Source organism: Bos indicus x Bos taurus, chromosome 4, assembly GCF_003369695.1.
Source record: "Bos indicus x Bos taurus breed Angus x Brahman F1 hybrid chromosome 4, Bos_hybrid_MaternalHap_v2.0, whole genome shotgun sequence".
Lineage (NCBI taxonomy): Eukaryota > Metazoa > Chordata > Mammalia > Artiodactyla > Bovidae > Bos > Bos indicus x Bos taurus.
The window spans coordinates 26,865,044-26,991,557 of NC_040079.1; the positions used below are offsets into that span (position 1 = coordinate 26,865,044).

General features: G+C 54.3%; 6 protein-coding genes, 1 non-coding gene and 1 pseudogene across 15 annotated transcripts; 2 read left to right on the forward strand and 6 right to left on the reverse strand.

The window, feature by feature from the left end:
* The first annotated feature begins 2,575 nt into the window (after nucleotides 1–2,575).
* On the forward strand, nucleotides 2,576–33,627 carry KCP (kielin cysteine rich BMP regulator). Its single transcript, XM_027539048.1, has 43 exons — nucleotides 2,576–2,776; nucleotides 4,008–4,347; nucleotides 7,402–7,568; nucleotides 8,100–8,289; nucleotides 8,370–8,446; nucleotides 9,045–9,120; nucleotides 10,851–10,918; nucleotides 11,118–11,214; nucleotides 11,362–11,444; nucleotides 11,650–11,743; nucleotides 12,586–12,674; nucleotides 16,388–16,481; nucleotides 16,607–16,686; nucleotides 16,763–16,856; nucleotides 17,189–17,274; nucleotides 17,349–17,430; nucleotides 17,690–17,842; nucleotides 17,933–18,036; nucleotides 18,114–18,207; nucleotides 19,209–19,382; nucleotides 19,502–19,584; nucleotides 19,733–19,826; nucleotides 19,915–20,103; nucleotides 20,427–20,597; nucleotides 21,328–21,504; nucleotides 22,175–22,260; nucleotides 22,515–22,605; nucleotides 22,733–22,815; nucleotides 22,885–22,978; nucleotides 24,975–25,148; nucleotides 25,405–25,487; nucleotides 26,086–26,206; nucleotides 28,522–28,601; nucleotides 28,798–28,897; nucleotides 29,407–29,495; nucleotides 29,794–29,896; nucleotides 29,994–30,136; nucleotides 30,392–30,564; nucleotides 30,648–30,759; nucleotides 30,851–30,952; nucleotides 32,162–32,326; nucleotides 32,755–33,061; nucleotides 33,206–33,627. Exons 2-43 carry the CDS (start codon nucleotides 4,026–4,028, stop codon nucleotides 33,472–33,474), a joined length of 5,313 nt encoding a protein of 1,770 aa, XP_027394849.1. The 5' UTR covers nucleotides 2,576–2,776; nucleotides 4,008–4,025; the 3' UTR covers nucleotides 33,475–33,627.
* A 1,606-nt stretch (nucleotides 33,628–35,233) lies between these two features.
* Nucleotides 35,234–37,639, reverse strand: LOC113891249 (annotated as a pseudogene).
* A 998-nt stretch (nucleotides 37,640–38,637) lies between these two features.
* On the forward strand, nucleotides 38,638–42,939 carry LOC113891242 (collagen alpha-1(III) chain-like). Its single transcript, XM_027539060.1, has 4 exons — nucleotides 38,638–38,919; nucleotides 40,900–40,967; nucleotides 41,349–42,491; nucleotides 42,563–42,939. The coding sequence occupies exons 3-4, from the start codon at nucleotides 41,664–41,666 to the stop codon at nucleotides 42,914–42,916; spliced, it is 1,182 nt and encodes a 393-aa protein (XP_027394861.1). The 5' UTR covers nucleotides 38,638–38,919; nucleotides 40,900–40,967; nucleotides 41,349–41,663; the 3' UTR covers nucleotides 42,917–42,939.
* Nucleotides 42,940–43,335: 396 nt separating this feature from the next.
* Nucleotides 43,336–45,847, reverse strand: ATP6V1FNB (ATP6V1F neighbor). The gene is made up of 2 exons (XM_027539076.1): nucleotides 45,002–45,847; nucleotides 43,336–43,468 (listed from the first exon to the last, which is right to left on the reverse strand). The coding sequence occupies exons 1-2, from the start codon at nucleotides 45,424–45,426 to the stop codon at nucleotides 43,360–43,362; spliced, it is 534 nt and encodes a 177-aa protein (XP_027394877.1). The 5' UTR covers nucleotides 45,427–45,847; the 3' UTR covers nucleotides 43,336–43,359.
* Nucleotides 45,848–45,949: 102 nt separating this feature from the next.
* ATP6V1F (ATPase H+ transporting V1 subunit F) lies at nucleotides 45,950–48,718 on the reverse strand. Its single transcript, XM_027539078.1, has 2 exons — nucleotides 48,469–48,718; nucleotides 45,950–46,412 (listed from the first exon to the last, which is right to left on the reverse strand). The coding sequence occupies exons 1-2, from the start codon at nucleotides 48,624–48,626 to the stop codon at nucleotides 46,211–46,213; spliced, it is 360 nt and encodes a 119-aa protein (XP_027394879.1). The 5' UTR covers nucleotides 48,627–48,718; the 3' UTR covers nucleotides 45,950–46,210.
* Nucleotides 48,719–51,694: 2,976 nt separating this feature from the next.
* On the reverse strand, nucleotides 51,695–79,752 carry FLNC (filamin C). 4 transcript variants are annotated; one of them, XM_027539044.1, is made up of 49 exons: nucleotides 79,084–79,693; nucleotides 74,253–74,501; nucleotides 72,627–72,724; nucleotides 72,369–72,519; nucleotides 72,157–72,275; nucleotides 71,907–71,984; nucleotides 71,535–71,697; nucleotides 71,111–71,311; nucleotides 70,667–70,732; nucleotides 69,592–69,729; nucleotides 69,103–69,229; nucleotides 68,817–68,953; nucleotides 68,406–68,599; nucleotides 68,199–68,312; nucleotides 67,438–67,581; nucleotides 67,106–67,229; nucleotides 66,795–66,955; nucleotides 66,487–66,577; nucleotides 66,235–66,404; nucleotides 65,902–66,019; nucleotides 65,546–65,808; nucleotides 64,340–64,937; nucleotides 63,548–63,721; nucleotides 63,274–63,436; nucleotides 62,873–63,033; nucleotides 61,914–62,081; nucleotides 61,713–61,836; nucleotides 61,003–61,159; nucleotides 60,738–60,927; nucleotides 60,619–60,642; nucleotides 60,251–60,498; nucleotides 59,738–59,818; nucleotides 59,325–59,424; nucleotides 58,895–59,035; nucleotides 58,507–58,635; nucleotides 58,249–58,422; nucleotides 57,526–57,687; nucleotides 57,215–57,418; nucleotides 56,613–56,765; nucleotides 56,402–56,524; nucleotides 56,047–56,289; nucleotides 55,605–55,874; nucleotides 55,369–55,506; nucleotides 54,989–55,104; nucleotides 54,183–54,315; nucleotides 53,915–54,091; nucleotides 53,553–53,771; nucleotides 52,696–52,905; nucleotides 51,695–52,581 (listed from the first exon to the last, which is right to left on the reverse strand). In XM_027539044.1, the coding sequence occupies exons 1-49, from the start codon at nucleotides 79,436–79,438 to the stop codon at nucleotides 52,394–52,396; spliced, it is 8,229 nt and encodes a 2,742-aa protein (XP_027394845.1). In that variant the 5' UTR covers nucleotides 79,439–79,693; the 3' UTR covers nucleotides 51,695–52,393. The 4 variants fall into 4 exon arrangements, with proteins under 4 accessions (XP_027394845.1, XP_027394846.1, XP_027394847.1 ...); XM_027539045.1 differs by lacking the exon at nucleotides 70,667–70,732 and having other exon boundaries at nucleotides 79,084–79,752; XM_027539046.1 differs by lacking the exon at nucleotides 59,738–59,818 and having other exon boundaries at nucleotides 79,084–79,692.
* A 6,165-nt stretch (nucleotides 79,753–85,917) lies between these two features.
* Nucleotides 85,918–114,011, reverse strand: CCDC136 (coiled-coil domain containing 136). Of its 6 annotated transcripts, XM_027539049.1 has the most exons (19): nucleotides 113,915–114,011; nucleotides 113,015–113,122; nucleotides 111,207–111,461; nucleotides 111,049–111,123; nucleotides 105,099–105,422; nucleotides 102,765–102,876; nucleotides 102,006–102,174; nucleotides 101,616–101,756; nucleotides 101,124–101,279; nucleotides 100,676–100,846; nucleotides 100,013–100,198; nucleotides 98,289–98,483; nucleotides 97,617–97,844; nucleotides 95,673–96,179; nucleotides 95,068–95,295; nucleotides 93,726–94,007; nucleotides 92,670–92,978; nucleotides 90,511–90,617; nucleotides 85,918–86,249 (listed from the first exon to the last, which is right to left on the reverse strand). In XM_027539049.1, exons 1-18 carry the CDS (start codon nucleotides 113,970–113,972, stop codon nucleotides 90,516–90,518), a joined length of 3,606 nt encoding a protein of 1,201 aa, XP_027394850.1. In that variant the 5' UTR covers nucleotides 113,973–114,011; the 3' UTR covers nucleotides 85,918–86,249; nucleotides 90,511–90,515. The 6 variants fall into 6 exon arrangements, with proteins under 6 accessions (XP_027394850.1, XP_027394851.1, XP_027394852.1 ...); XM_027539050.1 differs by lacking the exon at nucleotides 100,013–100,198; XM_027539051.1 differs by lacking the exon at nucleotides 92,670–92,978.
* A 6,824-nt stretch (nucleotides 114,012–120,835) lies between these two features.
* On the reverse strand, nucleotides 120,836–120,907 carry TRNAP-AGG. The gene has a single exon. It is a non-coding gene; the product is annotated as a tRNA-Pro (tRNA).
* Between the last annotated feature and the right edge of the window lie 5,607 nt (nucleotides 120,908–126,514).

Sequence of the window (126,514 nt, forward strand, 5' to 3'; positions counted from 1 at the left end):
ACTCGTATGCACGTATTGCATTACAGATGAAAGATTTTGGCTTAGGGAGGTAGAGTATATGTGGTAAGATTAGCATATAAGCTAAAGGCCCAGGAGAAAAGAGAATTCCCCTCCAAAGGGGTTAGCTAAAGAGAAGTTTAATAAGGGACCATTTACAGATCTGCAGACATGGTTAAGAGAATCACCAGGGATGCTGAGGGCCAGGAACTTGTTAGCAGGGATCCACTGCCACCCTCTGGGCTGAGCAGATAAGGGGCAGGAATAGTGTGGTGAGCAGGAAGCCAGGAAGAAATACCCCAACCACTCTCCTCTCCTGCCCGCAGGTCCTGCCTGTGCCTCTCTTTGGCTCACCCAACAGGAAGACAGAGGGCATGAAAGCCAAGGTGAAGCAGTCTGTAAGGCGTGGAGGGGGAGGATGAATGGAAGAGGTAGATCACTCAGCACAGACAGTAAGTGGTGGAGCAGGATTTGAACTCAGGACTCACTGACTCTAGACCCGAAGCCCTTCTGCTGCCATACTGAGCTACACACGCTACTGTGCCTACAAGCCCTGCTGAGTCACAGACCTGGGGACACCCTGTCGAGTAAGGACTTAAGCCTGGGCCAGAGTTATTCCTTGTTTCTCTAGCCAGAAAGTTCCTGGCTAAAGAAAACAAGAAAGCATTGGTTTTTGGTGAGGATGGTGGCATCTGGTTCCACTAGCTGAGCGGAGAAATATGAGCCCTTTATTCCAAGCCTGACATTTGCGTGCACCTAGGGTCGTGTGTTCGTGCCCCTCCCTCTGCCAGGGGCCACGTCCCACATCCCTCGGCCTGGCCCAGGGCATTCTGCCCATTGCTGTTCCTGATTTGTTCATCCCTATATTCCTGTATCTGGCTCAATACCTGGCACCAAGAGGCTGTGATCAGTCATGGTTGAAACTCAACTGCCTCTCCCAAACAACACCCTTTCCTGGGTTTTTATTTCATAGAGTGACTTTTCCAGAAGTTTCTGTACCTTCGGTGGGAGACAAAGAAAGCTAATACTAGCTTTTCAGGTTGGGCTTCAGCAGGAGATGACAATGATGTCGATAAAAATAATAATATGTTTTGGGTGCTTAACACGTGCCAAGTACCATAGAAAGACTTCTACAGGCATTGTCTCATTGACACCTCTTCTGCAAATTATTTCAATTCAGTTCAGTTGCTCAGTCATGTCCGACTCTTTGTGACCCCATGGACTGCAGCATGCCAGGCTTCCCTATCCATCACCAACTCCCAGAGTTTACTCAAACTCATGTCCATTGAGTTAGTGATGCCATCCAACCATCTCATCCTCTGTCGTCCCCTTCTCCTCCTGCCTTCAATCTTTCCCAGCATCAGGGTCTTTTCCAAGGAGTCAGCTCTTCTCATCAGGGGGCCAAAGTATTGGAGTTTCAGCTTCAGCATCAGTCCTTCCAATGAATATTCAGGACTGATTTCCTTTAGGATGGACTGTTTGGATCTCATTGCAGTCCAAGAGACTTTCAAGAGTTTTCTCCAACTCACCTGCACCTTAATCCATTCTCCAAAGCACACAACTCTGCAAACACGCATCCTGGCAGCGTCTTGCCTCAGGCCCCAGCTGTCAATTGCTCCCATCTTGCTTTGGAACTTCCCTGTTGCACGGCGCTGGACACCTCAGGAGCCCACTTGAACACTTGTTCACACCTGACTGGGAGCAGCGAGTGCCCTGTGAGGCTAGCTCAGGGGAAAAGTGTTTCCTCTTTCCAGCTGAGCTGCTTTCACACAGATGGACCTGTGGGATTGGACACACAGATGCCCAACACAGTGATCAGCTCCTCCACAAGGCGGTCTTGTATCAGCTTTCCATCCTTCCCACCCTTCATTCCTGCTCCCTGGGATCATATTCCAAAATAAACCCACATGTAAGCCTTTGTCTCAGGCTCTGCTTTCAGGGAACCCAGGCTAAGACAGCCCTTATAAGAATCACGAGGGAGGTACTATCATTACCTCTACTTCACAGGGGAGGGACCTGAGGCTGAGAAAGGTTTGATAACTTGCCAAAATCATATAGTGGATAAGGGTGGGGCCACTGAAACATTTAGGAAGGAAGGCAAGGGTATGAAATGCTCCTCTCTGGGAACAGGAGATTGGATTTACCAGGGATTTTTTTTTTTTTTTTGGCCTCATTGCACAGCATGTTGGATCTTTGTTCCCCAACCAGGGATCAAACCTGGGCTGCCTGTAATGGAAGCATGGAGTCCTAACCACTGGACCACCAGGGAATCCCCTTACCAGGGAACTGTAATAGAATTCCTGACGCTGTTGCATGTCCATTGAAGTTTGTAGATATGAATTTGAAGGGAATCTAGTCACCCAAGGGTGGGGATGTTCTCCAGCGATACTCAGGTACTCTGACAGAGGATGGAGGGGCTGGAGTGGGCACGGTAGGAGGGCAAGGGTGTGGGGGGCTGGCCAGAGCAGGAAGCAGCTGGGAGCTGGGGTGGCCAGGGCGGGTGCTTGGGCTCCTGGTGGTGATATGGAGTATGAGCTCTGGGGCCCCAAGGGCCTGGCATTGAATCCAGGCTCCGTGGTTTACTTCCAGGGTGACTTACCTGACTTCTCAGCTGACTTCGCAGCTAACCTGACTTCTCAGACTCCTCACCTGTAAAGCGGGAATGATGGGGTGACCGACATCCCAGGGGAGAAGCGATAAGACCTAATGCCTGTGTGCCAGGCCCTGTGCTGAGTCCTCTTTCCAGCCGTTAATTTGCTAACCCTCACACACCGATGAGGTGGGTGCCATTAGAGCCACAGAGAAGAAAAAGTAGCCACTGAAAGTTAAACGACTTGCCTGAGGTCACAGCAGAGAGCATCAGACTCTAGACTGACCTGGAGTCTGCTCTTAGCCTCTCCTCCACGCAGCCTCCCGGGGCCCTGCTTCTGACAGACATCACTTTCCTTAAACCTGGTGGGAGCACAGCTGCCACTTCCTTGTTCCTCTTCCATCCAGCTGGCCCTGGTGCTCTTCTGCTCCCAGGAGCCTGGCTCCAGGCTTAGCCAAGCCAGGTCTCAGAACTGGCCCATAGCTGCCCTCCCTGCCCCCTGCTGCCAACTGCTGGGGACCTTTCAGGGGTCCACACTTGGGGTGGGGGGGTTGGGCGGGGGTGAGACACACCTTTCCCTTATGGAGCTTGGCGAGTGGGCTAGAGGGACCTTTAGCCCTGTCCTGGGCGAGGGTGGGGAGCTCTGGTTTTCTGGCTTTTGTGGCTGGGGCAGGGGGTGGGGGGGCAAAGACTGCTATGGTGGGATTCGTGGCTCCACCCTCCATGTCCCTGGGCCTGTGAGCTGGGGCCCATCCCCACCTCCCCTGCTTCCCAGCTGCACCGAGGAGTTTCCCAGGCTTGCGGTCCACGTGACCAGTGTCTCTCACTTCCTCCCTTTGGCCCCCTCCCCCTGCGGAGCCCAGGGCCTAGCCCGGCCCCCTGCCTGGACTCACAACGCCCCCCCTCCCCAGGCCAGGCCTGAGCCCAAGATCTGGAAATGGGCTGGGGAAGGAAAGTCTTGGCATTTGGGGCCCAACCTGGGGCTATCAGGGTAGATGGGGATGGCGGGTAGAGTCCAGGAAAGAAATGCAGAGGTGAAGAGAGGAGGAGGAGGAAACGAGGAGTCCTTGACTTTGGAGACCTGGAGCATCACCACTTGTTTTCAGTTGTTTACCGAGCACTTAGTCTGTGCCAGCCACTACCCTACCCTAAATTCCTTATCTCCATAGTCTCTCTTAGTCCTCACTGCAAGTCTATAAAGTAGATATTATGACCAGTTTACAAATAGGGAAACTGAGGCACGAAGTTAGAGGCCTACGGGCACGTGGAATTGGCTGAGCTGGGATTTGAACCCAGCTCAGTTTGCTTCTCCTATACACAGGTGAAGAAGGGAACCCCAGGGTGGCAGAATGACCCAAGGGTCAGGGAGACCAGCGGTCCCAGAGCCTGAGAGTGATGAATTTGTGGGGTTTTTTTTAAGGAGTGGCTCCTGGACCCTATGCAAGAGAAGTCACCCCCACTTGCTTCCAGCTTCCGGCCCCCCAGGCACTCTCCTGCACCTCTGAGCCGGGGCTGGGGTCAGGATGGAGGTGCCATCAGGCAGGCAGGCACCACAGGCCTGGATGACAGACACCAGAAGCCCTCCCTGAACAAAGGCTGGGTGGGAGGCGGCCTGGTGTGTCCCCACCCCCCCTCCCTGTGCCTGCTGAGCCAAGACTGCAGTCAGCAAGGCGGGGAGAGCATGGCCAGGGCCGTGGCCGTCCTGCTGTCCCTCATTCTGCAGCTCGCAAGCCGGACACTGGCCCCGGGGACCAGCCGAGGTAAGTTGGGGTGCTAAGGGTTTGGGGACAGCCAGGTGGGACCTTACCTCTTGCTCAGCCCAGTCTGAGGGAACAGCTGGGCTGGGAGGGGGGCTGCCTCCTGGGGCCCTGCCTTGCAGTGTGTTCGCCTCTCCGGCCAGCCTGAGTCCTCCCCATCGGTGGAGGAGCCAGCGTGGTGCCAGCGGCACAGAGACTATGACATGAGGTTCTGGGGTCCTGGGGCAGGAGGGGGCTTCCTGCTCTGGCCTCGGGAGGAATTCTTGCAGGCAGTGGTGGGGGAGAGGCTGCCCTGGAATCTGGGAGTCTGAAGTTAATTATTTGTCCTGAGAACAGAGGGGAAAAAAAAGAAGGTCCGCCATGGGAACTGGCTTTGAGTGTCTGTGTCTGGCTTTCCTCCAGAAGGACCGGCAGGAGTAGAGGGGTCAGTGCATGGATTGTGTCGGGCGGGGGGGGCAGCGCGGGGAAGGGAGGGGAGCTGAGGACAGTTCCATGGGGAGGAATCAGGCTTTGCACAACAACCAGGAGCTCTTCTCTGCAGATCTCTCCAGGAAAAGGACTGGCTGGATCTTCCCTGAGGGTCCCACAGGACCCCAGCTTCTCCTGACCCCCTGACTGTGTTTGCTTAAGCAGGCAGGCAGTGGCCTGAAAGGAGGAATCATGGGGCATGGGGTGTAGAGCTGAGGTGAAGGGTATAAGATACTGGGACCACCCTTGGCCACCCTTCATGGGGCCGGGAAGGGAGCTAGATACCACACCAGGACAGAGAGCCATTCCAAGTGATGACACCCTGCCCAAGGTTTGTTGGGGGGTAGGAGAGTGGGCTGAAAAGATAATGGGCACTTGGGAAAGGTCACATTTGGATTTGCTGCTGGGCACCTTCAGATGTGGGATTTAAAGCAACTGTGCCAAGAGAAGAGGAGCAGCTGGAGGCAAGGAGACTTCAGCCTCCAGAGTGGAGATGAGAGGGGAGAGGAGCAGAGCTGGGGAGATGGGGTGAGGGGATAACCGGCTGAGACCAGAGACTGATGGGGTTTGGGAGGGGTACCAAGAGGGCAGCTGAGCCCCAGATTTCTAGGTAGGTGGGGGTGGCATCGAGCTTCCCAGGTGGCGCTAGTGGTAAAGAACCTACCTGCCAATGCAGGAGACCTAAGAGATGCAGGTTCTATCCCTGGGTCAGGAAGATCTCCTGGAGGAGGAAATGGCAACCTACTCCAGTGTTCTTGCCTGGAGAATCCCATGGACAGAGGAACCTGGTGGGCTACAATCCACAGGGTCGCAAAGTCAGGCACGACCAAAGCAACTTAGCACGCACCACAAAGGTGGCGTTAACCAAGCCAAGGAACCCAGGACAAAGCAGATTTGGACAAAAGAAGACAATATAGGTTTTGGACTAGACTCTCCAACCCACTTTGGTGGAGGCAGTCAGGCGGCTGGGGAGTGAGCGACATTGTGCCCTTGCTTCCTTGGACTAACGTTCACCAAAAGCTCTTTCAGCCACCCAGGCCAGCCTCACTAATGAGATGCCTCTGAGGAAGAACTCTTCCCTTTCCCTCCTCCCCTTTCTCCTCCTCACCCGCCTCCCGCTCCAGACCCTCTGCTGCCCTGCCCACCTCACCCAGAGGAGGGATGATGTTTGGGAACCAAGCCTGGAATCAGACGATCCCCATCTGCATGGTCTTTATTTTCCTGATTGTGGAATAGAGATCAAAGTGAGGCAAAAGTGGCCTTCCCCAGCCTCTCCCAGGACCCAGTGTCATCTAGAACCCAGGACAGGCTGTCTTCATTCTGATGGAGCCTTGAAAGCTAGTAGGGGCCCTGCCAGCACTTTCCCCTAACCCTTTAAGAAATGCAGCCACATCCTGCTTTCTGGAGCACACCCTGCCCAGTGTGGGTTGCCAAGCCCCTCTGCCATAGGCCTGGAAAAGAGTGGCAAGGCTTGGGTGTGACAGCAGGGGGGAGAGTTGCCCATTGCTGCGCCCAGAAGCGGTGTCCTTTCTGAAGATGAAGCCAAGCAGATGGAGGCGGGGTTTGCTCACAGACCCCAGGTCCCTGAAAGCAGGCCCATCTTTCACTGGTCTGTCTCCCTCTCCTGCTGACTGTGTTGACTTGTGGGCCCTCCCAGCATGACATGTCAGTTCCCCAGGCTGTCCCTGGCAAAGACCCTGGTCTGAATGAGGCTGGATGACCCTGCACGTCCCCCGTGGCTGGGGACCCCTGCAGAGTCAGAACAGACTACAGGGAAACCTGGTCTGTATCCTCCCCCAGGCTCCCAGTGAGCTGGGCTCCCTGGGGCTTATACCTGCCTGAGGTTCTTGTTACTGTCGTTCAGTCAGTAAGTTGTGTCTGACTCTTTGATACCCCATGGACTGCAGCATACCAGGCTTCCCTGCCCTTCACCATCTCCCGGAGTTTGCTCAAACTCATGTCCATTGAGTCGGTGATGCCATCCAACCATCTCACGCTCTGCCACCCTCTTCTCCTTTTGCCTTCAATCTTTCCCAGCATCAGTGTCTTTCCCAATGAGTCAGCTCTTCTCATCAGGTAGCCAAATTATTGGAGCTTCAGCTTTAGCATGAGTCTTTCCAGTGAATATTCAGGGTTGATTTCCTTTAGGATTGACTGGTTTGATCTCTTTGCTGTCCAAGGGACTCTCAAGAGTTTTCCCAGCCTCACATTTCAAAAACATGAATTCTTCGGTGCTCAGCCTTCTTTATGGTCCAGCTCTCACATCCTTACGCAGCTACTGGAAAAACCATAACTTTGGCTATACAGACTTTTTTTTTTTTAGCAAAGTGATGCCTTTGTTTTTAATATGCTGTCTAGGTTTGTCATAGCTTTACTTGGGAAAACTGGTCTGGGTCACTTTTGTCCACTCAGGGCACCCTCCTCCTCCTCCAATGCTTTCCAGCCCCTCACAGACCATTTTTCCTTCCCAGGACGGTGGGTTTGGCAGGTGGACAAGGGTGGGATATAGGACTGATATTGGGAAGACAAACCCAGGAAGCCTTGCTAGCCCCTCACCCATAGGCCCTCCCTGGATTCTTGTGCCTTCAGGTGGGGCCATCTCCAGGGAGCCCCTTGGCCTTGCTGACATCCAGGACTACCAGTCAGAGGGGCCAGCCCACTCCTCAGCCCCTGCTGGGGTCCCCGAGGAATGGTGGCGCCCCCTGGAGGAGCAGCTGGAAAGGCTGGAGGCAGAGGTCACGGAGCTCAGAGAACAGGTACCATTGAAGGTGGTTGGGTGTGCAAGGGGCAGGGCAGGCCTGGCGTAGTGGGAAGAAAGGAGGGAAGGGGAGCTTGTGGGACCCTGAAACAGAGTTTTGTTTTAAATGCACATAGAAAGGCTCTTATCTGAACAGTTAACATTGGTTCTTTCTTACACGAGAAGGACCTCCAGGTATCTGTCAACCAGATTTTCATTTTCTTTCATGTACTTGGTGGACATTATGGAGTGCCTACTTCATATAAGACATTGTCAGGGAAAATTTTGGATGGATTAAGGTCTTTAACTGTTGGGTAATGGGGACTGGGTCCCCTTTTGTCTAAAGAAGAGGACTGGGGGCCCATGCTCCTCTGGGAGCCCGTCCAGACCCCAGGCCGTGAGAACTGGCGCTGTCTGAGGGGATGCTGCCCGGAGGTGGGCCCACCTCTGCTCCATCAAGTTTCCTTCTCATCCTGCCCTGGCTTTCATACGCTGTGGGAAACGGTGGGGGAGGCTGAACCAGTGCCTCCCACCCCCACCTCTTCCCCAGAACAAGGACTTGCAGGGCAGGGTGACGCAGCTGGAGTCCTGTGAGTGCCACCCAGCTTCCCCCCAGTGCTGGGGGTTGGGCCGGGCCTGGCCCGAGGGGGCTCGCTGGGAGCCCGACGCCTGCACAGCCTGTGTCTGCCAGGACGGGGCTGCAAACTGTGTCCCCAAGCCCGGCCTGGCCCGCTGCCACGGTGAGTGCCATCTGCCTGCCCGCGGGCACCACCCTGGGGCCTGGAGATGGCCCCGAGTGACAGCACCGTGTCCTCCCTAGGCTGCAGCCACAATGGTCAGGCCTATGGCAATGGGGAGACCTTCACCCCAGATGCCTGCACCATCTGCCGCTGCCTGGTAAGTTCTCACGGGCCCCTGGGATACCCCACCCCTGTCCCCCTCACCTCAGCTGCCTGTTGCTGCAGCTGGTGTGCAGAATGTTTAGAAGGGGGGCGTTCTACCTGCCATCCCTCCAAGCCTTGCCTCTGGCAGCCTTCAGTTGATTCTGAATTGTTGTGCTTTCTGGAGCTCAACCTCCGCAACACACACAGAGGGGTTCTTATCCTCCTGTACCCACTCCTCACCTGTGCACCCTCAGTGTCCCCCACTCATGCGTCTGTCCCTGTTATCTACCTGCCTCTTCTCCCTCGCTTGGCTCCACCTTCCTCCAGCCTTCCCTTATTCACCCCTCCATAGGAAGCCCTCTATTCCCTTCCCAGGATCTCCCTACTCTGGAGATGTGGCTGGCTCTTGAAAGCGCTGGTTTCCGAGGGTTGAGAGTGGCAGGAGATGATGGGGGTGGGGGAAGGATGTCCCTTTTCTGCCCTTGGGCCAAGGGCAGCCTGCAGACTCTGAGCCCGTTCAGCCTCTTGCTCCTCCGGTGGGTCCCAGCCTGGGGGGAGGTTTCAGTTCTGAAGGACCACCCTCCAGAGTTCCATCACCTGCTTCCCCACAGGAAGGAGCTGTAACTTGCACCCAGAAGCCATGCCCGAGAGGACCCTGCCAAGAGCCAGGAGCATGCTGCCCACACTGTGAGCCCGCTCAGCTTCCTGTCTGCCCCAGCCGCACTTCCCACACTGGTTCCAGGGCCCCCAAGCCTGGCCTGCCTCCTGCTATGTGCCCAGAGGGTGCCCGCCTGCTTGCTCCGGTTTAGGAAGTTTGGAAGTGAAGTGCAAGTCAGCAAATGCTGCCTCTGGCCTGGGACTGAGCCAAAGGCTTGACATGATCTTCTTCCTTCCCTCCAGGAGCTTCTAATCTAGTGAGAAGATGAATTTACATAGCTAGTGTAATACAAGATTTAAGAGCTAGTGAACAGATTAAGAGGAAGCAGAGAAAGGTAGTAAGTGGCCAGTTGCCAGAGGAGAGGGCAGGGAGGGCTCTATGGACAACGCATCATCCAAGCTGGGTCTTCAAGGAAGAGTGGGGTTTCCACAGAAGGAGGGTCCTCTGCACACCAGAATGCGGAGACGTGTGTCACAGCAAATCAGCCTGGGAAGGCCAGTGGGAACAGGCTGCTATAAGCCTTGCAGTTTGGACATTCTTCTGTGGACAATGGGAGCCATTGAAGGCTGCAGAGCTGGAGTGTGGCATGTTCCAAGAGGCATTTTTGGAATATTCATCTGGTATGGGCTAGATGTAGGAAGACCAGGTAGGGGGTTATTACATGCTCAGTGGTCTGGGCATGGAGCCAGAGATGACAGTAGGCTACAGAAGAAAGGTTGTTTCTAAGGAACATGGTTGTATGCCATAGAACGTGGACTCCGAGCTTTAGGAGACTAGGAAGGCCATGGGCCAGTGACATGAAGAGAGCTGGGCGGAAGTGGAGGCAGTGACTGCTGGGAAGTGTTACTAGCTCACAGTTAGGAAGATAAGGTTTCCAGCTTCAGCAAATAAAAACAGGATGCCCCGTTATATTTGAATTTTAGATAAATAGCACATATTTTTAAGTATGTCCTGTGCAATATTTGGGGTGTACTTATACTAAAAAATTTTGTGTTGTTCATCTGAAATTCACATTTAAGTGAGTGTTCTATATTTTAATCTGGCAACCATACTGCAGGAAGAATAGCAGCTGGTAGTTTGAAAGGTGGGACAGGGGTCCAGGCACTGGTTGAGGTCTGGCAATGTAGCCTGAAAGTCTTGGCCAAGATGAGATGAGGAGTAATGTCTTTGGAGTCATTAGATCTCAGTGAAAAGGGACACACACACACACACACACACACACACACACACACGTGCTCGCATGCGCCCGCACACAGCTTGTAAGATAAATGGTGCCTCAGGGCCATTGCTAGCCCATATGATGTCTTAAAGAGCTGACTCATTTGAAAAGACCCTGATGCTGGGAAAGATTGAAGGCAGGAGGAGAAGGGAACGACAGAGGACGAGATGGTTGGATAGCATCATCAATGGACATGAGTTTGAGCAAGCTCTGGGAGTTGGTGAAGGACAGGGAGGCCTGGCGTGCTGCAGTCCATGGGGTCGCAAAGAGTCGGACATGACTGAGCGACTGAACTGAACTGAACTGATGATGTCTTTGGTGAAATTTTTAAAAAGTCACTCTTCCCTCACTGCTTGCATGTGTTGTAAAATGATGGGCCTACTGATATTAGAGTCAGACACTATACTGCCATCTGCTGAGATGTTGTAGTAAATATACAAATCTGATTCTCACCCAAACAGTGCCCCTTTGATGTCGCGTCCTTGTCTTTTGCCCCAATTCGCTGGGTCCCTTACTTGGGGCCTGGCCCTGGTTTTGCAGGCTGCCCTGGAGGCTACAGGGATGGGGAAATGTGGCAATTGGAGCGCTGTGTTATCTGCACCTGCCAGGTAAGGGAATCAGAGCCTGGCCCCAACTACCAGCTACATCCCTGCTGTCTGGCATACCCCAGGCCTGGCAGTGCTAAGCCTGACCTGGGGGCCAGGCAGGGCTGCTGCTGCCACCCTGGCACTGAGCCCTGGAGTTGTCTAGGCCTCCACTCGGCTTGGGCAGTGGAGAAGGCAGGAGGGCTCAGTGTCTGTTCTGCAGGCAGGGACAGTGCGGTGCCAGGGGCCCTCATGCTCAGAGCTCAACTGCCTGGAGAGCTACACCCCACCTGGGGAGTGCTGCCCCGTCTGCCGGCCAGGTGACCTGCCCTTGTCTTGCCTACCCCCTCACCCTGGCCTCAGCCCCAGAGGGTTCCATACCTACCTGGGGTCATGCCTTCCCCTGGGTGATGACCAGCCACCTTGCTCTCTACTGACTAGCTTGTCTTTCTGGCAATCTTCCCCAGGCTGTGAGTATGAGGGGCAGCTTTACGAGGAAGGGGCCAACTTCTGGTCCAGCTCCAACCCTTGTCTCCAGTGCTCCTGCCTGGTGAGTCCCCCGCACCTTTGCCCGGGCCCTGCTCCTCCTGGGATACCCGCGCCTGCTCTGGGCCGCACCTGCCACACTTTCAGCCCCTCACATACCTCCTGAGGCCTGGTGCCAGAGAGATCCTCCCTCCATCCCCGCCCTGTGGCCCAGCCTGCTCTCTCTGGGAGCCAGAGCTGGAGGCAGCACAGCTGTGGGTGTGTTACAGAGGAGCCTGGTTCGCTGCGTGCCCACGAAGTGCCCGCCCATCCCCTGCCCCAAGCCAGTCCTGAGGCCTGGGCACTGCTGCCCGACCTGCCAAGGTGAGAGCCCCTGCCCCTTCCCTGGTGGAGCTCCAGGTGGGGCTGTTAGGCTGTTTCATCAACCCAGAGCTCACTCTACAGACCCCTGACCTGGGGGTTTCGTCAGCGGGGGAGCCGCGCCTGACCACACCTGCTCCAAGTTCTACCCTTGTCACTTAGCGCTTGTGTGCCTCTGAGAGAGTTACTCCGTGCCTCAGTTCCCCATCTGTAAGAGGGGGATAATGATACTGTATATACCTCGATAAACATTGACAATTACCTGCTTTGTGCAAAGACACCCGTGGACCCTCGAGGCAGACCACTAGAGGGCGACACTGAGTCACAAACTAGGACTGGCAAAGGCGGGATTAAATTACACGCAGATACTATAGAAACTCAGAGGAAGGAGACCTAGTGGAGACCTCGTCCAACCTGGGCACGGAAGGGAGGGCGTCCTGGGGGTGGTGGGTCCGGACTGAACCTCAAGGCTAGACAGCAGTTCGCTAGGTGAAGGGCAGAGGGCATGCCAGGAAGAGAGGGCCGTTTGGGACTGACACTCCATGTGAGGTGGGTGTGTGTTGGTTGGGAAGGCGCAGGCTGGTGGGCGTGGCTTACACTGAGAGGTGGGGGGCAGGGCAGAGACAGGTGGGCGTGGCCATGCTGGCCCTCGAAGACCTAGAAAATCAGGCTGAGGAGCTTGGGCTTGACCCTGCCTGGGGTGCTGGGAAGCTGGGACAAGGGGTCCAGGCAGAGGCAGGATCTGGTGGGGTTTAGGGTCTGACGAGGACCCTCAGAGGGCATGTGGAGGAGGGAGGGTCTGGCTGAAATTTCCACCAGGCTTCTTCTCTGCCTGTCTCCCCCAGCTCAAGGCTGCACAGAAAATGGTTCTCACTGGGAGCATGGCCAAGAGTGGACCACCCCTGGGGACCCCTGCCGGATCTGCCAGTGCCTGGTGAGTCCCCATGCTGCTCTGGGGCTGTCCCCACCACTACCCGACCCCGGGTCACCCAGATTCATTCCTTCACTCCACTGAACACATCCCAAAAGGCACTGTGAGGGGACAGAGATGGAAGAGACCCAATTCTGGAGGCTGTGAGGCTGGGGAAGGGGTCGTGCCCGTATGTCCAGTTCCAAGCACAGTAGGTGGGCAGCATGTTTGTGAACCCAAACAAGGCGCTTCAGGTTACAGGAGGAGTGAGGCTGGGCAGACAGGATGTGACGGGGGCACAAACTCCAGGGACGGAGAAATACAGTTGATCTGAGATGTCCAGAGCCCTGCTGTCTGAGCAGGAGCCACTCCGTGTGGACACTGAGCCCTCAAAATGTGACCGTCCTGTTTGAGATGGGCTTTAAGGGTAGACTATGCACTGGATTTCAAAGACGAATTACAAGAGAAAGATGCATAAAATATCTCATTAACACTTCATGTTGATTACATGTTGAAATAACTTCTTGGATACATTGGTTTGAGTGGAATATAATGTTAACATTTAGTTCCATCTGATTCTTTTTCTTTTTGAATTTTGACTACCAGGGAACTTTAAATGACATATGTGGTTTGTGTTCTATTTCTATTGGGCAGCACAGATCTAGAAAAACTTCGGGGTGGGGTGGTGTTTACTTAGGTCTGAATGAGTGAGTAAGATTTGAGCAGGGAGGAATGGGGGGACGCTCCAGGTGCTATAGACTGAATGTCTTTGTGCCCCCCTCAAATTCATATGTTGAAATTTTAACCCCTACATGATGGTATTAGGAGGTGGGGCCTTTGGGCGGTAATTACTTCTAGAGGGTAGAGCCCTCATGATTGGGATTCTGTTGTTGTTCAGTTGCTCGATCCATGGGGTCTAACTCTTTTTGACCCCATGGACCGCAGCACACCAGGCTTCCCTGTCCATCACCATCTCCCAGAGCTTGCTCTAACTCATGTCCATCGAGTCGATAATGCCATCCAACCATTTTGTCCTCTGTCATTCCCTTCTTCTCCTGTCTTCAATCTTTCCCAACATCAAGGTCTTTTCTAAAGAGTTGGCTCATCGGATGGCCAAAGTACTGTAACTTCAGCTTCAGCATCAGTCCTTCCAATGAATATTCAGGACTGATTTCCTTTAGGATGGACTGGTTTGATCTCCTTGCAGTCCAAGGGACTCTTGAGAGTCTTCTCCAACACCACAGTTCACAAACATCAATTCTTCGGCACTCAGCCTTTTTTTATAGTCCAACTCTCACATTCATACATGACTACTGGAAAAACCATAGCTTGACTAGATGGACTTTTGTTGGCAAAGTAATGAACGGGATTAGTGCCTTTATTTATATATATTAAAAAAAAGACCCCAGAGGGATTTCCCTGTGGTCCTGTGGTTAAGACTCTGTACTTCCACTGCACGGGGCACAGGTTTGATCCCTGGTTGGGGAACTAAGATTGTGTGTGCCACAGAGCACAGCAAGTACAGCCAAAAATAAAAAAAGACCCCAGAGAGCTCTCTTGCCCCTTTCACCATGTGGGGGATGCAAGCAAGAAGACAGCCATCTATGAAGCAGGACTGGGAATATCCCCTGGAGGAGGGCATGGCAATCCATTCCAGTATTCTTGCCTGGAGAAGCCCATGGACAGAGGAGCCTGACAAGCTACAGTGCAAAGCATCTCTAAGAGTTGTACATAACTGAAGCGACTTAGCAGGCACTCATGCTTGAAGCAGGAACAGGCCTCTCACCAGACATCGAAACTCCTAACACCTTTATTTTGAACTCCCTGGCCTCCCACACAGTGAGAAATTTTTGTTGTTTATAAGCCACCCAGACTACAGGATTTTTACTACAGAAGCCTGAATAGACTAAGACACCAGATATAGGGAAGAGTCAGGGCAAAGCCTGGGGGAGAAAGGCAGAGACACGAAGGCCTCACGTCCAGGCAGGGTGCACGCCAAGTAAGGCTATGATTCAGAGGGCTGAAGCCAGAGCCACAGAGCTTCCTGGCAGCTCAGCAAGGACGAAGGACTCCACTGCGAAGGCCATGGTGCACCCACCCCCTTGTTACCATGTGCTTCCCCGCCCTGTTCACATGGACACCCCACATGCCCACCCCACCTGTGAGAGACACTCATGGGGCTGGAGGTAGCGAGCCAGGTATAGGTGTGAACTCCAGGGACTGGGTCTGTCTGGGAAAGACCGTGGGGAGTCGTAGCAGCTGTGTGTTTGTTAAGTGTCAGCTTCTGGAGATGGATGGATAAGTATGTGGTGACATACTTATCTTATGCCCATACAAGGCTGTGAGGATAGCACTATTATTGTCTCCTTAAAATTTTTTTTATTTCATTATTTTAAAAGTTCTTTATTGGAGTTTAATTGCTTTACAATGTTCTGTTGGTTTCTGCAGTACAACAAAGTGAATCAGCTATCAGTTCAGTCAGTCAGTCGTGTCCAACTCTTTGCAACCCCATGGACTGAAGCATGCCAGGCTTCCCTGTCCATCACCAACTCCTGGAGCTTACTCAAACTCATGTCCATCAAGCTGGTCATGCCATCCAAAATCTCATCCTCTGTCATCCCCTTCTCCTCCTGCCTTCAATCTTTCCCAGCATTAGCGTCTTTTCCAATGAGCCAGTTCTTCCCATCAGGTGGCCAAAGTATTGGAGTTTCAGCTTCAGCGTCAGTCCTTCCAATGAATATTCAGGACTGATTTCCTTTAGGATGGACTGGTTGGATCTCCTTGCAGTCCAAGAGACTCTCAAGAGTCTTCTCCAACACCACAGTTCAAAAGCATTCATTCTTCAGGGCTCAACTGTCTTTATGGTCCAATTCTCACATCCATACATGACCACTGGAAAAACCATAGCCTTGACTAGACTAGAATCAGTTATGCGTATACACATGTTACCTCCCTCTTGAGCCTCTCTCCCACCCCTCTAGGTGGCCGAGCTGAGCTCCCTGTGCTATCGCAGCAGCTTCCCATCAGCTAGCTATTTACACATGGTAGTGCATATATCTCAGCGCTACTCTCCCAGCTCCTCCCCTCCCCTACCTCCTTCCCTCGTGCCATAGTCCATTCTCTACGTCTGCATTTCTATTCCTGCAAATAGGATCATTCTCTTTTTTTTCCAGATGAGTAAACTGAGTCACAGAGAACTTTAGGTGACATGCCAGGTTATACATCTGTATTTGTTTTTAGGGCTGCAGTAACAAAGTGCCACAAAGAGTAGCTTAAACAACAGAGATTGGTCCTCTCATGGTTCTGGAGGCAGAAGTCCAAGATCGAGGTGCTGGCAGGGTTGGTTCTGACTGAGAACTGTCAGGGAGACTGTTCCAGGCCCCTCTCCAGCTCTGGCAGCTGGATGGCAATCCTTGGCACCCTGTGGCTTCTGCCTTTGTCTCCACATGCTGCTCTCTCTGTGTGTGTCTGTGTCCAAATTTCCCCTTTTTAAAAGAACACCAGTCGTTGGATCAGAGACCACCCCCTTCCAGTCTCACCTCATCTTATGTGACTACATCTGCTACGACTCTATTTCCAAATAAGGTCACATTCTGATGGGGTTAGGACTGCAACATAAGAATATGAAGGGGGACACAATTTGCTCATAACAACATCTAGTTAATGGATAGCTAGGACTCGAAGGCTATCTTGCTACCTGGCTGCGCTCTGATAGCCCCTTCCTCTGTCCCCCACAGGAAGGCCACATCCTGTGCCGCCAGCGGGAATGTGCCAGTCTGTGCCCATACCCTGCCCGGCCCCTCCCGGGCACCTGCTGCCCGGTGTGTGATGGTGAGTCAGCAGGTGGTCGGGGGATCGGAAAGCGGATGGACAGCCTATCACAGGCCTCCTGAGAAGATCAGGACACTGACTGGCACACGGCCCTGAGGAGGGTCTCAGCACCGTCTTCCCAACAGGCTGTTTCCTAAATGGGCGGGACTACCGCAGCGGGGAGCCCGTGGGCTCTGGGGACCCCTGCTCGCGCTGCCGTTGTGTCGTGAGTGTGGCTGCCCGGTAGGGAGGGGTTGGCGTCTGGGCCTGCCTCTCACATGCTGACCAGGCCTTGTTGGCAGAATGGGAGTGTCCAGTGTGAGCCTCCACCCTGCCCACCCACGCCCTGCAGACACCCAGGCAGGACCCCGGGGGAGTGCTGCCCTGTCTGTGACAGTGAGTGAGGGCTCCAGTCACCAGGGGGAGGGCTAGCCACTGCCCCAGGAGAGGCTCTGGGTCTGGGGGTGGGGGTGGTTGCCTCTACCGAACCTACAGAAGCCCCCTTGAACCAACCTAAGCTCTGTCACCAAGGGTGAGGGATGAGTTCTCTCCTCACCTCATGGCATGCTGGGCACCTGGGGGCTGGTGGAGGTTGGCAGGCAGGGCTTCCTGGAGGACATGTGTGACTGTCCTTATCAGGATGGAGGGGTGGTGGAGGCCTCAGGTGTGGTGAGGCTTCCCCATCAGCCCCCAGCCCTGTCCCCCTGCCCCTCTGTCCTCCTGTCCAGGCTGTGAGTACCAGGGACACAAGTATCAGAACCAGGAGACCTTCCAGCTCCAAGAGAGTGGCCGCTGTGCCCACTGCTCCTGCCAGGTAGGCAGTCCTGCTGTCTCACATCCCAGTTCTGTCTTGTCCCCTGAGGGCCTCTCACCCAGCCTCCCTCCTAGGCTGGTGAAGTCTCCTGCGAGGAGCGTGAGTGCCCAGGCATGCCCTGCACCCTGCCTGACTCTGGCCCCGAGCCCTGCTCAGGTGTGTGTATTGGGGGACGGGGCAGGGAACAACCATGAAAGGGTGCTGCTCACAGCAGCCAGGAGTGTTTCTTCACAGTAAGGGAGTGGGGGCACATCCTTAAGTCCACCAGCCATTCCAGAGTGGGTTCAGAGGCTGCTGTGGGGATGGTGAAGCTAGGGTCCTGAGAAGGGTTCTGGGTAGTCTGGGAAGGACAGGGATGGATGGAGGTGCCTGGGTTGCCATGGTGACACCCATTCCCTGCCTCACACCACTGTAGTCTGCGTGCTTGATGGAGAGGAGTTTGCTGAGGGTGTCCAGTGGGAGCCTGATGGCCAGCCCTGCACGACCTGCTCCTGTCAAGCTGGGGTACCTGTGTGTGGGACTTTGCTCTGCTCCCCAGCCCCCTGCCAGCACCCCACCCAGCCCCCGGGTGAGTGCCCTGCCCCGAGCTAGCTTTCTCCCCTGTGCCTTGACCAGTTCACCTTGATGTGTAGGGTTCTGACCCACCTGCCCTGCCCAGGTGCCTGCTGCCCCAGCTGTGAGAATTGCACTTACCATGGCCAAGTGTATGCCAACGGGCAGAACTTCACAGACGCAGACCCTTGCCACACCTGCCACTGCGAGGTACCTCCCCAGGCTTGCTGCTGCCCGGCTCAGCCCCTCCCAGGACCCACTGCCATTGCCCTCTCACCTGCTCCCAGGATGGGACCGTGACGTGCTCCTTGGTCAACTGCCCTCCCACAACCTGTGCCAGGCCTCAGAGGGGACCCAGCCAATGCTGCCCCAGGTGCCCAGGTATGTACTTACTGCACCTGTGTGGCTCGGGGGACCCTTGACTCTAACACTCCATGGACCCTTGGGCCCTTAGTGAAAGTGAAAGTCGCACAGTCATGTCCAACTCTTTGCTACTCCATGGACTATACAGTCCATGGAATTCTCCAGGTCAGAATGCTGAAGTGGGTAGCTTTTCCCTTCTCCAGGGGATCTTCCCAACCCAGGATTGAACCCAGGTCTCCCACATTGCAGGCAGATTCTTTACTAGCTGAGCTGCAAGGGAAGCCCAAGAACACTGGAGTGGGTAGCCTATCCCTTCTCCAGCAGATCTTCCCGACTCAGGAATCAAACCAGGGTCTCCTGCATTGCAGGCAGATTCTTTACCAACTGAGCTATCAGGGAAGCCCCACCTTGGGGGCCTAACCTTAACCCTAACTTTAGACAGCAATGGCCTTCTGAATTGTTTTCAGTCTGACACAGCTTGGAACTCTCCGGAACTCACAAGGCAGGGGTGGGAGACATGGCAGACATCCGTTTGTCCTTCATGTTACTACACCCACCCTTCTCTCCCATCTTGTACTACTTCCTCTTCCACTGCCCGCACACCCGGATCTCGTGTAACTACCTGTACAAGACGGGTTCAGATGACAGGTGTTCAAGTTTTCCATACCATAGGCTGGGAGCTGGGATGTGGTGTGCCCTGATCCCTGCCCACATGGAGAGTGTGCGGGGCGCAAATCACAAACACAGGCAGGCACATGCACTCGCGCTACAGCTCTTCACCCTCAGAGGCACACACATCTGCCTGCAGGTAAAGGGACTACACACATACACACACGCGCGTGTGCTCACAGAGATACCCTTGCGTGTGTACAGCCCCTCCTCCCCCTCTCACTCCATGGGGACAGCTTCTAAGTGGCACTTCTGCGGTGGCTCTGGACTCAAGGCGGGAGGGGCTGTCAGTCTGCTCCTTGCGCTGTCTCTGTGCCCCCATCGTGCCCACCCCCCACCCCACTGTGCAGACTGCGTCCTGGAGAAACAGGTGTTTTTGGACGGTGAACGCTTCTCGCACCCCCGAGATCCCTGCCAGGAATGCCAGTGCCGGGAAGGCCATGCCCACTGCCAACCCCGGCTCTGCCCCCGGACCTCCTGTGCCCACCCGCTGCCTGGTGTCTGTTGCCAGAACAACTGCAATGGTGAGGCGAGCAGAATAGGGGGTGGTTTCCGGGATTGCTTGGCCTTTAGGTCTGGAGAGGGCAGCGTGCCCTTGGGGGAGGAGGGCCTCCCCTGGGCCTCTAGCTGCCCTCTCCTCCAGGTTGTGCCTTTGGTGGGAAAGAGTACCCCAACGGGGCCGACTTCCCCCACCCCTCCGATCCCTGCCGTCTGTGTCACTGTCTGGTGAGTCTGCCATACGGATGGGAGGAGGAGTCGGGGGAGGGAGGGTGGGGCTTGGGGAGACCAGGAAGGTCAGCCAAGATCAGGGTGGGAAGGCGTGGGGGCTCCTCCACCTCCTACGCTAACTGGCCCTGGACTGGTCCACCTGCAGGGAGGCACTGTGCAGTGCCTGGCGCGCCGCTGCCCACCCTTGCCCTGCCCAGAGCCGGTCCTGCTGCCCAGACAGTGCTGCCCACGGTGCCCAGGTAGGCACTGCGCCCCTCGCCACCTCTCCAGGCTGGATCCCCTCCACAGCTTGTCCCCAGCCCCGCTGATGGAGGCTCTCCCCTGCAGCTGCCCCCTCGGGCTGCCCCCGGCCAGGGGGCTTGGTCCCTGCCCACCACCAGGAGTACTTCTCCCCGCCCGACGACCCCTGCCGCCGCTGCCTCTGCCTGGACGGCTCGGTGTCCTGCCGGAGACTGCCCTGCCCTCCCGTGCCCTGCACCCACCCGCACCAGGGGCCCTGCTGCCCCTCCTGTGACGGTAACGCCCTGGTCATCCCCCTCCCTGCCCTGTCCCCCCTTCTTCCAACTCCACCCCTCGCCTTCTTGGTGCCCCTCTTCCTCCACGCCCCTCTTTATCTCCAGGAGGATGCCACCTCCTCTCCCCACTTCCTCCTGGCCTGCCCCTCCCACATCGGGGTTCTCACTAAGAAAATGGGGAAACAGTGCCCACCTGATCCACAGGGCCTGGCAGGGTGGGGGGTGGTCTCCGGGATGGCTTGGCCTCTAGGGCTGGGAGGGCAGCATGCCCTGGTAATGCGCCTGGTACTCCACGAGCCCCCAGCCTCTCACCTGTCCCACTAGGCTGCCTGTACCAGGGGAAGGAGTTCACCAGCGGGGAGCGCTTCCCTTCGCCCACTGCCAGATGTCACATCTGCCTCTGCTGGGAGGGCAGCATCAGCTGTGAGCCCAGGGCCTGTGCACCTGCCCAGTGCCCCTTCCCTGCCCAGGGTGACTGCTGCCCTGCCTGTGATGGTGAGGGGAAGGGACTGGGGGGTGGGCTGGGAGAGCAGGCTCAAAGTCTTCTTTACTGCCCAGAGCGCATGCTAAGTCACTTCAGTCATGTTCGACTCTTTGCGACCCCATGGATTGTAGCCTGCCAGGCTTCTCTGTCCATGGGATTTTCCAGGCAAGAATACTGGAGTGGGTTGCCATTTCCTTCTCCAGGGGATCTTCCTAACCCAGAGATCAAACTCAGGTCTCCTGCACTGCAGGCAGATTCTTTACCATCTGAGCCCCGAGGGAAGCCCCTTTACTGCCCTCAGTTCAGTCACTCAGTCATGTCCAACTCTTTGTAACCCCTTGGACTGCAGCACACCAGACTTGCCTGTCCATCACCAACTCCTGGAGCTTTCTCAAACTCATGTCCATAGACTCAGTGATGCCATCCAATTTACTGCCCTGGTATGGGTCAAAGATATTTATTATTATAAGAAAAAAAGCCCTGGACTAAATTCTAGGTGGATTTTCCCTATAGACTGCACAGGGGGCTTCTTTGCAGACCAAAGGGGAGAAAGTCTGTCCTTTGGCCAGTCCATCCACCCCCCTGCACAGCCCCCTCCACTGCCAGCACTTAGCCCTGCCCCTTGCCCCCAGGTGCCCTTTGAGCCCTTGAACTCAGGCCAGGTCCAAGCTCATAGTCAGATGACCGGTCTCCTCTCTGATTTCCGCTCCTCCACCTTGGCCTCCCTGTTCTCTCTTGAAGGCTGTGAGTATCTGGGGGAGTCCTACCTGAGTGGCCAGGAGTTCCCAGATCCCCGCGAGCCCTGCAACCTGTGTACCTGCCTCGGAGGCTTCGTGACCTGCGGCCGCCGGCCCTGTGAGCCCCTGGGCTGCAGCCACCCACTCACCCGAGCTGGGCACTGCTGCCCGACCTGCCAGGGTAGACCTGCCCTCCCATTGCCCCTGTCAGTGGGTCTGGTCACTGTCACCCTCCCCTGAGACAGCCTCACAGCAAGCCCACACCCTGGATTCTCCTCGGGTTCCTCACCCCATTCTCAGCCTCCTCTGGGTCTCTGCTGTCACCTCACGCTGACTGTCGTACTCACCAAATACGCAGAAGGTCTGTGTGGCCAGACCTTCACGTCCTTTGGCTGTCACCCTGCCTCCCTCAAACATGTCATGAGGCTAGAAGCCGTTCAGTGATTCCCACAGCCCTTGAGTCACCCAACACGCCCAGCACCTTCCTTCCCTCCTGGCTTCCTTCATCCACCCTCCCAAGCCCAGCCCACCTTTATTTCCAGGTGCCCCTCCCTCACATCCGCCTCCCACCCTGGCCTGTGCTCTGCAATCTTACTCTGTCCTCCCCCGCTTCACGCACACAAGTCTCTCCACCGTGGTCTGGCCGAAGTCTTTCCTCCCGTCCCTCCCCCTCCCAGCCATTCACCTCTCCCTTTCGGACTGTAGCTAAGCTTTGGTAGAGGACCCCAGGCCCGGCTGTGGTGTGTGGCCCGGTGTGTGTGTGTGTGTGTGTGTGTGTGTGTGTGTGTGAGTGGGTGGGTGGAAGGCTCCGCTGATTGCAGCCCCTTCCACTGCATTCCCTTTTCTCCCAGGATGCCTCTATCATGGCGTCACTGCTGCCCCTGGAGAGACCCTTCCTGACCCACTAGACCCCGCCTGCTCGCTCTGCACCTGCCAGGTGAGGTGGCCCTCTGGGGGCTTGGGAACCCTTAATCCCTTGATCCTCCTCTCTGGCAAGAAAAAAAGGTTGTTCCTCCTCCCGGGCTGCACTCTGCCTGTGACATCCACTGGGAGCAGGATTGGGTTCAGGTCTGCCGGGGCCAGGGGAGGGGGTCAGTACAGGTACTCCCCACGGAGGGGCCGTGTGCAGCCCTGTTTGAGGGTGTGATGATACGGGGGTCGGGATGTGGCCGGGCGACCTCTCTCCCCCAGGAAGGCTCCATGCGCTGCCAGAAGAAGCCGTGTCCTCCAGCTCTCTGCCCTCGCCCCTCTTCAGGACCCTGCTTCTGCCCCGTGTGCCACAGTGAGCACACACGCCTGCCCCCACGCGCTTCTCTGCCCCTCCTCCCTCCCTCTCTGCCAGGCCTGAGGTGGGACCGGGCAAGGTGGCTCGACCCTGCACCCTCACCCAGGACACGTGTCGCCCACAGGCTGCCTCTCTCAGGGCCAGGAGCACCAGGACGGGGAGGAGTTCGAGGGGCCCACAGGCAGCTGTGAGCGCTGTCTCTGTCAGGTGTGGCAGGGAGGTGGCCGAGGGGCTGGGGGCGGGGGGAGCAGCCCACTGAGCCTGCCTCTCCCACAGGCTGGCCAGGTCAGCTGTGTGCGGCAGCGCTGCCCACCCCTGTCCTGCCCGCTCCAGGTCACGGAGCCGGGGAGCTGCTGTCCTCGCTGCAGAGGTGCGCCGGGCTGATGGGGGCTGCCCCCTTGTTTCCGTTGCTGGGTCCCGTGTCCCTCCATCTGCCCCACCGCCCTCCCCTCAGCTCTCCTCCAGCCTTTCCACCTCCCTGTCCACCCTTCTGGCCTGCCCACACCTCAGGACTTGAGCTCTCACCATGCCCACCTTCATCTCTTCCTTCCTGTTCCTGCCCCTGGCCTGCCCAGCCCATTTCTCCTTCTAGATTCTTACTGGAATATCCTCAAAGCTATCCTGTTCCTAACCACACCCCATTCATATCAGTTCAGTTCAGTTCAGTCTCTCAGTTGTGTCCGACTCTTGGCGACCCCATGAACCGCAGCATACCAGGCCTCCCTGTCCATCACCAACTCCCAGAATTTACTCAGACTCATGTTCATTGAGTCAATGATGCCATCCAGCCATCTCATCCTCTGTTGTCCCCTTCTCCTCCTGCCTTCAATCTTTCCCAGCATCAGTGTCTTTTCCAATGAGTCAGTTAGTTGCATCAGGTGGCCAAAGTATTGGAGTTTCAGCTTCAGCATCAATCCTTCCAATGACTATTTAGGACTGATTTCCAGGCTGTCACTGTTTCCATTTCCCCATCTATTTGCCATGAAGTGATGGGATCAGATGCCATGATTTTAGTTTTCTGAATGTTGAGTTTTAAGCCAACTTTTTCACCCTCCTCTTTCACTTTCATCAAGAGGCTCTTTAGTTCTTCTTCGCTTTCTGCCATAAGTGTGGTGTCATCTGCATATCTGAGGTTGTTGATATTTCTCCCAGGAATCTTGATTCTAGCTTGTGCTTCATCCAGTCTAGCATTTCTCATGATGTACTCTGCATACAAGTTAAATAAGCAGGGTGACAATATACAGCCTTGATGTACTCCTTTCCCAATTTGGAACCAGTTTGTTGTTCCATGTCCTTCTAACTGTTGCTTCTTGACCTGCATACAGATTTCTCAGGAGGCAGGTCAGGTGGTCTGGTATTCTGGTCTGTTTAAGAATTTTCCACAGTTTGTTGTGATCCACACAGTCAAAGGCTGTGGTTCATAATGGTACTCATGATAGTTAACATTTGTTGAGTATACACCATGTGCCAGACTCTGAGTTAGGCACTTTATACACACCATCTCATCAGGTAGGTATTATGATTAATTATTTCCATTTTACAGGTGAGAAAACTGAGGTACAGAGAGTTAGCATAACTTACCCGTGGTCACTTAGCAAGTAGGTGGCAGAGTCAAGATTTGTATCTAGGCTGCCTGGTTCTAGAATAGGGGTCTTTTTAGCCTATGAAGAAGACCCTAACCCCATACACTGCCCCAAATGGTATAAGAACCATGAGTATCTGCTTGGCCTGGGAGGTAGGCAGGACAGAAGAAACCTCCATTTAATGGGTAAGGAAATTGAGGCTTGGAGAGATGGAGTTACCTTGGGCACATGGCTAGTGATGGAACCTTTCATTCATCCCGTGCATGCCTGCTAAGTCGCTTCAGTCCTGTCCGACTCTTTGCAACCCCATGGATTGAAGCCTGCGAGGCTCTGTCCATGGGATTCTCCAGGCACAGATACTGGAGTGGGTTGCCATTTCCTCCTCCGAGAGATCTTCCAGACCCAGGGATCCACGCTGTGCCTCTTGTGTCTCCCGCATTGGCAGGCGGGTTCTTTACCACTAGTGTCACGTGTGTGTATCGCCCTCCTGCCGCAGGCCGGGTACTGCTGCTGGTGCTGGGCTGTGACGGGCAGCGCTTACTGCCGGGCTCGGGGTCTAGCAAGCAAGCAGAAACAGGATTAGAACCTGGGTGTTCTGACCCTGACCCAGTGTCTTTCCCCTCCAGCACACACAGGGGTTCTGTCCCAGCTTCCTACTCCAGCCCCGAAGAAGCCCCTCCTGGTTACCCACATGCCCTACTGACTACGCAGAGTGGGGCAGGGGATCGGGGCAGACATGCAGAACCCAGACTCAGAGCTCACCCCTGCCCACCTTGGACACAGGCTGCCTGTTTCATGGGGAGGAGCACCCCGAAGGCAGTAGCTGGAAGCCCCCTGACAGCCCCTGCTCCTCCTGCATGTGTCATGAGGGTGTCATCACCTGTGCCCGCATCCAGTGTGTCACCTCCTGTGCCCAGCCCCACCAGGGGCCCAGTGACTGCTGCCCTCGGTGCTCTGGTATGCCCTCGATGCCTGGGGAGGGGTGAGGCGGGGGGTGGCAAGGAGGCAGAACCAGTCAGCATCTCCCTGCCATTGCCTGGGCTGGGTGGCCCCCGTTCTTACACACACTCCAATCTCTGAGGTTGGGGGGTCCAAGGGGCAGAGAACCCCCCCCATGGCATGGCGGCCAGTCTGAAAGTTCCCTGGTTCTGTTCTACTCTTACCCCACCCCACCCGTACCCCCCCAACCCCCCAACCTTCACCCTCCAACAAGACTGTGAGCATGAGGGTCGGAAGTATGAGCCAGGAGAGAGCTTCCAGCCCGGTGCAGACCCCTGCGAAGTCTGCGTCTGTGAGGTAGGGGAGGGCACCGTGGAGGGGCAGCCTGGACACTGTGGGGAGCAGGCACTGTGGGGTCAGGGACAGGCGTGTGTCCCTGAGGCCAGGGAGTGAGGCAGGGGCTTCGGGTGAAGGGCCAACAGGGCCAGGAAGTCTGGGGTTGTGGGGCAGGCAGTGTGTAGGCCCGCCCGGCTGGAGTGGAGGGTGGTGTGGCTAGAAATCTGGGGGGAGGCACCTGGGAAGTGGTCGGGGACCCTATCGGGAGAAGTCTGTTTGAAAGCACGGTGAGCCAATGGAAGGGTTTTGAGCAGGCAAATGACGTCATGGATCAGGAGATTAGGCAGTGGGACTGAGGAGGGAAGATGCCCTGAGCTTGCAGAAGGCTCAAAGGTCACAGAAAGGCTCACGCCCAAGTGACTACAGGAGCAGGCACCCCATAGGTCACCTCTGAGGATTGGGGCGGGGGTTGAGGGGCAAGTCTGGGGAGAGGTTGAATCTCTCTGCAGACGGGAGTCTGACCTGCACAAGGCAGACAAGAGGTGCCTGGAGTCCAGGGGAAAGGGGGCGGCTCTTGGCTTCCGTGGCCCGGACCCCAACCCTCTGCTCTCTCGTTCAGCTGCAGCCCGAGGGGACACCCAGCCTGCGCTGTCACCGGCGGCAGTGCCCCCACCTAGCGGGCTGCCCCACCAGCCAGCTCCTGACCCCAGGGCCCCAGCAGTGCTGCCCCACCTGTGCCGGTGAGTCCCCGGACTGGGGGGAGGCCAAGAGGGCAGGGCTGCCATCCCCCAGAGTGACACCAGAAGGGCCAGCCAGCTCTCCTCCACAGTCCCAGCCCCTTCCTCAGTCCAGTGGGTTGTTCTAGAAGCCCACACCCTAGCCAGTGAGACCTGTACGGCCCTAAGGGGAAACCAGGGAAACTAACTGTTGCTGGGAGAAATATCAATAACCTCAGATACACAGGTGACACCACCCTTATGGCAGAAAGTGAAGAGAAACTAAAGAGCCTCCTGATGAAAGTGAAAGAGGAGAGTGAAAAAGGTGGCTTAAAGCTCAACATTCAAAAAACTAAGATCATGGCATCTGGTCCCATCACTTCATGGGAAATAGATGGGAAAACAATGGAAACAGTGACAGACTTTATTTTCTTGGGTTCCAAAATCACTGCAGTTACTATCTGCAGTGATTTTGGAACCCAAGAAAATGAAATTAAAAGACGCTTGCTCCTTGGAAGAAAAGCTATGACAAACCTAGATAACATATTAAAAAGCAGAGACATTATTTTGCCAACAAAGGTCTGTCTAGTCAAAGTTATGGTTTTTCCAGTAGTCATGTATGGATGTAAGAATTAGACTATAAAGAAAGGCTGAGTGTCGAAAAATTGATGCTTTTGAACTGTGGTGTTGGAGAAGACTGTTGAGAGTCCCTTGGGCTGCAAGGAGATCCAACCAGTCAATCCTAAAGGAAATCAATCCTGAATATTCATTGGAAGGACTGAATGAAGGAAGAAGCTGAAGCTGAAGCTCCAATACTTTGGCCACCTGATTCAAAGAACTGACTCATTGGAAAAGATGCTAATGCTGGGAAAGACTGAAGGCAGGAGGAGAAGGGGACGACAGAGGATGAGATGGTTGGATGGCATCACAGACTCGATGGACATGAGTTTGAGCAAGATCTGGGGGTCGGTAAAGGACAGGGAGGCCTGGCGTGCTGCAGTCCATGGGGTCACAAAGAGTCAGACACAACTGAGTGACTGAACTGAACTGAGCTGAAGCCTGCCGCCTCTTGTCCAGCAGGTGGTGCTACAGGTTTGCAGTTGTGCAGGCTGCTGGCTTGTTGAGGGCAGGGATCTTAGGACCAGAGGGGCACTGGGTGGTCCAGCTACAGAGGTGGGGAGAGCTATCCTTACCAACACTTGCTAGAATGTGCTGTAGGGGGAGAGAAAAATAATAATACTTATTAAGCACCTACTGTATGCCACGTACTGCTGCTGTTGTTCAGTCGCTCAGTCGTGTCTGACTATCTGGACTGCAGCACGCCAGGCTTCCCTGTCCTTCACCATTTCCCAGAGCTTGCTCAAACTCATGCCAAGTCAGTGATGCCAATCAACCATCTCGTTCTCTGTCATCCCCTTCTCCTTCTGCCATCAATCTTTCCCAGCATCAGGGTCTTTATTAATGAGTCCTTCCAGTGAACACCCAGGGCTGATCTCCTTTAGGATGGACTGGTTGGATCTCCTTGCAGCCCAAGGGACTCTCAACAGTCTTCTCCAACACCACAGTTCAAAAGCATCAGCCTTTAAGGTGCTCGGCCTTCTTTATAGTCCAACTCTTGCATCCACACATGACTACTGGAAAAAACCTAGCTTTGGCTAGATAGACCTTTGTTGGCAAAGTAATATCTCTGCTTTTTAATATGCTGTCTAGGTTTGTCATAGCTTTTCTTCCAAGGAGCAAGCATCTTTTAATTTCCTGGCTGCAGTCACCATCCGCAGTGATTTTGGAACCTAAGAAAATTTAAAGTCTGTCACTATTTCCATTCTTATTAAGCACCTACTGTATGCCACGCACTGTACTTGGTGCTTTTAATAAACAGTTTCACATTTAATTCTCACAGTTACAGTGACAAGGAATTTTACAGATGAAGAAATTGAAGTTCAGAGAAATTGATTAATTTGCCGAAAATGGCACAGGCTCTGAGTGCTGGAGCCAGGATTGGACCTGGGGTACCTGGCTCATTGTGCTTCCTTCCAGACAAAATGATCAGAAGTGGGAGGGGCAGGCCAGGCAGCCCCATGGTCCTTAGAGACCTCAGGCTGAGGAAGCCACACTTTTTTCCAGGCCCCCCATCCTAGCAGAGTTCCTTGTCAAAAGTCCAAACTTTTCTTGGCTGAAACAAAAGGAAAAAGGATTTATCTTCCCTGGAGTGATGGTGTCAGGGCTATAAGTATATCCTGGGCTCAAGAAATCTGGGGCACAGTAAGGGGGCAGGCGGTCAATGGGGCTTTCGTCCCTGCTCCCCCAGCATCTCCCATACTGCATTCTTGTCTTCACAGAGGCGCTGAGCCACTGCACAGAGCACCTGCTGGGGTCTGAGTTGACCCCACCAGACCCCTGCTACAGCTGCCAGTGCCAGGTGAGCCCTCTTTCCTTGGGGACTCCTCCAGCCCCCTCTTTTTCCTCCTCTGTTGCTGTGACTCCTCTCTTTAGCACCTCCAGGCTTCCCAATCACCCCAGCAACATTCACCCACTTATCCTGAATGTCACATTCCACCTAGCCCCTGCGCCTTCCCTGCGGTTTCTTCCTGTGCTGTTCCTATGCCCTTCCATAGGACCTGACTTGGCTCTGCATTCACCGGGCCTGTCCTGAGCTCAGCTGTCCCCTGCCTGAACGCTACATACCCTCTGGGAGCTGCTGCCCCATGTGCCAGGGTTCGTGCCCAGTTTTGCTCTGCATCCTCAGGACATGAGCCGGGAGGGAGACAGGAGGCGTGGTCTATGGGCCAAGTGGGCAACCTGGGGTGTGCACTCCGAATGCAGGCTTTGTTCTTTTATAGAAACGGAGGGCTGTTCGTTAGAGGAGGGACCCGTGCCGTGGAGGGAGGCAGGGAATGGAGCCTGGATTCTCCAGGGCCGGCCAGAGGCTTGTCAGGGGGCTCAGGGACCCCAGGCCCACTTAGCAGGGCATCACACTGCTGAGCTGGCAGTCAGACCAGAGAAAGTCCCAGCCTCTGGCTCTTTCAGTATCCTGGACGCTCTGGATATCCTGGGCGCTGGCGTAAGGTCTGCCATTTAGTCGGCCATGGTGCTGCTGGTTGAAGAAATTAACACCCTGAGGGTACTAATTGGATGGGGTGGGCACCGTCCTGCCCTGGGCCTTCAGGGTGAGCTCATGCAGCCAGAATGACAGTGCTTCCCCGTCCCCATTTCTTTGTCCTCAGACTGTGTGGTGGAGGCTGCGGGCCGGACAGCGGCGGATGGAGAGAGCTGGAGGGACCCCAGCAACGCCTGTGTCACGTGCACCTGCCGTGTGAGCTGGGGGAGGGGGGTGGGGGGTGGAGAACCTTACAGGCAAAAGTGAAGGGCCTCAGGACACTGGACCAGAGAACATGGGGTCTTCAAGGTAATTCGAAAAAGGCGCCCCCTCTGGGTGAGAGGGCAGAGGTACCCCTGTGTGAGGGCAAGCAGCTGAAGGTGATTTCACCCCCTACCTGAAGTGGGTGCCCTTATAGGAAAAGGGTTGCTTGCCCAGTCCCTGATGCAGAAGTGTGAGGTCAGGGACTCCAAACCCTACCGGAAGTCCCTAGAGCAATGACGTTTGTCCTCAGCGGGGCCATGTGGAGTGCCGCCTGGAGGAGTGCCAGGCGCTCACCTGCCCTCGCGGCTGGGCGAAGGTGCGGGAGGCTGGCAGGTGCTGTGAGAGGTGCCAAGGTGCGGGCCAGGGCCATGGGGCTGGGGGTCGGGCGCGCGGAGCGAGACCCAACGTGAGGGACGGGCATCTGACTCTCGCCACTTCCCGTCCCCTCAGCCCCCGCCCCGTCGTGCGCGCACCAGGGCCGGCAGGTGGCCTCCGGGGAGCGCTGGGACGTGGACGCCTGCACCAACTGCTCCTGCATGGCAGGCACCGTGCGCTGCCAGAGCCAGCGCTGCCCGCCGCTCTCCTGTGGGCCCGTGAGTGCCAGGGTCTGGGGCGGTGGGATGGGTGAGCACGTGGCGCGGCCCACCTGGAGCACCGGGGAAGTAGGAGACAGGGCTCGCCCGGGTCGTGCAGTGTCTGACATGGCCACGAGGTGGCGTCCTGACCTCCTCCAGCAGGAGCTCGGGAGCCAGGGAGCCTCCCCGGAGATGCTCGGTCCTCCGGGGAGGCTCAGCGCGGGGCCCGGCCGGGAGCGCGGCGTGTCTGACCGTGTGCGGGGCGGAGGCCAGGACGAGGCCCCCGCCCTGAGTCCCGGCAGCTGCTGTCCTCGCTGCCTGCCCCGGCCCGCTTCCTGCATGGCCTTCGGAGACCCTCATTACCGCACCTTCGACGGCCGCCTGCTGCACTTCCAGGGCAGCTGTAGCTACGTGCTGGCCAAGGACTGCCGTGGCGGGGACTTCAGGTGCGCCGCTCCCTCTGCCTTTCTCCCTGCCCGCCTCCCACACCCGGCCCTGCTGACCCCTGCACCCTGCCTCCCACCTGCAGCGTGCACGTGACCAACGATGACCGGGGCCGGAGCGGCGTGTCCTGGACCCAGGAAGTGGCTGTGCTGCTGGGAGACGTGGCCGTGCGGCTGCTGCAGGACAGGGCGGTCACGGTCAGTAGAGCCAAGGATCCGGGGGCCGGTCGGTCAGCGCTGTCCCCTTCTCTGTCCCGACCTCGGTCCTCTTCCCACGTCCCTTCTCCAGGTGGACGGGCGCCCTGTGGCCTTGCCCTTCCTGCAGGAACCGCTGTTCTATGTAGAGCTTCGGGGACGCACGGTGGTGCTGCACTCCCAGCCAGGGCTCCAGGTGCGGCCGGGGCCAGTGCAGGGCAGGGGGCGCCTGTTCTGTAGGAGGGGTAATACCAACTACCTGCCAGGCCATGGGGCCAAGGAGCTGATAGAGTTCTGCGGGATTCTAGGGGGAAGAGGAATCAGGGCTAGAGAACTCCAGGTGTGATGAAAGGAGTTCTGAGCCTGGTTTCCAGCCACCGATGTGCTGGGGCTCTTAGGCCATTACCTTAAGCCAGTCCTCTGAGTGAGTGAGTGAAGTTGCTCGGTCGTGTCGGACCCTTTGTGATCCCATGGACTGTAGCCTACCAGGCTCCTCCATCCATGGAATTTTCCAGGCAAGAATACTGGAATGGGTTGCCATTTCCTTCTCTAGGGGATATTCCCTACCCAGGGATCGAACCCAGGTCTCCCACATTGCAGACAGACACTTTACCAACTGAGCCACCAGGGAAGCCAGTCCTCTGGGCCTCAGCTTTCCCATCCCTCAAGTGGGGGAAGCGGGGGGCATTGTCAACTACCCTCTCCTAGATGGTTTCAGAGATTCCAATTCCCATGTCAAAAAGTAATTCACTCCCTTGCCTCCAGCCACAAGCACATTTGTAAGTATACAAAATATGGCTTATCTACACTTAGGATGGGGCTTCCCAGTTGACACTAGTGGTAAAGAACGTGCCCGCCAATGCAGGAAACATAAAAGACGCAGGTTTGATCCCTGAGTTGGGAAGATCTCCTGGAGGAGGGTATAGCAACCCACTCCAGTATTCTTGCCTAGAAAATCCCATGGACAGAGGAAACTGGTGGGCTATAGTCCATGGGGGTCACACAAAGTCAGACATGACTGAAGCAACTTAGCACACACGAAAACTTAGGATACAGACTCTATTTGTGCTTTGTCCTCTGTAAGGCCTGAATGCCCGTGAGGGAGTGAATCTCTGGAAGTGGGTTGCATTTCACGGGGAAGCCTAGCTCAGGGATGATGACGGGAGAAGGTGCCCTCCTGAGGGAGCTGTGTTCACCTCTTCACGTCTTCTGTGTTTGCCCAGGGCTGACACCGCAGGTGTCTTCCTGGCCTTGGCTAGAGCAAGCCTCCCTTTCCTGAGGCACTCCACCTGTCCTTTCTCCTCCCCTCCTGCAGGGGGCATGCTGACACACCACAGAGACGGGCCCTGGGCTTCCTGGGGCCCCTGGCTTTCTCCTGCTCTCCAGTCCCCACCTCTCTGCACAGGTGCTGTGGGATGGGCGGTCCCAGGTGGAGGTGAGAGTGCCTGGCTCCTACCGGGGCCACATGTGTGGGCTCTGCGGCAACTTCAATGGCTTTGCCCAGGATGACCTGCGGGACCCTGAGGAACTGCTCCGGTCCACTGAGGCTGCATTTGGGAATAGCTGGCAGGTGAGTTGCACAGAAGTGAGAGGTTGGGGGAGGCACAGTTGAGCCTGAGTCTCAGAGCAGCCCTCTGGTAAGGAAAGGAGGGGTTGGGCTTTGGGGCTTTCAGGAAGGTTTGGGGTCTTCTTGCCTGTTACAGTGCTGGGGTGGGGGGGGGCGCCTGTTGGAAGGGATCTCATCAACTGAATCCCCAAGGCCTGCTTCATCACTCACTGACTCGAAGTCTCGGACAAGACACTTAACTGCTCTGGGCCTTGATTTGACAATCTGTAAAATGGGGGAAAGGAAAAGTAGCTGATGCTTTCTTTGCTGTTCTTGTAAGGAAGTTTTTGAGACTACAACAAAACATTTGGTGCAAAGCTCTTGGAAGAACATAGCACACAAAGGTCAGCTGCCAGGCCGCTGACCTGATCAAGGCCGCCTTCCCCTTCTAGGTCCCAGAGGGCCCAGGACCTGGTCGGCCCTGTTCCAAGGGCCGTGAGGTGGATCCATGCCAGGCAGCAGGGTACCGTGCCAGGCGTGAGGCCAACGCCCGGTGTGCGGTGCTGAAGTCCGCCCCGTTCAGCCGCTGCCATGCTGTGGTGCCACCAGACCCCTTCTTTGCCGCCTGCGTGTATGACCTCTGTGCTTGCGGGCCCGGTTCCTCCTCTGACGCCTGCCTCTGTGACGCCCTGGAAGCCTATGCTAGCCACTGTCGCCAGGCAGGGGTGACACCAGCCTGGCGGGGCCCCACACTCTGCGGTGAGGGGGTAGCGCCCAGTGCAAGCTGGGGAGAGGGTGACACAGAGGGCTCAAGTCTGGACAGGAAAGGTTCAGGGAGGGTTACGGGGTTGGGTGGGGAGCCTGGGGACTGGATGGTGATTCCTCCTTCCACTCTGCCCGCAGTGGTGGGCTGTCCCCTGGACCGCGGCTTCGTGTTTGATGAGTGTGGCCCACCCTGTCCCCGCACTTGCTTCAACAAGCACGTCCCCCTGGGGGAGCTGGCAGCCCACTGCGTGCGGCCCTGCATCCCCGGCTGCCAGTGCCCAGCGGGCCTGGTGGAGCACGAGGGCCACTGTATCTCACCCGAGGCCTGCCCCTCTGTCCTGCTCACTGGGGACCAGCTGCCCAGCACTCCGCGCAACCCCAGCCAGGAGCTTCAGGGGCCAACCTGAGCCCGGACGACACTGACCAGGACTCATCCGGACATGAAGTCTCCTTTTGGCGAGCACCTCCCGCCCGACCTGGGTGCTGGGAGGCTGGGCGTGGCTCCCACAAAGACCCCAGCTGTGTTGCATCGGAAACAGTAAACTCAGGGTCCACCCTAAGGTTTCCTTGTGTGTATGTGTGCTTCCTCCTGGTGCTGGGGTGGTGGGGGAGCTGTTTGCAATGTGGGGTCCAGAGGTCAGTGTCCAAGAATTGGGGTGGTGGCAGCTGTGGGGACTCAGGCCCAGACCGTACACACTCCCTGAGCCTGCATCCCTGGGCTGCCCCGCCTGCCACACCCTGGGCTGCCTGGGAAACCCTGCCGTGGGCAGGAGGAGGACCCAGGAGTCCCAGCCCAGCCCTGTGCTTACATGTCGTAGGCACAGCCTGTGGCCCCTCTGCGGGGGCTTCTGTGGATCCTTGTGCAATCGTGCAGGGGCTGAGGAGCCCGGAGAAGGGACTCAGTCCCCACATCGCATCCCCTTTCCTTGTGGTTTTGGGGATATTGAGAGCTCAGGCACCCTGTGGGCCACTCTAAGATCTGGTGACACAGGGACCCCGCGCCTGGGGTGAGGAACGGGAAAACAGTATGTATGTGATGACATGCAGACCCATGAGGGACTACACACACAGACCCTCAGAAGCCCAGATAAATCCACGCATGCACCCCGTGTGTGTTCGCAGCTACACCCACCCCTGATGGACATGCGGGAAGGGGACACGCGTGCAACTTTCAAAGACATCCTTATAGGGAAAAGAACTTGGGAGTCTGAAATTGAAAAAAAAAGTCTTTTTTGACAAGAAAAGTCTCTTTTCGAAGAGAACTCTTAATTCTCTCTGCCACCTATCAGCTGTGTGATCTTGGTGTTTTAGGGATCTTAGCTAAACAATTGGGGTTGGGGGACTCAGTTCTCTTGGTGGGGCCCCCAGTATTCCAACAGGGTTGAAGGGAGAGCCAGCTGAACTGAGACCCCGTGCCTGCTTGTTCAGCCCGCTTCTGCTGGGGCCCCTTTCAGGGAGCTGTTCCAAGACTCAGGCAGGCCAGGATACTCCTGACAGCAGGGGAAGATGACAAACCGTCTCATATGCCCTTTCTCCCCCCTTGTCGTAACTTACGCAGTGTCCTCACCCATTTATCCCCTGTGTTGTGGGGAATAAACAGAATGACCACGGATGGTTTGCAGCAAGCACTAGGGAAGTGCGTTACAGTTCACACTTGGGACCACATTTTCCTGGAGCCTGTTTCTTGGGCTGTGTCTCCAGATGAGGGAGACAGTGCCCTGTGTTAGTTAGGGCAGCTTACTCTCTGGGGCCTGATCTTCTCATCTGTGGAATGGGGATGAAGATGATTCCAGTTGCTTCATAGAGTTGCTTCAAGAAAGGATCACACGTCTACAGCAGCATCTTGTGTCCTGGCATGCAGTAAGCTGTTGGGAGCTGCTGCCTGTCTGGGCATGTTGTTGTTCAGTCGCTAAGTCGTGTCTGACTCTTTGCGACCCCATGGACCGCAGTACACAAGGCTTCCCTATCCTTCCCCATCTCCCAGAGTTTGCTCAAACTTATGTCCATTGAGTTGGTGATGCCATCCAACCGTCTCATCTTCTGTTGTCTCCTTCTCCTCCTGCCTTCAATCTTTCCCAACATCAGGGTCTTTACCAATGAGTTGGCTCTCCGCATCAGGTGGCCAAAGTATTGGGTATATATCACATCTATAATGCAGTTGCAAGCTTCATATATACAATTTTTATTTTTTTAAATCTACAAGCTACTTTATTTCCATTAGAAAAATATTATCTCTACAAAATTTGGTCCAGTTTCTTCTCCTTTACCTCTACCATTCAAACTTTAATTTTACTCAAGTAAAAGCAGAATCACATATTTGACATAACAAAATACTTCACATCATTAAATTAAGAGTTTAATTGAATTAGGTGTGCTGATTCTTGTTCCGCGGGAATAGTAACTCATCTTTCCTGCATGTTATTTCCTTCTACTTTTATTTTTCTGAGTTAAGTAAGGTATGTCTGTTTTCCCACACCCAGCAATACAAGTGTTATAGAAGTGTAATTTATAATATTGGTAACTAGACTCATCATTAATCTTCAATTCATGTTCAGTTCCCCTTATTATATGGTATTTTCATAGTATTTCAACCTTACACTTTCCAACAAATATTAAGCTATTAGTTAAAAAATATTATTAAAATTCCAGACTAAAGAACACTGGGCCCACTTAGAGTCATGCTATTGTGAGAGGTCCTTGCACAGCTATTGCTTTAATCTCAACACAGTCTCCTTTGGGCAAAGCAGCAACCTGGTAAGCAGCTCAAGCAGGAAAGCTACTCTGGAAATATTGTTTGTAGATGTCATTGACAGTTTTGAAGTCATTTATGTCAGCCAGAAAAACAGTTGTTTTTACCACATTTGTGAAGTTGCAGCTTGCTGCTTTCAGAATTTCACCCATGTTTGTAAGAGCCTGTTTAGTCTCTTCTGCCACCCCTCCTGGCACAAGTTGTCCACTTGCAGGGTCCATGCCTAGGTGTCCTGAAATGTAAATGGTCCTGTCGACTAACACAGCCTGTGGGGACCAATGGCCACTGGGGCTTTCGCTGTGCTGATCACCCTTCTGATCAAAGATGACATGGCTAACCTTTTCCCTTGCTGCCCCTCGGAGACAACTATCCAGTATATGACTTACTCATGCCTCTCGGGACTCCATATATATAGTTGACATTTGAACAACATGAGTTTGAACTACACAGATGCACTTATACTCACAATTTTTTTCAGTGGTAAATACTACAGTACTCCACCATCCCCGATAGGTTGAATCCTCAGATATAGAGGGCGGATTGTAAGTTATATATGGATTTTTGACTGCAGCAAGGGTCGGGGCCGCTAACCCCTGTGTTGTTTAAGCATCAACTGTATACACAAAGCAGATGTTCACGCGGGGCTGCAAACGAGCACCCGCACACATCTCTCTCTGTCAGAGTCACAGTCCTCACCCCACACTGCCACCCACGTGGCCGAGAAACCTGGATCCAAGTCAGGCCAGCGTCTCTATGAGACTTGGCTGAGGCCCAGGCCTGGCTCAGATGTCAGGGCCCTGCATTACTGAGCTCAGGAGCCTTTGTCTCCTTCTTCCCCCTGTCCCCAGCTCCTGGTCCTTCTCTTTCCAGGAGCAGCAGGGAGTAGGGTGGGGGACACCCTCCTAGGCCCCCAATTCCATGGAGCAGGCAGCCCCCCTGGGGGACCTAGGGCTCCCTTGTAGCCCCAGGCAGGCCTTGGCCCTGTACCAGCACCTCTTCCGGTGCCCTGAAGGCCTAGACCAGCTCCAGGCTGCCCTGCGGCAGGTGAGGGCCACAGGGCACCATCTCTGAGAGGGCAGGTGTCCATGGGGTCTGATTCCACCTTGCCTTCCCAGGTGCAAGAGGGCCGAGCCTGCCCCTCGGTCCTGGAACTGCCCACCGTGCTGCTGCAGATGGAGCGGAGCCGGCGGGCCCAGGAGCAGGTAGGGGCTGACCAGCCAGGGGGTGAGGCAGAGGGCGGGGCGAGTGCCCCCTCACGTCCCGGCATCCCGCCTTCCTGCAGCTCCTGTGGGATTTGGAGTTGCTGACTGGGGCAGGGCTGGGCCTCTTCTGGCCACCCTGGGCCCAGTTCTGTGGTCTGAGGGCCCAGGTCCAGCATGCACAGAACCAGCACAGCAAGCCCCACAGCAAGACCGATGACAACTCTGAGCGGCTGTCAAGTGGGGTGAGCTGGGGCTCAGCTGAGAGCTGGGGGGGGGGGTCAGTGAGACACTGGGGCACTTGTAGTGGTAGAGAAGTGGGAGGAACATAGGCTTTGGGTTCAAATCTCTGCTCTGATGCTTCCTGTGGACCGGAAGCCTGTTTCCTTCCTCAGCTACAGGATGGGGAAGATAAGAGCTCTTTTCAGAGGGCTGCTGGGAGGCCCATGAACTCATCTGTGTAGAGGTTTAGCACCCTGCTGGACATACAGGACCATTCCAGCCTGTTACTGTTCCGTAATGAACTGTCCTAGCCCAATCAACTGCATGGTGACTCCATGCCTTTAGCCATGGCTGCAGTGAGAGATGGAGAAGGCAATGGCACCCCACTCCAGTACTCTTGCCTGGAAAATCCCATGGATGGAGAAGTCTAGTGGGCTGCAGTCCATGGGGTCGCTAAGAGTCGGACATGACTGAGCGACTTCCCTTTTACTTTTCACTTTTATGCATTAGAGAAGGAAATGGCAACCCACTCCAGTGTTCTTGCCTGGAGAATCCCAGGGACAGCGGAGCCTGGTGGGCTGCTGTCTCTGGGGTCGCACAGAGTCGGACACGACTGAGCAACTTAGCAGCAGCAGCAGCAACAGCAGTGAGAGAGGAAAGCAGGGCTGATGGGGCCCAGAGACAGAGGTGCTGCTGCCCAGGTGCCCCTGAGATGGGACTCCGAGTAGCCCCAGCCCCGGGTCCCTCCCTCCAGGGCTGGTGGCCCTCACCCTGGCCCGCCACCCCGGGAAGGATGGTGCTGTGGTGACTGGAACCAGGATGTGCCTTCCAGTCCTGGCTCGGCACCCCGCTGCCTGAGGCCCTTTGGGCAGGTTAGTAGCTGTAGCAGGAGTAGGTGTTAGTCATGACTACTGGGGAAGTGTCCAGCAACCATTTTTGGCCAGGGCTACAGTCTCATCTGAAGGTTGGAGTGGGTAGGAGGGATCCGTCTCCAAGCTCCTTGACTTGGAGGGAAAGGGGAGGGGTCACACAAGGGCACAGAAGCCAGGAGATGGATCCCTGGGGGCTGTTTTAGAGGCTCCCTACCACACTGGGGGATGATGCCATGTGGGCTGGGGCACCCCCCAGTCCTTCCAGAATTCCAGGCTGTGCCCACTGCCCCAGACTGAAGACTCCCTGAGCCAGAACCATCAGCTCCTGGAGGGGTAAGTCTCCATGGAATTCCGTCCACTCCATGTTGCCACACAAAGTGACCAAACCCAGGACCCTTTGCCCTGTCGCCCTCCAGAACCCTGCCCCTCCTCATGCCCCTAACTCCTCCTGGGGCTTTTACTCAGTTGAACCCACGTGGTTGCCCCACAGTCCCTGGAAAGGATAACCTCAAGTTCCAGCTCCCGGCATCCAGTGCTGGGTGCAGACGAGGGGGAGGGGAGGCTGCCGTGGACTGAGTTTGGATGATGGGGTGGGAAGACTCCTGCAGCCTGCTGTGGGTGGGGAGTCCTACACCCCCCCCAACCCCCCACGTAGCAGAACCAGAAGCAAGAGGTGCCTGAGGCAGTCCTTGCACTCCTGCAGGGGGCGGGCAGCGGACCCACCATCAGCCGCGGATCTGAGGGAAGCCAGCCTGGATGCAGACCCAAGGCAGGAGAGCCCTGGCTTGCCTGAGGAAGGGCCCACATCTGGTACTTTGACAGGAGGGGTTGGCAGCCAGGAGAACAGAAGCCCCTGGGTTAAATTCAGTGACGTGGATGCTGAGCTTAGGTTGGGGCAAGCTGGAAAGCCATCACCCCAAGTCCCAGGATTCTGGTTCATCCTCACCAATTCTTCTTTTCATACCTTTTTGTGGGGCTTCCAGGGCAACCAGGGACAAAAAGTAGGTTTTCTGTTTTAAAAAATAATTTGATTTATGTATGTATGTTTGGCTGTGCTGGGTCTTCATTGCTGCACAGGCTTTTCTCTAGTTGCAGCAAGCAGAGGTTACTCTCAGCTGAGGTTCAGGCTTCTCATTGCAGAGGCTTCTCTTGTTTCAGAGCACAGGCTTCAGGGGTTGCGGCACTTGGGCTCCGTACTTGCTGCTCCCAGGCCCTAGAGCACAGGCTCAATAGTGGTGGCGCACAGGCTTGGTTGCTCCACCACCTGTGCAATCTTCCCAGCTCAGGGATTGAACCCTCGTCTCCTGCCTTGGCAAGAGGATTCTTTACCACTGAGCCACCTGGGAAGCCCCAGGTTTTCTTTTCTATGCCAACTCCACCTGATTGGTGCCAGCCATCTCAGGCCCTGTGTCCAGGATGATCCTGAAGCTAAGCTGGGGCTCAGAGGAGAGAGTGCTGGGAATGGCTGTCTGTCCTCCCTGTCCTCCAGCAGGGACAGAACAAAATGGCAGCTCCAAGCTGCCACCCTCATGCCAGGCACTGGGGAGATACAGGGCACAAAACAGACTTGCTAGTCACTTGTCCTCATCTCTGAGGAGATCACAGCCTAGTGAGAGAGTGTGACAATAAGCAGGTGATTAGAATTCATCAGGATGGATGCTGTGAGCCCTGGGTCTGTTCATTTAAATGAAACAGGCTCTCAAATGATTGGTTAAATAATAAGCCTAGCAAAGTCACAAGCTTTTTAATTGTGACATCGTGTATGGGCAAAAGAAGGAAAGTACAAATGATTATTTTCTGATTGACAGAAATTTTACAAGTATATTATCTCTTGGGACTACATCGGCGGAAGATATCTATTACATTATTATAACCAGTGAAATAAATGATCCAGTAAGACAATGGATCAGAATTACAGAGGAACGGGGTTGGAGGTTATTTTCACAGTTCATGGCAATAATTTCTGAAGGCTTGGGACTCTTACCAGATGTCTTTGTTCAAAACTCTTCCAAAGACAGATTTGTTTTCACAGAGAACATTCCCATTTGGTTACTGTTATGAATATTCACATATTCATGTTGCATAAAGATGGCATTTCTTGTGAGAGTTCTCAATTTAAGACCTTATGAAATCAGGTTCTTTTAAGTGGTTTTATGAATGCAAAACGATGCTCCTTCCTTCACAGCTGCAAAGGAGCAGTGACATTTCATCTCTTTTTTTAGATTCCTTTTGTTAATTATAAAGACTTGCAGTTTTTAGACTAGCCTCTGGCCTAAAATTCCACTTCTTGAATTTCATTTGATTTTGCCTTCCAGAAACCAAGAAAGAGCTAAAGAGGATTATCCTTAACAATAGAAAAGTCAGGCACCTATTGTGGGGCTGGACAGGACTTTGTGTCTTTGACACAAGAACAAAGTAGGGGTGTCCTTAAGAGGGACTGGTAACCCTGGCAGGCTGTCCCTTCCTGCTCCTGGGCTGCCTCTGGCAGTTTTGAGGAAGACGGTGTGTAGGTTCCTCCAAGGTGGTCCTTGGCTGGGAGGGTGAGGAAGATGGGGTCAGCTGTTGGCAGGCAAACCTGACAAGCAGACACACAGCTGGCTGTGTAAATAAAGGTGGGATGGTGAGCTGCGAAGGCCGTGCAGTTCCAATGCCAGCCCTCAGGGTACCCTACCAACACCACTGGGTTCAGTCCCTTCACCTGCTGGGGACTCCCTGGGCCTCCTGGTTCCAGTTCAGGGGTGTGTGTGTGAGGGGCTGAGACATGAGCAGACATCTGTCTTTCTCCTTCAGGTTGCTTCCAGGAGCTGAACGCTACCACCAGCAGTAGCCCTGGAGAACCAGGAAACTCAGAGTTCAAGGTGAAAGGGTGAAGTTGCCTGGGCAAGACCCCTCTCAGATGGGGGATAGCAGAGGTGGGGTCTGCCTGGGAGGAGACTGCTGGGGTGGGAAGCCCACAGCCGGGTGGAAGAAGGGGCCGTCGTTAAAGCACCTTTTAAACTACATAACATGGGTTTGGGGCTTCCCAGGCTATATAGTCCAGGAGGTTGCAGAGTCAGACATGACTGAGTGACTAAGCACAGCACAGCACAACATGGGCTTTACAAATTCAGGAGTCAGGGCAGGGGCCTAATGGAAGTAAGGCCCACTGGGGCCCTGGGGCCTCCAGGCTCTGCTGGGGGAAGTGGCCCTGGAGGGAGGATTCCCTCACAAACCTGGGACAAAGTGTTCTTCCTTCCTAGGACCTGGCCCAGAAGCCAGAGGGGAGCCAAGCAGAGCCCACGCCCCAGAGGCCCCATCAACTATCATCCGGAAGCCTACAGGAGAAAAAGCTGGCTCAGGGAGCCCCAGGGCCCCCAGGCCTCCCCTCCTCAGGCCTGCCAGAACCCCAAGATCCCCTGGAGGGGCTGGGCTGGAGCTTGGGCCAGGAGAGAGCAGAACAGAAGAAACTGCTAAGGATTGAGATTCCTCACAATCAGAGAGAGGGGGACCCTCAGGGTCAGGGTAAGAGAGAGAAGACAAACCAGAATCCAAGCGGGGAGGCCACTCAGGCTCTGATGGAAGAGGTGTCTCAAGGTCAAAGGTGTGAGGGCCTCCAGGGTGAGCACAGAGGGGCGCCTCAAGGTCAAAGCGAAAGTCGCCTCAAATGCGGGAGAAAGGAGGCCCTCCCAGAGCCGAGGGCAGATTCTCCCCGGGGTTCGGAAGAGAAGATCCTCCAGTCTCCCGAGGGCAGAGACTGTATCCCACCTGCCTGGGAAGCGGCTCGGGGAGAGGGGCCCCGGGAGAAAAGCGGCTCCCCGGGGGACTTCCGCAGGTCCCTGGGGGAACGGATGGGGCAGCCTGGGGGAAGGGCGGGCCCAGGGCCCCGGGGAAGGACCACCCAGCTGATGCAGGTTAAGACCGACGGCCTGAGAGGAAACAGCGCACCGGCCCTGGGAGCGCAGGGGCCCCTCCGGGAAGGGTTGCGGGCTCCGCTTCCGCTCGCTGGGCCCCCGACCCGGCCACTGCTCCCAGGCCCAGGAGCGGTGATGCTAGCGGCCCCATGCACTGGGGGCTCCGGGCAGCGGGAACGGCCCGCTGCTCTCCCAGGGCACCTGGGCCCGCTGAGCGATCCACACTCGCTTCAGGGCCCAGGGGGAAGCCCTGGCCCCGCGGAGCATGAGCTGGGCGGCTCCACGGGGCTTCCGGGCGCCTTCGGGAGACCGAGGGGTGCTGCGGAGGCCCCCAGAACCTCGAAGACCGCCTGGCCCGAGCCCCTGAGCAGAGACCGGGCGTCGGCGAGCGTGAGCGCCGCGCAGCAGGCGTCGGCTCTGCAGCGGCTGCTGGAGCTGAACCGCGAGGCCAGGCGCCGGCGGCAGCGGGACCGCGAGCAGCAGCGGCTCCGGGTGCGCGGCCGGGCCAGGCGGGCGGGGCCCAGAGGGGCGGCCTCTGGGCCGCTGACAGTCGCCTCCTGCAGGTCCTGGAGCGCCTCCGCATCGCCAGGAACCGCCATTGCCGGGTGCACCCCTTGGAACCCCCACCGAGCCCAGCTCAGCTCCCACCACAGGCAAGACCCCTAGGAGAAGGCGGTGGGGCCACAACGACCCTGCAGGGGCGGGGGCCGGTGGCCGAGCTGGGCGCGACCTGGATCGCTTTGACTGGCGTCTATCCCGCACTTGAGATAACACCTGCGGAGTGGGCCGACCCTCCAGAGCACAGAGGGTGCTGCCCTCTGCTGGCCGCTTCGAGCCCGGGGGCCGGGAGGCACCGGCGGGCGCTCAGCGTTCCGTCCCGCCTCAGGAGGACGCGGCAGGGCGACGACGCGCCCTGAGGGAACAGCTGGAGCAAACGCACCGGGAAAGGACCGGGCGGCTGCGAGCCCTCGGGGTCAGGTGAGGGGACGGGCGGGGAGGCTTGTGGAGTGGTGGCGGTCACTTTTTCCTGACATCTGGTATGAAAGTCCACTCTTCCCCAGGAACACCCAGAACTTCCAGCAGCTACTGTGGCCCCTCGGCGCCGCGGAACCTGACGAGCATCGCTCACCCTTCCGAGGCCTCTCCAAGTCTCTGATGAATCCTCAAGGAGATGATTAAAGAGATGGGGGGTTAAGGGAAAAGCAAGAAGGCAACCTGCAGGTCAGAGGGAGTTCCAGAAAGGCCCAGAACGCAGCCTCAGCGCCTGGGAGAGCCAGACACAGACACACATGCAGCTTCGCCCTACCAGGAGGTGTGTTATTTCTTCTTCCCTCCCCTAAGCCCTCTGCCCTGCTCGAGGTCAGAGGGCCAAATCCCGGGGATCCAGTAGCGAGAAGGCCCCATTCTTGCGGAAGAAAGATTCAATGCGGCACATCTTGCAGGAGACCAGTTCTTGCTTCACTGGGGGCCTGGGAAAAGATGTCAGAGGCCAGGAGTGGGTTCCTGGGAAAAGAATCGGCAGAGCACAGGAGCCCTGCCTGCATAGCCCTAGGAGTCTGCCTGTGTTGTATCCACTTTGTAAGTGTGCAGAAATAAAAAGAAATGCTTCTGAGAAGCGGGAGTTACAGGGAAACAGGGAGCTGGCTGGCTGCCCACCCGGGTCAGCAGTGATGGCCAAATGCCAGTCAGCTGTGTGCCAGCACCTCCCCCAGCCTCAGAATCCTTCACAGAGGAGGGTGGTGGGACTCCCAGCCATGCTTGCTACAGGGACAGACAGAGCTGGACTTCTCTGGGGCAGACAGGGCTTCTTTCTACCTTCTGCTTTCATTTGGAAATTGTTCCTTTCCTCTCCCTTTAGGGAGAGGAAATCCTGGGGCAAATCCTTGGGCCCTGGGGGGATTTTTTGTTAAGGCCAAATTTCAACTGTTTATCCTCAATCATCCACCTTTTCTGTGCAGGAACTGGAGAAAACACCTGACTGAGTAGTCTCACTTGAAATTCATGACCACAGACAGCAAAGGAACTCTCATCAGGCAGCAAACCCATGACACTCCCTGGCATATTCTCTGTCCCACACCTTGACTCTTCAGCTCAAACTACACCACTGCCTTCGCTCCTCTCCCACCCAACTAACGACTATGAGTCAATCCAGATGGACAGCCTTCTTGCCAATACCATGTCCTTACATATCACTGTTCCCCCCAAGCCCGCACCTTCTCCCTGCGTGATCCAGCCTCTGGAGCAACCTGGGTGAGCCCACCCACTCTCAAGGCTTTAAAGAGCACCTATATTCTGATAACCCCCAAAACTGTGCCTTCAGCTCTGACCTCACTCCAGAGGGCCACATCACCGACACCTCCAGCACAACATAGCAACGCTGACATTCACACCCCCCAGCACTCTCCCTACCCCCAGTCTCTCTTGCTGTAGCTGCTTCAGTCAAACACCTGCGTGTTGGCATTGCATTCTCTCCTGTCATTCAAACCACCAGTAAGTTCCATTGAGTCTTCCTCCAAACACATCCAGAATAGATTTCAGCTCAACTGCTAATCACTCTAGTCCAAGCCACCGTCATTTCTTGCCAGGATAACTCAACCATCTGCCAGTTTGTTCTTACCCCAAAAAGGCCACAACCTACAGAACAGTCAGGGTGATTTTTTTTTTTTTTAAGTAAATCAGTATCATTCACCTGCTTAAAACTCGCCATGGCTTCCCCTTAAACTTAGAATAAAACCCAGCTCCTCCCCCTTGTCAGTTAGCTCACTCGGCCTTTAGGTCCTGAGGCCTTTCCTGACAATCCATCCCAAAGCGCCACACGCCCCTGCCTCCTCGCCCATCATGCCGTTTCATTCTGGAACTTGGCCCTCTCTTGCTCTTATGTTTCTCCACTAGAATGGACGCCCCCAAAAGGAGTGTCCATGTGTCTCGTGTGTCTAGTGCCAAGAGCGCTGTGGCTCGTGGCAGGTTTTCTGTGAGGTGGATAATTTCTGGGAGGTTGGGGCTCACCCAGCTGCCAGCCATATGTGAAGTTGGTGGTGATGGGGAAGAGGTAGCGTTTCTCTGGCACGTCCAGTTTTCGGGTGCTGAGGTAGCGGTAGCGGCCCTGGAAGTCGTGGGAGATGCCTTCGTATAGCAGGGCCCGGGTGGCAGGCGGGACTGGGTACATTTCTGACTGAATAGGAGCCTCCAGGGCGGGGCTGGAAGCCCTGGAAGGAACTGCTTTGGGGGTGGGCGGGGGTGAGAGTGGAGCTTTGGGGGGCAGGGTTGGCAGCTTGAGCGGCAGGCGGGCTGCAGCCTTGGCCTTCTGCTTGGCCTTCACCAGGGACCCGTACTTGTGGTGCCACTCGCAGCGCAACATCTTCTCCCTCAGGTATTCCTCCTTCCAGAAGTTCTGCCGCACCGTGTCCATGCTGAGTTGCCGAGACATGGTGGCAGAGGAAGGAGCAGGCGTGGGGTGCCTGCTGCCAAGGGGTGAGCACAGCAAGCAGAGTCCCTCTGACAGCAGGTGGCTGCCCAGGGACAGTCACTTGGCAACCATGCCTCACCTCACACAGGGCCATGCCCTCAGCACGCTTCACCTGCCTTGCTTGCTGGGGCAGCCTCAGGCCAGGGCCCACTGGCTAAGAGCCTTGACCCGCAAACCTCTTGCCAGACTCAAACTAAGTATCTCTGGTTTCCAGGTTTGCTGTGGTTCCTGCTTCCATCCCTTGAGGTCCCGACCGCTCCCAGCCAATACAGACTCAAGCAGGGGCACCAGGGGTCTGAACGCAAGCCTGCTTCTGTTCCCCCTGCCAGAGCCGGTCGCCTTTAATTCAGAAGGCCGGGCTGGCACAATCTTCCTGGTCTAACTCTTCTAGGCCTGGGTCTTTGGCAAAACCTTTTCCAGCCTTGCCAATCAAATCCCCAAGAGCCTCCTTCTACACATGTCGTTTCTAACACCCAGCCTCAGATTGGAGAGAAGCAAGAATGTTATTTTAATTTAACATCAACAGTGACAGCACAGGGAAGAGGCAGTGGAGAGAAGACACTCAGGTTTCCTGTATCCCAACCAGCCTTAATTTTAATGGCAGAGCCCCAGCAACTGGAAGCACCCCAGCTCTGGTGCCTCTCAGTAGAATGGGAAGGGGCAGGGAATTGGAACTCAGAGGCTAAGATCTTAGAGAAGGGCTGATGGCAACCCAGGGAGAGGCCGCAAGGCGGAGGGGAGTCCTCTAGCGCAGGTCTTCAGCCGTGAACATGCCCCTGGCCCTGCGCAGGATGGAGTCCTTGGCAGCATCATACGGGTGCTCCTTGGACGGGATCTCCAGTACAGCCGGAATGGAGCGCTGGTGGGCGTCAAGGGCGTGCCGCACCATCTCTGCAATGTACTGGTTGATAAGGATGATGCCGATGTCATCCCGGTTTAGAAACTGCCTGGAGGGAGAAATGAGAAGGGAGAAATGAGAAGGGAGTCCAGGGCGGCCCACTCTGAGTTGGTGGCCACAGATGGAATGGGCTTAATCCAGAGAGCGCAGTGGACAAGAGAAAAAGGTGCTACACTAAACTCTCCACTCTGTTTAGAGTCCATTTCATTCAAAAGCTAAGGGCATGGCTTCTACTCCACCCCCACCCCCGCCGCCTGGAAGACTCCCAAATGATCTGCTAATAAGATGAGGGTGCGTGCTGGTGCGTTCCTTATGCTGCCTTCAGGTAAGAATGGGCGAGGACAAGACTATATATATATATGCCAGTCTCTTTGTATCTGCATAAAGAAAAAAGCAGAAAGATATGGAAAAAAAATACATGGTGAAGGAAGTAATGAAGTAGAAGAGGTGAGGGGTTGAGAGTGTGACTTCTCAATGTGTAGATCTTTTAAAGATTAATTTGTAAACTACATGAACATGTTAACTTTTCAAAAGGAAACAGATTAAATTTCTAAACACACAAAAAAATTTTTTGTACCACACCATGTGGCACATGGGATCTTAGTATCCCAAACAGGGATCGAATCCGTGCCCCCTACTGTGGAAGCATAGAGTCTTAACCACTGGACCGCCAGGGAAGTCCCCATAAAAATTTTTAAGGGGGGAAGGCATTGTTCGGACCACTCATGGTCTATGCTGATAAGGGCAGGGGGTGGATCAGAGGGGAAGTTTGGCCTGAGCCAGAAACAGAGCATAGGAAGAGGAAAATCAGCAATGAAGGAATCATACTTTCCACACAGAAGGAACCTGGCACTGGGCTCTTACTTTCTTGTGATCACCCACACATTCATTAATTTATTTACTCACTAAAAACTATTTACTATTAAAAAATAAAAGCTGTTTACAGAGTAGTTATTCTTTACCAGACACTAAGGCAGGTTAGATTTGATGATTTCAGAGGTCCCTTTTGGTTGGAAACTTGAAAAGATCTTGAAGTAAAATTTGTCCTTCTCTCATGACAACTTGAGTCACTTTACCAGACTGCTTAGAGATCAGCCTCCTGGGTCAGGGCTGATCATACCCCAGGCAAAAGGAACCAGTCTCAGCCAGCAGCTCAGGGCTGGGCTGTTTAGGGGAAAACAGGCAGGAGAGGTTTGTTCCTGGCACTTGGCATAGGGGCTCCAGAGAAGGGGTGTGGGAAAGAACAAAGGGCTGGCGCTCTCAACTCTAGGCACCAGGTCACCTCCTGGATTAAAGGACATGCCTGCACCCACAGCTTGAAACTACTGCTTTTAATCCGGGACAGGAAATGAAGCTTTGAAGCACAAGGTATCAGTAGAAGGTAGGACAGTCCTGATATTCTGTCCGCTGAGTTCAGGACAACGGGAAATTCCAAAGCAGACTGAGAGCTGAAGGAGCAGAGTGTGGCCCTGGCTTAAGAAAGGCAGAAAAGGTGAGACTGGGTTCAAATCTTTGCTCCATCTTTTTCCGAATTGTATGACTTTAGTGTGTGCCTTTAACCTCTCTGAACTTTAGTTTTCTTACCAGTAAATGGGAATAACCCCTATCTTACATGATGATTGTGAGCTTCTAAGGGAGATAAAACACTTGAAAGCCCGAGCCCACTGCCCAGGTGTTCACTGAGTGAGTGGTTCCTTTAGGAGTCAACTCAGAAGAGTCCAGCGCTGGCAATGACCGGGGCCTGCTCTACGGGTGAACCGGGAGCTGAGAGTGGCCCTTTCCAGGCCTGGGCACCCTGGAAGTTCAGCTCTGGCGGGACAGGTTGGACCAAAGGGCGGTGCCCGTCCTACATGAGCGGTTCCTCTTCTTTCCTGACACACGGTCATGTGAGGGGGGCCTTTGTGGACCCGATCTAGCCCTGGTCCCACCGAGCCCCGAAAGGCAACTTGGGCCGCAGTGGCCTCCTCTCCAATCGGTGGACCAACTTCTCCGACCCTCGAGGACGGGGTCTGACACTTCAGCCAGTGTCGCCCCCCCCGCCCTCCCCTCCCCGCGCTCCCACCAGGCAGCAGAGGGTCCAGTTCAGGCCTCGCGGGCTACCTTACCGGAAAGTGTCTTCGATCTCATTGATGGTAGTATCCTTCTCCACCACCAGGAAATTAGGGTGGCGGTTCTTGTTAAGCTCCCCTATGCCGCCCAGCAGGAAGCCAGTCACAGTGTCCTCGTCTCCGATCACCGCAATTAGCTTCCCCCTCCCCGCCATCCTCACAGACCACCCGAGATCCTCAGCGACCGCCGGGTGTCACCGAAGCCCCGCCTTCGCAGCGCACCGCCTTTTCGGCCGCACCCCCACGCTTTAGACATGCGCAGTTGTACCACTCCGCCTCCTCGGACATGCGCATTAGGAGCAAAAGCGCCTGACTCAGAATACGCCTGCGCCATAGTGGGAGCCCTGAACCCGGGGACTACGATTCCCAGAAGTCCGCGCGGCACAGTCGACTCGCGCAGGTAAGTTCGTTGGTTCTTTGGCCAGGTGAGGCAATTGCTGTTGGACGTCTGGACGCCAAAGGAGAGACGGTTTCTGTTCTCCAGAGTAAGGTCCGAGTCTTTATCGTGTATGTATGTAACTATGGCACGTAGTTAACAACTAGTACATATTTGCTCAATTAATAAAAGGATAGATAAGTTAATGATGATACTCTTCAGTGAGTAGTGTGTCAATTGCTAAAATGTGAAACGTACGTGGAAGCACCCATCAGGTGTAACTAACCCATGGGGGAGAGGAGGCGCGCGAAGAAGGCCACTAGCTGGATGAGGCTGGTAGCGATGAGAACAAGAGGGTGTTGTTAGAAAGAGAAACAGCACGTGTGAAGACTTAGGGACTAGAGAAAACAAGTGCCTTCAAGGAAAGAAAAAGAATTTGGGAGTTATCCTGAGGACAGAGTTATTCTGAAGCCACTGAAGGATTTTAAGCAAGAGAATGATACGGCCAACTTTATGTATTAGGGATAGGTTGAGACCTGTGCTGTGTGAGCAGGCAGGACTGAAGGGAGAGAAACCGTTGTGGGAAGAGATGATGGTGGGCAGAACCCAGGGAGTGGGAATGGGGAATGTGAGAGTCTGGTGGAGCCAAGAAGTATTTAGAGACAAAGAGGATAGAACTGGTATTAGATATGTTTGGGGAGATATGAGGGGGGAAATAGACAAGGTGACTTCCAGGTTTCTGGCCTGTGCAGCTAGATGGACGGGAGTCACATTCCTGAGAGAGTGAACTCTGAGATGAACATGTTGAAGGAGAAGGGGCCACTCGCTCCCCTCCCTTCTAACAAACAGGCGTCCTGGCATCTGGCATTTGATCTGTGGGTTGAGAGCACTTGAGCCATCCGGATGGTCTGGTCTGGTGGTTACATGTGTGATAGGCTCGGGATTTTAACCTAAGTGGTATGAATCTCGGCCTTGCTACTTAGAGGTATGATTTGGGACTCATCACCAAAATTCTCAGGACCTTTATCTCTTCAGGTAATAATGTGCCCGTCTCATAGAGCTGTTAGGATTAAGTGAGGTAGAGTCCTTACATGCTTAGCAGCCGAGGCCATGCTACCACTGAGGGAGAGCAGCGGGACTGGATATCCATAAATATATCCCCTCACAGGTGGAGGGCAGCAGGAGGAGGAGGAGGCCGGCAGCCTGGCAGGAAAATGCTCCCATCTTGGGGCGAGGTGGGAGGGGAGGCAGAGAGTGAGGAAGAATGTGAGTAGAAGCACCTGGCTCGGTGCCTGGCACAGGGCTGGCCCTTAATGGCCATGAATGGCTGGGAACTTGAGAAGGGATCTCGCCTTCAAGGGTCTGTCAGGTAAGGGAGGGAGCTGTGAGAGCACCCCATTCATCACACACACCTTCATTCAACCAGCCTTTATCAACTGTGGCCATGGAGAGGCTGAGAACATGAGATTGATAAAATACAGTTTCTGTCCTCAAGGAACTCTCTCGGGACTGAGAGGAGAGTAAAAATATCACAGGGACGGAGATGGACTTACAGAAAGAGAGGCCCTGGAAGGGTCTTGAGGGGGAAGAGAAGGACAAGAGGAGCCAGGAGGCAGACATCCTTTGAGTGAAGAGGTAGGGGATGGGCGTATTTGGAGCCAGGCCACGTGTGTTGGGTTTTCTCTGGTCAACCCACCGCTATGTGCCGAATATCTGGAATGAGTCTAGAGCTGGGGGATCAGTTGAGTGAAGCTGCCTTGCCCTGCTCTGGCTACTCAATTGCTCATTTACTCGTTGGTCACACCTGTCTGTATTCGACCTCCTAGGTCAGGGAGCGCAGTCTGGTGGGGCAGGCCCACCCTCAGATTCACTGTTACAGACGAGGGTAGTAGTAATAAATGCAGCCAGAGATGTGCCCCAGGGCAGCATGAGAGCTGGGGGGCAGGTCTGGGAGGATAGGGAGGGGTTCAGGAAAGCTTCCTGTTGGCCAGGAAGGTGAGGAGGGTGGAGAGGCAAGGATGTTCCGGGGCAGAGGCCCAAACTGCAGCACGTGGGTCTGGGAATCTAGAAGTTGTGAAGAGGGTAGGAGGTGGAGGGTGTGGTGAGAAAGGGTACACCACCAGCTTGGCTGGAGGTTTCAATGAATGGGTAGGGAGGCTCTGGGGGCCTTGTTAGGACACGTAGACTAGACTAGAAGGGAGCCACAGAAGGGCCTTAGACCAGAGAGGGCCACAGTTCCTGTAATGTGACCACCCTCCTCTGGCTGCAGTGTGGTGAGCTGGAGGGAGCTGCTGGTGGATCAGGAAGGAGGGACCAGTTCAGGAGGGAGGCCCTGAGCAAGGTCGGGCTGGAGGGACAGAGGAGACCCAGCTTTGACCCAGGACCTAGCTGGAGTGACAGGTTCCTGGGTTCGTTTGTGGTTCTGCCTGCCTGCTGGTTGAGGAGCGTTCCTGCATGAGCCAGGGGTGACTGTTTTTTTTTTAAGGTCCTGATTTTGAGAACATCCTTGAGCTCAGTCCGAACAGAAGCCGGCCTCCCGGTAGTCCCCGGGGCAATCTTCTACAACACAGTGTCCCCCTCCCTCTCCCACCCCCAGCTCTCCGGGAATCTGAGGACCAAGCCCACATCCCTGACATGCCCCCCTTTCTTTGCAGCATTCTGTCAACATAATAGATGGTGACAAATAGATGGCCCAGAGGGGTGCCTCTCTGCCCCAGGCCCTTCCCCTGGACCTGACTCGGTCCTCGAGGGGACAGGCAGCCAGCCTCTGCCTCCCAAGGCCTGGTTGAGGGTCAACAGCCAGAGCTGGCCAGCCAAGGAAAGCGCACACACACAAGGCACAACCACGCCTCTGCGACAGGCCGCACTTTATTTGGAGTTTTCCGCCTAAACGGCTCCCAGCTGAGCCGCATGACATGTGCAAAAGCCCCCCAGAAAGCTGGGCCTCGCAGTGTGTAAAAAAGGCCCCCCCATGGGGCAGAGCTGTGCAATTATTAAAAAAAAAAAAAAAGAAATCAGTCCCCCAGGAAGCCTGGCTGGGGTCTCAATCGCCTGGGGCCAGGACATGTGTGCAGCTGCCGCTAGGTACACTTTCTCCTCTGACTGTGCTTCGTTTTCCAAGCCGTAACGCTCTGGGGTTGTGGCCACCAGAGGGGCTGGACGCAGTCTTCAGCGGCTAGGAGGGCTGGCTGGCAGTGCGATTTGAGGGTGACCTCTCTCACACATGCAGACACCCCCAAACACATGCTCCTCCACTGGCCTCAGCCCCACCAGAAAACACAGGGCTTCCCTGGCCCCCCAACCCCCAGTTCACCCTCAGGTCACATTTGAGGCGAGGGACACTGCCCTGAAACAGGCAAGGCCCTCCAGCCAGAGGGCCTGGCGGCGAGGGGGCAGTGCCACTCCGTCCACACCCCAGGGCAGGTGTTTGTGGTGTCTGATTCTGCGAGCATGCATCTGGGTGTGGCCTGTGTGTGTGTGTGTGTGTGTGTGTGAGTGTGTTTGGCCAGAGGTGGGGGCCGAGGCTGGGGGAGGCACTTCTGGGATTCAGGGCACATTGACTTTGAAGGGGCTTCCGGGGACACTTTCGTCGCCCCACTTGACGATGAGGATGTAGTCCCCTTTTTCCTTGACGGTGTAGGTGACGTTGTACACCCGGTTCCCCATGTGCTTCACGTACACCTCCTCACAGGGGGTCTTGGGCCCGTGCACGCCCACCATCATCATATTGGTGCCTGGAGAGAGAGGCAGCGAGGGACAGGCTCAGCCCCGGCCCTTGGCCCCACGTTCGCACACACTTGCCCACCCTGGGAGACCGCCCCCGCTCCCCCGCTCTGCCCGCTGCCTGCCTGCTTTGCTGCAGTCCACAGTGAAGGAGTTCTTCTGGCCCACAAAGGCCTGGGACAGCCCGGGGCCCCGTGTCACCACCTTGCTGGCGTCTGAGGAGAACTTGGGGATGGAGCTGTAGCTGGAACCCCGGCTTGAGGACGACTTGGTCACAGTCTCCACCAGAACCGTGGATGTTTCATGAAGGCTGTGGCCTCCAGAGAGCCGGGGACCTGAGGGGCAGGGTGGGGTGGCCACGAGCCGGGTCAGAGGCCTGCTCTTCCCAAGGTGGTAGGCCCCGTGTGGCGGCCCTGACAGCCCATGTTCCCTTCCTCAGCTGCAGCATCCTAGGAGCAGCAGCCCATTTCACACAGGGCTCTCGGGCAGGCCTGTCTCCAGGTCTGGGGCCTCCATGGCTCTGTCCACCCACCCCCCACCCTTCTGGGCTTTGTCTGGGACCCCAAGTCACACGGTAGGTAGAGCCCTGCTTTAAAAAGGAACAAGTATCCAACCAATCCTTCACACAGCTTCCAGAAGGAAAATCAGGTAAATGTCTGCTGAGCTCTGTCTTCTTGGAAGCCAGAAATGGGGATGCCAGAAGGGCAGAGTTAAGTGAAAACTTGGGGAGCCACCGCAGGGAAAAGATTAGTCAAGGGATGGACAGTAGAGAGGGATTTGATTTTTTTAAAATGATGTACACAAGTGCACACATAGAAGGTGGGGAATGGCACATTGTGTAAAGCCAGGCGCACTTTATTCCTGGTAACCTGAAACACTGATGTTTGGGGCCAACTCTGACCCAGATGTGAACAGCCACTGGAGCCAGCCCAGAATAGGCTCCCAGCCCAGGGTGGGACCTCACCCCACCCAGGACACTCACCTGTGACTTTAGCCTTGAAGGGGCTGCCCACGATGTGCTGGGGGCCACCATACTTGATGGCAATGAGGTAGTTGCCAGGAGCCATGGGAGTATAAGTGACCACGTGACCCTCGGGACACTCCCGACAGTCCAGCTGCACCTTGGAGGGGCCGTCGATGGTGACAGACAAGGCCCCTGAGCCTGCATTCAGGGTGTTGACGATGAACTCCGACGACACGCCTGGGGACCAGAGGTAGCAAGGATGAGGTAGAAGGGCTCGGGGCCCAGAGCTGGGATGGGCCCGGGCCCCCGGAGCAGACCTCTGCCAGGACTTAGGGCTCATCAGCACTGTCCCACCCCTCTCCCCAGCCCCAGGCACTCACCTGTAGTGCCTCCCTCGAGCCCAGGACCATAGGCCGACACCAAGCCTGGGTCCCCAGCCTGGCTCTGCTCCCCAACTCGGATCTTGAAGGGACTGCCAGGGATGTGGGCACCGTTGAACTTGACGTCGATGGAGTGGACGCCATTCTCATGGGGGATGAAACGGATGGTGTGCTTGTCTGTGGGGGCAGAGGTTGGTGGGTGAGCCTTAGTCTTCCCCCCCCCCCCCTTTCCAGAAGGTCCTAGCCTGGCAGGGACAGGCCAGCTCACCACTGTCCAGCTCGGAGACGTAGCACTCTTCCACAGCGCCCGAGGGCGTGTGCACCCTAGCGTCGATCACGCCCCGTGCACCGTTCAGCTGCACCGCAAAGGACGCCGGCTGGTTCACCTTGAGCCCGGTCTCCTGCAGAGACCACGGAGGGTGCTCAGACTCCTGGGAGGGCCTGGAGGGCTCATGTCTGCAGCCTGGCACTGATATCCCTTCCTGCCCAGCCCGGAGGCTCCCTCCTCCCACCCCCAGCTGCCCCCTGCCGCCTGACCCAGCTTAGGGAGGCTCTGAACAAGGCTGCGATGGGAGGCAGAGGCTGGGTCTTTGGCCTTGGCAACCACCTGCTATGAGGTGGGGCCACCTGGCTGTGCCAGGCATGGTCAGGGACCAGAGATGATATGCCCTGTCCTGGCTGGGGAGGTAAGACCCAGATACCATAAAGCTGGCCTGATAGCAGAGAACCCAGTGCTGGGATGGGAAAAAGAGGCATGTGGGCTGGACTGCCCTGGGGGCACTTGATGGGGAAGGTGGGGCCGATGGGGAAGTTTAGGGGGGCAGGTGGTGAAGATGAACCCAGTTCTAGGATTGGGAAGGGGGTGGAGGACACAGCAGCACCTGAGGCTGCCAAGACTACCCCAAGGGGCAGCTAGTATAGCTAGAGCCCCCTGTTGTCCAAACACTGGGAGAGAGGGGCCACCTGTATGGCCCTTCCAAGGTCACTGCTAAGTCCCTGGTCACATGGGCCTACCATCCTCTACTGCCCATCCCTCAGGGTGGCAGGAGGGCCCCATCCCCCCCGGGCACACACCTGGAGGCTGGTGACAGTGAGACGGCGAGCATCATCTGAGAGGGAGGCCACGGGTACCACGAAAGGGCTGTCTGGGATGTGCTCGTCGTTGAACTTGATGGAGACCTCATAGTCACCTGGGGAGAGAAGACCAGTCAGCTCAAGCTGCAGGACAGGGGACAGCAGCGTGGGAAACAACCCCACCCTGATCTCAGTACCGGACAAGCTCCTAGGTCGAGCTCAGCTCTGGAGACACATGTTCCCAGGAGTGTAGGGTGGAGGGAAATGGGGCAGAGAAACTGCAGCGGCCCAGGTGAGGGGTTGGTTTGGGAGCCCTATCTCCTGCCGGGGCGAGCAGAAGCCTGGTCTGGAAAGTCAGGCAGGCCCAGCAAGATGCCCACCTGGCTCCTGGACAACATAGGAGACCCCACACGAGCCGTCCTTGCGGTCCTCAAATGCAATTTCCGCCTTGCTGGGACCCTCCACGGCGATCGATAGGCCCCCGGCACCTGCTTCTCGGGTCCAGATGCTGAACTCGGCTGGAGATGGAAACGGGACGGGGGCAGCTCTTCAGCACCGTCGCCTACCCTGCTGGCTGTCCTCCCCCATCCCCCGTCCCGGGAACCTACCCCCTTACCTGGCACGCCAGCCACCCCTCGCTCCAGCCCCGTGCCTCCAGCCCGCACCTTGTGGGCACCACCTTCACCCAGCGGCCCCACGGTGAACTGAAAGGGGCTGCCTGGCACATGCTGGCCACGGTACTTGACAGTGACCGTGTGGGGCCCCATCTCCTGGGGCACAAAGCGGACGCTGTATGCACTGTCCTCCCCCTCCACGATCTCAGCAGCTTCCGTCTTGCCCGACGGGCTGGTCACCTGTGCGGTCATGTCCTGAGAGCTGGCCTCACCTGCAGGGGGTGGGGAGTGTCAGGGCAACTCCGGGGCTGCTCCAGGCCCTCACCCTTCCCTCCCTCCCTCAGTAAACACCCCCTCCTCTGCTCAGACCAGCAGCCTCCCCATCCTGTCCCGAGGGACAGAAGGCCCACCTCCCTGTGAAGAGCCCAGCCCGGTCCTGCTCACCCTCCTGCTGCCGGGTGATGCTGCCAAAAGAGCCCAGGCGCTCCCGGCCCAGGAAGTCCCCGAAGACGGCGGGGAAGGGGTCTCCGCCAACCTGGGTGGACTCCTCCACCCGCACCTCGCGCTTGGTCTCCCCGCCCCGTGTCTTGCTGATCTCCGTGCGCTCCGTGCGGGTGTATGTGTGGCTGCTGCGGGTAAAGGTGCGTGTCAGGCGCTCCTGGGCGGACACCATCTGGAACCAGTTCCCTGTGGGACACGTGGAGCGGGCGGAGGGGAGGGAGGTGAGAAATAAGCCAGAAGGACAGAGGCCCCGGGGACAGGCTCTGGGCCCTCCCCACCAGACTCTTCCGGCGCCCACCTGGGATCTTGAGGTTGAGGTCACAGGTGCTGCCGATGGTGGCGATGGATGGCGCCTGCCTGCGCCGGGTGATGCTTTCCTTCATGCGGCCCTCGCCAGTGACCTTCACTGTGAAGGGACTTCCTGTAGGGACAAGAAAGAGTGGGTCAGCCACCTCAGGTCACTCGTCTCCAGCCTCCTGGTCCGTCCCGGCCACAGCCCAGAGCCTTACCAGGCACGTGCTTGTCAGCGAACTTGATGTTGATGATGTAGGTGCCGGGTTCGGTGGGGCAGTAGGTAACTTTGCACGTGCCATCCTCCATGTCCTCACAGTTGATGTCCACCTTACTAGGGCCTTCAATACTCAGCCCCAGGCCCCCATAACCTAGCGGGAGGCAAGGGACACGTCTCCCTCAGTCCCCACTGCCATCTGCTCTCCCCTCCCCAAACCCCAGGCTCCGCCCAGAACAGACACCCAAGGGGCATCGTAACCACTAAGGAAAGATGGCTCAGTAGAAGGAGGGGTGAGCCAGGCAGTGACCCAGAGGGTCAGGGATAGGTAGTCTGGAAATTCCTCTAAGGCAGGCCTCTTGGGTTTTGGTGAGTGAAGGAGAGAGAGACTCAGGATGGCTGAGCTTTCTCTTAGACACAGGAGAAGCGACAGGGGGACATTTACTCTTCCCAAGTGGGCCCCAGAATGGGAATCTCAGCAGAGACTGGGCCAGGAAGTTCAGGAGGGGAGGGGAGGTTATGGTCCAGGGGCACTGGGAAGGAAAGGACTGGTCCCCACTTGAGGCACCAGCTGCAGTGAGGGGTCTCCGGGGCAAGAAGTACCTGCATTACGAGTGTCCACGATGAACTCCGCCACCTGGAACGTGTGTCCTTCCGACAGGCCCTTGCCCCAGACCCGCACCTTGCTAGCATCCCCAATCTCAGATGGTCCCACCAGGATCTTGAAGGGGCTGTTGGTGACATGCTTGCCACTCTTGCGCACGCTCACCACATGCTCCCCAACTTCTTTGGGGGTAAAGGAGATGCCTGTTGAGGGGGAGGTCAGGCATGAATGGAGCTCTGGGCCTGGCAATAGTCCTTTCCCAGCTCCCCCACCTTCCTTCCCTGGGCCCCTGCCATGGCACCACGCTCACCGATGTGCCGGTTGGGCAGACGCTTCAGCAGACAGGGCTCCTCGTTGCCCGAGGGGGCACGGATGCTGGCGGTCAGCTGGCTCAGGTCACTCTCGGTGATCTTCAGGGACACATCCGTGGAGGTGCCCACATTCAGCTGTGACGTCCTCATTGAGTCATCGCCTAGGGGAGAGTTGGCATGTCAGACGGGGTGACTCCTGGCAGGCCCTGCCCTCGTGGGGATCAGGAGCCTCCCTGGACTCAACAGAGCCTTTGCCCACCCCCCTCAATCCCCAAAGCAGGCACAGAGAGACTGGGGAGAGCACAGTCTCCATGCACATGTTAGGGGCCCGAGATTAGGGATGAGTCAGCACCCCAGTCCTGAATGGGTTAAACCCCTAATTTACATAAATTTAAATTCTGAGTCAGGTAATTTGGTAGGACCAAAAAAAAAAAACTGAGACTAGACCACACAGCCCATTCCCTTACCTGCTGTGTTGCCCCTCCGGGCCTACCGGTTTCCTCACCTATCATCAACATCCTGACTTAAAAGACTTCGAGAGTGTGTTTTCAAAGGGTGGCTGAGTGATTCTCACTTGCTGTAGAGAACAGCGTACTCCTTACACGTATCCAAAAATGACCTCTTCCACCTGGAGGGCACCCTACCCTAAACACCCCAGAGACTTGGACGTGCCGGGCTTGCACAGCCATCGTGTGCCGGGGTGTGCCCACGCGTCCACCCACCTGTGATCTTGGCTGTGAAGGGGCTCCCGGGGATGTGCTTGTCGTCGAAGCGCACGATGATGCTGTAGTCCCCGGGCGCCGTGGGGAGGTAGGACACGGTGCAGGTGCCGTCCTTGTTGTCCTTGCAGGTGATCTCTGCCTTGGACGGGCCCTCCACGGCCAGGGACAGGCCCCCTGCGGGTGGAGGCGGGGCGGCGGTCAGAGGGCCTCACCCCTGCCCCGCTGCCCGCCCCCAGCCCCTGCCGGAGCTCGCCTCACCTTCCCCGGCATCCTTGGTGACAATGGTGAAGGTGGCCGGCTTGTTGACCATGCCATGGCTCAGGCCTGGTCCGTAGGCGCTGACGTGGCGGCTGTTGATGGCGTCCACGTAGAACTGCAGGGGGCTCCCTGGGGGTGGGGGGGGGGAAGGGGGCTGGGTCAGCAGTGAGCACAGGGGCTGCCTGAGCCCCCCTCGGACCCCCACACCTTCCCACAGCCTCCCCGCCAGGCCCTGCATCTGTGCCGACGGGGCCTCCCACCAGGACACCAGCCTTCCTGGGGCCTCACACATGTCTGCACACAGCACATGCTCAATTATGAGTGAAAGAAGGCTGATGAGGAGGAAGTCACTGTGGGCTCCCCTCAGCCCGGCTCAGCCCCGACTCACCAGGGATGTGGTTGCCGTCATACTTGATCCCCATCTGGTGCAGGCCCTTCTCGGTGGGCGCGTACCTCACCGTGATGGTGCCATCCTTGTTGTCAGTGATGTTGGGCCGGGCGGTCTTCCCAGAGGGCATCCGCACCTCCCCTGCCAGGCAGACACGGGTATGTGTGGGACCCCAGTTTCTCCCGGCTCCACCCCCTTGCTGTCCCAGGCTCCCCCGCTGCCAGGAGACAGCCAGGAGGCCTCAGGATGAATCCTGACCTGGGAGACAGAAGGCTGGAGTCTCGAGTTCCAGCTCTGCTCAGCTTGCTGTGTGACCCCGGGGAGCTTACTTCCCCACTCTGGGCCCCAGCTTTCATCTCTTAAGGAGGAGCTGGGCCTGGACACATGTCCTCCCTTGGGGCCATCCTGCCACAGGGCCCTGGGGCAGTACCTGTGAGTTCCCCTTTCTGCACAGTGAAGGGGATGACCAGGTTGAAGGGTCTCAGCATGGACTCCATGGGTTCTGCAGGCACCACCGGCTCCTCTGTGGCCTGTGGCGGGGGAGAGGGAACAGTCACTTGGCTGGGAAAGGTCTGGGGAACTCAGACTGAGCCGTGACTGAAGTCAGAGAAGGTGAGGAAAGAGCAAGATGGTTAATGGTGAAACCAGAGGGCAGAAAAGGCGCGTCAGCTGCAAGAGAAGAGGTGCCGTGCCCAGCTCCGGGATCTGTCTGCCCCGCCTGACTTCCCGCCTGCTCCCCAAGATGGCCCCCAAACCATGCCCCGGCCCTGGCCGCTGAAGAAGAGAAGAGATGAAGGAAGAGGAGGTGGGGGGCGAGTGTGGCCCAGGTGGGAGGGGCAGTACCCAGTGTGTGGGATAGGCGCTGGGCCGGTGCAGCTGCGGCACATCAGGGGGCTCCTCCACGCGGGGCATGGCCTCACACGCCTGGGAGGCAAGGCACGGGAGAGTGGGGGCTGTGACAGGCCAGTCCCCACCAGCTCGGGTGACCACAGGCTGACTCAGAACGGCCCAGGGACCTGATAACCTGGGCTGCCCCCAGGGCAGGATGGCTATCTTGGGTGCTTTACTCTCCCGAGGGCTTCCCTGTCCTGCAGGGCCACCTGAGGAGATGGACGGGGACGGTGGGCCTGGGGGTCAGGTTCCACCAGAGAGCTGCCTGATGCCCAGAGGGGCCAGAGGCAGGGCTGCATGCCTCCTGGGTTGGGAGGCTGTGGGAAAGCACAGGCCCCACCCTGGAGCACTCCGGGCCCAGGATCCATCAGATGTGAGGACGGGTTCTGGGGTTCCTTGCTCCCACTAAGAGGGCCTGGCCCCCCTCCCTGCCACCCCCAGCTCTGCTGTGGCCGCTGAACTTACCAGCACGTGGAAGGGGCTGTTGGGGATGTGCTCGCCTCCGAAGCGAATGGTGATGACGTACTTGCCGGGCTCGGGTGCCGTGTAGTAGATGTCGAAGGTACCGTCGTGGTTCTCGACCACATCCACGTCGAGCTCCGCCCCGTCGGGTGTGGACACCGTGCACGTCACCTTCCCCTTGCCTGCGGCCTTGGCATCCACTGTGATCACCGTCTCCTCCCCAATCTGGATGCGAGGGCCCAGGCAGGCACCTGCCACACAGGAGTGCCCGGTCAGGGGTCCGTGGGACCTGTGCCCATTCCCCCCGCTCAGTTCCCAGCTGCCCCCATCACCTCAGCCCACACCAAAAAGAGAAGAAAAAGGACACTCACCCAGGCCGTGACCTCCAATGGACACTGGAAATAGAGAAAAGCGTAAGCCGCAGTGTTAAGGATGAGCTGGGGTGGGGGTGGGGCTGTGTAGGGAGGGGAGGGCAGGGGTGGGTGCCCACCTGTGACCAGGCACTTGCTGGCGTCCCCAGTGGGCAGGGCATGGATGCGGAAGGGCGAGTAGGGGATCTCGTCGCCGCCGTACTTGATGGTGATGGTGTACCGGCCGCTCATGTCCGGGAGGTAGGACACGGTGTATGTGCCGTCCCCGTTGTCTCGGATGTTGGCCTTCTTGGGCTTACCCTCAGGGTCCTGGGGGAGAAGCAGCGGTTAAGGCCTGCCTGTGCCCAGACCCTGGCCTGAGAGGTGGGCAGCACATAGACTCACCAGGATCTGGACAGTGAGCAAGCCCTCCCCAGCATCCCGGGCATCGATGGTGAACTCCACGGGCAGGCTGGCCGGGATGCCAGAGGCGTTGAGGCCAGGGCCGCTGGCCCGCACCTTGCTGGCATCGTGGGCTGGAAGCACCTTGATCTTGAAGGGGCTTGAGAGGCAGAAGGGATAGACAGTTGGCTGGGATTCAGGGGGAGAAGGAATCCCATCTCATTTTGGGCCTGGAATACCCCCTACATTCATGAGCAGGGGAGAGGAGTCCTGGCAGGGAGGAGGGACCAGGTCAAGCCTGAGTCTTAGAGGAGGGTCACAAAGGTGTGGCCCTGACAAAGCCTAGGCATTTCTTCTCCACTCTCCGGGAAGATGTTTCCGATGGTTTACAGAGAGGCTGCAGGAGGCTGCCCTGTCACACCTGTTTGTAGCCACATGGTGCCTTTTCCCAAGGTGCTGATTTTGTAGCTAACTAGGGGGACAGCCCAGCCAGAGGAGAGCCCCTGGGGCTGTGCCACCTCCAGGGTGGAGAAGAAGATGGGCAGGGGGCCCTGAGGAAGAGTGTGATGGTGCAGCAGAGAACAGATGAGGCGTAGACAAGTAGGGGAGTGTTTCCAGGGCCCTGGAGTGGCCCCGCAGCGGCCCCGCAGCTGTGGCCCTGGTGGGAGCTCCCCAGAGCCCAGCAGAGCACAGAACCCCAGGCTGGGCCTCACCTGCGTGGTACCTCCTGGTCAGCGTACTTGACGGCTACTGTGTAGGGCCCGTCCGTGGCTGGGGTATAGTGGACGGTGTGGGTGCCATCCCCATTGTCACGCACCTCCACAGGCTCGGCCACACCTGGGCAAAGGGAATAGTCAGCAGAGCCTCTCGGCACCCTTTCCGGCTCCTTCCACCCAGCCCCAGACACTCCATACCTGTGGGGCCCAGCACGGCCACCTGCAGGGGCGCCCGGCCAGCTTGGCTGCAGTCCACTGTGAAGGTCTGGGGTACCCGGGCCCTGACGCCGGCTCCCAGCCCTGGGCCTGAGCACTTGACCTTTCCGGGGTCCACCACGTCCTTCACTGGCACCCGGAATGGACTCCCTGCAAGGAAGACGGTCGTCAGCCCCAGCCCACCTGCCCCAGAAGGTTTCCCCAACTCAGAGGACCCAGGAAAGCGAGGCTTCCCCTGCCTTTGAAATGCCCCTGGGATACCAGACCAAATGTGCAAACACTTAGAAACTTGCTAAGAAAACATAACAAGGAGAAATAAACTTGGCTACAGAATATATACTCCAATAAAAATTAATAAAAGTAAAATTTAAAAACAAAACCCAAAAACTTGGCTACAGGCTGAGGCAGGGTGAATCCACTTATTTAGGCCACATGCCTGAAAGAAGGCCCTCCTAAATTAGTAAATTGCTAAAAGAAGTATTTGTAAAAGAAAATGAATTTTTTCCAGCATGAAATTAGATAAGTAGGGCGGGGCGGGGACAGTCCCATTTCAGCAAGCCTGGGTAATGTGATAATTGAAGACACCAACCATTCCCCACCCCTGCTGGAGGGCAGGGGGGTTCCTGGCTTTGCTGACAGAGCAAGAGGGTGTGAGAGGCTGTCCTGACTGAGCCAGCGACACTGGCTTGGACTGTGAGTGACGGAACTCACGAGATCTGGTGCTCCAGGCAAAAGGGCCGAGACACCAGTGCTGGGCCTCTGGGAATGAGCTGTACCCACTGCCCTGCCTCAGCCCTCACTGTGGCAGCCGTGCCTGCCTGCTCCTTGTCCCTGCTGCTGGTTTGGGGCTTTGCTCCTCCTCCTACTTCCTTCCAGTTTCCCTCACGCGGAGCAGGCCCCCTGCTGGCCTCCCTGACACCCCTCCCGCCCCCAGTGCACACCTGGAATGGGCCGGCCCCCGAAGGTGATGTTGACGTCGTAGTCGCCGGGGGTGAAGGGGATGTACTCCACGGTGCAGCTCCCATCCTTGTTGTCCTTGCAAGACATCTTGGCTTCCGACGGGCCCTCGATGGCTAGGCCTAGGCCCCCGGTGCCAGCTCCCCTACAAGAGGACACCCCTACATCAGCGCCACAAGGACCAGTGAGTTGGGATGGAGAAGCAGGTGAATGGGGGTGCGGGGCTGGCTGAGATGAGACCAGCAGCTACAGCAGGGAGGTTTGCAGCCTTGATAGGGGGTGGGTGGGGATGAGGTCCATACAAGAGGATGAGGGGGAAGGGCAGGTGGCTGGGCTCAGGGTCGCCACAGCATCAGGGTCAAGGTTAGGAAAGGGGCAGGCGTACCTGGTTTCCACGGTGAAGCGGTTAGCCTTGTTGACCAAGCCCCCCTCCAGGCCCGGCCCAAAGGCCCGGACACGGGTGGGGTCACAGCCCTCAGTCACGCCCACACGGAAGGGGCTCTTGGGCACGGCCACGTCATCGTACAGCACCTCCACCAAGTGCGCTCCTGGAGGTCAGCCACACGGCGCAGGTCAGGGTGTGCGCGGTCCCCACCACCCGCCCCTCTGAAAACGCTGGGGCCAGACCCCCGGCGTCCCTGCCCAGCCCAGCCCCTCACCCTCTTCGTAGGCCGTGTACTGCACGCGGTAGGTGCCGTCCCCGTTGTCGGTCACGTAGGTGTCCGTCTTAGCGCCCGAGGGGTTGAGCACGCGAGCCGTCACGTGGTTCCCACCCGTGGCTGTCAGGGATCTCGCGTCCACAGTGAACTCAGTGGTCACTTCACGCAGGACACCTGAGTCCCAGGAGACGAGTGCTCAGCCCTCACACGCCTGCCCACCCCTGCCCTCCCTCCCCAGCTCCGAGGTGGCCGCTCCTCTCCACCTGCTACTCCCCAGCCTGGACCATCCCCACAGCCCAGGCTCTGCTTCCCATAGCCCCTGCCTTCCCTGCCTTCAGCAGATAGTAACATTCTGTTCACCTGAGTCTCCCCACCTGGCCGTGGGCCCCTGGAGCATGGGGCTGGCTCTTCCAACCCTCTGCATGCCCCACCCTGCCTGGCCCAGGGTCTGGCCCCCAGCAGATGGTAACTCAGTCACTGAACTGAGCAGAACTATCTCCTGACTCTCGTTGCCCTCAACCCCAAAGCCTTCCCTCTGTATCATCAAGTGCAAGATTCTTTGATTTTCAGATCCGCTGATGAAAGTTGAGGATCTCCCGAGGAAAATGGCCACAGGCAGAAGCAGTCTTGCCACCCAGACCAAGGCAAAGCTCCATGCCCTGCCCTTGGCTTTGATACCTTCTCAGGGGTATCTGAGCCCCTAGGACGCCAGTGCTGCCCCCCAAGGCCTCAGGCCCGCTTCTCTCTTCCCCTGACTGGTGACATGACCAGCTCCAGGTTTCTCTCACTCACCGTGCGGCTCCACACCAGGCCCTGAGACCTTGACCCCACTGGTGTCGACTGCGGGCTGCACATGGACGCGGGTGGGGAACTTGGGTACGGGGTGCCCGCCGTACTTGATGGTAATGGTGTAGGTGCCGGGGAAGGCGGGGCTGTAGGTGATGTGGTAGGTGCCGTCCGCGTTGTTGTGGATCAGTACCTCGGCCTTGACGCCGGCGTCCGACAGGATCTCAATGGTCAGCTCGGCCTCGCCTGCCTCTGAGCAGTCCACAGTGAAGGTGGCCGCCTCCCCAGCCTTGCCGCGCTCCAGGCCTGGCCCGCTGGCCCGCACCTTGCTTGGGTCAAACACAGGCCGGATGGTAGCCTTGAAGGGCGAGCCGGGGATGTGGGCTTCGGCAAACAGGATGTTGATGGTGTACTCGCCCGGCTCTGTGGGCAGGTAGCTGACAGCACAGGATCCATCCCCATTGTCCTGGCACTCAATCTTGGCCTCGCAGGGGCCCTCCACGGTCAACCCCAGGCCACCGGTGCCCGCTCCCTTGGTGTCGATGGAGAAGGGCGCTGGCGTACCTACCAGCCCGCCCTTGAGACCAGGGCCATAAGCACAGACCTAAAAGAAGGAGCAGGTGTGTAGGTTACCTCGACTGGTCCCACGCCCAGCCTTCATGGCTCCCGAATCAGCTAAGCACTTTCAACTGTAGCAGCTCCCACAGGCTGAGTCCTGATAACAATTCCATGTGAGGAAATGCACGGAGATTAAAAAATCTGTCCCGGCTGATGGACCTGGGGGTTGAAGCCCAGGTCAGATCCAAGGCCAGGCTCTTAATAACTAAGCTGTCTTGGTATGAGTTTTTATATATGGAATGGATAAACAAAAAGGTCCTACCGTATGGCACAGAGAACTGTATTTAATATCCTGTGATAAACTATAATGGAAAAGAATATTTTTTTAAATGTATGCATTTGTACGCATGTATAACTGAATCACATTGCTGTACAGCAGTAATTAACACAACATTGTTAACCAACTATACTTCAATAAAAATATAAAAAAACAAAAACTAAGCTGTCGCAAAGGCAAGTCCTGAGCTGGGGGACTGCCTTGGCTCTGGGCCCTGGCTGTGCTCACCCCAGGACATAAGGCCTCTGGCCTCAGCCCCTGTGAACTACCCACCTTCCCTATAAGCCCCCAGCTCCCACCCGCCCCTACTTCCTCACCTTGGAGGGGTCAGGGGGCAGGACGCCCTCCACGGCGAAGGGGCTGCCAGGCACCGGGTGACCATCATAGGTGATGTCCACCTTGTAGGGCCCCTCCTCAGGGGGCATGTAGCGCACCGCCTGGGTCTCAGCTCCACCGCCAGGCTCCAGCTTGCAGGGGATGGGTCGTCGGGAGGGCGAGGTCATCCGCACGTCCAGCTGGCCCTGACCGCCAGCCCCTCGTGTGTTCACAGAAAATGCCTGTTCCTGCCCTACAGCCACCTCTGTGTGGAGGGCGAGGGACACGGTGAGCAGAGACTCCAACCCACTGCCCCCCTCAACCCTCCTCACTGCACGGGCAGCTCCTCCCCACTTACTGCTGTTGAGGCCTTGAACCTTGACCTTGCTGAGGTCCAGAGGCGGTGCCACGTTCACCACGAAGGGGCTCTTGGGGACAGGGTCGCCACCATAGGTCACTGTCACTGCCATGTTGCCCTAATGGGTACAGCAGGAAGTCAGAACCGAGGGGCTGAGACCCAGCCCGCCAACATGTCCTTGGCCAACACAGACCAGGGGCTCAGAGACCCACGGCAAGAGAGGATGGGGAGGCAGGCAAGGGGCCAAGACGCCAAGCAGGCCCTCTGGGGCTGGAAGAAGGAGCCCCACGCCCCCAGTCAGCCAGGACAGGAGGGCCGGGGAGGGGGGCACACCTGCTGCACGGCCGTGTACTTGACGGTGTAGGAGTAGTCGTGGTTGTCGATGATCTCGAAGTCTCGCACGGCTTCGCCCTTGGCGGCCCCAGCAAAGTGCACGTCCAGCTTGGCCTTGCCAGCTCCCTTGGTCAGCACGGTGAAGTGAGTGGGCTTCCCAACTTCCACACCTGGAGCGCCCATCCCGAGATGGTGGTGAGGGATTGGCGGCCACCCCGCCCCACCCCAGCCCCGCCCCGCCCAGACAGCTACCTGTGCGGTTCAGCCCAGGGCCCTCTGCCTTGACCTTGCTGGCATCGTGGGATGGGTCCACCTTGATGTGGAAGGGGCTGGCGGGGATCTCCTGGAGGGAGAAAAGGCTTGGTCAGGGTAGACACGGGCAGTGTCTGAAAAGAGCCCCTTGTCCCTTTTGCTTCCTCTGAGGCATGTTGTCCACACACAGGAAGTGCTCAGTCAGGGGCAATAGAATTGTCCCCAGACGACAGCCTCTCAAGCTGCTGGTTGGGATCGGGTAAGGGGGTGAGGTTAGGGTTGATAACCAAAACCCAAGCACAGGGTACCTGGTTGGCAAACAGCACCATGATGGTGTAGCGGCCCGCCCCCGGAGGTGTGTACTTGACTGTGAAGGTGTCGTTGTCATTCTTGATGATGTCAAAGTCGATGTCAGCCTCTGCGGGGCCCACCACGCCGGGGGCGCACTTGATGCCAATGCTCACATCGCCTGAAGGGAGGCAGGCACGAGGCCATGAGTTGGGGGCTCCACAACCTCCTGCACGTGACAGGTCCCACTCCGGGGAACAGGTGGAGGGCACCAGCGCCTCCTGCCTGGACACCCCCGGCCGCGCCCCCCACTCCCTGCTCCTGGATGCACCTTGCCCCGCCTCGCTGCAGTCCACTGTGAAGTAGGTGGGCTCATTAGCCTTGAGGCCTGTCTTCTCCACGCCGGGGCCATACACCTTCACCCGCTCGGGGTGGCTGCCCTCTCCCACGTTTACCTGTGGGGAGGAGTCGACGGTCAGCGTGGGGCCCCTCCCTCAAGGTCCATCCCTTCCCCAGCACTTCTAGGCCCGGTCTTAGCCTTTTCACAGGGGCCATGAAGTGGGGAGTGGGGACAGGGCCCAGAGACAGCCAACATCCCCCCGCTTGGGGTTCCACCCTCCCTCTGGGGTCGCTGGCAGGGGGCACGGGGCTTGGAGGACACACCCGGAAGGGGCTCTTGGGCACGTTGACGCCTCCCCAGGAGACGATGATGGTGTGCTTAATGGGCTTGGTGGGGACGTAGGAGCAGCGGAAGGTGCCGTCGCCATTGGGGATGACCTTGATGTCGATGGGGCAGCCGTCGGCGTCCTGTGGGCATCACCCAAAGCAAGGTTCTTAGAGCGCCCTGGCCGTCTCAGAGCGCCCGTGCCCTCTGCTGGGCTGCTTGCCCACCATCAAAGCCCCTCCCCGCAAACAGATCACAGACCTCCAACCACTGGAGCCTAGTGCCAGAGCTCTGGGGGCCAGGGCACACCCTGGAGAGCTGAGGAACCAGGGGTCACACAGGGGTCATCTGTGTGGCCTGGTCTCTGAGCCTAGGTCTCCAAAATGTGTTGTCAGGGGAAAACGCTCAGCTAAACCAATGTTCTTAAAACTGAATAAACAAACTTTAATAAAAGAAACATCCTCCTGGACCAAAGAACATATTCATTAACCTCTAGGGGTCAAAGGACACCATTTTGAGAAACTCACCTGGAAACCAATGTCTTAACTCAACCATCTTTAAATTGCAAATAGTTAACATAAAAATACATATCTGGTACAATGTTTTTTAAGATTATCATCAATAAGAAAACACAAAACTTTAGACTTCCCATAGTTCAAATAGATTCATGAGAATCATTCCTGTAATGCCTTGAGGCCCTTTTCTCTAACCTACCCTACCCTCCCAGGGCGAGGGGCAGAAAGACGGGGCAACACCCTACCTGGGCGTAGAGCTTCAGGTCTCCCTTGCCAGCAGCCCGGGCATCGATGGTGAATTCCGCTGGCTTGTCCACAATGCAGCCGGTGGGCTCCAGGCCGGGCCCAAAGGCCTTCACCTGTGCAGGGGAGAGAGTGGAGGGCTGAGCTGGGGACGGGAGGAGGGTCTGTTCACCCTGGTGCAGGCCCAGTTACGGGAGCTGGGGACACACCTTGTCCGGGAAGCAGTCGGGTGGAGCTGGCTGGATGTGAGCGATGAAGGGTGAGTCTCGGATGTCCTCGTCGTCACAGATCACATGCACCGCATACTCCCCGGGCTCCGTGGGCCAGTATCGCACGTCGCAGGAGCCGTCTCCCTTGTCATCACACTCGATCTTGGCCTGCGAAGGCCCCTCAATGGAGAAGCCTGGGGCAAAGGTGGGGGAGGGTCAGGGGGCACCAGAAGCGACTTGGACACCCAGACAGGTCCTCCATCACTCTCCCAGCATCACCACCCCAGTCATGCCCGTTCCAGCGCCTGTCTCATCTCAACACTGGCCCAAATTCCTGCCTCCTGCCCCCCAGTCACTCCCCAGTGTCCCTCCATCACACCACTCCCCGGAATTCCCACTTCGGCCACTTACCCAGTGTCCCCACCTCTGTGCCAATGGCCTCCACCACAAAGTCGGCTGACTTGCCCACCTGGCCAGTTTCCAAACCGGGACCCCAGGCCCGGACCTTCTGTATGCCTGCCTCTGGGCTCACCTGCACCTCAAAGGGGCTGGGAAAAGAGGGAGCTGGTGTCAACACCCGAGGTGCCCCCACCAGAGGTAGCCCTCTTCGCTTCACTCGGAGCCCCAGGCAGCCTGCCTCCCTCCACCCACCCTGTGAGGGCCCAGGCTGGAGGGCTCAGGGCTGCGTGGTGCTCACCTGCGGGGAATGGCGTAGCCGCCCCATGTGATGGTCACCACGTACTTCCCGGGTACCACGGGGTAGTACTCACACTCGAACACGCCATCCCCGGCCTCCCGCACCTTCACCGGCTCCTCTGTGCCTCCTGAGGAGACGTGGGAAGCGGAGGATCAATGATCTGTGCGTCTCCGCACCTCAGTCCCCTCAAGGACCCCTGGGACTGTGCTGTGGGACAGTCCCTGGCTGAGGACAGCGCTGCTCGTGGGCACGGTGAGCAGGCACCGTGTAACAGCCTAGTGCAGCCTTCCCAGCTTGCAGCCTGGGAGACTGAGCCAGGCAGGGCGGTTCACCTGAGGTCCCACAATGTCTCTGGTCAGTGTCTTTTTGGAGCCCCTCCCCCAGGGAGGGTGCACAGTGCTGTCATTGCCATCAGGGGGTCGGAAGCACTGGTTGCCTTTCCTCCCAGCTCCCCGACCCCCCACCATGGCCCTGGGCCCTGGTACTCACTTGGTCCCTTGACTGTGACCTTCAGCTCCCCACTGCCAGCACCCTTGGTGAACACCTTGAAGTCAGCCACTTCTTTGACACGCACACCCTTGGGCTGCAGGCCCCGCCCAGAGGCCCGGCAGGCGTTGGGGTTACAGGCTGGGAGGAAGAGGAGAGGTGAGGTTGAGGGCGCTGAGGGGCCCTAGACGGAGCCTCAGCCCTTACCACCACTTGTCCCCACCTCACTGTGCGCAGTCCTGCTGACCAGCCCGCCCACCCCGTCCTCTTTCCCCAGGCGCAGGCCGTGGCCTCATGCAGCCCTCCCCTGTTGCTCCCTGGCACCCCCAACACGACTGAGAGCCATGCTGGGCAGGGCACAGCCACAGCTCCCTCAGACCTCCGTCCCCAGGCTGGTTACAAGAAACCCTTCCCTCGGGTCTCCTTGTCAGGATCACTTGGGACAAAGGCCGGGCGGAGCCCAGAGCTAAGACAGACTGGGAGGGGCCTTTCATTCACCCCACGGCCATCCACCTAGAGCCATCTGAGCCTTCTTGGAGCCACCACAGCAGCTTCAGGAACCGAGTCATGCCACAAAACACTCAGCCACACCATGGAACGAGGGAGGGTCGTGTAACGAGAAGCCTGCCACAGATCACAGGCAATGCATGAAGGTCAGCCTGCTGCGGAACGCGGCCGGTGGCAATGACTTTGCTGCTGAACACAGACCAAAGGACAGGGATCTCAGCCTGCCACGGGACACATAAAATGGCACAGAACCCACGGGGTGCCACCAAACAGGCAACGATGTATCATCCATCCAGGCCTGCCCTGGAACACAGACAAACGGCACAGCGTCTGGGGACTGCCACATAACAGGCGACGGCACGGAACCCAGACCCTTCCCACAGAAATCACCAGGCCAGTCCCAGGAGACCAGAGCTGCCACAGAACAGAGGCAAAGGCGCGGAACCTGGGCCTGTCACAGAATGCCACGGAAGGGGGGGCGACTCCACCCCGCTCGCGCCATGCCACACAGCACAGGTGAGGCCAGTCAGCTATGGCCATGCCCGGCCCGCCTCTGCTGGCGTGTACTAACGTGGCACCACTTTCTTGGCCTGGTGGACGATGGGCACAGAGGGGGCGGGCGGCGGCGGCAGGGGCTCTGAGTGGCGGAGAGAAAGTGGGGAGTCACTGCCTGAGAGCCTGGTGCAAGGCGGGCCCATGAATATGCCCTTCCGCCCACATGGTCCGGTCACTTCCTCCTCAGCCCTTCCACCGTGGCCCCTGTCTGGTATCCTTCACAGTGACCTGACCGACCTCGGGGGCAGGGGCTGACAGACGAGCTCTCGGGAGCCCCACCCCTGGGCTCTTCTTTCTGCCCACTTTAAGCCGGCAGAAGGCTCCCCCTGACCCCATCCCCACCCACCCCCACCCCCCGGTTGCAGTGCTTCATTTCCCGTAAGTCCTCAGACTCGGTGGCAACACTCTGCGTCCTGGCCTTTGGCGAGGGGGCTCATGGGGGTGGGTGAAGGGCCTTTACCTTCTGCCACGTGGACGGGGAAAGGACTGCGGGTGATGGGGGCTCCGGCGAAGGCCACGTGCACTGTGTGGGGTCCCTCCATCACAGGCCTGTACGTGCAGCGGAACGTGCTGTCACCCTTGTCCTCCAGGGCCACCTCCACAGTGTCCCGCCGGCCCTGCGGGTCCACGATCACCACGGCAACATCCCCAGTGCCGGCCCCTGTCACGACAACAGCCGTCAGCCCCTCCTGCTCGGGTTTCCTCACCCTGAGACCACGGCCCCCAGGCACCCCCTCCCACCAAAAAAATAGTCATGGGGTGTCCCTCCTGCTTGGGTTCCCTCACCCTGAGACCATGGCCCTCTGGCCGGGCCCTGCCCCTGGCCCCCAGGTCCCCCCACCATGAACAGTCATGGGGTGTCTGGTGGAAGGGCCCATCCCCACCTGCGGTGTAGATGTCAAAGTACGTGGGTTTGTTGGCCACATTGCCCACGGGCTCCAGGCCGGGACCACGGGCTGACACCTTGTTAGCATCTCCCAGGGCCATGCCCACGTTCACCTCAAAGGGGCTGCGTTCGATGTTCTGACCAGCAAAGAGCACGGTCACCTGGAGGTCAGAGGCCAAAGGTGAGCTTCTGGAAGAAAGCAGCTCTGAGAGGTGGGTTGAGGGGCGGGGCAGAGCCAAGCGGGGTGGCAGGCAGGTGGGGCTGGTGCATGGGGGTGGGGCGGGGTGTGAGCTGAGGGAGGGGTCCATTCAGCCGGATGCAAGGATGTGAAAGGAGTGGGGAAGACATGGGAGGGCCTACAGAGGGATACCTTGTGCAAGCCGGCGACCTTGGGCACGTAGGAGACAGCGTAGGTGCGGTTCTTGTCATTGTTGGGAACCACCTTGGCCTACGGGAAGGGAAACAATCGGCGTCAGAGCTCCTTCTGACCCCACGCCTTCTGCAACCCCCATGGTGAGGCCTCCCCTTCTCCAGCGTTGGAGGGTGCCCCCAGCAGCCATCGCCAGCCCATTCCGCTGTTGGTCCGCGCTCTTGTCCGATCCCCAGTGGCCTCTCCATACCTCCTCGGTGTGGCCCTCAGGATCCTCGATGTAGACCAGAACCTCGCCTATCCCAGCGTCCACTGTCTGCACGGTGAAGTGGGCAGGCTGCAGCACGGTGTTACCCTGGGGCTCGATCCCTGAGGGCAGAAGGCAGGGCCGCAGAGTTTAGGGAGAACCATCCCAGCCCGTGTCCAGCTGCCCAGCGAAGACGGTCAGGGCTCAACACATACCAGGCCCATAGGCGATGGCCTTCTTGGGGTTCAGTTGCTTGGAGCGAACGGGGGCACCAGGTTTGAGTTTGGCCTTGGGGAACTGGGACAGGTAGGTCATGACCGAATGTTCATCCACGTTGGGGTCCACGATCTCCTCGGGAGCAATCACCTGCCAGGGAGGAAGGGAGTCAGAAAATGTCCTCTGTCCCCAGCATCCTGCCCAGGTAGACCCAACCCCACCCTGGCCCTCTCCGGGTCCCTTTGCCCTCTGCCTACCTGGGGCACCCCGAGCCAGTCGTCCGCCTGCTGCATGGCCTCCCGGGCGTTCTCCACAGGCTGGTTGGGATCCCAGGCCTCCCAGTCAGGGCAGAGGCCTGGAGAGATGATGGAGGGAAGCAATGATGAGGGGGAAGCGCTCAGCCAGGACACAGAGCACTTGCTCCACCAACACCCTCCCAGGCCGTGGGTTCACACCCGCTTCCCATACGGCCCCAGGCCCCTGACCAGCAGGGTTCCTGCTGACCCCCAACCTTACGGCCCGTCAGCCAGGATGCCCATCACTGTTTAGACACATTGCAGCCCTCCTGAGCACCAACAATGAGGCCTTTCTGCCCCAGCTGACGCAGCCTGGCACCAGTCCTGCCAGCCGGCCTCCGGCCTGCCCAGGCCCCAGCACCAACCCTGAACACCAAACCACAGGGAGTGCACCCCTTGCAGACCCCCTGCCTCATTCCAGCAGGCTCAGAGGTGGGCAGTCCCTGTCCCACAAGTGCCTCTGACCCATCTCCTGAAAGGTCTCCTCACAGCTGCCCTGAAGCCCTAGTGTCCATGCACTTCCCACATCAGCCGCAGAGCATAGGGCTCTCTCTGCTTCCTAACTTCTGCCTCGGGGAAATGAAGGCACTGAAGGGCTTGTTTGAGAGGCCGAGTTCTCTCTGGCCACCTAGAGCCCAGCCCTCCTGATGGGAGGACAGCTGAGGCAGCCACAGGTCCCTCCTGGGAAAGGCTGCATGGTTAGGGGGTGCTGGATCCCAGCCAGAGCTGGCGGAGGAGGGTGATGCTCCCTGGCGGGGAGGGGACCAGCTCAAAGGCTGGAATCCATGACTGGCCAGAACAGCTGAGCTCACTGCTGGCAGCCGAGCCAGCCGTGGGCAATGGCTCAGCAGCTGGGAATGCTTCCCAGGCAGTCGGTGCCCCCTCCTCCCACCCTTTGCTCCCCGGCTGACCCCAGGCTGGGGGAGGATTCCCCCAGGGGGACATGGCTCCAAGAGGTGGGGAGACGACAGATTGTCTCAGGAGATGAGGGTCAGAAAGGGAGCTGTGTGTGGGGTACTGTTCTCATCTGTGATGTCTAAGTCTTCTCATGGGCCCTCAGTAGCCCCCACCTGCCCAGGCCAGGCCTGGGTCACCTGCCCCTGGGGCAGTGTCCCACCAGCCTCAGACCACATCATCCTGGGTCTCAACCCCTTCTCAAAGCTATCCCAGGGGCTTGCAAAGAACAGCCTTCTCCAGGCCTAAAGTCCTGGCCTTCTCTCTACAAGTCCCACCACATTTTCTTTCTGCTGGCTGAGCAGAAATGACCCTTGTGTAGCAAAATAGGAAGTTCACGGAGCAGGGAGTTCCAGGTCCCCGCCGGCCTCTGATTCAGTTCCGCCACAGATAAGCTGTGTGACCTCAGACAAGTCACTGGCCTTCTCTGGACCTCTGTGTCCTTGCCACTGCAGGATCTGGCAACTCACTGGGAAGGGTCCAACTCCAGCAGTGATTCTCAGCTGGAGGAGGAGGCCCTGATTCCCCCAGCCCTGGGACACACATTCTGACAAACACAAGCCTTGGCATCACCAGCTCATCCCGCACCCCTTCCCGGGTCAGGGAGCCACAGTGTGCCGTGGGTCCACTCACCAGGGGCACAGTTGTCCACCAGGGCGCCCAGAGCTTTGCCGTCCTGCCAGTCCCGGTTGAAGTTGGTGATGGGCAGCTGGGGCACCTTGTTCTGGATCCAGCCGAGTAGACGCTGCTTGGGTGTCTGCTTGCGGGCATCCTCGTCGTCCTCATCCTCCCACATGGGCATAGAGATGGAGTAGTGTAGGATCAGGGTCCAGATGAGCCCCAGGATCAGCTTCAGGTTCCCATCCACGATGGCCTTGCTGTCTGCAGGGAGGAGGAGACAAGCAGGGCTCATGAGTGCCCCACTTCTGATGCAGCACCCTCCCTCTCCTGGCCCAGCTTCTGAGGCTGCTGCTTAAGCGTTGGGTCTGGACTCCTCCTGGAACCTACCACTTCTCTGCCTACCACTGTTGCATCCCACAAGGCGCAGTCTTTGATGTACCTCCCACCCACTTCAGAACATGGCTGCATCCCAATATGTCCCTTGGGCAGGTACTTTCAACTCTTTGATGGCACTTGCATGGGCCTTCTATCAGGCTACAAGCATCTATAGAGTTATGCAAGATTGTAAGTCTCTAGGGGCAGACACTGTTTTGTTTTGTTTCCTTTCTTCTTTGTGTGATATACAACAAACTGTACATATTAGAAAGTACAACTAGATACGTTTTGACAATATGTGAAAAGTGAAAATATTAGTCGCTCAATTGTGTCCGACTTTGCGACCCCATGGACTGTAGCCCACCAGGCTCCTCTGCCCATGGATTCTCCAGGCAAGAATTCTGGAGTGGGTTGCCATTCCCTTTTCCAGAGGATCTTCCCTACCCAGGGATTGAACCTGGTTCTCCTGCACTGCAGGCAGATTCTTTACCATCTGAGCCACCAGGGGAGCCCTACCTTTGACAGCATGTGCATAACCACGAATCAAGATAGTAAACACTTCCACCCTTCCTCAAAGTTTCCTTTCTTTTGTGATCCATCGCTCCTGCCCCTCCTCGTCTATCTTTTGAGACAACAATCTGCTCTTGGTCACTATACATTAGTTCGCATTTTCCAGAGTTTTATATGAATAGAATCATAGAGTATGTATCTTTTTTGTCTGCCTTCTTTCACTCTAGATACTGTATTTTTCTCTCCATATATTCAGAGCCTAGAACTTAGTAAAATCTCAATAAATACTGGTTGAATGAACATTTTAAAAACTGAAGTTGGAGAGGAGTGGGACCAACCTGGTTCCAGCCAAATTCTCCTTTGAATGCTATAAAAGGCTTTTGGAACAAAGTTCTGGGAGGAGGGGCTGGGGACAGTACACATTCTGTTAATGGCAGGGACTAGTGAGATTTCACAAGAGCTGGGGGAGTGTTACCCATGTGGACTCAAGTCTCAGGAGCTGAGACTCTAGACTCATCCCGTCCCTTGATAAATATTATGGACCAGAACTCCAAGATTTGGGGGCTGGCGGGGCAGGGGGGGGGTGGTGCGCCTAGTTCCCCCGTAACAGCCAGAGAGAAACATCCAGGAGCTGGAGGTGGCCTAGAGTACAGGTCATTGGAAACCAGCTTACTTGTAAAGGACAAGGCAGGCCTGAAATCCACCAGCTTCCCTGAGCACTGCTTTCAGGAGGTTGGGAGGGGGTGAAAGACTCAGCCTTGTTTACTGGTGTTACCCGAGAGATGGGAAAGCGTGGTGTTGGAGGTTAGGGTTATATCTTTTCCTGCCCACCCGGCCTAGATCTTGGAAGACAGCCTTTAGAGAGTAAAGATCCCAAAGGTGTCTCCCCTTACATATCTTTTCCAGAATGCGCCCCCCACACACACACCCTGTCCCCAGCATTTCCCCAACCTGCCCCCTGGAGGGGAATCTCAGTCTCTCTGTCCCTCTGATCTTGGGCTCTGGTCCCCTTGGCTCCCCCACCCTTTCACTGATTCATCCTTCCTTCCCCAGCAGCTCCCCAGGCCCGCCCCCTCTCCCCCTGGCTCTGCTGCAGCACAATGGTTTGGCAGCTTGCAGATTCCATGACACACTCACTCCCAGCCTCCCGGTGCTTTGGTGCGGTCTCTCTCAAACACACACAGGCCCAGGACACTTTCACACAGCCTTGACACCAAGGGCCTCACGGCCTCTCACAACCCTGACAGCCTCCAAAGCTGGTGCTCACACACCCAGAAGTGCTTCTTGCAAACTGAAGCCAGATCCTTGGGAGGGAGGCCCTGAGGCCCCGAGGATCACCAGGATTGGGAAGAGGTGGGGGGGCGGGTGAGGGGGGTCATTCATATTTGCTGCAGGGAGAGGTTTCTCCCCAGCAACTGGCCTTGGGCCAGACAGCAAGTGGCAGGAGAGGGGTGGGTCCAGAGTCCCACTCTGGGAGCAATGACCTTCCTCGCCCTCCTCCCCATCGGAGGCCAGGCAGAGGAGGGGAGCTCTGCTCAAGCCAGGCCTCTTCCTTCTTCGCACCCCACTGGGGATACCACCAAAGGGGTGGGAGGAGCTCCAGAGCTAGTCCCTGAGGGCACCCCAGGCCTTCGGTGGAGTGGGGGGAAAGGAGAGGACCAGTGAGGGAGGGGCCGGGACAGCTGCTGCCCCCTCCAGCCCCTCCCTCGGCGGTTGGCTCCAGGAGAAGGAATAGCAACTGGGGAACAGCTGCGGGGCTAAGCGGCCTCTAGGCCTCTTTGTTCGGAGGGGCGGAGGGGGTGGTGCGGGTAAGGAGGGCACACCGCCCCTTCAACCCAGACTGTGTACCCGGCCCTCCTTCAGAGGAACTGCTCGATGCCCAGCTCCCACTCCACTCCTGGAAAGGGACATGGGGGTGCCTAGAGGCTCACATTCAGTCCTGAGATGGTACCCAGAGAAGCCCCCGTCCCAGCCCCTTCCCACCACTAAGCGGGACCAAGGGAATCAGAGGAAGCAGAAAGGGGGAACCCTTGACATCTCCTTCCCCATGGATGGGTAGCCGCTGCTGTCTGTGCCCCCTCTCCTCCAGCCTCCGCCTCGGGCCCAGCAGCTGAATTGCTGACAGCTTATCTCATCGGCAGCGGGAGTCAGCCACTTGGCCCAAATGGGGAACAGTTCCCTGCAGGAAAGGGAAAGAAGGGTTCCTTCCCGCCCCCAAGCCAGCTTTCCCTCCTTCCCCCTCTATTCTGAGAAGGCCTCTCCATACACAGTTGAGCCAAGGGGGCTGGAGCCAGAGGCACCACCGTTGGGGAGGGGAGAGGTGTGCGCTCAGGAAGGATGAGGCCAGGAGAGGGGCCAAGCGCCCCCGCAGCAGGGAGGGGAGGGGGAGGCCAAGCCATTTCCTATAAAGTCTTGGTGAGGCCCCAGGCTCTCCCCTCGGGATCCCACCTGGGACAGTCAGTCCAGGCGGTCAGATCGCAGCTGCCAGGGGGGGGGTGGAAGGGCCCAGGGCTGACTCCTCGCTGACCCCTGGCCCCCCCCAACCACACACACTCTTGGGCAGCCCTCAGTCCCACTACACACACCAGGGTGGCCCCTTCCCCCACCCCCTGTCCTCAGCCTTGTCCTCTGGAAAGCTCAGAGACATCTGCTGTGTCACGGAGGCAGGGCTATTTCCAGGCTGGAGCGGGTGGGGTGGTGGGGGGGGCAGTATTGGGGCAGGAGAGGGTAAGGCGTAGAGGGGACTGGACAGGGCCAAAGGGCCCCAGACTGACCTCAGCTACTAATTCAGGAGGCCCAGAGATGCCCTGAGGGAGGCTGAGGATGGACAGACCTTCAGTTATCTGAAGAAATCTCTGGGGCAGCCTGGGGGTAGGCATTGGGCCCCCTGTGAAATTCCCCTTCTGGGGCCCTGGGGTGCACCCCATCAAGGGGCGCTTTCCTGAAAATCACATCAGGACACTTAACAGCTCACCATAGGGGTAAGGGTCTTGCCCAGGCCCCCAGCCTGAAGGGGTGACTGCAGAGCTGAGAGGGAACAGCCAACTCCTAGGCTCTCAGAACCCATCCTTGGCTCCCCCAGCTCCCCAGCTTGGAGTGCCTCCCCGCCCCCACCCAGCACTGACACACCTTCCAAATCTGGTTACACTCAATGACTTCCTCCCTTTTCCAGGCCTTGCCTCCCTCCCCTCAGCCCAGATCATTAGCTGTAGCCAATCGGGGCTTAGGGGGTGGGCTGGGGCCGGGAGTGGACGGGAGGGAGCCCCCTCCCTGGCCTGCTGAAGCTGATGGAGGACAGGCAGGGGTTAAGGCTGCCTGCGCTCGCTCAGAGCCTTTTTAGGTTTCCGAGGCCGGGCCCTGCCGGCTCTGGCCCCTGGGCCTGAACCCAGCTGCCGAGCACATGCCGGCGGGGGGCCCGGGCCCCGTGCCCGCCCAGCCACCCGCTCTCCCGCTCTCCTTGGGATCCCTGGGACCGGGCAGCGATGGGGACCTGCCTTCAGCCTCTCCTCCCCGGTGGAGGTGCTGGGAGACTGGGAAGCCATTTGCTTTGTCTGGGGTGGAGGGGGCGGCCCCGGGAATCGGCAATGAGCTTTGGCCCCATCCTCTCAAGCCTGGGCTGAGGGTGCGGGTGGCAAAAAAGGAGACGAGCGGGTAGAAGCAGGTTGGCCAAGAGCGTGCGAGGGGAGCTGAAGCTGGAGGGCTCAGAAACGGCCTGGGCTGGATGCCCCCGGGGGCCCCCCTCGGGATGCCGGCCGACCAGGGCGGCGTGTGAAGGCAGAGCCCCCTCGGGGCTGGCGTGGGCGGGCTCCGGGAGAACCGGGGCAGGATCCTCTCCCGGTGCCGGGCCCCCCACCCTCGGCCCTGCCTCGGCTCCCCGCGCGCCCTCCCAGCCCCGAGCACCCTGTCCCCGTGGGCCAGCCCCTCGTCGGGGTACTGCCCCCTCGCCGCACGCACTGACCGATGGACACCAGCTTGATGTGCTCGCGTTCGAGGAACTCGAGGGCCACGGACACGTTCTCCAGCTTCATCTGGCGGAAGTTGGGGCGCGGGTGGAACTTGCGGTACATGCGCTTCTGGCTGAGCACCTCGAGCAGCGCGATGAGGCGCAGCCCGTCGCTGAGGTCGCGCTGCAGGTCGGTGAGGCGCTTGCCCACGCACTTGAGGTGCTCGTTGCACCAGCGCGTGAAAGTGTTCTGCTGGATCTTCTTCCACGGCGCGTCCTCGGCCAGGTCCTTCTCCGTGGACGGCATGTCGTCCACCTCGTCGCCCAGGCCGAAGCCCGGGGCCTCGGAGTAGCCGCTGTTGTTCATCATGCTGGCGCGGGCTGGGGCGGGGGTTGGGGGCCGGCGGGGCTCGGGCTAGTGGGGCGCTGTCCGGGACAGGACCGGCGGCTGTGCGCTCCGCGGCTCTAAACTTCTCTTGTGCCCCTGGCTGGCGGGACTCGGGCGGGCCTCCTCGGCTCCTTGGCCGCGCTCTGTCTGTGTGTGTCTCTCTCTCCCTCCGGGGGCGGAGCGGTGCTCTGGAAAGTGCGGGCCGGGCTGAGGCGGGGGGTTTAAGAAGCCCCCGGGCCGCGTCCCCCCCGCCGAGCCCGCGGCCCCCGGGTCCACGTCAGAGCGCCGGCCTCCCAGGAATGCCGCCCGGCCCGCGGGTGGGGGCCGCGCCGAGCCCGCCGGCCCCGCCTCCCTCCCTTCCCTCCCTCCTCTCCCCTCCCCCACGCGGCCCTCCGTCCAGGCTGGGGTCCCGGGTCTGCTGCCCCCACCCCCGGGGAAGGAGGCTCTGGCCCGAGGCCGCCAAGCTGGACAGATGAATAGTGGAGCTGGAAAATTAGGGGGACTGAGGGCTCCCAACACCCCAAACTTAAGCATCGCTAGTCAGAGATGAAATATATACCCCCCACCCTGCAGGACTAAAGAGATGCAAAGGGAAACTGAGGCCAGTGGTTAGGGCAAAACACGCTGATCGGGTGTTGACAGAATTTTCTGGACTGGTTGGTGGCAGGGCTGTTGACAGGGCCGGGGAGACCTGGCTGCTAGCCCAGGGTATTGTCCACCTGCGGACCGGCAGGGGAAGTGTGTGTGCTTGTGTGTAGATAGACTGAGAGGAAGCGACAACTCCATGCAGGCCGATTAGGGAGAAGGCCTGGGTGGGGGTGTTCCACATTACAGGTAGAAAAGTCTCCTCTGCAACCAAAAAAAAAAAAAAAAACCCTCTGCAACTCCAGGGTCCCAGGGGAAAGACGGACGTTACCCCTGACTCAGTGTCCCTGTCACCAGTCCGTTTGTCCTCATCCTCTCAGAATGAAGCTGAGCTCAGGAAAAGTGTACCCAATGAGTCACACTGTGCCCCCTTCCCCCAAGTCTGACTCAACTAAGGTGACGCGAGAGGAGGCAGAGCCTCTGGCCTGTACTACCAGGGAGCCCCCTGGGCGGTGTGCCCATTTGGGCCACTGGGCAGATCTTTCTGGTCAGAGGGCAGGTTAACCAGACAAGAGACAGAGAGCCCTGCCCAGAGCAGCCTCGGGGAAGTGTGATGGGGGCTGGGGGACACGGAGAGCCCTAGGGAGCCCGCCAGGAAGTCTGGGCAGGACTGGGCTCAGAATAAGCCAAGGGCAGCTGACATCAGGGAAACTGAGGCACTCAGAGCAGTTGGCCTGGGATGAGGTGAAAAAGCGGTAGAATATACTTACATAAAGAGACTATGTATTCTGAGATTCTGTAGGATAACATGTATTCCACACCTCCTGGTACCCCCTTTAGGCCAAATTTCCTCCACTTTCCCATCCTTCTGGACCCTTAAGTTTGGGCCCCAACTCAAGTTGTGTGATGACTGAAGTTGGGCACGTTTCTGGTGAATCATTTGACCTTATTGCTCTTCCCCAACCAAGCCAAGAGAAAAGGGAAGGGATGGTGGGCATCTCTGTGAGGGAAGAAGTTCAGGAGCTTGTGGGGAGGGGGGTCAGCGCTAATGGTGAAAGGGCTCCAAGAATGATTTCTTTCCCTTCTCATCAGTTAGGGAGGGGGAGGAGGAGAGAAGGGACCAGAAACAGAAAAGGGACCTGCTGTGCGTGACTTCAGTGGGGGGGGGAGCTCTGGGGGCCCTGAGAGTGACAGGCGAGATATAAATAGCTTGGGCCCCACAGCTCATGTTCTGTCGGCTGCCTGTGACGAGGTGCTCAGGAATTCCACTCTCCTGTTGGCACCCCCTTGCCTGTCTCCAGAACTCTCGCTCCCCCCATGCCACCTTTGTCCCATGGCCAAGACCAGCCATCAGCCATCAGTGTTGTCTGTCTGCTTGAGAGGCTGAGCTCTCCTGTGGAGAGATGCCCAGCTCCTGGGGACACATGACATGTAGCTGGGTCTCACAAGGGAACTCTGTGTGTGTGTGTGTGTGTGTGTGTGTGTGTGTAAAAAGGCAGACTTCTGACACCCAACCTGAGGTGCCAGTTTGGGGTTCAATGATGAAGAAACTGAGATATATAGATCTGGAAAAGGATGGATCCCTCTTACTGAGCTCCTAGGGAGAAGAGAGAGGGATAGAGTGGTTTTGCTTGGAGCTGACAGCCTTCTACAAACCCTAAAGGCTCATAGTCTTGTTTTGAGGGTGTTTCCCAAGGTCCTCCAGTAAGTTGAGGTGCTCTCTTAAGGTGGTAGGAGTTCAGAGGGAAGCCAGCAAGTGGACAAAGGACTCCCCTCTCCCACTTCTTGTTCCCTCTCTTTGGGAGAGGTCTGTGTGCAGTGAGTGAATGGTCGGCAGAGGGTGCCCGGTGCCAAGGATGGTTCCCGGCACCCTTCTCACACCTCCCCTCCCCCCTCACCCCAGAAACCAGAGCCCGTTGCTCTCCAGGATAAATCAGGGCCTGACTCAGGCCCCAGCCAGCCAGTCACAGTCAGCTACCCAGGCACAGGTTGGTGACTCAGCCCTCAATATAGCCCATGAGCCCGGGCCGGGCCATGAGAGCTGGAACAGGCCGTGCACAATGCTGGTCCTGGGGCCTGCCAAGCAGGGGCCGCCTCCCGGAAGAGGGCTGATGTGCTCCTCTCGGAGCCAGGCAGGGGCTCCTGGAGGGGCTTACGGGGGCTTTCATCAGCTGAGTATTTGGGGGCTTTGCTGCTGTGGCTACAGACTGTTTATAGCCCCCTGACTCACCACCCTCTGACCTGTCTCAGGAGACCAGGTTTGGCCTTTCACCTGGCCCTGCCTTTCCTACCAAGGGGCACTACTTCTCTGCCACCAATGCTGGCCATATTTAACTTGAGCTGAGAAGCATCTGAGTGAGCAAGTCCATGTCTGAAGGGCCATGTCTGAAGATCCTGTGTTTCCATAGTCATCTGTGGTGGCACCAGGCTGACCAGGCTCCCAGCAGGCACTGTGTTCAGTCTGTGATACTGACATGGCCCTGGCCCAGGTGTGGTAGGGTTGGGAAGATACCTAGGCTGAATTCCAGCCTCTTCACCTCTGGTTCTATAGACATGATCAGGCAATGTAACTCTTTGGGCCCTCAGTCTTCTTATCTGCAAAATGGAATTAATAGTACTCTCATAGGGATTTTTTTTTAATGGGTGAAGATGTGAAAGTAGATAACAGGTAAAATGATTAGCATGGTGCTGGGCAGCTCATATGTGATCAGAAAAAACAGTTTGCATCCTCTGCTGGTATCCTGGGGACCACGTGGGTTCTAGTGAGCTGGGCCCTCCTCACAGCTACCTCTGCCCCGTGTGGCACCCACTGCCAGCATCTTCCTTGGCTCCCCGTTCCCTTCCTTGCATCCTAACACTCCACCTGCCAGAATCAGAGCCAGAGTACTACTTACAGTCGTTAGAGCCACCCACCCTGCCTCCCAATAGCAGCTGGTCGTGGAAAGAGGTGGCAGGTGGTGTGCCTACCATGTGGCCTGGGAAGGGAAAGCAAAGGGGGGCCGTGTTGCAGGGAGAGAGCAGAAAGTTCTGCAGAGGGCAGTAGAGCGGGGAGATGGAGGCCCCTGGAGGTGTTTTGAGTCCTTGGTTCTATCTGTACCTGGGCCAGGGTGGGTGCTTGCCTGTGACATCCCTGTAGATTTAAAGCTAATTCAAGGGACTGTTTCACATTCAATAGGTAGACCTCTTTAATCTACTCCAGTTAACAGTGCACCTGCAAGACCAGAAAGCAGAGTCCAAATCAACGAAGAGCACGGTCTTCTAAGATGAGCCCACAAGGACAAGCGTCCTAAAGGGAAGAGCTCTATATTCTAAACAAAAAGACTGCAGAAAAGGACTACTTCCCTGTCATTGCAGGTTCTGGGTTTGGGCCTGAAAAGGACCAGATAAAAGTCCTTAATGGAGGCTGACTGCCTCCCAGAACATAACCTCCATCTTGGCTTCAAATTCGAAGTTAAAGCAATGATACTCTGCTGGGTAATCTTCCGGTTCTTTCCACCACACGTTCTCCAGCCAATTGGTGGCTGGACTAAACTGGATAAAAAGCACAGTCTCAATAGCAAGGGGACAGGGTAGCAGGTAGATTGTGAAGGAATTTCAATTAGGTTACAACTGAGAATACGCAATCTAATATAGTTGAAGGCAGTGAAGCTCAAATTTTATTGTGCATACTAATCAACTGAGGATCTTGTTAAAATGTAGATACTGTGTCTGGGTTTGAGCTGAGGGCTGAGATTCTACCTTCCTAATGAATTAACAATGCTCATGCTGCTGGTCCAGGAAGATTCCACGTGCAGTGAAGCAACTAAGCCCAGGCACCACAACTCCTGAGCCACATTTTGAGTAGCAAGGGGCCAGTCCCCTCTAAATCCCTGTCTTTAAAGAGGAGTCATTTAGAGGGAGGCAAAAGGGACCTGTGGCACTACCTTCAATCTGCCTGCGTGCAACCCTGTGTATAGGGGCTGGTCACAGTTGGGGCCTGGCCCCAGGTCTCCTCGGGGCCCCAGTCAGCCTTGCCACTCCTCTGGGCTGCACACAACTTTAAAATCTCCTAATTCTAAATGTCTTTGCTACTCCCCCTAGGAAAAGACTGTGCAAGAAATGAATTCATTTCGTGCTCAGCAGTGCCCACCCCAGTATATACTCGATAGGTATGTGCTGCTTTGGATATTTGGAGAAATGAAACAAACTCCCTTGGTATCAGGTAGAAAGGAGGCAGAGATAAGAGTGCCAGGAAACCAGCAGTTATGGGGACCATTCTGCCCACAATGGTGTATGAATACACTTGGGGACTTTCTTTTATTAATTTATGGTTGTGCTGGGTCTCTGTTGTTGTGTGTGGGTTTTCTCTCGTTGGGGCGAGTGGGGGCTACTCTTCGTTGTGGTGTGCAGCCTTCTCATTGCGGTGGCTTCTTTTGTTGCAGAGCATGGGTTCTAGGGTGCATGGGCTTCAGCAGTTGAGGCTCGCGGGCCCTAGAGCACAAGCTCAGGAGTTGTGGTGCCTGGGCTTAGTTGCTTCACTGCACGTGGAATCTTCCTGGACCAGGGGTTGAACCTGTGTCCCCTGCATTCGCAGGTGGATTCTTATCCACTGTATGACCAGGGAAGTCCCTGCGGGCTTTCACATGGAAACATCCATGATGAGAACAACCTGTCACAAAGGGTTCTGCAGGAATGAAGGTCAACAGGAACACTCATAAATTATTCTCATCATTCTGCTTGTTCCCACCTAGACCAACTCAGTCCTCCGCCTTGCTCCAAACTTTAGGAGGCTGACCTTGAAAGACTGTCACCTGGGCACCTCTGCTCTCTAGCTGCTAGTTGGGATCTGCCAATGAGACACACCAACATAGAACTGGCAGGTGAGAAGAGAGGGAGGAGTAGCACGTATACTGCCCACCTCACCACGGCTCTGACAGAGGCCGCAGCCCCTGTAGCCACTGCGTGTGTCTGGCCCACACAGTGTGTGTCTGGCCCACACCAGGTCTCCAGCTCTTGCTCCCTCCTCTTCCCCCTTCAAGCCCATGATGGCAGCACTTTTCCACTGTTGCTGGTGCCTGGTGCTTGCTTAGTCGTTCAGTCGTGTCCAACTCTCTAGGGCCCTATGGACTCTAGCCCGCCAGGCTCCTCTGTCCATGGAATGTTCCAGGCAAGAATACTGGCATGGGTGACCATTTCCTACTCCAGGGGATCTTTCCAACCCAGGGATCATATCTGCTTCTATCTCCTGCATTTGCAAGTGGATTCTTTACCACCGAGCCACCTGGGAAGCCCACTGGTGCCTGGGGACTTCGCCATTTCTTGTTGGTTCTCCTACCTCTGCCCTCTGCACAGTCTGTTCACTAAGAACTCTTCAGTTAAAGCTTTTTTTTCTGGTCTGCACTGCATGGCTTGTGGGATCTCAGTTCCCCAACCAGGGATTGAACCTGGGCTGTGGCAGTGAAAACCCAGAATTCCAACCCTGAGGCTACTGGACTCCCTTCAGTTCACTGCTAGGAGCCTGGGTGATTTTAAGTCATCTCTGAGGGTAAATAGCTCAAGAAGTCATAAGAACTAAGCCATGAAGGCCCACACACAGATCTTCTCAGGGCATCCTTCTCACAGGATCCAAGGGCAAGCCAGGTGGCCCCCCTCACACAAAGCACCCAGATCATTCAGTTTCTCTTTGCTCAAATGAGTTCCTCGAGATTGGGGTGAGTGTGGACAGAACAATCCATTTGTGACTTGGCTGGCCACACAAGGAGCCGACCTCATTGCTGAGGTCACTGGCAGGGTTAGAAATTGTAGGGAGGAGCCAGACCCTTAGTGAGTACCTGGTTAGAGGGGAACCACTCTTTTCTGGTTGTGTTGAGGTGCTGAACAAGTAAAAAGCCACAAAGTCTCGTAATTCAGTTGACATTTAATTACAAGGAACCCAGGTTCTGAGACAGGGCAGGAGATGGGAGCCAGCAGTTCCCCGTAAGCCTGAATGGCGGAGGCTAAGGAGATGGGGACACGGGGAACATGTGGGTGGGGTGGGGCCGCTGGCACAGTGTGTCCTGCCCAAAGCTGAGGGTAGTGGCCACTGGGAGTCTGCCCCACGGCTGGCCCAGGCCTGCCATCACTCCATGAGGCAGAACTCTGTCTCTTGCGGTCGCATGTTGGGTAACACATACAGAGCCACAGCTGCAAGAGCCAAGAACACCACAGGCTTCCACATCCCAAACATGTTCTGTGGGGACCAAAGACAGATGGTGAGTGCCCAGCCTTCTGAACCCTTCCCTAAGCCAGAGAACACCCTGCCTACTGGTGCTGAGAGATACCTCAGCAACATCATTATGGTCCAGTCTCTCTTACCTCCTGGGTGACCGCTGCAGACAATGAGGGCTTAGCTCCGGCACCACTAGGTATCTGGAACAACACTGGATCACCTGAGTGGGCTGCCTCTACTCACATCCCATGGGGTGTAAAGAAAACCAGCCCCTGTGTGTAGGAGGCAAGCTCAGGAGCAGATTTTTAGAGCATCCAAATGGTTGCCACAAAGGATTAGATGCCATGGTAGGAAAAAAGAGGGTAAATTTAGGTCCTTGGGAGAAGCAGAAGCATCATTAGCTTGATGGAGGAAAAGTGAACTCAGAGTCAAGAAGGAGGATGATAAGACTTGGGGGGAGAAGGGAAGAAACTGCACCACGGAGTATAAGCCAATGTGAGGTTCTTATGCAGCCCAGACTGTCTGTGGAGGACGATATCCTTGAAGGATGAATTCAAGGAAGCCGGTCACTGGCCCTGGGAGGCAAACACCAGGGTCATTAAAACACCTCCAGTAACCGGCCCTGGTGACTAGCCTCCTGAGTATGTGCTGGAGTTGCTGAGGCTTCCAGACTTTGCAGACCACAGCAAATCCTGCTGATTCTTGGGACCAAAGGAAAAGCATCACTCAGGGAATGTGACGTCTTGGACAAGAAAATACATATACTTGGGAAATTGTTCTTATTTTATATTCCTTTTTCTTTTAAACTTAGAAGACAATTTGGATTTTGAGTCATAAGTATAAAGGCATAAGGCATAAAGTAACAGAAGAATGGTTTTAGGTAAGGACAAAGAATAACACTACGCTAAGGATGCATTTGCTCAGAGAAAAATGGGTCTAAGAAGATTTTTTCTGGGGAGTGCTGCCTCATTTCATTGTGGCATCATTGTTATGCCTTTTAGGTGTACTGTTTCCACATTTACTTTCTGTTTGTCCTACTGTTTTCTGTTCTGTTGTTTCTCCTTTCTTGCCTTCCTTGGGTTAATTTAAAAGTAATTATTGAATATTATCTTTTGGCCTTTTGGCCATACCTCTGTATTTTAAAAAGAGAATTTTTAAGCCAAGGATAAAGATCAAAGAAAATCTCCTACATTTGTAGAAAGAGGTACTGAGAAGAATAGAAGATATGAAATGAAAGAAAAGCAAAACCATGTTGGAAGTGCAATACAGAGTAATTCACGTGAGAAGATAACTGAAAAGGGAGCTAGAAAAAACATTTACTCAGATGCTTACAACCTGACATGCATTGCGAAAAATGTCAGTCTGGGACTTCCCTGGTGGTGCAGTGGTTAAGAATCTGCCCTGCAGTGCAGGGGATGAGGGTTTAGGACCTGGTCAGGGAACTAAGATCCCACGTGCCGCAGAGCAACTGAGCCTGTGAGACACAACTAAGACCCGATGCAGGCAAATAAATAAATTAAAAAAAGAAAAATATTAGCCTGATGTTCTTAAAGGAGGAAAGAGCTGAACCCATAAATATGAACCGGTGGCCTTTTACACTCGGCAGAGGCGAGACTTTAGACTGGTTGAGGGGAGGGTGGGTGTGGATGTCCCTAAGGAGTGAGTCATGTCAGGCTTTCTTTTCAGACTGCATTACTGAATTGACTGATCAAGGAAATCCGTGTTTTGGGGACTTAATCAAGGTGTTTGACAAGATTTTCCATGCTGTCCTTGGAAAGAATATGAGAAGCCAAGAGCAGGCTGACAGCAGCCTGCTGCATGAGCACTCGCGTGTGACCAGTGAGCCTGAGAGCCTGCAGAGGGCCTCCAGAGGCTTGCCCTCACCTGTAACTCAGGTGAAGACGAGATGGTGGCTGGTCACCCCTGAGTGTGAGGTGAAGCTGGGAGTGAACATATTTTGAAACCACAGGGCCAAGAGAAAAAACAAACAGAAACAATCTATAGGTGAGAACAGTGGACAATGAACTAGATTTCAGAGCTGAATGGAAAATTCTGTCTTGGATCCAAAAAATCAACTGCAGGCAGAGGACAGGGAAAGAATGCTCAGCATATGCAATGTGCAGAGGGGTTTTATAAACAATACATGATATAAGTTAGCAATGTGGTATTAGTTAGCAAGAGAGCCAATGAGATCTGAGGCTGCACTAAGAGGCTGCTGAATGGTGTCTTCCTAACTACTTGGAAGTAACCAAGGAAAACTGCTCAAAATAAGGAGAGATACAGTGAAACAGGATGAGAATTTTTTTGTTTCTTTTTTTGGTCACACAGCATGGCATGTGGGGTCTTAATTCCTCAACCAGGGGCTGAACCCATACCCTACCTGCAGTAGAAGCACAGAATCTTAACTACGAGACCACAGTGAAGTCCAAGAGATTAGAATCTTATCTGATGCTAATACTAAGACCTTAGAATCTGATTCACAATTTACTGGCTGTATTACGTAACCTCCCTAGGCCTTAGTGTTATCATGTATAAACTGACGATAGCTACCTTGTTGGGTTGTTGCGAGAATTAAACAAGGTGATTAGAACAGTGCCTGGCATATAGTATGCATTATGTAAGAAGAGTATGCGCTCATTATTATTTTTGTGGTGTTCTATCATTTATAAAATATTTTCATACACATGAACTCATCTGTTCCTCATATGAGGAAGCCAGAGGACTTACCATCTTTTGCTTACATTTGAAGAGACTAATGTTCAGATTATCCATTTTTCCCACTGGGACTGAGCTGTAAGAGACAGACTCACCCAACATCCCTGCCACACTCTGAAGCCTCAGTTCCTGGATGGGGGGGCGGCATACTAGGGCACAGCCAGGCTCTGGGCTAACAGGTTCCTCCCAGAGGACCCTTACCCAGGAGTTCCTTCAGCTCCCTTGGACCAGGCCTGGCTGGGTGTGAATTGGTGAAAGGTTATGGCTGAGTGCTTTGGGTCTCATCCCACAGGGAGGAACTCAGAAATCCGGGAGTGTAGAGGGAGAGAGTCCTCACACCAAAGGAGTTAGACCATCCGAGAGAAGTAACTAGAATGTCTAACAGAAGGGAGGAGACGGGTTGAAGAGAAAACAAAAGGTGAGGAGGAAAACAGGAAGGAGAGAAAAGGAAACAGAGATAAATGCTACGACGAATGGTCCAGCAGTTACTCTGAACCTGCGTGTGCTCTGAGCCAACCGCACCCCATTTACAGGGACGTTAGAAGAGAGGGTAACCCACTCCAGTGTTCTTGCCTGGAGAATCCAGGGACGGCGGGGCCTGGTGGGCTGCCGTGTATGGGGTCGCACAGAGTCGGACACAACTGAAGTGACTTAGCAGCAGCAGCAGCAGCAGAAGAGAGGGTGGGCGATGGAAGTGGCAGGCGGAGCATAAGAAAGGAGCCAAAATGGGCCAAGGGAGAATAGTTTATGGGTTCTGCAAGGATTCTACTTTGGGGTGTTCTACATTCTACCTCCTGAACTTGGTGTCCTGTTAACAGATCAGATTACGTGGATTGGTGCCCAGAATATATCAGTTTGGTTCCCTGAGAACACAGCATCTCTGGTGAATGGAAACTTTTCACCAATACCACATCCTCTTCAGAAAGTCTAGCTTGGGAAGCCAATTACAACAGAATCTGACCCCTCAAAAGAGATGTGGGTTTCTTTTTCTGATTTTTTTTGGAGACCAGAATTCCCAAACCAGAGAATGTCTCAGTAGGAAGTATATAATATGGTGGAGTTTGATGCCAAGGCTGACAGACAACTGAGACTGCCCTCATACAAATGACCCTGGGGCTCACAGCTCTCCAGACCTCCTCTCTCACCCAAGTGGGGAGGCGGTAATTAATGGTTATAGTAAGAACTTAGCTCTAGGGCTAAACAAAGACAAAGAGCAGCCAGGCGAGCCTTGCAGTCAGACATCTCTCATTGGAAGTAGTTGAGGGGGCTCTGAAAGTAGCCACAGGGCTGCAATCATCCAGATTTTTCCAACCCAGAGGACAGAAACTCAAACTGTGTCAATGGTGAGCATTCCAACTCCCCACACATTAGGAAGACATGCTCCGAGATGTTATGGGCTTTGTGGTAGCCCAATGGGAAGCCAGGACTAACACTCAGTCATTACTGTCACCTGTTGTAAAATGGCAAAAGCAAGCAGCAAGCCGCTGAGAGACAGGGTGAAGAGGAGAGGCCAGGGCAACCTGCAACCCCCTCTACCCCTCGGAAGGAGAGGACGCAATACCAGTACCTGCATTAGGACGACGTCTCGGCCCACCAGCACCAGAGCAAAGCCGATATGACCACCAGGCCTACAAGAGGCAAGGAGAAGATGGGGGGATCGGGGGCGGGGGATGACTGCAACATGTCAAATGAGGAAGAGGCACGAGGAGAGACCAGGAGATGAGAGATGGTATAAAAAGACAAACACACATGAATCCAACAGATAATGAAGATGATAAAACAAAGGGAAGAGAGAAAGAGATTAAAAGGTTAAACAACAGGTCAGCAAGAGCAGTGGTGTTTCTTTTCCACAACTCGGGCCTGGTTCTTCTTGTAGGTGGCCTGCAGAAGATGCAAAACTGAACGGGTTAAAAGCAGCAGCTTAGGTCCAATTCGGGACCAGGTTTCTGGCTTGTCATATCCCACTTGTATCTTGTCAAGCCAGGGTTATCTGCACCAAGACATTTCCTGTGGATCAGTACCTCTGGCAAAGTGAAGCTCCAGGGAGTAAAGCTGGGCGCTCCAGATGTGCAGGATGTCTGCTCCGCCTGGGTCACTCTAGGAAGGGCAGTCTTCTGCCAGGCCACCTCGCCCTTTGTTAGCCACGTGTTTTGGCTGCTTTCCACCAAGTCTGTGTTCTGGGCTCTGGTCCCTACCATCCCCTAGGAGTCTGATGCTGTCATTGTGAGACAAAATGCACTAAAACAAGCTGACAATGGAGAAGGTCTAGTTGTGACTGCAACTGTCTTCCAGAGAGAAACTGGATTTGCAGGTAGTAACATATATGCCAGAGAAGGCAATGGCACCCCACTCCAGTACTCTTGCCTGGAAAATCCCATGGACAGAGGAGCCTGGTAGGCTGCAATCCATGGGGTCGATAAGAGTTGGACATGACTGAGCGACTTCACTTTCACTTTTCACTTTCATGCATCGGAGAAGGAAATGGCCACCCACTCCAGTGTTCTTGCCTGGAGAATCCCAGGTATGGGGGAGCCTGGTGGGCTGCCGTCTATGGGGTCGCACAGAGTCGGACACGACTGAAGCGACTTAGCAGCAGCAGCAACACATATACCAGTAGAGCTGCCTGTAAAAGAGGCAGGACCCATGGAGGCAAAGGGACATCTCCATAAGCAGACACAAGAAATGTACTAGATTTTGAAGTAGAAAAATCCAGGCTGCTGTCTAGAAAGATGGCACATGAGGCAAGGATATCTTTGAGGAGGAGGTTCTGAACAGGCATGTGGCGGGATATAAAGACCTCAAAGAAATGGAACCCTGCAGGAGGGGCTGAGCTTACTCCTACTTCCCACATCCTAAGTCAAGGTCCTCTGTCAAAAGATTGACAGAGAACTGTAACTGGGTCCTTGGCCCGTGCCACAGACTGACAGAAAATTCCAGAAAACCTTAAGAGTTGACTGGGACATCCCACCACAAGAGACTTACTTTCTTACCCTGTGTTCAAAGGGACAAAAATAATCAGTACTGTAAACTGAGGACTTCTTCAGATACTAATCAAACCTTTCAGAAATCAGAGCCCCCAGTTAACTTCAACCAGGGCAGAGATTCAGCTAGTATGTTCCTGTACAGATGTACCAGTTGTTAAAATATACAAATGTTTTTGTACCGTTGGTATGTTACCCAGGACACTCCTGTCCAACCTCCCAAGATCTGGTAACTAGAGGGTTAGGGCTCTGGTTGGCCTCCTGAGATTGGCCAACGGCCCCGCTGTACAGATGGAATGTCCCAGCACTTCTGATGGGCTCCGCCCCCTTCCTCATGCCTGTAATACTATATAGAACCCAGGAGGCACACCAGCCTCTCCACACCCCTCACGGCAACAGAAGTCAGCCCTAGGGGTGCACCCCGGGAAAGCAGGACTGGATGACTTGCCCCGGCTGACAGAAATGCCCATCAGTGTCCTCAGCGCAGCGCTAGCAGAGGGTGAAGAACCCTCCTGAAGTGACAAGGGCTACCTCATTGATGTAAGGAGGTGGGACTCCAACCAGCACACTGCGGTTCCCAGAAAAGGTGGTCCCCACCTCTACTCCCATTTCCCCAGTGTGGTGCCTCAGAGCTTCCAGCCTTTGTTCCTGCCAAAGTCCATCCAAGGGCTGGGCCACCCCCAAACACTGGCACTTGCAACCAAGATCCCATTTCCCACATGATCTAGCCTTCAGCTATGGTTACCTTTTTGCTCTCAGAAAGTTTGAGGGGGTTGCTTTCCTCTGAAGCTTCTTCGTCATCATCCTCCTCCTCCTCGTCTTCGTCCTTACCCTCCTGGCTGGGGAACTCTTCGTCTTTCTCCTCCTGATCGTCCTTGAACTTAACCTCTTTAGGACCTGATGGCTCAGAAACCATTCCGTCCTGGGACTCCTCCTTTGTTCCCTCCTTGACTTCCTCCTCCTTTTCCTCTTCTGTTTCCTCTTTCTTCTCCTCCTTTGTTGGACCATCCAAGGATGTGTGGCTGGCCTTATAGTACAGCACCACCTCCAGATTCTGTGGGCGGGGGCAGGACCGGGGATGCTGCTGTCACCTTCAGGATGATGCTCAACCACCTCGGGAACACGTGCTTCCTGGTGTGTCATGGTGCATACACAGTACTGTGTCCCAGGACCCAACTGATGCCCCTGTGCACCATGTGGAGGGTAGCCACACCCAACTTCTCTGTGCCTGTACTACACCTACCTGGGACTACAAACCTACCTGGGACCACACACCTACCTGGGACCACATGTCTATCCGGGACCACACCTACCTGGTACTATACCTATCCAGCTATTAGCCATTTCCAACAGTTCCCAGAGCTAAAGATCCTACATCTCAACTGCTGTTTCCTACCCTTGCATGGTGGCTCCTATTTTATCCAATCTTCTTCCACCTATGTGTACACAGGGCTTTGAATAAATTCCTTTCTTTTCATCCATTTGGTGCTTCTCTTGGGCATGTGATCTAGGAAAACAACCTCCCATCCCTCTACAAATTGCACTGGGCTACCTGAAACAGTCATCTAGCCTGGGGGCTAAAGCTCCAGATCCGAGTGGTCCGTATTCTACCCTCCCCTTGACCTCAAAAGAAAAGGGAGGACCAAACAACTACCAAGATGGATCTACTATAGACGAGTTAAGAGACCCCAGAAGCTTCTCTACAGTGACCTCATCTGGTCACAGTGGTGATGAAGATGAATTTTCTTCCCAGGATCTCTGTTAACTTCCTACTCGTCTGACTACTAAGGTTACTACTCACCTTCGTGGTCTCAAGGCCGCTCTCAGTACTCTCTAGGCTTGGCTTGGCCACCTTTTTATTTTTCACCCCATTGGCATTCTTGTTCATGTTCTTGTTGCCGTTCTTGCCCCTGATTTCCTTGGTAACAGAGGACTTCTTCTCTTTGAGCTGGCGGAGCTCTTCCTGGCAGCACTGTAGCTGCCCCTCCAGCTGCTCCTGCACGGCCAGGAGCCGCCCCTGCTCATCCATGCTGGCCTGGTACTGCAGCTGCAGCTCCCGCAGCTTGGCCTGCAGTTCTTTGATCTGTTGGTAGTGGAGAGCCCATTACCCGTGGCTGGGCCTACGTGATCAGTCTGGCCCCTGTCTGGGGGTCCCGGCCTCAGGATCTCCCTGCTAAAGCCCGGGGGGAGGCAGATAATACAGAAAACATGAAAACCGTGGAAAATGAGCCTCAAAAGCAGTTTTACAAAGAGGTTCTCCCTAACTTGAGGCACCTGACTTACATTTAGTGTAAGTCTAATGTGATAAAAAAAAAAAAGGATGACTTAAATTATGCTTTTACTATGAACTGGTGGGGGAATGACTGCTGGACTAACTGAACCATGGGACTTGACTCAGGCTATTTCTCTAACAGGTCAATCATTACTATAGGAACTGTGTCGTATCCTTCTGAGACCAGACTGGGCTCCTGCACCTTGCCCTGGAAACAAAGGCAACTGCCAACCCTGCTCACTACTCACTGGTTTTTGTCCTTCCTGGCTTCTGGCAGCATACTGTGGCCCCCGAGGTAGGTACCAACACTAAGCAACAGAGGCCCATGTGTTTCCCGCTCTCTGAGCCTCTCCCATGCATACAGTGACCCCCACTGGACAGTGGACTACTCCTGGTCAGAGTCAATGCCCTCTATCCCATTCCTAGGCATGCAGAGCACTCTGCTTGGTATTATGAGAAATCCAAAAGACCTGGCCCTGTCCTTGAGGGGCTTACAATCTAGTTAAAGAGACAAGGTGGAATACACACAAACTAAAGAAAATTGGCAGGTAAAAAAAATGCAACTCTACAGAAGTGCTCTAGGACAAAAGAGAGAACAAAATGGCAGAGGGGAAAAAAAAATCATTTCAAGAGGTCTTGATGATCAGTAAATTCCAGAACAGTGGGCGCCTGAGAAATGCCCGTCAGAGGCCCAGCAAACTGCCCTGCTGCCTGGGGTTCAGCCCCTGCTTTGTCCCTCCACCAGGAGGATGGCACCTGTAGAGAGCTAGCAGTGAGCTCCCATCTCACCCTCAGCCTCTCTGAAAGGACTCCAACCTCCTTGGGTTCTGGAGACACCTATGAGAAGCCCTGCCTCGCTGAAAGCAGTTACCTCATTCTTATCCTTGTCGTTTTGGGAGGCGACGGGCTTCTCAAGGCCTTCCATGCACTCCTTGAATTCCTTCTCGCAGGCATCCAGCTCCTCCTTGAGCTCTTTCTGCTCATCCAGCAGCTTCTTCATTCGCTGCTGCAGCAGCGTGTGCTCTTCCTGGCTGAGCTGGTACATGGCCTGCACACCCTGCAGCTTGATCAGCACCTTGGCGACCACGTCCTCAAGGTGCTGTGGAGGGCGAGGAGTGAGGAGGGCACCCTGAGGAGCCCCTGCCCTCCACCCGCTCTCTTCGCTGGGCCCTTTTTTCTCATGGGTACAAAACACTGGCCGAAAGGATCTGAAGCTGCCCAGGGGGAGAACACTGGATTTCTTCCCATGAAGAGCACATGACTGTGTTGATGAAAAGTCCAGAATCTTAGACTTCCGTCCAGATGGAACTGTATCTCCACAGGAAGTGGGAAGAGCACCTCATTCATTTCCTGACGGTCACCCAGCTCAGCTCTCAGCCCGCTGCCCACTTCACCTCTCGGGCCCTTCCCCGTGGCCTCTCCTAATGAGACAAGAACCATTGTCCCCTGTCTGACCGGACACCTGACTGCCTTTACCTCCACATCTCCAGGCTTGGCCAGCTCGTCGTCCATGCTGCTGCTGACGTAACTCTTGTGACAGGTGTCGGAGCTGCTGCTGCTGCCATAGCTCCTCTTATAGGTGTCGGAGCTGCTGCTGCTGCTGCTGAGGTAACTCCGCTGATAGGACTCGCTGGCACTGGTGCTGCTTTCGTAGCTCTTGAGGAGGCTCTCTTCACTGGCCTGGCTGCTGCTGTAGCTCTTCTGGTAGCCCTCATCGTCATTGATGTTGCAGCTCTTGTGGCAGTTTTCGTTGCTGGTGGTCGTGCTCGAATAACTCTTCCTGTAGGAGTCCAGGCTCATCTTGATTGAAGGGGACTGGTCTTGGAGCAGCTGCATTTCTTCCAGACAGAGCTGCAGGTCGGCCTGCAGCCTCTTCCGCTCCTCCAGAAGCCGCTCCTGCTCCTGCTGCAGCAGCTCCTGCTCAGTCTCACTGGCCTCATACAGCTCCTGCAGGGCCTGCATCTGGGCAATGATCATCTTGGACTGGCGGGAGTGGGTGGAGAGACACCAGCGTTACTTCAGACGCTGTGGTCCTTCCAGTGGAACCCCTCCTGGTGAGGATGTCTGATATCCCAGGTCAGGAAATGGCACACCTGGCCCTCCCAGCTCACCGCAGCCCAGGACTTCCACTTAGCCTGCAGGTACCTGGCATGTTTCAATTTCTTACTCACTGGAGAAAATCTCCTAGGGCAGACACTCCGCAATTTCTGGGCTCTCATTTCCCCCGGCTGCTATGCTCTGGTAACCTCCTCTCTCCCTGGAGCAGCACTGAGTGGGTCTCAAGGTCACTCAGCCTCCCTTCTCTTTTTTTAGTCAGGTGGATCCATTATCCTGACCTCTGGGGCTCAGTCCCCTCCTCCACTCCCAATTCTAAAATCAGCCCTGGCCACGAACATGAGCATATGAAGAACTCCTCCCTTGGAAGATGAAGACTTCCAATCAGGGTCTCACTACGAGCCCCTCTCCTGCCTCAATGCCAAATCTGGCTTCTGGGCATGCTTTCTGGGCCCTCTGGGTCTGGCTCCTTGGCAGCTGATGCCCAGGATGAGATCTGATCAGTTAAGGAAATATTTTCTATTTCCTGGTCTGGTTCCTGGTCTCTGTTATCCAGGCTGAAATCGGATGCCCCTGGAACCTGATCAACCAAATCGCAGGGTTTGGACTTCTGCTGCTCTATGCATCTATCTGCCTGTCTAGGCTAATATCTGAACAAATTGATCTCACTTAAATGGAAACTGTCTTCCTGCTCTTCCTTGCCTACACTGAGGCCTCAGACCAAATGCATCTCCCAATCCCGAACATACTTGTTTAGAAATTTCCACCAATATGACCTCAGAGGCCTGACCACTCACTGGTGTTTGAGACACATGGATTCTCTAGTCTAACGCCTCTGACCTGGCTGTTACTGCTGCAAAGTTCCAATCCAATGAAGACAGTGAGGTCAGTACCAAGAACCCCATATGCTGGGAATTTCTCTCTTAGAAACAAATGGCCCCAGATATGCCTCATGTAGAACACCAAAAGGTTACAAATTTGGATCACTGGAAAGTGAACTTCTCAATCATCAACCAGCTCATGAGGAAAAGACAACATGTTTAGAGTCAGTCCTAAAGAACCCAAACAAACACTAGGTTGCTCTACTTCCAACTACATCTGGAAAATGAGGTATTAAAGAGACTGAGTTCAAAGTATCAGGAGATCACAGACTTCCTGATCATCACAGTGCTTCAGGTGGGCATCCATCTGGAGGAGCAGCTCAGGCCAGACCTAAAGCTGTGACTAAGGAGCCCATGAGTGGGCTTCAGCTTCCTCTCTGCTCCTGGCCCAACAGGCCTTCGGAACTCAGACCCTGCTATGGAGCACCTTTCCCTAGCATACTGCTGCCCCCAGAACTGTCTCCCTGCCTCTTGCTATGGTTACCTTGTTGTGACCACACTTCGAGGACTTAGGCCATTTGGGATCCTCGGGATTCTCCAACACTTCCCGGAAGCTGGACTCCTTGAAACGGTGCAGCGCTCCTTGCAGTTCTAACTGTTCTTTTACTATGTTCTCTTGGTTCTGTATCAGTTTCTTCTGCTCCTCCTGCATGCCTTGGTAGAGCATCTGCACCTCACACAGGTCCTGTAACTTTGTGAGAAGCTCCTGACTCTGTGAGGTGGAGTGGAAGGAAGTGGGCGGCACTGTGATAGTTACACGGAAAGACCTCTGCCTCCTTCCCTCTGGGGACCCTTCCCTCAAAGGAGTTGGCTTTGCTCAGCCCACTTGGGATAGGAGGGGAGTCTTTCTACACAGACCTGCCAGTGGAGGAGTTAAGACCTCCTGTGGGTGGATGTCTTTTGCTTTTTACAAAGTGATTTCAAGGACATTTTCTCCAGATGGACTAAATATCTAAAATGCTGGACAGATTCCAGAGTTGAGGTTGTATTTCAAGATTTAAAGCCCTAATCGGCTATATTGAGCAGTTTTGTGTGAGGAGACTGGTGAGAAAGTGAGGAGTTAAGACAAAGTTCCTTTTGCATCCTTTCACTTCTCCTCAGGTCGCTCACATCCGGGAAGGGCCTCGCAGCTGACGGCCGCCCTGGCCGCCATTACCTTATGGAAGAGACCAGACTTGGGGAGTGGGAACGTGAGCCTGTGCAGCTCTTCTTGTAGCTGGCCCTGCTCCTCCTGCATCCTCCTCTGCTCCTCCAGGAGCTCGCACTGCTCCATCTGCAGCTGTGCCATCTCCTTCTGGCTGGCTTTGTAAGTCTCCTGCAATTCTGTCAGTCTGAAGAGCAGCGCATCACACTGTGGATGGGGCGGGGCACGCAGGGTGGTCAGCGGACCACGCCTGTGTTCTGTTCTGTGATTCTCCAGGATCTCCCGCCCTGTGGTCACCTTAGACTGATCACCCCAAGCCCCACTGCGCCCCCTAGAGGCCTAGATGTTGAACGGGAACCCCAGCAGGCGGCTCAGGGCTGAAGTTTGGCTGTGCTGGATATTTTGCCTACTAGTCCTCTCTGAGGGTGGTTTTCAAGAGAGTGTTGGCAATGCCCCTCCCTTCTTACCTCCCCCTTGCTTCTTTCCTCTGGTGAAGACCATTTTCCCACCGTGCTGGGAATTCTAGTTTTCCAGTTGTTTCTATAACTGATTATGTTCCTTACCAATAAGGATGTACTTTCACCCTAATTTCCCCCCATATTTGTTTTCATCATCAGCTTTAAAAATCTTTAGAGAAGTATGAACTATTGCTAAGCTGGGGTTGAGAAGACTAAAGTATCCTATGACTCCAAAAACCCAATCTTCTAGTATCAGACTAGTCTCAATGCTCTTTTAGGACTAGAGAAAAGACTGCCTCTGTGTGCCAACATCCTTCTCCCTTCCTATGGTCCCCTCCCCTAGTAGAGGAAGTGATGAGCGGGATATGGACCCCCTGGCCCTCTCAATGGAGTCGGTGTGGCGGGAGAAGGGAAAGTGAGCCTGGGTGTAGAAAGGCAGGTGGACTACTAGGGCAGCCCAAAAAACATCTCCAGCTCTGTGTCTTCGGAAGGCCTTCCCCTGGAGACATAGCCTGCTGTGGCAGGAGCAAATGAGTATTCTAGCAGTATTTTGCATCATGTGTTGACATTTTTCCATTTCCTGCCAGTGATCAGGAGCTGAAAGTACTCAATAAGGCTAATTAATAATGACTTGCATTTTACACACTATGGAGAAAAGGGAAAGTGAGGAAGGAAGGCCTTATTGATCACCAGGATTTTTCACTAAAACAAAGTGAGGTAAGAGTAATATTCTGCTCAATTTAAAAAGGGTAAGATTTGAGTTGAGAATTTAACTACTCTGAAGTCATGGAATAAATCCTGGAAAAGCCCAGGTTCTTCTAATAACAATCAGCACTCAGGGCACCAACCATGCCTTCTGACAAGAGCAGCTACAATCTGCCTCAGAAAACTGGACCTTCTCTTTCTAGTTCTAACAGTCATAGTTGTGCATATGGGCCTACGTGTATGTTCTCCTCCACAAATGACAGGATTTCACTATAGTTCTAAAAATAAAGTATAAAGTCTACACTCATGGAATCATGTGTAAAACCTTCAGGTGTTCAGACTGGACCCAGATGTATTGATTCTACTAAGCTGTAGCTCAGGCTCAAAGTGAAGGTCAAGTCAAAGTTTTAATGTTAACAGCATGGGTTCTGTCTCTGTTCCCTGCCTTTCCACACTCAGCTGTTGACTGGACAGGAAGTCCATCAAGCCTTTCGTTTGCATGACTTCATCTCTTGCCCCTCTACTTCCTCTCTCCAAGGCTTGGGAGACCTCACCTGTCTTAGTTACAATTACCTTATTAGCACACTTCCCTTTGTCCTCTAGGATGGACTGGGTGCTCCTGAGCTGCTGCAGCTCCTGCTGGCAGAGCAGGAACTCCTGCTCCAGCTGGTCATACATGTGCTTCTGCCGGTCCAGTGTTTCCTGGCTGCACTGGTACAGCCGCTTCGTCTCCTGCAGCTGGGCGTGGACCTCTGCACTCTGGGGTGGGGAGGCAGACCCCGCCATTATCCCCAGAGACCCATGGCCACACTCTCTCCTCTCGGGCAGGGGCTAAGGGGGTCCTACCCTGTCCTTTCCAGGTCTAGGGGGGAACTCCCTGAGATGGACGAATCCCTAACAGGCTCTCCACAGATACTGGGGGCTTCCTCTCTGGGGAGGCAGGGAAGGGAAAGGGCCTCCTTTCTACAGTCATTTCGGACTTAAAATCACAGGAAGCCGAGTGTGTTGTGACCCTCTGAGGTCACCTTTCCACTGGGCACAGTCATAGTTGTGTATATGGACCTACATATATGTTCTTCATGAATGACAGGATGTGATTATGGTTCTAATAGTAAGGTATAAAGTCTCCTCACCAACAGCTCCTCCATAGAACTACCATCCTTTTCTCCTGCGGACCCAGCCTCTCATGGGAGGGTCTGCCGGGCTACCTTCTCCCTCACCTGAAGCTTGTTTTACCTTCTCGCTGCTCTCCTGGTAGGTGGTCACAACACCCCTGAGGTGCTGCACCTCGGCCTCATGGCAGCGCAGAGTGTCCCGCAGGTGCTGCTGCACGTCCAGCAGCTTGTCCTTCTCACATGAGATGCTCTGGCACTGCAGCTGCAGCTTCTGTAGCTGGCACTGTAGCTCCTGCGGTGGAGGGGGCCTGGGGCAGTGCCTCTGTAGTCCTCCACCCACTCACTCTTCTGCTGGAATCGCCCTCAGACACAGTCTGAGAATCCACTGGTCCCTGCCCTGCGCTTACACGCTGCCCTCTGGTCCAATGGGGGACTCGAGGGCAGCTGGAGTCCTGGACCTGCAGTGCCATACAGGTGGCAGCTGGAGCTATTTCAACGCTCTACTCTTCTCCCCACCCTGCCCAAACCTCTTGGCACCTGAGCAGCCCCTCATCTCGGGTTGCTGTTACCTTCTCACTCTGGCTTTCTACTGTGCTTTTCATGACTTTGAGCTGCCGGAGCTCAGCCTGAAGTTGTAGCTGCACCTTCAAGAGCTCACTCTGTTCATCCTGGCTAGCATCGTACTTCTGCTGCAGGGCACAGAGTCTGGTCTTCAGCTCCTCGTTCTGTGGTGGGGAGGATGTGGGAAGAGTGGTTACTCTCAGAAATCAGCAGACCCCTCTCCACACCAGAGTGGTTCTTTTTGCCGAGCAGACATCTTGAGGAGCTCCCCTGGGCATTAGCGTTTAGTTTCTTCTCTGCAGCAGACGCTCCATCATGACTACCATTCTAGAATGCAATGCTGTGTGACTTCTCCACTTGCTCTCCAGTTGGCCGTACCCCTGGCTGCAGGCCAAGAGTCAGTAGAGTGCAGCCCACCTCTGCCTTCATCCTCCCTGGAAGCGGTAACTCCAATCGGGCCCTTCTGCCCTCCCCTGGTGCCCAGCCCTATCCGTGTTTACCTGGGTGACACTGTGGGACGTCTGAAACCGAAGCACCTCATTCTGTGCACACTTGAGCTCCCTCTGCAGCCGCCTCTGCTCCTCCTCGCTGGTCCGGCGATGGTGATGTAGCTCTTGCAACTCACAAGTCAATTTCTTACACTGTGTGGGAAATGGAACAGGAAGCCTGAATTACTACAGGGACCATATGAACTCTGGGAATGGACCTAGGCAGAGTATGGCAGTACTTTTACTGGAATATTCCATGAAAGGCACACAAGTGAGACCCCAGAGTCTGATCTCTTGCCATAGCACCTGTCTCCCTTGTTGACCTTGTGTCTAAGGAGATGCTGCTGACACAGGCCAGGAGAAGGTAAGAGCGAGGCAGTGAAGGAGCTGGCCTTTCCCTACCTTGCTCTGCATGTCATGCATCTGCTCCTTGGCTCCCAGCAGCTGCTGCCGCAACAAATGCATTCCAGGATCGGGCTCCAGGAAATCCTCTTCTGAGGTCTGAGACTCTGCTGACCTCATAGTCCGTAGCGTTTGGGACTCCAGCCACCTTTCTGTTGCTCTTCGTGTCCTGTAATTCAGAACCCCAGAGCCACATTCGGGAGAGCGTTCTGCCCAGCACAACCGGCCAAGTATGCCTGGTCCTGATGCCTTCATTTTAGGCAAAAGACAGTTAAGGAGCCTTCTCTTGTGATTTACCTCTCAAACACACTTGAAGGATGACAGAAAAAGTCCCCAGCACCTCAACCTGCAAAGGCATGTCTGGCTCTGAGAGACCCTAAGGGTACTAGTCGAGTCAGGCTCCAGGCTGGGACTGGAGTGAAGCCAGCTCCAATTTGGAAGCAGTGCATCCTTAGACTGGATCAAGTCTGGGAGGACAATAAAGGACTTGCTTCTCCTCTACTCCAGAGCAGAGCCAACCAGACCTAACTGCCTATAGTGGAAGAAAATGAAATTTCAGAACTCGCCCAGCTCTAGTCCTGAGACATCTGGTTGGATCCCCATACCTGCTTCTCAGCAGTATTCAAACCCTTCAAATACCATGGGAAAGACCAGCTCTCCCACAGTGGAGGAAGGCTGGGGAGCCTGACATCTGCCTTCGGTGGTTCTACTCAGGGAATAGCCCTGTCCTAAAGAGCCCTGTGGGCCTGTGGGCTGTACCTCTCACTCTCCAGATCTGCAAGCTGCCCTGTGAGGCTGCTGTTGCTCTCCTGCAGGGCCCGGTACTCCTCGTTCAGGAAGTGGTAACGTTCCCGCAGTTGCTGCAACTCTTCTGCAGAGGACAGGCGGAGAGGTGAGACCCCAGGGAGGAAGCACAGATGACCAGCCCCCAGTTTTCTAGCCCAGAAATCTGGCTGCAGAAAGCTGAAGAGTTTCTTTTTCTAGAGACAGATGAGATACCCCATGCAGAGGTTTAGAAGACGGGGCCCAGAAAGTTTCAAGTTGCAATGGGTCTTTGTCCTCTTTCAGTGTGCTGCCCTTATTTTCAACTTCCCAGAAGACTGGCCCTGGGTGTCCATCTTCAAAACTTCAACCAAGAGGGCCGGGGGGGGGGGTGCGGAGGTGGCAGGGGAAACAAGCAAAACCAACCAAGACAGCGTCTTCAGATTTTTAGGAGCTTTTGAGGGTTTAATGAATTAATTGTGAGGGTTTTTGGTTTATTGTATTTAAAGTTCCCATTCAACTGTTTATGGTTATTGTCCTTACACTTTTAGTACAAAAAGCTGAGAGTGTGAACTGCCAGTCCTCAGCTTTCAGAGACAACCCAGGCATCCTTGCACTTCTTGTTGTCCTTTTACTTCCTTTATCATCACACCCAATCCATCGGCCTGCACATGGTCAAGAATTCTTTCTAATGATCTTTTTTATCTGCCAGCAAAAAAGCTCACCACAACTGAACCCACAAATTATACATCCACAAGCATCAGCAGAGATCTGGTTAAAATGCCCAGCACAGATCCTAAGTTCCAGATACCAATACTTTTTCATGATGTGAAAATAGAAACACACATATCTGCTTTGTTTTTTCATGATGAAGAATTAATTCTCTCAGAATACTAATTCTGCTGATGTTTAAAGAACACTAACTTGCTCCAGTTAGAGCCCAAGGCCTATCTTTCCCACTCTAAGAGTCAACACCCTGACATTCACTTCTAGTGTTCCTTCTTTAGTCCACTCAAAAGTTTTCGGCATACTCCAGATTACCGTAGAAGGAAGGAAGGAAACTAATCTTTAATAAAAGCTAACCATGTGCTAAGCATTAGACCGGATGATTCCCGCCTTGGCGTTAGTTGTGTGTGAGTGCTTTCAGCATACTAGGCATTTCATTTAATCCCCAAAAAAGCCCTATAAGGTTTTCTTTCTTTCTTCCTTTTTAAATAAACTTTTAGTGTTAGAACAGTTTTTGATTTACAGAAAAGTTGCAAAGATAGTGCGAAATTCCCTGGGAGTATTTTCACCCAGCTTCCCCTCTTGTTAACATCTTTCCATGGGTACATCTGTCATGAGTAAGGAATGAACACTGGTATATTACTGTTAACTAAACTCTATATTTTATTCAGATTTCTCTACGTTTTCTCTAAGGTCCTTTTCCTGTTCCAGAATCCCATCCAACTATAAAGTTTTATTAATCAATTTTCACAGCTATGGAAACCATGAGATAATAACCAGGCTAAGTTTATCCTGCTAATTAGCAGAGCTGAGATTCTGAACAGCCCAAGCCTTCCAACTGTGTTAACCTCCTTCTCAGAGTATATCAGTCCAAAGGCGCTTCTGAGAAGCCTGTTACAGCTGGGAAAACTTGAAGTTCTTTTGATTCCTTGTTGACTGCCTTTGCTTGACCTGGCCTAGTACAGGGCCTCCCATTATACTCAGATCATAAATCTAGCCTCAGAATAAAGGCAAAGTCTCTGATGTCATGAAGCCTAGCAACTCACTGGGAGACTCTGAGCAGAGCTCTAAGCTTTTGTGTACCTCATGTATTACTAGAAATAACCTCTGTTCCTCTCCAGCTGTCTTGTGCTCTGGTTTGTCGCCCCCTAAAACTTCTACTTGGGGAAGGCTGTGTGCAATGCTGTGCTTAGTTGCTCAGTCATGTCCAGCTCTTTGTGACCCCATGGACTGCAGTCCACCAGGCTCCTCTGTCCAAGGGGCTTCTCCAGGCAAGAATACTGGAGTGGGTTGCCATGCCCTCCATTCAGATTCTTTACCATCTGAGCCACTAGGGAAGCAGGAAGGGCTTTAGCACAGGCAAATCAACAAATGATCGATGGCTCTGTGAGGAAGAATTCTCAGGGGACATCTCCATGGTACTGTTTCTTATACCATCATAGATTGGTTACATGACCTCAAGCTTTTCTCTCTTACAGTCTTGAATCCCACCTAGAAGTTTCTTCTACAGGTTCCCAATTCATGATCTAAGCCCACCTTCTCGCAGCCTAGCTCCCTCTGCTTGATTTGACTCACAGACCGGGAGGAGGGCTCACTTTCTCATACCTTGCATCTCAGAGAAATCTGAGAGACTGAAACTATTGGAAGGGTCAGAGTTCTTCATGTCTATTTCTGCACGGAGGGAGGTGATCTCCATCTCGTACTCTCCTCGGATTCGGTCCATGTCCTCGAGTTCATTCTGCATCCGGCAGATGTCCTCCTGCAGCGAGGCTATGTCACTGTCATGTTCAGTCGCGGAGTCCTCCGCTGCTTGCCGCAGAGTCTGGATCTCAGCCCGGGCTAAGTGCAACTCCTGTTCTATTTCCTTAAGTTCACATTCCTTTTCACGCTCTAACAGGGAAATCTCCTCCCGCAAGGACCGAAGCTCACCTGCAAAGCCCAAAGATGATATTGAGATGATCAAGAGGATAACCAACCGTATTCTAGAGGCACAAAGTTAAAAGGCAGGTTTATTTCTTATCTGGAAACTCCTGACAACCTGGTCTCTACCCCATCAGAGAAGTACAGCTTCACCTGATGTGGAATAAAGGGAATACCTAAGAGAACACAGTCAATCTAGGTAGTAAGGTACAATAGGAAAGCAGATCTTGAGGCTTTGCATCAAAAACAAATTAGGCAAAAAAAAAAAAAAAAAAACCCCAAAGACAAACAACAACAACAAAAAAACAAATTAGGCTACCCCAAGCAAAAAGTATTAGGTACTTCTAAGAAATCACCTAACAGTTAAAGACCAGACCTAATTTTTAGCATTTTACTTATGCCCTGAGTCTTCCCAAAAAGTATCTTACTAAAAAAACACTTATAGATTATTCTCATCTATTCAGTCTGGGAGCTTAGAAATTACAGAGGCTCAGATTTTCCACGAACTGCTTGTGTTAAGTGCTGGTACCAAAACAATGTGTATTTAGAGCTCACAGCTGAAATTCAAATATAAGCTCATAGCAAGGTAACCAAACAATGGGGAAATAAACTAGATGCCAATTAATAAGGGATTGTTTAAATTGAAGAAGATGAAATAGAATATTGGCTGCCATTTAAAAGAAAGTGGTAGATCTATAGAGAAAACATGAAAGGGTTTCCATAATATACTAACTAGAAAGAAAAATGAGCTGTAAAATACATGGTATTATCCATTTTTGCAAAAATATTTATACGTATAGTATATAACACAAATATATAGAGACATAGAAAAGGGTCTGGAAAGATAGAAGTCCTCAACCATAAAACACAGTTGCTGCTAAGGAATGATTTAGCATGTGAGAGGGACTTTTACTTTCCACATTATATATATCACTGCTTTGATAGTTTTCACAACAAGCCTATATTTTATAATATGTTCTAATGTACAAAATAAACATGTCAGAGCTCTCAGTATCTGTGAAGCATCTCAGGGTTTCTGAATAGAGGTACTCATTGGGAATCAGGAGAACCTAAATGTGGAGCAAGAGTAAAAAGATATTGCCACCAACACAGAATTCAAAATTTGGGGGTCAGGATTAGGAAATTAGGATTCAGTTAGGAGGGTCAGGACTTTCCCACAAACTCTTTGCAAGGCAGCCTCTCCCTAACCCTTGCCCCCAACTCCCTTCAGATTTCAACCTTCCCTAGCCTCTACCCCAACCTTCTCAATAAATTAAGCGAAGTCTTTCATTAAATGCTCTCATAGCCCCTTGTACTTTGCAGCGTGTGTGTTATTAAAACGCTGGCCTCCCCTTCACTTGCAAGCTTCATTAAGACAGGAATCGTGTCTGTTTTGCTCACCATTATAGCTCCAGGATCTGCCAGAGACCCTAGCATAATGTACTCAATAAATATTTGCTGTATACATGCATAAATGAGGCAGGGGATACATCTAGTTCACAAACTTTTACTGAGGACTACAGGTGCAGAATTGTATGTTTGGGTATTAAAAACAAACAAACACTAGAACAGAAAATGGAGGTTTGACTAGAAAAACTTGGACATACTACAGACATAAACGCTGGGCCGATGGGGAGTCCGGAGGCATGGGGGAAGGTCTCTGGCCCTACACTGCCAAGCTCACAGGTGCGGTTCCGGGCACACCTTTTGCCAGTCTTCCTTTCTCTGCAAGCATCCTAGCTGTCTCCTCTACTTAGTCTACTCAACAAGTATTAGTTGATCACCTCTGTGCCAAGCCCAAACATCTCTGCTTAGATTCTCTGACTTCCTTCCTATTCGAAGGAAACAAAGTCCTTGCCCTTTTTACTACTGAACAGTCTGCCCCTTGGAGCATATAGCCTAGTGGGGGAGACACACAAGTCACTGGCCATTAGGATAAAGGCCCGGGTGGGTTTTCTGTCAGAAACCTCCACTTCCCCACTCTGCCCCTGATGTTCAGGTTCAAGTATCCCTGAGGTTTTCCTCTATGTCTTTAAAAAAAAAAAAAGGACATTCTCAGATCCACTGAATGACGGAGGGTCAACCTTGAAAAGCTCTTAATTAGAAACACACAGGGGCAGCGGGGTGGAGCTTGCGGACACCAGGGAGGACCTTATCTGGAGGCTGGGCTGGGCGGCCCCTTACTGGGGCGGCCTCGCTAGGAGTTGGAAAGGCCGGACCGGGGTGCTGAAGAGCCAGCGCCGGTTGGCAGTGAGACTGGGGCTATCGGGGCGACGCCGAAGGCCCTGGAGCCGGACGAGGGGCACAGAAAAATCACTTCTCACTCACTGGTTATGGCCTCCATCTCACTGGCCCGCCCCTCACCAAGCGGTCTCTCTGGGCGGGGCCTCCCGCCGCCGGCCGGTCCCAGCCCCCGAAGGGCTGTGGCGGCCGGAACGGCCTCTCAACACCAGCTACCTCTGAGGCCGCGCGCGCCCCCTCTTGGCGGAAACGGGCAACGCGCGTGCGCAAGGACTCCTCCGTGGCGTGGGCTTTGAGTGCCTGCCCCAAACCTTCCCTCATAGCTCAGTGGGTAAAGAATCTGTCTGAAAGGTAGGAAACCCGGGTTCGATTCCTGAGTCGGGAAGATCCCCTGGCAAAGGAAATGGCAACCCACTGCAGAATTCTTGCTTGGAGAATCCCATGGACAGAGGAGCCTGACAGGCTATAGTCCACGGGGTTGCAAAGGTTGGACATGACTTAGTGACTAAACCACCACCACCCAGACCTGCAGCACCCCCCCCACCCCCACCACCACCCGCCGCCCCATCCCACCCCTGGGCTTACGTGAGGTCTAATGCTCTAGCGGATCCTTTCTTTCATCATACCAACATGATCCAGTGTGACCCATCCCCCAAAAACGAAACACCAGGAGCTGTCCCTTGACTTCTTTTCCGTTGTTTCTCTGCTTCTCTCCAAGACAGGACTACTGGAATTATGCGTACTCAACCTTCTCCATTTCACTTCCCCTTTCCTCTTCAAGCTCAGTATAGTCAGGCTTCTATCTTCACTGAAATGTCTCAGAGCCCTCCGTCTTGCCCAAACCAATGGCCGTCTTACTTAGCAACTTTTGACAGCGCTGATCACTGTCTCCCTGAAGCACTTTCTGCTCTTGGCTTCCAGGTAACCAAATGCTTCAGTGGTTCCTCCTACTTCAGTCTCTGTTCATTTCTCCTTGCCTGTGAGACTTTTAACTTTCAGAGCATCCCTGGAACCCTTTTCTCTCCTTTTCCTGTATCTCTCCATGTGATTTCACTGTGATCTCCCATGGATTCAAATGTAATCTATATGCTAATGACTCCCAAATTTATATCCTCAGTCCTGATTTCTCCTCTGGTTCTGGATTCATATATCCAGCAGCTTCCTTTAATATATTGACTTAGATGTCAATAGCCATTTCAAACTCAACATGTAGAAAACATGTCTTAAAGGGTTCTCCTAGCCCTGAAATTTGTTCCTTGTCAAGTTGTTCGCATTCCAGTAGATGACACCACCATCCATTCAGTTTCTCAAGGCAAAGTCATCTTTCATGCCTCTCTTATCCCCCAATCCAATTCAGCAAGTCCTGAGAGCTCTAAATTTCAAATTGTATTCTCAATCATCTCCATTTCTACTGCTCTAATCCAAATAACCATCATTTCTTTGCTGGACTATTGCAATTATTTGCTGACCAGACTCAACTGTTTTGACTCTTTTCTTGTCATTCAATTTCCACAGAGTAGCCAAAGTATTCTTTTAAGAATGTAAAGTGGATCATATCCCTCCAGCCCTGGCTAATACCCTCCCATGTTTTCCACTATACTTAGAATACAAGTCAAACCTCTCAGCTGGCTTATAAGGTCCTCTGTAATCTGAACTCTCCCACTTCTCAGAACTCTCTCTTAGCAAAATCCCCCACAAACACTTTGCTCCAGCCATGATATCCCTCAAACACATGAAGCTTATTCTTGCCTCTGAGCTTCTGCAGTTGCTAATTCACCTGCCTGGTGTGCATGTCCCTCAGATCTTCTTCATGATTCAGGTCTTAGTTCAAATGACCCCTTCTCAGACATTTCTAACTACTCTATCAAAAATACACTTCCATCTTACCCCCATCCACATCATATTGTTATATTTTCTTCCTGAACTGATGGTGTTTGTCTGTTTTCTGCCTTTCCCATCAGAATGTACTCTTCATTAGGGCAGGGATCTGATCTATGTTGTCCATAGCTAGTCCTCCAAGTATACAGGCACTCAATAAATGGTTGATAAAGCATATAAGTCAGCCCTATTTTACAGCTAAGGAACTGAGTCTCAGAAAGATAAAAGTGACTTGCTCAAGATCACAAAGCTTGTTATGTGCCAGAACTGGGCTCAAGAATCTAGGTGACCTGAGAAACAATGCTCACACTCTTTCCCCAGAGCAACATGGCTCCTGCAGTTTCTCTCCCTCCCTGAATGGCAATCCACTCCAGAATTCTTGCCTTGAGAATCCCATGGACAGAGGAACCTGGTGGGCTACAGTCCATGGGGTCGCGAAGAGTCGGACACGACTGAGCGACTAACACTTTTACCTCCCCACCACCTCAGCACCTTTATTGTCTACTTTTCCTGTTTTATTTTCTACCTTTGCTTACGTCTTCTTTCCCTCCTCTTTCCCTCCTCCTCTCCCACCTTGGCTTGCTCCTCTCCAGGCCTGCTTGCCAGCCTTCCTTATTTTTCCATTTATACTTCTCTTTTGGCTTGATCTCAGTTCTGCCTGGAGAGTCCCTGCAGTTTTCTAGGGCAGCTCCCCAAAACCTTCCCAAAGCCCACAGATGTAACAAAACCTGCCTCTTTATTTGGTGGCACAGTGGACTGTAGGATGCCTGCCTTGCTGCTTCCCAGAGACGTGGGCGTTAGAAACAAAAGGGCTTTGGGGGCCACTAGGCTGCAGTCCATGGGGTCGCTAAGAGTCTGACACGACTGAGCGGCTTCACTTTCACTTTTCACTTTCATGCATTGGAGGAGGAAATGGCAACCCACTCCAGTGTTCTTGCCTGGAGAATACCAGGGACGGCGGGGCCTGGTGGGCTGCCGTCTATGGGGTCATACAGAGTCAGACACAACTGAAGCGACTTAGCAGCAGCAGCAGCAGCAGCTCGGTCCTCAGTAGCAAGAGAAGTGTTCTCATCTGAGTCCCGTCCTGTCACTTCTCATTGGCTCACCACTCTTCCCATGATGCTCTTGGAGGGATGGGGGAAAAAGTAATATGGTTTGCAATTCAACCCTGACTACCTACCCCTGGCACTGACCAGGAGAACAAAGAAAAAGGGACGAGAAGGGGAGAGACTGAGGGGAGAAGAGGGAGTTAGCCTCAAGGAAAGGGGGTGAAATGGGAGGGCAAAAAAAGGGAAGGAGGAGGGGGACAGAAGAGTCAGTTAGAGGTGCCAAAAAAAAACAAAAACGGAAATTAAGAGGGTAATGGAGAGATGAGGAGAAAAGGGTAAGAATAGTAGAAGAAAGTGAGGAGAAAGTACCGAGTTCGGCTCCATTGGTCTGCTGTGCCTCTGCTAAACCCTCAAGACACAAGTACTCAGATGACTGCCTACCCGCCAGTCCAAGTGCAAGAAATTACCTTGGAGCTGCTGGATCTGCTTAGTGAACACCTCTGCCTGCTGGGCGCTGGCCATCCGCTCATCCTCCAGGAGCCCTGCAGGGACAGGGGAGCTGGTGTCAGGCTGGGGACCCAGTGCCTTTGGGCCCAAGCCCTCCAGCCCCATCACAGGTGCTCACCCTGCAGCTCCAGAGAGTCATCCTCGTGCTGCCCTGCCAGCTCCCGGGTCTCCTCCAGTTCTGCCACCAGCCGCAGCACCTGAGCCCTTAGCTCCTCCAGCTCCGTCTCCGTGAGGCTCAGGCCTCGGTGCTTGCTCATCGACAGGGAGCCCGCATTGCCACCTTTCTGCCCTGAATCATCCTCTTCTTCCATCTCTTCTTCTTCCTCTTCCTCCTCCTCTTCCTCCTCATAGAGAGCTGGGAGTAACACTTCCCCTAGGAGAGAACCCCCCGCAACATCCCGCCAGTAAGAGCCAACTTTCTTCCCCAGTCCTTAGAGGGCCCTCCACCTCACTGTCCTTAGAGGGCAGAGATGGTATAATAGTGCCACCTGGTGTCCCCCAAGGAGCCCCTGGGCAGCACCTGCATGCCTGAGGAGCTCCGAGGTGTGAGAGTCAAGTTTGGAGGTATCCATCCCCCTCCCAGGCGCTTTCTGGACCAATATTGCCTCTGGGGCCTCCAAGGACTGCCTTCAGGTGGACTGAACAGCCAGGGACCGGCTTGCACAAGGATACCTGCTTCTTCCATCCTTGTCTCTGGGTACAAGTAGTCAAGAAAGGATTCAGACACTGGGTGTGTCTTTAAGCCAAACAGGGCAAGAATTACGGTTTGGAGGTTTGTACAAAGTTTACAAACGATCCAAGTGGCTTGTGAGAAACTAACCTTTCCATGATAAGAAAGTGTTGCCTATCAGTAGGCAGAGAAAGAGAACATCTGAATGAAATGATCTAAAGGATTTACTGGACAAACACTGGGGCCCTTCCAAACATATTCCATCGAATAGCCTTTTTGAAATTTTCTACCCAGTCCACTTTTCTTTTCCCTGCTGAGTGTCTGGAGGTCTCCTTTCCTCCCCTGCTGACCACAAGGCAGTTTTTAGGGGGAAGTCATAGGTTGTACTTGTGTGTAAAAGAAAGCCTGCCATTTTAATGAGTTAAGAAACTGGGGTGTGCTGGTCTCCAGTCTCTGGCTGGCAAGCACCCCCTCCTTTACTGCAATGCAGTTCCTCTAAATAGCAAAACCTTATCTGGATGGCAACTGTTTTGTTTTAAAATTCTGAATCTCTGGTCTGGTTTTGTCCAGTAACCACAGCCTAAGATTCATCTGGGACCCCTGGCATCATCTGTCTCCCCGGGGTGGCGGGGCGGGGGCAAGATTGTCCACACTGGATGTGCACAGGGACCTTGGGACCCTTCACAGGAAGTCCTGGCAACAGGACCAGCATCCTTCTAGCATCCTCCGGGTGTTGGCAGCAACTGCCAAGTCACATGGGTGTGGTGGGAATACACATGTGTTGGGAGGTTGGCCTTTTCAGCAGCCCCCTTCCCAGGCTCCCTCTTTCAGGCAGTAAGATAGCCTAGAGAACCAAAGCCACCAGGCTTCCATTTGAAGTCAGTGGTGGCAGCACCAGAAAGACAGTTCACATGCTCACTTCCCTGCTTTTCAAAATAAGAGACAGCTTGGGATCTGGGTCGGGAGGCAGAGAGAACAAACCCCCTGCTGAAAGGCTGCTTCAAAGCTCTGTCCAAAGAGGCCTCTTTCTCTGTCTGGCAGCTCCCTCGGGACACACAACCTGGTTAGCTGGTGATTAGAACCCCAAAAGGATGTACCTTGAACTTCCCTCAAAGCCTGAGCCCTGAGGAGGGCTAGCAGGTGCTGAGCTGAACTAGGGGGAAGGTGTGTGTCCTGGCTCAGAGTTCTGGAGGGTCAGAGGGAGGAAGGAAAATTGGGTGAGGGGGAAGGAAAGAAAGCTTTATGGGAAAACTCACCCTCCATAGCTTGCATACCCCGCCGTTCCAGGGACCCCCAGCGTTGGCCCTTCTTCCTCTCGCAACCCTCGGACACCTCATAGGAGCCTAAAGTGGTCACTGTGGGTCCTGTGAGCAGGGAGAGAGGAGGGATTGTGGGGTGCCAGGGTGGTTGGGGTGAGGCGGAGAGGGGAAGGGACACACCTTCTAGCCCTTCGGAGCCCTTGGGATTTTCATTCCGGTGGAAGTACTTGGCTCACTCTCCCAGGCACTGCGACTCCTCTCCCCAAGCTGCCCCTCAGGCTGGGCCTCTGGGGACCCCGCCCTGCCCTGCCCATCCTCCTCTGCAACCTCTGTTCCAGGCTCCTCTCCCTTGCACAGGCAGAAAGGGTGTGTGTCTCTTTAGCCCAGAGGGGAAGAGTGGTAAGATGGACAAGAATGGCAGAGGGTAGGAGCCAGTAAAGAGGCTGAATGGGTGAGGTAGTGCGCCTAAGGAGAAGGTGGGGAGGGGGGCCGGCGATGGCTGGCGGGGGTCGCGTGGACCGGAGCCCCTCCCCTCCCCTCCATCTCTCCCTAGACTTCGTCCACCCCACCCGCGCCCCGCGCTCAGAAGCTTTAGGGGTGCGAGCGGGTGCAGGATCTGTAGAGACCCTAGGGCTGGACGCGGTATGAGGCTGGAGAGTCGAGACTGAGAAGGCTCAGGGCAGGGACTGCCAAGGAGGATGCGGCCAGTGTGGGGAAGACCCAGCCGGGAAAGATGGAGACCGGGCCCGGGTTGGGGGCAGGATGGAGGGAGGAGGAAGACTTCGGACGTCAAGGTGGGGAGTAGCGGAGGGGGCAGAGGCCGTGGGGGTCTAGGGGGAGGAGAGATGGAGAAGAGGAAGGAGAGGCATTGGTGAGGTGAGGGAGGGGCGCTCTGACCTGGGCCCGGGCAGCTCCAGCCCGAGGCGCCCGCGCCGGCCCCGGCGCCCGCCTCCATGGCCGCTCTCGCCACCGCCGCTGCCTCCCGGAGCAGACGCCGCCGCCGCCTCCACCGCCGCCACCGCCGCGAGGCCGGGTACCGGAGCCGGGTGCGCCGGGGAGGGAGGGCGGGCCGGCCGAGGGGGCGGGGCCTGGCCGGGCCACCTGACACCGCCCCCGCCGCCGCCCGGAAGCCGGTCTGCAGCCGCAGCTCCCGAGTTCCCCGAGGCCGAGCGAGCGGGCGATGGGAGGAGACCCGCGCGGAGAGTGCGAGCAGCTAGGAGTCGGCTGCGCGGGGGGACCCCCTCTGCTCCGTGTGCCAGGATCCCGTCTCGCTCGGTGATGAGGCAGGAAAACCAAAAGGATGGACGGATCCTCCCGGCCTGTTTCCTGAAAACACGCGAATGCTTTTCCACTCCTCTGGCTCCCTACGGCGCAGGGCGCGCCCCCCAGCTCCGCAGTCGGCGCGGACCCCGGCCACCCGCCCCAGACTCAGAATTGTGTGAGGGCAGGAGCGGGGAAACTGAGGCCAGGATACGTGAACTCGGGGCCCTGATCCTTCTGTTGTCCTTGAGTGCGCCCCTCACCAAGCCAGAAGCAGGGACCCTCTTAGGAGCGGCGGCTCCGTGGCCCTACACAGTCCTTAGTGTCCGAAGGCCGCCTTTCTCCACCGCTTGCCTTCCCACGAGCCCTACTCCTGGTGGGCTGCGAGCATGACCCCCACTCATCCTGCACGCATAGCCTGTTCAGGGTGGGCACTGCTGATTTACACTCTTAAAAATGGGAGATGTGAAACTTCCGCGGGCTTATGTCACTTAACTTCATCATTCATTCAAGGAACGTCTACCAGGGGCCAGGTCTTGAAGAAGCAATTGTTCTCACATCTCTGAAGGTCTTAGCTAGGAAAAATATTGGTACACTTGAGAACTGGGGCGTCCCAGGACATCCAGAAAAGCACTGCGAGATTCCTAAGCCAGGGACACACACCAATCCCTTCTGTCGCCCATCCACTCGCAAGGTCTTTGGCATATATTGTCTTTGTCACCACCACAGGCTCCCAGGTTCACGATCCCTCCATATTCTTCAGGGGAGAACCTTTCTTCACCTGGACATCCCCTACTTATCTTTCAACACTCAGCAGGGAGTCATCTCTAGGCAGCCCTTCCTAACTCTCCCTTCCACCCCATTATACACACCCTATCCTCCTTTCTTTCTAGGGCAGTGCCAGTCACTCAGGGTTGTCATGGTCAGGTTTTTAATTTTCTGTCTGCCCATTTTCTTGAAGACTGGGAAGTTACCACGGTCTTCTGTGTATCTCTAGCATCTGACAAATTCTCTTACACGTAGAATGAATGAGTAAAGGTAAATCTCCCAACTTCACATCTGTATATTCTGCTTATCATTTAGTATATGATCTCACACTCAAGGAGTTCAGTGTTGCCTGTTGACAATAATATTGCCTCTCAGCCTCTGTCTCTCTTTCCCTCCCTCCACACCCTGCCTCCTCTCCTCACCTTTCTTTCTCCCTCTCATACTCCCAGCTCAGTATGTGCTCAGAGAGATGGTGAGCACAGATCAAGATGTTTCTTGTGCTCCCTGAGGAATAGGGCTCCACTCCAGACCTTGTGGTTAATGTGATCTAGCTGTGGGGAAAGACTGCTGGGCAAGTCCACCCAGACCCCTTCCAGAGGGACTGCTGCAGACTTTAGGTTTGTCAAAACTTGGGGAGCAGAGTGCTTGTCAGGGATGGTGGAAGGGGTTGGCATCAGGAAGATGAAGGGCATAGGGTTCCCAGAAATGACAGAGTCTAATGCTGGAAGCAGAGCAACTCTTTGTTCTGCACCAGCCCAGCTCCTTCTGGTTCTGACTGACCAGCAGGGTCAGTTAGCAGACCTTGACTGCTGACCTCTTGGCTAATAGAGGGAGGGACTGGGAAGGCAGTTGTCAACTATAACATCCAAGGGTCCAGGCTCTCCTCAGGGAGCTCTGATCCTGAGTATTAGGACTAATCTCTCCTTGGGTCCTGGGTGCAGGTCATCATTTACCCTTGATTTGAGGAGTATTCAGGGGACACCTGAACCCATCTATTCTAGGGACCCAAATGTGGGTAATCCCTGAGCAGAACAGTACTGGGTTGAGCATGAGAGTGGAGATAGGAGGCAGGAGGTATGGGGGGACGTGGACTGCGGTCCAGAGATGCATCTCTGAAGGGCTTGGAGTGCTGGGAATGCCAAGCAGGTGATCAGCTTAGGGGGATGATCTGAATTAATCCTCATAATCCCTGGACCCAGGACTCAGCCTCCCTCCTAATCCCATCCCAGCAGATCATCCTCTCTGAGGACTGATGCAGCCATTTATCCCCATTTACCCTTATTTCTAAATACCTAGATCCTTTCATTAAAAAGAAAAAAAAAGAAAATCTTTTAAAGATGCATAAAGTACAATACAGAAAGTAACATAATAAATATCCATGCACTTACCACTGAAATTTAACAACTGTTCATTTCTTGACACGTTTGATTCCGATAGCCCATCTATTATATATTTACTTAAATATATGTATTTACAAACAATGGACAACATATTGTCACTCTGGTTATTTAACTTATATGCAGAGTATATCATGTGAAATGCCGGGATGGATGAATCACAAGCTGGAGTCAAGATTGACAGGAGAAATACCAACAACCTCAGGTATGCAGGGGATATCACTTTAATGGCAGAGAGTGAAGAGGAACTAAAGAGCTTCTTGATGAAGGTGAAAGAGGAGAGTGAAAAAGCTGGCTTAAAACTCGACATTCAAAAAAACAAAGATCATGGCATCTGGTCCTATCATCACTTCATGGCAAATAGATGGGGGAAATGTGGAAACAGTGTCAGATTTCATTTTCTTGGTCTCCAAAATCACTGCAGATGGTGATTGCAGCCACAAAATTAAAAGACACTTGCTCCTTGGAAGAATATCTATGACAAATCTGCTGCTGCTGCAGTCGTGTCCGACTCTGTGCAACCCCATAGACGGCAGCCTACAAGGCTCCTCCGACCATGGGATTTTCCAGGCAAGAGTACTGGAGTGGGTCGCCATTGCCTTCTCCAATGACAAATCTAGACAGTATATTAAAAAGTAGAGATATCACTTTGCCGACAAAGGTCCATCTAATCAAAGCTATGAATTTTCCAGTAGTCATGTATGGGTGTGAGAGTTGGACTATAAAGAAAGCTGAGCGCTGAAGAATTGTTGCTTTTGAACTGTGGTGTTTGAGAAGACTCTTGAGAGTTCCTTGGACAACAAGGAGATCCAACCAGTCAATCCTAAAGGAGATCAGTCCTGGGTGTTCATTGGAAGGACTCATGCTGAAGCTTCAATACTTCGGGACTTGAGCGAAGAACTGACTCATTTGAAAAGACCCTGATGCTGGGAAAGATTGAGAGCAAGAGGAGAAGGGGGCAACAGAGGATGAGATGGTTGGATGGCATCACTAACTCAATGGAAATGAGTTTGAGCAAACTCCAGGAGATAGTGAAGAACAGGAAAGCCTGGCATGCTGTAGTTTATGGGGGTCACAAAGAGTCAGACATGACTTAATGACTGAACAACAACAAACAATAGACAATACTGGTTTGCGTGTTTTAAAAATATATTTATTTTTTTAATTTAATTAATTTATTTATTTTACTTTACAATATTGTATTAGTTTTGCCATACATTGACTTGAATCCGCCATGAGTGTACATGTGTTCCCCATCCTGAACCCCCCTCCATCCTCCCTCCCCATCCCATTCCTCTGGGTCATCCCAGTGCACCAGACCTGAGCACCCTGTATCATGCATCGAACCTGGACTGGCGATTCGTTTCATATATGATATTATACATGTTTCAATGCCATTCTCCCAAATCATCCCACCCTCATCCTCTCCCACAGAGTCCAAAAGACTGTTCACTACATCTGTGTCTCTTTTGCTGTCTCGCATTCAGAGTTATCGTTACCTTCTTTCTAAATTCCACATAATGTGTTAGTATACTGTATTGGTGTTTTTCTTTCTGGCTTACTTCACTCTGTATAATAGGCTCTAGTTTCATCCACCTCATTAGAACTGATTCAAATATATTCTTTTTTAAATGCAAACATTCATGCTGTTTCATATAGTGCCACTTCATAAATTTTAACTGCTGAATACTGTTTCATGGTTTGAATATACCACAATTTATTTATCCATTCCTCTGCTAGTGGGCATTTAAGACATTTTCAGTATTCCAGATCATAAGCAATGCTGTGATCAATAGTGCTGTGTGTGCCTCTTTGGCATATATGTAAGCACTTCTCTAAGGTAGATACCTAGAAGTAGAATTTGTGGATCATAGGATACATGCACCTTAAACTTTACAAAGTATTGCCAAATTGTTCTATGAAGCAGCAGGACCAATTTACATTCTACCAGCAGTGGCTTTCAGTGCTTGTTTAGATTAACGAACATATTTATAAATCTCTTTGCTCATCATTCCTTCTTGAATTTCATGCCTTTCTTTTTATTTCAGTTTCCTTCTTATGAAGTATATCCTTTGGTGGCATTTCAGAAGTCTCTGAGTGGCAAACATTCTCAGTCTTTGTGTTAAAAGATCTTTTATTTCAAAACACAAATATCCTTTGGTGGCATTTCAGTGCAAGTCTTTGAAAGTGAAAGTGAAAGTTGCTCAGTCATATCCTACTCTTTGTGACCCCATGAACTGTATAGTCCATGGAATTCTCCAGGCCAGAATACTGGAGCGGGTAGCCTTTCCCTTCTCCAGAGGATCTCCCCAGCTAAGGGATCAAACCCAGGTCTCCCACATTGTAGGCAGATTCTTTACCAGTTGAACCACCAAGGAAGTCCAGAAATACTGGAGTGGATAGCCTATCCTTTCTTCAGCGCATCTTCCTGACCCAAGAATCAAACTGGGGTCTCCTGCATTGCAGGCAGATTCTTTACTAACTGAGCTATCAGAGAAGCCCAAAAGTCTATGAGTATATAATATATATGTGTATATATATATACACACACACATATATATATATAGTGTTCTTTTCCTCATGTCTTTTAACTATTCTTTCATATCTTGTATCTCATTACTCTCCCCTTTCCCCCCTTATTTTGAACACTTTCGTCAGCCTCATCTTCCAGTTCATCAATTCTCTTTCCAGCTGGGTCAAGTCTACTGTTTAATGCATTGAGTCTTTAGTGGTGTATCTTTCATTCCCTAAAGTTTTGTTTTTTTTCCCTCAATGAGCTGCTTTTCTTCATAGTGCAATATTTTCATTATTGTTTATTTTCTTGTCTTTCATCTTTAACACTTTTAAGAAAACTTATACACTGCTTGTCATATTTTTCTATTATGCACCGTTCTTAGTGTGTTAATTGTCCTGTCTGCTGTGTCTGCCAATTCTTCCTTATGATGGATTGCTTTCTTGTCTAGCTTTTAATATTTTCTTATGAATTCTTTTTCAGTAGGTGTTTTTGACTTGTCACTTTTTAGTGAGATTTCCATTTATTTAGTGAGATATACCTTGGGTTATGAAACATGCTTGGAGAGCTCTTTCCTGCTTTCTGTGGCTGTGTGGTATTCCTAGGGATTCCTGTGGTATTCCCAGGGAGTCCTGTGGTATTCCTAGGGATTTTCCTAAACCAATTTATATTGAATTTCTTGGCTTGAGGATTCAGCATCATGCAGATAAACCCAGAGGCAACACAAGCATCTTCTCAGGCTTGGACTTCAGTTTCTCAGAGCTGACTTATATTTCTCCCCCTTTTTCCTCTGCTTCCTTGAACTAGAGTGTGCCATTTTTAGTCTTCCTGCCATGGATAAGGTAGATCTTCGATGTTCTAAACTTTAATGTAGAAGGCTCAGTCCCGGCCCTTTGTGTCTGCTGGGCTGAGGGGACATAGCCTAGAAGTGAAAGCAATATATCTGTTATCTGTGTCTGAAATAAACCATGGGCTCCTGTGATAGCTCTTTTCCTTCTTCCCCTCTCCCTTCTTTGTTTTGTATTCCTTTTTTCTTTTCTTTCACTTTTTGGCCACACAGTGAAGTATATGGGATCTTAGTTCTCTGACCAGGGATTAGAAGCAGAATTAGAAGCAGAATCTTAACCACTGGATTGCCAGGGAAGTCCCTTGTATTCCTTATTAAATTCTGATATCTGGAAATTTCAAAGTCAATTTTGCAATTGTTCATACTTTAGTTTTTAAATTCTGTTTTATGCAATATTTCTGTGTGTGTTTTAGGGACACTAGGTGAAGGGAGAGCTACGTTAGTTCAGTCTGTCACGTTGTCAGAATTTCCTTTCTAGATTCTCTTTACCTTTAGTAGTATTCCTAATAATCCCTGTCGGTAAGGTACATTATAGTTTGCAAAGGGCTTTCACATACAGTTTCTGATTTAATCCTCCCAACTTTGAGAAATGAATATTATTGTTCCCATTTTACCAAGAGGAAAGCTGAGACTCCAAATTGTAACTTTGATCCTAGCTTTTGGACTTTGAAGCCAGTGTATTTTATAGCTTGGATTTTGCATGGTGGGTTTGCCTTTTCTTGACCTCCAACTCAGACCCACTCCTCAGTCCTGACTCCCTGCTCTTTCTCTGAGGCTGAGAGGCTTTCTGCCTGACACAAGGCAACATTTTGGCTCTATAATCTTCTCAGGTTCCCACCTGGAGCCTCAGTGGGAATAATGGGCTATCTACAGGACATGGCTAGTGGGGAAATTGACTGGCAGCTTGTCCTGAGTCCTTTATTCATTCACCACTGCATCATCTCTGCTTCTAACTTTAGAAAAGGCAGGCAGTGTGTACTTGTGTGTGTGGTGGAGAAAAGGGAATGGAAAAAAAGAAAAATCCAGGAAAAATAGGGCTCGTCCGGGATTTGAACCCGGGACCTCTCGCACCCTAAGCGAGAATCATACCCCTAGACCAACGAGCCACTGATGGTTATCCCTTGCCAGATGTGCCTTCTCTGCCACCTCAGCAGCAGCCACAGTCTGTGGTTCCTGCAAGAGTTTCTTCGTCCAGGCTGGCTCCCAGCCCAGGCCGGCTCCACTCCAGCAGGCCTCACCTCTCAGCGCTCTCTGCTCTTCCCCAGCCCACTGCAGGGACTGTTCCATCTTCCCTGTGACCATCCAGCTCTCCCCCAGGCTGCCAAGTGGAGTTCATGTGGTGCTGCTGGGGAAGGGCAGAGAAGGGGCCAGGCTCCCCCAGCTGCCCTTGTGAGAAGCCCAGGGCTGAGGGGAGCCAGTTTGATGTCTCCCGCACCCAGAATGAACCATTCTTCTTTCTTATCTCACGATTAGACCACCAGAAAAAATCCTCCAAACTCATCAGTCTCCTAGATGGGGACTGAGAAACCTGTCCTCGATCACCCTTGATTAGGTGATAGTTGCTAAATGACTCAGTTTCTTCATCTGTCAGTTGGGGAAGGAACACTTGCCCTGTCTCACAGGGTCATTTGAGGATCAGGTGAGAAAACATAAGTGAAAGCACTCTACAGGGACTTCCCTGGTGGCCCAGGGGTTAAGACTCCCACTTCCAGTGCAGAGGGTTGGGTTTGATCCCTGGTCAGGGAACTAAGATCCTGCATGTCTTGTAGCCAAAAAGCCAAAACATAAAACAGAAACAATAATTGTAACAAATTCAATAGACTTAAAAAAGAAAGAAAGTATGCTGCAAACTGTAAGGTGCTGGAAAAGGAAAGGAGTTATAATGATGTAATCTGAGAGCAGGGAAAAAAATACACGCTAGGAGAGCTGCCACTTAATGCTTACGGTAGGGTGAGCGGTGTGATCTGTGCTTTACAGCTCTTTCTTAACTTCATGGCAGCCTTGTGAAATAGCTGTCACCCCACTGTAAGAAAATGAAACTTGGCAAAACTCAGCTTACAAGGATCACATTTATCTGAATCCAAAGCCTGTTTTAAACACAGTACACATGCTACCCAGACTTTCTAGAAAACCAAAAATGGGAATACATTCTGTAAATACACACATTTCCTCCCTCACCCTGGCCTGCCCTGTTCATCCCATCCAGGGAGGCTGCAGGGACGAGCTGGCCAATCAGCTAAGGGTGGCCAGGGTGGGGTTCTTCAAGATGGGGTTCCCCAAATGAGAGAGAGGGAGGAGGTCACCCCTCTAGAAACTGGGGCCTTGTAGGAGACCCAGGAGGCTCCGGCACGGCACCACACCCATCACATCCCAGGACGCTTGCTTGCTTCCAGGGGTGGGGCTGCCCCCTAGGAGGCTGGGAGCTTCTGGGGGAACAGAGATCTATCTTATTGATCTCTGGATCTAGGCTGGCATCTGGCACTTGGCAATACTGCTGACAAAACAAATGACTCCCAAGCACTTCTGTGTGCCTGGCCTTTGGTAAGCACTCTATCAGATTAATCTCATCTCACCCTCACAGCACAGTTGCTGCTGCAGATATCTCTCAGCAAATGACTGTGGAATAAATGAGTGCAAGAATGAAGAAAGAAAGTCAGGGGTGTACACAAAAAAACCCACCAGGGGCAACAGATACTCACTTGGATCGAGGTAAAAACCATAAGCCTGAAGAAACCCTCTCCACCGTCCACATAAAAATAGGCTTCCTAATAAACCACCCTCTTCTCTTGGATAGGAGGAAGAATGGTTCTCACTTTAGAGAACAGATTGGCCAACATTCCTTTGTACTCAGGGGATCAAGTTTTATTATCTCCATCCAGGAGTGTCTGGACCAGATGACTGACTCAGCTAACTAGTCATGGCCAGAGAGAAAATCAACAGCTCATCTATTCTCAAACCAAAGGGACTTTTTTGGGTAATTGTTCCCCAGCTTCAAACTGGCTTATAAATAAAAGCCACTCAACGCGTCATTCCATTACCTCAGTATGCATTCCCTAATTGTTTCTCTCGCTGGGTGTGCCAGGGAGTGAGGTGGCTCCTAGTAAGGGCTCCAGGGGGACTTTGTGGAGAATGTTTCAGGGCTGAGACTGGGGTTGGGTCCCAGCCCGGGCTTCTCTCTGGGGGAGGTGATGGAGTTTGAGGCCAGATCCTTCTCAGTGTGGGCAGTCTTGAGCAGTGTCCTGCCTAGTCAATACCAGTAAACCCTTCTTTGCCCAGAGCCATAAGACACTCTTCCAGTCCAGCGTTTCTCATGATGTACTCTGCATATAAGTTAAATAAACAGGGTGACAATATACAGCCTTGACGAACTCCTTTTCCTATTTGGAACCAGTCTGTTGTTCCATGTCCAGTTCTAACTGTTGCTTCCTGACCTGCACACAGATTTCTCAAGAGGCAGATCAGGTGGTCTGGTATTTCCATCTCTTTCAGAATTTTCCACAGTTTATTGTGATCCACACAGTCAAAGGCTTTGGCATACTCAATAAAGCAGAAATAGATGCTTTTCTGGAACTCTCTTGCTTTTTCCATGATCCAGCAGATGTTGGCAATTTGATGTCTGGTTCCTCTGCCTTTTCTAAAACCAGCTTGAACATCAGGAAGTTCACGGTTCACATATTGCTGAAGCCTGGCGTGGAGAATTTTGAGCATTACTTTACTAGCGTGTGAGATGAGTGCAATTGTGCGGTAGTTTGAGCACTCTTTGGCATTGCCTTTCTTTGGCATTGGAATGAAAACTGACCTTTTCCAGTCCTGCGGCCATTGCTGAGTTTTCCAAATTTGCTGGCATATTGAGTGCAGCACTTTCACAGCATCATCTTTCAGGATTTGAAATAACAGCTACCCACTCTAGTATTCTTGAATAGCTATCCACTCCAGTATTCTTGAGGCTTCCCTGGTGGCTCTCAGATGGTATAGAATCTGCCCACAATGTGGGGGATCTGGGTTCAATATCTGGATCAGGAAGGTATTCTAATCCCCTGAAGAATGGGAATGGCAACCCACTCTAGAATTCTTGCCTGGGAAATCCCATGGACAGAGGAGCCTGGCAGGCTACAGTCTATAGTGTCACACAGAGTCAAACACGACTGGGCATGAAATGTGTTTTAGCAGTTTTAGCTTCTTTGCCAAGAGCCATAAGACATCCTTTCCCCATCCACACACTTCCAAATGCCTCCAAGATGGTGGGGTCAGGGAGAGGATCGCTTTCCTGGTGGCAATCCGTTGGCATCTACCGTGCGTTGATTTCCAAAGTGACTATGGCCTGGATCTAAGCAGTAGGAGTTCAGGCCCTCGGTGACTCATTTGTCTCTGCATTTCAAGGCCAGCAGATGAAATTCTCTAGGGAGAGTCATGACTCTGCCTCGGGGTGGGGATAGGGGATGGGGGTGGTTTCTGTCCTTTCCTCCCAGATATGAGGATGGCATTTGTTCAAGTAAACCTTGGATGATTTCTCATTTTCAAAAGAGCATGTGTGAACCTTTCCCTTATCTCACCACTTCTTTGGAGAGTGACCGGTCAGTATTTAACAGACAACGTTGTCACAACACATCATTTCAAGCTCGTTGTCACCTCCTATGCAGGAAAAACACAGCAAAAAGCAAACGCTGGTTGCTTCTGGAGAGGGCAATTGGGAGCCTGCGTGGGAAAGAAATGTATGTTCACTGTATATTCTTTTGTACTTTTTGAATTTTGAGCCCCGGGCATATACAATCCACTCGAAACAGGAATTAAACGATAAAACACTAAGTGGAGAGAAGCAATGATTCAAGCCTCCAGAGAGTTGAAATGTCTTGTGGATCAGAGCAGCCTGGCAGAGCTGGTATTTGGCCCCCTGGGGAATGGTTCTGGTTTATGTCCTGTTCTGAATCATGCCTTGTGTGGAGCCTATACTGAAGGTGCTAGTCAGCAGCAGACCCGGGCCAGTGAAGCTGGTGGTTGTGCTACTCAGGAATGTTGTTAAGGACCTTGTTTATTATATCACACCGATGTCTCCTCTGTGAACCCCCCTCTTTGCCTCTCATAATCCGAAGAATGGTTAGTTTGTGTTTGCTTTCTGGACATTGAATTTTGTAAATGGGGCCCCTGGGGAAGCACGAACATGTGGTCCATCAATAGCGAGCTCCCGGAGTAGCTGTATTTCACTCTCGCCCCTGAACTTGCTTCTGTTGTTTCTCTCTCTCTCTGTCTTTTTTTTTTTGCTTTCACATTTGATTAATAATTTCTCATTTACCCTATATAGTTCTGTAAGCCTTCCTTAAACTATCTCTGGAAAAGGTGGGAGTATATATGAATACACTACTAAGGACAATAGGGGGATAAAAACCCTGAAACAAATCAGAAAATCTCCTCTTTCACTAGGGCTTTCTTTCTTTTTTTTTTCTCTGGATAATTAGAAGTCCTAGAAAAACATAACTTCTCTTAATTCTTTTCCATTTGATTCTGGGCATTTATAAGTTCAACTTGAAATCACCGGTTCTCAATTGGAGGGGAGAGGAGCAGGGGGCAATTTTGCCTCTCGGGGGGCCATTTGTGTCTGGAGACATGACTGGTTATTATCACGGGGGTGACAGTGGTGCTCTCATCATCCAGAGGCCAGGGATGCTGTTAAACATCTTCCATTGCCCAAGACAACCACCCTCCATCCCGGTCCCCCCAGATCATCCAGTGCAGTGGTAGTGCTGAGGCTGAGAAAACCCTGGTCTAAATGCACCTGATGTGATATTCTGTAAAGCCTCAGTGTATTGTCATGTTCCTAAATTAATAAAATAACTCTAAATCTGAAAAGGGCACAGTATTATATATTAAATATACAGTTGCCCTTTAAATACACAGGGGGATTGGTAAGGACCCCCTGCAGACACCCAAATCCTCTGATGTTCAAGTCCCTTATATAAAATAGCTTAGTGCTTGCATATAATCTCACACATCTCTTGGATACTTGAAATTATCTCTAGACTACTGACAATACCTAATACTTATAATACCTTGTAAATAGTTATAAATACAATGTGAATGCTATGTGAATAGTTGCCTGCATAAGGCAATTTTAAGTTTTGGTATTTGGAATTTTTAAATATTTTGGTTGACCCTTGCCGAAGCAGAGGGTCCACCATACCTAAAATGTCTCCAGTTTTTATATCATTACCCTTCTCCTCTACCAGTTGTCCTCTCCTTAAAATCTCCCCTCCTCCTACTCCATGGCTTCAATGACTGGAAATTTTTTATCCCTTGCCAGTGAGACTCTATGCTTGAGCAAGGCTCGGTTGGCCTGAGCCCCACAGGGGCATCTGCCTCCTTTTAACTGTGGCTGCATTGTCCTCAGCTGGGGCCCATTGCCCCTTCTTCTGATGTGGGGTGGAATAGAGAGGAAGACACTGTCTGGGAAGTTGTCAGGACAATAGAGGGAGAGGCTAAAGATGCAGCCACTTGGCCTGAGGAGTGGGAGTAAGAGGCCTCTCTTACCCATAACGGTTGGACTGACAGCCCAAGCCCAGGGGCTGCCCTCACGGGCTCCTGTCAGAACCAATTGCAGAGGTGGGTACCTCAGCAGAGCCCTGCTGACAGCTGAGGTGGACTAAGTCCACTCAGCCCAGGCTGACACATCGCTGCGTGCCCTGCCCAGGGATGGGCACTTAGAACACTGCCTTCAGGGG

Coding starts and splice junctions, on each gene's coding strand:
- ATP6V1FNB (XM_027539076.1), bottom strand. CDS start 45,426: ATGTCTCGGCAACTCAGCATGGACACGGTGCGGCAGAACTTCTGGAAG. Junction 43,469..45,001: donor TATGGCTGGCAGCTGGGTGA/GCCCCAACCTCC, acceptor ATCTTTTCCCAG/GCCCCCAGTGAAGCAAGAAC.
- ATP6V1F (XM_027539078.1), bottom strand. CDS start 48,626: ATGGCGGGGAGGGGGAAGCTAATTGCGGTGATCGGAGACGAGGACACT. Junction 46,413..48,468: donor GAGATCGAAGACACTTTCCG/GTAAGGTAGCCC, acceptor TTCTCCCTCCAG/GCAGTTTCTAAACCGGGATG.
- KCP (XM_027539048.1), top strand. CDS start 4,026: ATGCAAGAGAAGTCACCCCCACTTGCTTCCAGCTTCCGGCCCCCCAGG. Junction 19,827..19,914: donor GTGCTGCCCACGGTGCCCAG/GTAGGCACTGCG, acceptor TCTCCCCTGCAG/CTGCCCCCTCGGGCTGCCCC. Junction 28,898..29,406: donor CTGCTGCCCCATGTGCCAGG/GTTCGTGCCCAG, acceptor CTTTGTCCTCAG/ACTGTGTGGTGGAGGCTGCG.
- CCDC136 (XM_027539049.1), bottom strand. CDS start 113,972: ATGGAGGCGGGCGCCGGGGCCGGCGCGGGCGCCTCGGGCTGGAGCTGC. Junction 111,462..113,014: donor GGGTATGCAAGCTATGGAGG/GTGAGTTTTCCC, acceptor GTTCTCTCCTAG/GGGAAGTGTTACTCCCAGCT. Junction 96,180..97,616: donor CGAAGTGTGGTCACAACAAG/GTAACCATAGCA, acceptor CACTCCCGCCAG/TCCAAGATGATCATTGCCCA.
- LOC113891242 (XM_027539060.1), top strand. CDS start 41,664: ATGGAAGAGGTGTCTCAAGGTCAAAGGTGTGAGGGCCTCCAGGGTGAG. Junction 42,492..42,562: donor GCGAGCAGCAGCGGCTCCGG/GTGCGCGGCCGG, acceptor CGCCTCCTGCAG/GTCCTGGAGCGCCTCCGCAT.
- FLNC (XM_027539044.1), bottom strand. CDS start 79,438: ATGATGAACAACAGCGGCTACTCCGAGGCCCCGGGCTTCGGCCTGGGC. Junction 63,034..63,273: donor CGCTTCACCGTGGAAACCAG/GTACGCCTGCCC, acceptor GTCCTCTTGTAG/GGGAGCTGGCACCGGGGGCC. Junction 62,082..62,872: donor CGGGGGCCGGCCCATTCCAG/GTGTGCACTGGG, acceptor TCTTCCTTGCAG/GGAGTCCATTCCGGGTGCCA.